General features: G+C 43.5%; 1 protein-coding gene across 1 annotated transcript; it reads left to right on the plus strand.

Moving 5' to 3' along the window:
* The first annotated feature begins 58,149 nt into the window (after positions 1 to 58,149).
* On the plus strand, positions 58,150 to 121,677 carry Rxfp2 (relaxin family peptide receptor 2). The gene is made up of 18 exons (XM_021162802.2): positions 58,150 to 58,256; positions 75,168 to 75,314; positions 77,504 to 77,581; positions 82,524 to 82,629; positions 83,519 to 83,590; positions 88,303 to 88,374; positions 89,230 to 89,301; positions 91,253 to 91,324; positions 92,531 to 92,602; positions 95,608 to 95,679; positions 96,445 to 96,516; positions 99,686 to 99,757; positions 99,867 to 99,938; positions 103,558 to 103,629; positions 106,107 to 106,336; positions 106,991 to 107,401; positions 110,065 to 110,283; positions 120,895 to 121,677. The coding sequence occupies exons 1-18, from the start codon at positions 58,214 to 58,216 to the stop codon at positions 121,152 to 121,154; spliced, it is 2,214 nt and encodes a 737-aa protein (XP_021018461.1). The 5' UTR covers positions 58,150 to 58,213; the 3' UTR covers positions 121,155 to 121,677.
* Positions 121,678 to 121,896: the final 219 nt, after the last annotated feature.

The following is a 121,896-nucleotide window of genomic DNA, read 5'->3' on the forward strand; positions in this document are numbered from 1 at the left end:
CTACACATTCTTCACATCCTAGTTGCCTATAACTGGCCATCAGTCATTTGATTGACACAAAATCCTTGATGGCTGTCATTTATCCCTCACCCTTTACCCAGGGTTGTATTAAACACACCAACCAGAACAGATCTCCTCCCCGTGACAAGGGACAATTAAAATCAAACCAATGAATGGGTAGTCAATGATGCTGCCTGGCTGTGGTGGTTGAATTGAAAGTTGTCCTCCCCGTAGGCTCCAGTGTTTGGGTACACGATCCCTAGTTAGCGGCACTCTTCGGGGAGGTTTAGAAGGTGTGGCTTTGCCAGAGGAATACATCACTGGGGGCAGGCTTTGAGAGTTTAAAGTCTCACACCACTTGCTGTTTATTGGCTCTTTCTGCTTTGTGCTTACAGTTCATTCGATCTGGGATATCTCAGCTTCCTGCTTCTGTTTCCATGGATGTTACATGCTGCCACACCTCCCAGCTGTGACAGACTCTCATTCTTCAGGAACCATAATCCCAGATACATTCTTCCTTCTCTGAGTTTGCTCTGGTCATAAGGTTTTACCACAGCAACAGAAAAGTAACTAACGCCCTGGGAAGGGGGAACCTAAACAAAAGAACTCCCTCCATCAGTGCCTACAGCCATGTCCGGGAGGGGCCATCCCACTGGGCTATCATCTGCCATCCTTATGCCCATAGGACTAGGCAGGGTAAGGAAGGTAGCTGAGAAAGCCAGAAAGGGCAAACTAGCAACCTTCCTGCTTCAAGCTTCTCTTTAAGTTCCCTCCTTGGCTTCCCTCAGTGGTGCCTTCTGACCTAGGAATGTGAACCAACCAAATGAAATCTCCCTCCCCTCCCTGCCAGTTGCTTTTGGTCAGGGTGTTTTTTCAAAGCCTCAGAAAGCAGAGACTAGGAAGATTATAAACCTATGTTTAGCTTTTGGAGATCATATTGATATTTAATTTTTTGAACCATGGGCTGTTTTCCATAGTAATTACACCATTTTATATTCCCACGAATGGTGTGTGTGTGGGGGGGTCCTTCTATTTCTCCATATCCTCTACAATGATCTTTTCCCCCCCCTTGGGTAATATCCACTCCAATGGTTCTGAGATGCTATCTCCTTGTGGCTTGGTTTGTTGTTGCCCTTGTGATCAATGACATTGAGCATCTTTTCCAGTCGCCATTGATCATTTGCTTATCTTCTTTGGAAAAATGTTTATTGAACTCATTTGTTCATTTCTAATTTGGGTATTAGTTTTTTTTCTCTTGTCGAGATAGAGATGTTATATATATTATTGATTTTAATTTATTCTAGGATATGTTCTTTATTAATAGTTCTTATCAATGGGTTGCTTTTTATATTGTTAATGTTTTTTGTTTTTGGTTTTGGTTTTGGTTGGTTGGTTTTGGTGCACAGACATTTTTCATTTTCATGAAGTTTATTTGGCTATTTGTTTTGTGATGTTGTTGCCAAATCCAATATCAGGAAAAATTTATCTGATTCCTTTTAAGATTGACAGATATGAGTTAATATAGACTTATCTATTGTATAGATATAGACATATTATATTTAGAATTTTTGAGGTAAAGATTCATTGTTTAATAGCTAAATCAAGCAAACTCACATAAAAGTTACTTTAAGTGCTCTCATGGGGGGGCGGGGGTAAGAACAATTTAAATCAGGGTTCCTTGCCCACTGAGTCATCGGACACCTGCAAGGACCCACACAGGATCCCCCACAGGATCCTAAGACCTCTGGTGAGTGGAACACAGTGTCTGCTCCAATCCAATCGTGCGGGACCTGAGACTGCATTAATTAAGGAAGCAGATAACCCGGCCTGATCAGGGGCACAAGTCCCTTCCGGTCCACTCCAGCACCGGTATTCCTTGTGCACTGAGTTTCTGGACACCCCCAAGGTCCTCACAGGACCCTCCACATGATCTTAAGTCCTCTGTTGAGGGGAACACAACTTCTACCAGGAGGCAGGTTTGAACACCAGATATCTGGGCACCTTCCCTGCAAGAGGAGAGCTTGCCTGCAGAGAGTACTCTGACCACTGAAACTAAGGATAGAGCAAGTCTCCCAGGTCTGCTGATAGAGGCTAACATAATCACCTGAGGAACAAGCTCTAGCCAGAGACAACTATAACAACTAGCTCCAGAGATTACCAGATGGTAAAAGGCAAAAGTAAGAATCCTACTAACAGAAATCAAGACCACTCACCATATTCAGAACGCAGCACTCCCACCCCACCTAGTCCTGGGCACCCCAACACAACCGAAAAGCTAGACCCGGATTTAAAAGCATATCTCATTATGATGGTAGAGGACATCAAGAAGGAATTTAATAACTCACTTAAATAAATACAGGAGAACACTGCTAAAGAGTTACAAGTCCTTAAAGAAAAACAGGAAAACACAACCAAACAGGTAGAAGTCCTTAAAGAAAAACAGGAAAACACATCCAAACAGGTGATGGAAATGAACAAAACCATACTAGACCTAAAAAGGGAAGTAGACACAATAAAGAAAACCGAAAGTGAGGCAACGCTGGAGATAGAAACCCTAGGAAAGAAATCTGGAACCTTAGATTCGAGAGCATCAGCAACAGAATACAAGAGATGGAAGAGAGAATTTCAGGTGCAGAAGATTCCATAGAGAACATCGGCACAACAATCAAAGAAAATACAAAACACAAAAGGATCCTAACTCAAAACATCCAGGAAATACAGGACACAATGAGAAGACCAAACCTACGGATAATAGGAGTTGATGAGAATGAAGATTTTCAACTTAAAGGGCCAGCAAATATCTTCAACAAAATTATAGAAGAAAACTTTCCAAACCTAAAGAAAGACATGCCCATGATTATACAAGAAGCCTAAAGAACTCCAAATAGACTGGACCAGAAAAGAAATACCTCCCGACACATAATAATCAGAACAACAAATTCAATAAATAAAGATAGAATATTAAAAGCAGTAAGGGAGAAAGGTCAAGTAACATATAAAGGCAGGCCTATTAGAATTACACCAGACTTTTCACCAGAGACTATGAAAGCCAGAAGAGCCTGGACAGATGTTATACAGACAATAAGGGAACACAAATGCCAGCCCAGGCTACTATACCCGGCCAAACTCTCAATTACCATAGTTGGAGAAACCAAAGTATTCCACGACAAAACCAAATTCACACATTATCTTTCCACAAATCCAGCCCTTCAAAGGATAATAACAGAAAAAAAAAATACAAGGATGGAAATCATGCCCTAGAAAAAGCAAGAAAGTAATCCATCAACAAACCAAAAAGAAAACAGCCACAAGAACAGAATGCCAACTCTAACAACAAAAATAAAAGGAAGCAACAATTACTTTTCCTTAATATCTCTTAACATCAATGGACTCAATTCCCGCAATAAAAAGACATAGACTAACAGAGTGGCTACACAAACAGGACCCAACATTCTGCTGCTTACAGGAAACCCGTCTCAGGGAAAAAGACAGACACTACCTCAGAGTGAAAGGCTGGAAAACAATTTTCCAAGCAAATAGTCTGAAGAAACAAGCTGGAGTAGCCATTCTAATATCGAAGTAAATCGACTTCCAACCCAAAGTCATGAAAAAAGACAAGGAGGAACACTTCATACTCATCAAAGGTAAAATCCTCCAAGAGGAACTCTCAATTCTGAATATCTATGCTCCAAATGCAAGGGCAGCCACATTCATTAAAGACACTTTAGTAAAGCTCAAAGCACACATTCTACCTCACACAATAATAGTGGGAGACTTCAACACACCACTTTCATCAATGGACAGATCGTGGAAACAGAAACTAAACAGGGACACAGTGAAACTAACAGAAGTTATGAAACAAATGTACTTAACAGATATCCACAGAACATTTTATCCTAAAACAAAAGGATATAGCTTCTTCTCAGCACCTCACGGGACCTTCTCCAAAATTGACCATATAATTGGTCACAAAACAGGCCTCAACAGATACAAAAATATTGAAATTATCCCATGCATCCTATCAGACCACCATGGACTAAGGCTGATTTTCAATAACAACATAAATAATGGAAAGCCAACATTCACGTGGAAACTGAACAACACTCTTCTCAATGATACCTTGGTCAAGGAAGGAATAAAGAAAGAAATTAAAGACTTTTTAGAGTTTAATGAAAATGAAGCCACAACATACCCAAACCTATGGGACACAATGAAAGCATTTCTAAGAGGGAAACTCATAGCTCTGAGTGATCCAAAAAGAAACTGGAGAGAGCACACACTAGCAGCTTGACAACACATCTAAAAGCTCTAGAAAAAAAGGAAGAAAATTCACCCAAGAGGAGTATATGGCAGGAAATAATCAAACTCAGGGGTGAAATCAATCAAGTGTAAACAAGAAGAACTATTCAAAGAATTAACCAAACAAGGAGTTGGTTCTTTGAGAAAATCAACAAGATAGATAAACCCTTAGCTAGACTCACTAGAGGGCACAGGGACAACATCCTAATTAACAAACTCAGAAATGAAAAGGGAGACATAACAACAGATCCTGAAGAAATCCAAAACACCATCAGATCCTTCTACAAAAGGCTATACTCACCAAAACTGGAAAACCTGGACGAAATGGACAAATTTCTAGACAGATACCAGGTACCAAAGTTAAATCAGGATCAAGTTAACCATCTAAACAATCCCATATCCCCTAAAGAAATAGAAGCAGTCATTAATAGTCTCCCAGCCAAAAAAAGCCCAGGACCAGATGGGTTTAGTGCAGAGTTCTACCAGACCTTCAAAGAAGATCTAATTCCAGTTCTGCACAAACTATTCCACAAAATAGAAGTAGAGGGAACTCTACCCAACACATTCTATGAACCTACAATTACTCTGATACCTAAACCACAGAAAGATCCAACAAAGATAGAGAACTTCAGACCAATTTCCCTTATGAATATAGATGCAAAAATACTCAATGAAATTCTCGCTAACCGAATCCAAGAACACATTAAAGCAATCATCCATCCTGACCAAGTAGGTTTTATTCCAGGCATGCAGGGATGGTTTAATATACGGAAATCCATCAACATAATCCATTATATAAACAAACTCAAAGACAAAAACCACAAGATCATCTCGTTAAATGGGGAAAAAGCATTCGACAAGATCCAACACCCATTCATGATAAAAGTCTTGGAAAGATCATGAATTCAAGGCCCATACCTAAATATGATAAAAGCAATCTACAGCAAACCAGTAGCCAACATCAATGTAAATGGTGAGAAGCTTGAAGCAATCCCACTAAAATCAGGGACTAGACAAGGCTGCCCACTTTCTCCCTACCTATTCAACATAGTACTTGAAGTCCTAGCCAGAGCAATTCGACAACAAAAGGAGATCAAGGGGATACAAATTGGAAAAGATGAAGTCAAAATATCACTTTTTGCAGATGATATGGTAGTATATATAAGTGACCCTAAAAATTCCACCAGAGAACTCCTAAACCTGATAAACAGCTTCGGTGAAATAGCTGGATATAAAATTAACTCAAACAAGTCAATGGCCTTTCTCTACACAAAGAATAAACAGGCTGAGAAAGAAATTAGTGAAACAACACCCTTCTCAATAGTCACAAATAATATAAAATATCTTGGTGTGACTCTAACTAAGGAAGTGAAAGATCTGTATGATAAGAACTTCAAGTCTTTGAAGAAAGAAATTAAAGAAGATCTCAGAAGATGGAAAGATCTCCCATGCTCATGGATTGGCAAGATCAACATTGTAAAAATGGCTTTCTTGCCAAAAGCAATCTACAGATTCAATGCAATCCCCATCAAAATTCCAACTCAATTCTTCAACGAATTAGAAAGAGCAATCTGCAAATTCATCTGGAATAACAAAAAACCTAGGATAGCAAAAACTCTTCTCAAGGATAAAAGTACCTCTGGTGGAATCACCATGCCTGACCTAATGCTTTACTACAGAGCAATTGTGATAAAAACTGCATGGTACTGGTATAGTGACAGACAAGTAGACCAATGGAATAGAATTGAAGACCCAGAAATGAACCCACACACCTATGGTCACTTGATCTTCGACAAGGGAGCTAAAACCATCCAGTGGAAAAAAGACAGCATTTTCAACAAATGGTGCTGGCACAACTGGTTGTTATCATGTAGAAGAATGCAAATGGATCCATTCCTATCTCCTTGTACTAAGGTCAAATCTAAGTGGATCAAAGAACTTCACATAAAACCAGAGACACTGAAACTTATAGAGGAGAAAGTGGGGAAATGCCTCGAAGATATGGGCACAGGGGGAAAATTCCTGAATAGAACAGCAATGGCTTGTGCTGTAAGATCAAGGATTGACAAATGGGACCTCATGAAACTGCAAAGCTTCTGCAAGGCAAAAGATACCTTCAATAAGACAAAAAGGCCACCAACAGATTGGGAAAGGATCTTTACCTATCTTAAATCAGATAGGGGACTAATATCCAATATATATAAAGAACTCAAGAGGGTGGACTCCAGAAAATCAAATAACCCCATTAAATAATGAGGCTCAGAGCTAAACAAAGAATTCTCACCTGAGGAATACTGAATGGCTGAGAAGCACCTGAAAAAATGTTCAACATCCTTAATCATCAGAGAAATACAAATCAAAACAACCCTGAAATTCCATCTCACACCAGTCAGAATGGCCATGATCATAAATTCAGGTGACAGCAGATGCTGGCGAGGATGTGGAGAAAGAGGAACACTCCTCCATTGTTGGTGGGATTGCAAGCTTGTACAACTACTCTGGAAATCAGTCTGGCGGTTCCTCAGAAAATTGGACATAGTACTACGGGAGGATCCTGCAACACCTCTCCTGGGCAGATATCCAGAAGTTGTCCCAACCGGTAAGAAGGACACATGCTCCACTATGTTCATAGCAGCCTTATTTATAATAGCCAGAAGCTGGAAAGAACCCAGATGCCCCTCAACAGAGGAATGTATACAAAAAATGTGGTACATTTACACAATGGAGTACTACTCAGCTATTAAAAAGAATAAATTTATGAAATTCCTAGGCAAATGGTTGGACCTGGAGGGCATCATCCTGAGTGAGGTAACACAATCAAAAAAGAACTCAAATGATATGTACTCACTGATAAGTGGATATTAGCCCAGAAACTTAGTATAGCGAGATATAAGATACAATTTGCAAAACACATGAAACTGAAGAAGAACAAAAACCAAAGTGTGGACACTTTGCCCCTCCTTAGAATTGGAAACAATCACCCATGGAAGGAGTTACAGAGACAAAGTTTGGAGCTGAGACAAAAGGATGGACCATCTAGAGACTGCCATATCCAGCGATCCATCCCATAATTAGCCTCCAAACGATGACACCATTGCATACACTAGCAAGATTTTGCTGAAAGGACCCTGATATAGCTGTCTCTTGTGAGACTAGGCCAGGGCCTAGCAAACACATAAGTGGATGCTCACAGTCAGCTATTGGATGGATCACAGGGCCCCAATGGAGGAGCTAGAGAAAGTATCCAAGGAGCTAAAGAGATCTGCAACCCTTTAAGTGCAACATAATGAACTAACCAGTACCCTGGAGCTCTTGACTCTAGCTGCATAGGTATCAAAAGATGGCCTAGTAGGCCATCACTGGAAAGAGAGGCCCATTGGATATGCAAACTTTATATGCCCTAGTACAGGGGAACGCCAGGGCCAAAAAATGGTAATGGGTGGGTAGGGAAGTGGGGGGGAGGGTATGGGGGACTTTTGGGATAGCATTGGAAATGTAATTGAGGAAAATACGTAATAAAAATTTTTTTTAAAAATTTAAATCATTTTAAAGACATTGTTACTATTCATACATTGTTATTGACTATAGTGGCTATGTTCTACAGTAGATACCTTTCAATACTGAAATTATGAAGTCTTTTACCAGCATCTCGCCAGCCCGTGTTTTATCCACAGCTTCTCCTCTGTGTTTCCTTCAGCCTGATTTTTCAGAAGTCAGTAGTTCCAGTTTTCATCCTTACATGTCTGCTCCACTCTGAGTTGATTTTCTGTAATATGTCTATAACATGTATATTCCCTATACTTTGTATCTTTGTCCTTTGTCCTATGAGTGACTCATTTTCTTCTCACCGATTATTGACATAAAGCTAATCTTTTTCCCATTGAATTGTCCTAAAGCCTTGCCAAACACGATTTGATTATAAATCTCAAGGACCTTTTCTAAACTCTCAGCTCTCTTTTTACAGTCAATACATCTGTCTTTATGTCCTTGACATTGTTTTGATTATTCTACCTTTGTAGTAAGTTTTGAACAGAGCAAGTATGACTCCTTCAATCATTTGCTTGGTTTTTCTAATTATTTGGCTATTTAGGGTCCCTTGAGAGTCCTTACACATTCGAAGCATAGTTTTGATTTCTGTAAAATTGTCATATTGACTTTGATCATAATTTGCCTGAATCTGTAGACTGCATAGACAGTGTCGACATTGTATTATACCATGGTGTCTGAGAGCTTGGGCTGCTTGTCATTTGGTAATCTCTTTTGGCATTGCTTTCAGCTTTCATTGTATACATCCTTCACATCTTGATTGACTTAATCACAGGGTGTCCATTCCTTCCACTGCTACCATAGACAACAGTATTTCCTGTTTCCTTTTCCTCTCATTCCTTGATACTGCATAGAAACATAAGGAACTTTTGGTCTGTTGATATTACATCCTGGACAAATGCTCTCTTTTAAAAGACTTATTTTTTATGGGTATGATTGTTTTCCTGCATGTACGTATGTGCGCTGTGGCCTCCCTTCCCCCAGCCTGGAACCTGCTTGCTCAAGGGTGGAGCTACCGGCTCATTCGTCCTGCCACGCCCACTGCTGGAACCTGCCTTTGCTGCCTGGAGGCACACACGTGTTCGTCCTGCTACTGGACCCTGAGTTACTTGGCGGGATATTGGGTTCCCTCCCCCTTCCTTTATAACTGAGTGTCTGGAAATAGTAAAATTGAGCTTTGATCAGGATGTTGTCTTAGCTCCATTGTTTCTTCCGCCCCGTCTAGATTCCTCTCTTTTCAGTTCGAACTGCCATTCTCAGTTGAACCATTCGTGTTGTGGACTGCGGGCAGGCCGCAACAGTTGGCGCCAGAACTGGGACCTGAAGAATGGCAGAGGGATGCTAAGAGAAACGACTGCTGTGTGGAGCTCCACAAGAAAGGAAAGGATCTTCGTATCGGAGGAGCATCAGAGCAACGGACAGGTACACATGCTAGCGCTAGCCTAAAATTTCAGTTTTGTAAAGTGTTGCTGAGGATGCGGTAGGATACGAATCAAGTTTGAATCAGTGCTGACCCAACACTGTTTCTGCTTGGGGTCAGTAGTTCGTTAATCGGAACTAGATACGGAGACAGGCCGTGTGCCGCAGTTTTTTAGAAAACTGCTTAGGTAGAAGAAGGAAGGGTTCAAAGTCAGAAATCTTTTAGATAAGATAGATAGCTGTTGTCCATGGTTCAAAGAAGAAGAAACGATAGATTGTGGAACCTGGGAGAAAGTTGGTGAGGCCCTGAAGCGAGTTAGAGTTTGAGATTAAGCTTCAGAGGCTGAGTCTCTTAAGATATTTCTAGTTTAGATAATGATTAATGTGGTTCCTATCCTAAATAGTAAAATTTAAGATAAGATATAAAGCAATGCCTCTTTATTAAAGCGTTAAAGCTTGCTTTAATAGGTATTCATAGGTATTAATTGATATCCAAACTTCGTAATATGATAGTAATGCTTCTAATATTGATTTTAACAGTGATAAATTGTTTTAAACATAGGTTTTGCTTTCCCAAAGTTGTAGATATTATCCTAACCTTGCACAAAAACTTAAAAATTATGGTTAAAACTGCCATTGTTCCATTGACTGCAGCTTGCAGTTTGATTGCAAATTTAAGATTAATGCTCAGATTAAAAGGTATTTTACCTTTGAGTCAATACAGGGCTCTGGGCAGTCCCAGAGCGGCTTGTGGCCCTTTCTTTTGTTTTGCAAACAATGCCTAAAAAAGTTTTTCCCTGTGTTCAAGAAAATTTCTTTTTAACAGTGTTACAGATCTATTCAGATGTTTAAAATAATGCTTAAATTCAAAGATTTTTATTTCTAGTAAACTGGTAATCACTAGAAAATTTTGCCTCTACGTATGGCTAATATAGCTTTACATTATGTAAGAAAAATGTTTATTGTTTCTGCTTCTTTACAAGAAGCCAAAAGTTTTAATCTTTCAGTATATATTGTTTCCTAAGTGGAAAGTATTTTATTAACTAATGCTTCTCAAGGGAAGTTTACCTTAAATCCTTGCTTGTCATTTTTCCAGTTTAGACTAGCTTCTAGCCTTTTAACTTTATGGCAATAGTACATCAGAGACTGTATATTCAGACTTAGTAAAATTAGTCATTTAATAGAGTCATGATGATTTTTCACTCTTCTTCAGTGTGACCAGCCATTCTAACTCAATCTTAGACTGGTCTAATATTCAGTTCAATTATTAGAGATTCCTATATTCTAAATTACCTAGCAAAGTTAATTCAGAGCATTTCCCCCAAGGTCACCAAAGGCTCATCTTGCCTTCACCTTATTTGTCCTAAACTTTTTGCAAACTGACATTAAAGGTCAGTCTGCAGCGGAACGCCACTGGCACCCAGTTACTTCTAATTCTTATGCATTGGTAAAATGGAAGGACGCCCTGACTAATAAATGGAAGGGTCCAGATCCAGTTCTAATCTGGGGAAGAGGCTCGGTTTGTGTTTTTTCACGAGATGAAGATGAAGCACGGTGGCTACCAGAGAGATTAATTCGTCAGGTAAACACAGATTCTGTCTCTTCTCGTAAGTATCATTCTAAAGACTAAAATTCCTCTTGTGCTTAGATTTCAGCTGGGAGTGAATGCTCTCAAAAAAAAAAAAAAACTGTTTTCCTCTGAGCCAATTCCCCTACAAGAGGCCGGATTAACTTTAGCTTTACAATTTGCATCTAAATAAAGTACCTTGACTTCTCCAAACAGAAAATTTACATTGCTACACTCTCATTGTTTAGAATTCTTCCTTTTCTCAAGCAGGTCAATCTACATTCTCCGGTTCTCCGGCCCTAAGAGCAAACAGGTGGTACTGCTAATCTCCCTTCCAAGGACATCACAGCATGTGGCTTTTTAGTCTAAGATAAGATTTAGATTTACCAGGAGAGCTAGGGAAGTAGAAATTTTATATATATTTACAGAGATTAGTTCTTATTTTGATAGAGATGGGCTTAGTCCCTTAGCTGGCCTCTGGCTTTTCACCCTTGCTGTTACTGCAAGGTGTCCTTAGTTCCTCAGGCTATTGAGAATAACAGAGATGAAGAGGAAAGACCTTCAGCTCCTATTTTAACTAAAATTAGTGATGTTAATACTGACATAATTTTTGTCTAGGCCTTGCTAAATCTGAGGTTGACAAGTCTCATATAAAGACCGTGCATAACTCAGAATTGCGCTACTGATTCATAATCATATGAATACAGAATAGGTACCGCTTGGTGCAGGAGATTACTGCGGAGGGAAGGTCCAGCTTGACCGTTTCTGAGTTCCCTGTGCGACACACCTGATTTGAAAGAGGTTGGTATCTGACTCCAGCTAAAAACCAAAAATACTTAAGGCTCTGCCTCCCCTCCCCAAAAGATACCAAGAGCCACAGATGTGAGTTGTTATAATGCTCACGGGAGGAATCAGGTCAATGTCCACCCAAGTCAAGGTTAAAGGCCCACTCATCTATGGATGAAAAGAATCATTTGATCACCTCTGTTAAGCATTGCCTATTTAAACTTAATTAATAGGGGGGAGAGAGGTTGGAGACCTTGCTGTCGTAAGGGCAGGCCCTTCACTGCCTCCCACCCAAATAAAAAAGCCAACTGGCCTTGTAATAAAGAGCTGGTCTTGCCCCTTCTCACTGTTTCCCCTGCCTGTCATCCAAAATTGCGGAGGATTATCAGCTCAGTGTTATTCTAAATTTGTTTAGTTAAACTCAGCCAGGGTTCCAACGCCCTACTTAAAATGCAAACAGGTAGCTACATATTCAGCACTAATTAGCATTATAAATTAGAGCCTACAGCCCAGCGCTGCTATTCCGTCAGTGCTTTTAAGACAGTCTTAGCCAGTTACAGTTTACCATTAGAAAAGTTAGGGAATCCCACGGAAACAGGTTTTTTCTTTAGCCCTAAGAACTCAGGCAGAACTATTGAACATAGATAATTTTTCTGCCTCAGGCCACCCCCTTTTTTTATTTTTGTTTTGTTAACTAATGGGAGGAAATGTGGCCTCCCTTCCCCCAGCCTGGAACCTGCTTGCTCAAGGGTGGAGCTACCGGCTCATTCGTCCTGCCACGCCCACTGCTGGAACCTGCCTTTGCTGCCTGGAGGCACACACGTGTTCGTCCTGCTACTGGACCCTGAGTTACTTGGTGGGATATTGGGTTCCCTCCCCCTTCCTTTATAACTGAGTGTCTGGAAATAGTAAAATTGAGCTTTGATCAGGATGTTGTCTTAGCTCCATTGTTTCTTCCGCCCCGTCTAGATTCCTCTCTTTTCAGCGAACTGCCATTCTCAGTTGAACCGTTCGTGTTGTGGACTGCGGGCAGGCCGCAACAGTGCGCTATGTCTGTGTCATGCCCACAGAGGTCAGAAGAGGGCATCAGATCTCCTGGAACTGGACTTATGGACAGTTGTGAGCTACCATATGTGTACTGGGAACTGAACTCTGGTCCCGTATAAAAGCTCAGAACTACAGAGTCACTTCTGCACCCCTGACAAATGCATTTCTAAGATTGCCTTTTTGTACCTTTGCCTTGTCAATAGACCTACCATAAGGTGGGCATTTTTTCTGCCTCCATATTATTCCCTAGACCCAGCCTAGGAAGACGACACCTATAGACCCATTACACAGATGGTTGTGAGCAAGTGGAGTGACCCACTTCATTCATATCGGCTCTTTTTTTTTTTTTTTTTTTTTTTTTGTTTTTTTGGTTTTTCGAGACAGGGTTTCTCTGTGTAGCCCTGGCTGTCCTGGAACTCACTTTGTAGACCCGGCTGGCCTCGAACTCAGAAATCCGCCTGCCTCTGCCTCCCAAGTGCTGGGATTAAAGGCATGCGCCACCACGCCCGGCCCCCATATCGGCTCTTAATGGGACAGCTGAGAATAAGACGCGGTGCTATGAAACCTAGAGTTTATTCGATGTCCTCTAAAACAGACTTCCTTCTTAAACATCAAGCAATGAAAACTATCCTGTGTACATGTAGTGATGTCCAGATGAATAACAGCCCTACAACTCAAGGTCAGATGCTACTTGCTCTTCTGGCCTCCAGATCTGGGAAAGAAACTTTTGGACACATCTCCTTGAAGTAAAATCTTTCTCTGAGCTTCAATCAATAGAACCTAAGGAACAGAATTTGCCAAGACACACGGCTACCAACCAAGACCCTAAATTTAGAACCATACTCAATCTAGTCAAATTTAGAAGCATATTCAATCTAGTCAGTCATTAAGGGACTACTTTTGATGGGGCATTGGTAAAACCAAGGGCTCCCTAAGAGAGTCAGGCCTGGGTCTTTTAATCACTGGGAGAAACTTGGGGGATGATAAGATCATTAGAGTTGATTTCTGAGGGACAAAAATGCCTTCTTCACTCCATCATACTTCCACTCCAAGGTAACATGGGAGTCCCAAGAGCTGTACTCTTAAAGTAAGCATTCTTCAACCAACTCATTCATTTCCTTGTATCTATGAGAGAGAGTCTTATCCCAAGGAGCACAAATATGTGATTCCTGGAAGCATCTCCACAGCAGTTCAAACACTGCAAACAACAACATGAGAAGACTTGTTATAAGCATGCTATTTATTAGTTTAAATGTATGGAGTAGATATGTATAATAATTTTTAAAAGACAAAATATACCATTACTTGAAGATGTGATCTACAAAAGAAATATATACATACTGCATGCATCCATCCACAAAACCCAGCGTGGAGATGAAACTCCTTCCCAGACAATAAGGCTATCAAGTCTACTCTTGCCAATCAGCATCAGCTATGTCACTTGACAATTCCAAAATCCTGCCTTTTTTTAATTATTGTGATTAAAGGACACAAAAATATCAGATGACAGCAGCAGTTTCCACTCAATAAATACTCTATTATAATCACTAATAGAAAGAGTCTTGAGACATGTTGCCAAACCTCTGTCTATATTAACCCAAAATGGAGGTTTCCCAACTCTCAAAGCTATAGTTACATATTTCAGAGAGTCACACACTCTGGAAGACAAAGCCAACTGAACTGTAAAGCATAGGGAGGTACTGTAAATGTATTTGAAGGTAGAAGACAGAGAGAAAACAATGGGATTTTAAGCTTGATTTAATGTGCTAACTCAAGCCTATCGATTGGCTGTAGTGGTATGTCAATGACCTGGAAGTTTCTAGAATCAATAAAACAGGATTCTTACAAACCAAAGGGGATTTGAACATAGAAAACATTACTGGACCCAGTGTCAAAGTGCCACCTCTAGCACTATGGCCTCTCTGTTGGAAATCACTGAGAAAGTGTTGCAAAAAACTATGGGACAGATTTGACTGACATTCACAAAATCAGCCACTTGCCTCCCCAATTCAGAGCATTCCCTGGCCTTAAGGGCTCTTGGGAAAGAAAGCACATATGTGCACTTACCCTTTGACCTTTTCAATATTCCATCTGCATAATTCTTCCCTGGCGCCCTTTTCACCAGACTTCCACTTCATTCCAGTGTCTGTCTCCCAAAAGGGCCATTAGAACAGCCAGCAACTCATTGGAGATCCTTTGAGGCAAAATAATTTAAGTTCTCTGTTCCCTGGGAGGATTCACTTACTATTGCTCTTCCGTGTCACCCCAATTAAGTCTAGTTCCACAGACACAGCTTCTGGAGTTCACATATCATTGGGGTACTCCCTGAAGGCTCTACGATTAATAATAATCTTTTCAGCCCAGCTGGTGATGGATAACGTCCTAGGGTTCCCTGAGAGTAAGTTGATAAGGGAGTGCGGGTCTCTGGGGTGTCCAGGTTGACAGTCACTGAATTTCATAGGATATTATTACTGTATTATTTCTCCACAGTCCCTGGTTTTCCCTTTTACTCGAGATAATTGAGAAACAGCTCTGGTTACCCTGCTAGTTCAAGTTAGTCCTGTGCAACCCGACTCAAGTGGTCTCCCATGTTCACGTTCCCTTTGATTTATGAGGTACCCATCTTCCTGATTCCAGAAACCCCCAGATCATTCAGGTGCCACTGGGGCCAATCAATATGCTTGAGCTGACATATTGAATCAAGCCTAGAATCGCATTCTTTTCTCCCACTTCCAAATCCATTCCCAGTACTTTCCATGGTAGTGTACAAGCATATAAGCATTGGTCTCATGAGTAAAAGTTTGCTATATTCCCTCCATGCTACAGTGATGTAAATAAAACTCTGGTGATTGGTATAAAGTTAAGAGAACAGAACGTGTCCCTCTCCTTCCAGGCTGTCTTACTTAGCTCTTTACAATACCGTGCTATGGCTTTAATAGATGAGAAACCTAGATTTCAGGTTGATACAAATAGTGGCTCAGGAGTTATGTCCCCAAACTCCCCCCTCACCGTCTCTTGTAGTCCAGAGTTTCCTTTATCATTACTCAAAGCTTTGACTCTTATATTAGTGATCCTGTGATGGCTCCATAGATTGTTAGTCCAGATTAATAGCTTTAGATTTTTAGCCCCATGGCTGCAAAGTATTTTATTGTTATTGCTACCTTTTGTTGCGAGATCTATTTTTAGCATAAGCATAGAATGTCTGTGGTTTTAGCTCAACAATAGCTGAATATTTAGGAATAAGCCTAGACTTCTATTTCTTACAAGTACTAAGAAACTGGATATATAGTCACAATGGCCAAATCAATGTAAAAATAGAACTCTAACCCAGAATCTATGCATCGCATCTGAGAAATTGGACCATAACTTCTACAGCTATAAGTTCACAACTTATAGCTCCTGAGTTTACTTGTTTCCCTTTAGGGATTCGCTAGACAAGACCAAGTCTGCTCTGCCATTCACACCACCCATGACTTCTACAATCTTCCATGCCAGGTGTTGCATCAGATAGAAATACTGATGAAATTTTGTGTTTTGTCAATTATTATTTTTAATATTTGGGTATATAGCCCGAATGCCTGGTACCCGCAGTGGCCAGAAGAGGGTCCCATATCTCCCACAACTAGGTTTACAGGTGATTGTGAGCTACTGTGCAGGTTCTGGGAATTGAACCTAGGTCCTCAGGAAAAGTAGCCAGTGCTCTGAGCCATGTTTCCAGCACTGGTATTTTGGTGTTTTGATGACTGAGAAACAAAGTGGTCAGATTCCATCCCTGAATCCTGTTGGACTGTCACTGCTTTTGGATAAATCTCAGATTGCATGATTTTTCTTTAAAATGTTGTACCAGAAACCATGTCTGTTGTCGTGTCTTGATTTAAAAAGTATAATGTAAAAACATAAAAACTAGGCCTTTAGGCCCAGGCTTGAGAATGTGACCTTTGTGACTCAATGCTTCGAGGCATGCTAATCATAAAACAGATAGCGACATTCCTCCACCCACCCACTTCCTGGGTTCAGGGAGTGTTCATTCAAAGAAAGTCACCCTGACCCACCCTGACCATTGCTGGAACCCGATATGCAAAGGTGCTATTGTTAGAGGCTCCTAGAAAACTGTCTTTACTTCCTTGTGACTCTTAACTGGTATTTTTGGTATTTTCCAACAACACCCTTCCCACCTCCTAGAGTTGTAGTTTCTTCCTTTAAGTACCCCCTTACCCAGCTATTCGGGGCGCCATGGTCCTGTACCCCTGCGTGGTGTATGAATGTGGGCCTGAGAGCACTCTTGAAATAAAAGTCCTCTTGCAGTTTGCAGCAAGACTGTTTCCCGTGAGTGATTTGGGGTGTCGCCTCTCCTGAGTCAGAACGTGGGGGAGTCTTCACGTTGTGGGTCTTTCAGATCACATTTTTGGGGGAGAAGGAAAAGGTAAAGAGTCAGAAGATAATGAGGAGTGGGGAGAAGGCAAAAAGGAGAGAAGACAGAGAAAGGACAAAGGAAAGAGAGAAGAAAGGAAGGAAGAGTGCAAAGAGGACAGTGAATCCCTGTCAATCGACTAAAGAAATAAAAATGAGGAAAATGTGGAAATGTGAGAAAAACTTAGAGCAAACAGCAGCACCACCACCACCCCCTTCTTCCAAGAAGAAAATGGTTTGGTAAGCACACCATTCCCATAATCAATGGTCAAGGAATGACTCAGCACTTCAGCATGCCCCCATGACTCAGCACTCCTGCATGCCCCCATGACTCAGCACTCCTGCATGCCCCCATGACTCAGCACTCCTGCATGCTCCCATGACTCAGCACTCCTGCATGCTCCCGTGACTCAGCACTCCTGCATGCTCCTGTGCCTCAGCACTCCTGCATGCTCCCATGACTCAGCACTTCAGCATGCCCCCATGACTCAGCACTCCTGCATGCTCCCATGACTCAGCACTCCTGCATGCTCCCATGACTCAGCACTCCTGCATGCTCCCATGACTCAGCACTCCTGCATGCTCCCATGACTCAGCACTCCTGCATGCCCCCATGACTCATCACTCCTGCATGCTCCTGTGCCTCAGCACTCTTGCATGTTCCCCATGACTAGAAACTCAGTGGGGTAATTACCACTGCTCCCTACCTTCAGAGGAGATGCTCCACCCCTGACTCCTGCCTCATCACCTGTCTGGGCCTTGATTCAACATTTGAAACTGAAGCTTCTGGTTGGTAAGTCAGGTTGGGGTCACCTGCTCATGCCCAATTTACATGGGCAAAATGAAGGTCAAAGTGAGGTTGTCAGTTTCTACAGCAGGAAGCTAGCTTCCAGTAGAAAGTTATAAAGTAGGGTGTTTTTCAACCTTCAAAGAGGTTCAGTTGGCAGAAAAATGAAAATGATGACAACTATCTATTACAATGTGTGTCTAGTGGGCACTTGATTTCTTGGAAAAAAAACAAGGATCACACACAAAGAAAGCAAGGATCTACAATTGAATCCTGTCAGTACCCAGGAGTCTGAGTCTCTACATTCAGTCACTCTCACAGAGGAGAGGAAGACATAGTTATAGTTAGGATTGATTGATTGATTTGATTTGATTGATTTATGTGTATTCCTGAGTGTATGTATGGGCACCACATGCGTGCATGATACAGAGGCCAGAAGGATGTCCCCTCAAGCTGGAGTTATACACAGATGTGAGCCATGAGTTGGATTTTGTAAGATTTGAATAGGAATGGCTCTCACGGACTCTTATGTATGGATGCTTTGCCCATAGGTAGTGGGACTACTAGGTGTGGTCTTGTTGGAGTAGGTGTGGCCTTGTTGGAAGGACATCATTGGGTGCAGGCTTTGAGGTCTTATAAACTCAAACCTGCCCAGTATATCAGTCTCCTTTTCCAGCATCATGTCTGCTGGCAGGCTGCCATGTTTCCTGCCATGATGATAATGCACTAAACTTCTGAAATTGTAAGCCAGCCTGAATGAAATGTTTTCCTTTATAAGAGTTGCTGTGGTCATGGTGTCTCTTCATAGCAATAAAACCCTAACTAAGACAGTAAACCAACCCTGAGTCTTCTGTAAGAGCAACCAAAGATTTTAACCCCTGAGCCACTTCTCCAGTAATTATCACTAGCTTTCAACTGTCGTATTGCTTCCAAACATGTGCAGTCCATGGTTTAAATGATGTCTTCAGACCTTCCCACAACCATTCTATGTTGGCAGCAAAGATGAGAGACCCTGGCCTTTTGGTGTTAGTGTGAAAGAGAGATTTACACCTGACTTCAAATGACCAGTCTATAGTTTCTCTCTGCGTAGACTTTTGCTTTTGTTTCTGCTACAGAATAAGGCTATATTTTACATTTACTGCTTCCCCCTTTAAAAAGAACTTCACACTACTTGGTTTTAGTTATGAGAGAAGGTAATGAACTCTCAAGGAATGTGCAGGATCGCCCTGGCAGCTCAGAGCGCCTGCCTTTCATTTATCTTGCTGACAGCCAATACTCCTTACAGAGAGTCCTTCCCTGGACCACCCCTGTTTCAGGACAGAGGACACTGGGGGACAGGTTTCTAAATAGACTCTTCACTGAGAAAAACAAAGACATTGACTTTGTACTCACACCTCTGGAGTTCCTGCTCTCTTTTCCTTGAGCTTTGTAAACCATCTGTGCACATACCCACTTTTCTCATTGCAATGCTTGCATTTACATAATATTCTACTTTAGTAGTTTTAAAGAAAAAGAAGCAGTCACCCAGAAAGACTTGATGACTTGCTCTAGATAGCTCATGCAGAGTGTAGTAGAGTCCAGACCCATTTTTACTACACGTTTCTGCTCTTCCCAGGTTCTCATAGAGACATAATAGATGCATGCTGTTTGCAAAGTAACTGGAAAGGGAAATCAAGATGCCCTCAAACGTGCTTTATGGTTTCTCTAGCTGCTTGGTTATAAAAGCTTAAGATATGTAAATCAATGAATTAAAATTCACTATTGATAATTACATAATACTAAGTTAGCACCTTGAAAGTCTGATGCCTTGGTAATTAACTAAGAGCCTTGGGAGAATTACCTTAAATTTCTCAGTGTGTAGCATGCTTGACAAACGCAGACACTGTTTTGCCTGGTGGTGTTTAACATGGAATCTAGCAGTGTGAATGAATCTTTGAGCACAGAGCAGATGTTCTCTGAGTCTTATCTTGAATCCCTAAGAAGGAGTATATCCTATGAATGGATGCATTTGGTGGGATGTTTATTGAGTGACTATGGTGTTACACATCTCTGAACAAAACAGACAACAGGAAGTTCAGGGAGAGAGAGGTTATAAGGCACTCTGTAGTCGGGAGGTGGTGGTAAATGGTACTGGAAAATTAAAACAGACCAAAGTGTAGGAGCAAGATGTGACATGAGCTTAGATCAGGTGACTAGGCTACCTAAGGAGATGTTTGAGCAAATCCTTGAAGATGGTGAGGGGCTTGGCTAAGTAGGCCTCTGAGAAGGTTGCCACAGAGCCACAACTTTGAGGTAGGTTATGTTTGGCATGTTTGAGGAACAAGAAGGAGCCTAAGATGCCTAGAGTATAGGAAGAGGAGGAGACATGTAGGAGAAAGCCAGGCTTCCGTGCATCCTCTTGTAATCCTAGAAACCAGGAGGCTGAGGCAAAAGGATTCACCATGATGTTAGGCCAGATGAGATACATAGTTCAGTCAAGGCCAGCGTGAGTCTAGAAGACTTGGTGAGGTATAGGAGAGGGGAGGGTGTGCAAGGATATGGAGGAAAGAGAAAGAGTAAATAAATGGAAGTAAATGAATGAGCTGATGTGTACAAGACTCCAGATTGCTCGGATCCTTCTGGAGTGGAGGCTAACTCTCCAGGACCAACTATGGCAACAGTGATACTCTGAAGGCAGAAGAAATACTGATGGAGAAGGAGACAGAGACTGAAAATGTCAGCTATAACCTTGTGACCAAGTTATAGTTGTATGATTGTTACCTAGGACTGAGCCATTAGCATATCTTCCTTATTTTGTTATGAATATGCATGTATGTATAATATATGCAGATGAGTACATATTAAATATATTTGCTTTATGTGCTCTCATTCCTTTACAGTGTTGCTTAAGATGAATTGACTTCATGTCACAGTGTTTAAATATTGTTTAAAAAAAAGAAAACATAACCCATGGGCTTTACTTTTGAGAAAGACATTATCATACTTGGGGTTATAAGTAAGATAATTGTATCGTATTAGACAGAATGTTGCTGCTATATGTTGCTGCTATAATGTTGCTGCTGTGTATATTTGGAGGTTAAGTGTGGTTTATAGATATAGGTACCAATCTGGTAAGAAATTAACTTATCATAATAAGCAATTTTATGTGTCAACTTGACTGGGCCATAGCATGCCCATATTACTTCTCGGTGGATTTGCAGAGTGTTTCTAAGTTTTTACGGAAGGTGTTACCACGTTAACTAGCTGGTTAAACAGGTTTCCTTCCTAGTACCAGTGGTCATCAACCAGCTCACCAACCCCCGGGAAGTGACAAGAAGCTGCAGAAAGTTGGAGATTCCTCTCTGCCGACTGCTTGAGCTAGGGCATCTGCCTCACCCTGCCTAGAGCCAGGATTTAACCATCTTAGCTCTGGCTTCTCAAGTATTTGATCACAGACTTGGCTTTCCTGGGTCTCTAGTTTTTAGATAAGAAGTGATGGAACTTCAGAGCCTTTGTAAACACAGAGGGATAGTATAGTCTCCTGGTAAACACACTATATACACACACAGAGAGATACACACACACACACACACATATATATACATACATAGTATACACACATACATATACACAGAGACATACATACATATACACACATCTACACATATATATATACACACACATATACATATACACATACACACACACACACACACACACACATATACCCCATTTCTTTGGAAAACTCTAATTAATAAAGCAAGCAGTTGTCACCCAAAGCTCTTCCCTTCATAACCTTGTAGAAAAATTAATTGCATCAAGATTTTACTACAGATAAAATTAATGATAAAACAATGAGATGTTATATAAAAACAATACAACATGCTTTGAATTTTTCAAAAAAAAATCTATTGTACAACCTATATAGCAACTACCTTTTGCTAGAACTTTTGTAAAACTTTGCTTGCCCTGCCAGCACGCCTGAAGGTCTGTTTGAAAGTTCAGTCAGAAAGTTTTCAGATCTTTCAAGCAGCCCAGGGGAGCCAGTGTAGAGAGCATCGGTGCCTCACAGGGATTGGCTTCTTGAGAATAAAGCAAAGCCTCAGTAATCCAGGAGACCCAGATGGGAGGAGAGGAGTCTGCAGTGAGTCCCCCAGGATGCAGGCTGGATAGAGTCTGCTCTGATGATTCCATACATAATGATGCTCTAGGGTCCATCTGGTCCCCCACTGACAGCGCTGACCCTGGACAGGCTGCCCCTGTGGAGTTCTCAAGCTGAGGGCCAACCCACCATGACTAGAACTTGAAGCTTGCCATACACGGTTCACATGAAGATGGCTTCTGGGCAAGGGTTCACACTTTCCTTAAAATGGGCAAAATAGCTGAGGTGGAGGCAGGGTTCACTGGGACTCTATCGAAACAAAACCCTGTGCTTGTTTGAAATGGGAAAATGAGCAATCTCATATTTCCTAAATGGAAAGTTAACGGTTAGAAGTAGTGGCCAAAGAATGGGAGCCTGGCTTACAGTACACCAAGGGAAGGAGATACATTTATACAGTCAAATTACATCTTGAGTTAAATGAGCTATTGTCAAGAAGCCTTGGCAAGGAGCTAACCTGACCCTGACCAAGAGAAGAAATCCAGGCTGCAGGCATTAAAGAGCAAATGCATTCCGAATGTCCGAAGAAGCAAATTCAAAATAATACAGATATGTCTTTGTTTACTGAGTATCCACAAAGACAAGACAGCCTGATGAGAAACCTTTAAAAGATGTTGTGAGATATTTGTTCCTCCCAGGAGAATGCTCCAAAATGTCTGTTTCCTGCTTCACAGATTCCTTTCTTCATAAGAAGAACATTGCGATTGGGTGTTTTCGTAGTCCTGTGTGTATAAATAAGTGAAAGAAGAAAGGAGCAAGTGTGTGCTTAGAGCACATAAAGAAGTTAGGAAAATGGAAAATTGGAAAAAGGAAGGAAGGAAGGAAGGAAGGAAGGAAGGAAGGAAGGAAGGAAGGAAGGAAGGAAGGAAGGAAGGAAGGAAGGAAGCCAGTCAGCCAATCAAAAGCACAAAGTCAAAATGCATGTTCTTAGCAAAAACACATTGTTGTTTTTTTATTTTTAATTTTAATTTTCTGTGTGTACAGGTGTTTTGCCTTCATGTGCGTCTGTGAACCACGTGTGCCTGTTGCACATGGAATCTAGAAGAGGTCATTGCGTTATCTGGAGCTGGAGTTACAGGTGGCTGTGAGCCTCCACGAGGGTGCTGAGAACAGAACCCAGGTACTGTGGAAGAACTGTGTGCTCCTAACTGCTAAGCCATCTCTCCAGCTCCCTTTATTTGGTTTATTTATCTTCTTTGGTGGTGATGGAATGACTATAGCTAGCGCTTCCATACCTCTGTCTCATGCAATTTCATAACCATTTGTACAATCTTACAGAAAAAAAATTATTTCGAGGAAAAAACTATTTCGAGGCACACATTCTTAGCGTGTGTGTGTGTGTGTGTGTGTGTGCGTGTGTGTGTGTGTGTGTGTGTGTGTGTGTGTGTGATAGACAGATAGATAGACAAATAGTTGTTGTTATTTTAATTCAGCTTCTCATCTACCTAGCATGCAATAATGAAGCTTGGGAAACTCTTTGGGAAATAAGTGTCCTTCCTTATTTTAAAAACAAGTCAGAAAGGAAAAGAATGGGGTGTGTTTAAAGCCCAGTTAATTTTCCAGCCTGTGAAAACAGGTGAATTTACAGTCATATTCCACAGCACCACCCAGTGGTCATGAGGAACAGGATTCTGTAACAGGGGTGCATGTGACAGTCTTGGGACAGCTAATGGTGGAACCAGCCTTCTCTGTTTAGTGTGGGGGAGTGGGTAGCCTTGGAGCGGGCTGGGCTGCTGAGGCTGCAGTGCCAGGTCACCTTTGAGCATGCTCCTCTCAGGACTGGGCTGGGTTCTTTCCTGAAGCCTGAAATCGGGGCTTTGAAACTGGGTTTTCATCCACCTGTTATAAAACTTCTCGGCTGTTTATGAAGATTTTCAGTCTGAGGACTAGATAGAGGAAAAATAACAGACTAATAAATAATGTAGTTTTATGCATGTGTGATGGCCAACTCTGTGAACAGGATGTGTGCAAGTGATGGCTTCAGTTCTCTCATTGCGTATCAACAGTTACTTGGTTATGAGGCCAGAGGACTCGGTAATGTGACATTCCTGTTTAACTCATAATCTGACCGTAGTTTCCAGGACCATCACATGCCCTTACAGGGCTTACCTAACTACAGCCTGGATTCTTCGGAACCCATCCCGCACACTACCAGCCCGCGTTCTGAACAACTAAACACGAATCCTGATGTAAATTCTTTGTGGATTTCTCTCTGTCTACAGCACAAAGTCCAGTGTCCCTCGGGGGTATATAAAGTCCCTTAGTACCTACCTCTACCTATCTCCCATCCAAAACAACCCCGCGGGTGCAAACTGCCCACCTGGCTCCATCTTCCTCCTGGAATATTCTTTGTCCTGGCTATTTTTTTATTGCCAGCTTCCCACAGCAGAGTCACCTGGGAAGAAGGAACCTCGACTGAGGGATTACTAGATCATACTGGACCGCAACCATATATGAGAGAGATGGCCTTGACTGATAATTGATGGGAGGGTCCCGTCCACTGTGGGTGACACCATCTCCAGGCAGGTGGGCTGTCTAAGCAGGCTGAGCATGGGAGAGAGGCCGAGACAGTAAGCAGCCTTCCGTCGTAGTTTCTTCTTCAGTTTCTATGTGAGCTCCCTTCCTGACTTTCCTCAGTGATGGATTGTGACCTGCAAGTGGAGGCAGAAACAAACTGGAAGTTGCTCTTGGTCGTGGTGTTTATCATCTCAATAGAAAGCAGACTAGGACGCTTCCACTCCTGGTCTTTACTGGTGTCATCCCTGCTTGTCCTGATTTTCCCCGGCACCATACTTGTGTCTTTACCTCTTCCACGTGGCCTCAGAGTGTGCCACAGATCCACAACGCGTCACTTAATATACCATTCAATTATTGTCCGTATTTCCTCCCCCATAAGCTTGCTGACTCCTGGAGAATCTTACTTTCTGGTGCCTCAAACAGCACCAGAGACATATGTAAACTTGATCGATATTTCAGCAAAAGAATGTATGGATGTGGCCTTGCCCCCTAACATAGCCAGCCAATCAGGATAGTGCTCATGTGGCTTAGTCAGGACCACTTAACTGTTCAAGCAAAGACAGAGGAAGTCTTTCCAAAGAAAGCCCACAGCAGGAAAAACGGCGCATGTCCCACCCCACACTAAGCAAACTATGAGGTCACTTTTTTGACAGGTTCTTAATTAGGGAAATTAGTTTGACTTTGAACACAAAATGTACACTGTTTTCTTAAGTCTTTAAAAAGGGTTATTTTTATTCTTTCTTTGTTATATTTGTCTTTTGTTGATTTTCATTTCATTTTGTTGTTTTCGGTTTTTTTGTTTGTTTGGATTTTCCTTTGTTTATTTGTTTGTTTTGTTTTGTTTTGTTTTCCTGAGACAGGGTTTCTCTGTGTAGCCCTGGCTATCTTAGAATTCACTCTGTAGACCAGGCTCAGAAATCTGCCTGCCTCTGCCTCTGCCTCTGCCTCTGCCTCTCAAATGTTGGTATTAAAGGCCTGTGTCTCACCAGTTCCCATTTTTAAAAAAATGCCCTATTTTGTATAAATTAACTCAAATATGGATCTCTTCCACATTTTTTTTCATGAAAAGATTTGTAGCTTAAATTATTGCTTCATTTTTCACAGTGAAAAACGACAAGTGGTATCTGGAAAAGCTGCCATGCTGCCCTTGACAAATACCAGCAATTTTCATTGGTTAAAATTGAGTTCTTTTTCTTTATTTTCAATCGACTACTGCTTCAGAAATAAATTAGATTATCATGGAAAAGCTCTGGAAGTAATTTAGAGTACTTGGTGTTGAACAAATAAGACAAATCTTCGTGTTCTTCTCAATTGTATTGGAACGGAGGAAGCCAAGGAGTCCTATAATAAATATACAAAATGTATTTCAGGTCTCATAGAAGATATTTGGAGGTGATAGGATTTTATATAGTATGTCATCAGTTTTATTGGACTGCTGACAAGTCTATTTGCAGATGGAAGTCTTTGCGCATTCAATGTGTTGAGCCTGAGAATCTCTTCCTCAAAGAACTTCATGGAAAATGGCTCTTTTTCCATATTTTTATGAAACAGACTGAGTAGGCTTTTAAATATGGGTCTTTAAGCCTACCTTTGTGGGAGTTCACATAGGAATACACGTCTGCTTTTGAAGTTTCGGTCTTCTTGCTTCGTGACATCCTAAAGATGTTTTATGACATCTGAAAGGGTTCTCTTGTATGTTGTTCAATCCCCAACACAACTAACTTCAGAAAGGCCCCTGTGCTGGGGTAAAATGTGCTTTCCATTACCCCCACTGAACTGCTGAGCACGAATCGCAGAAAGATCTATTTGATTTATCAAAGTATGTCCCTTATGCACAAATCTCCATTGGCATCAAACCATTTATTCAAGGAATACAGAGCCGAGGGACTGAGGGTCTCATATTCTGGCCTCTTTCTTTGTAAGTAGCAACATGATATGGATAGAAGCCTTGGGACCCCCCTTTGCAACATAAAATGAACTAGACGATTTCTAAGGTCCCCTTGTTGGCCTCTATCACGAAAAACAGACTCTGTGTTATCGTGTAAAAAATTACACTTCAGGGCATATGGTAATTTCCTTTCTTGGATCACCAAATAATTTTACATTTTAGCAATTCAGAATTTGCATAGGGTGCTCTCGGCAGTGCCGTAGATCCTGAATTAATGTTTTTTTAAAATGTCATTGAAACGTATTAGGAGGATGTACTTGTCTCGTTTTTCCGTGAAGTTATAACCTGAGGAATCTTACCCATGTGCTCTTGTGCTCTTTGCCAAAACCTCCCGATTTTCCATTGATCACTGGCTCTCTGGTGAGTTTGTAAAACTCTGCTCATACAAAGAGCCCTGATGTCAATGGTTTGGCAGGGTGATAGGTCAACAAAGTTAAAGGAATCTTATTACCAAGTTTAGAATAATGTACACACTGGTGTATAGTGGATGTTTTACCAAAGAAACAAGGGATGCTGTCAGTGGGGGTTGCCTGGCCTTTGGTCATCATAACCCATGACTTCCAGATGTGACCAGATCTGTGGCTAGAGTAACTATCTATACATATGAGATGCCAGAGTCAGGTTTAGTAAGCCGTAGGGAGAGCTGACCTTCAGTCAGTCCAGAAGGGTTTAAGTTAAAGGATCTCCAGTTTGAATGTAAAAAAAGATTCTCTGCAAATCAGAGATAAGCAGACTGGGAAGGACGTCTCGAGGTAATGGCTTGTGCTCCCAGATGACCACAGAGGTCACTGGAAATGGAAGAAACACAGTGCATTCTGTATATCTGAAAGCCAGGAGGGCCTCCCTCCTTAGAAGGAGTTTGTGGTGTATCTCTGCCATGTGTGCATTTCTATGAAGTGGAACTAACACAAAGCAGACATGGAGATAAGCGCAAGGGCGTGGCCTAAGGGCCCAAGGCAAAGTCAGAGGCCGATTCCTAAGTATTCCAGATCCACGCTTTCATCTGCATCTCATGCTAACTGTATATGTTAGGTAGGGCAAGTACAGAGTGCTGGGCCTTGGTTCTTGAGCCCAAGAAACCAGCGCATAGAACATTTTGAGTAATGGTTGGCTGGGAGCTTTAATATCAGAGAGGACAGGTTCCGAATTAAATCCATTCTGCCACTGTCTAACACAGCAACAGTTAACTCGACCTGCTCTGTCTCTATTTCTGCTTCTCTGAGATAGAAGAAGTATTTACCTTACAATGTCACGGGGAATCAGAGAGTTAGTCACCGAAAAGCCCTCACAGCGAAGCCTGCAAGTTAGAGGAATTGGGATTTTCATGATTTCTTCTACAGTCTCTCGCCTATTTTTTGTTCTTATTGTTTTGGAGAGTAATTAGCCATCACCAATGATTGATAATATTTCAGTGAGTGAAAACATTCCAGAAGAAAAGATGGAGCGGTTTGGAGAAGCCTAGAAGATTCTGTGAAGGGGACAGGACTTAGGTGAATTTCATGGGTGTTTAGAATTTAAATATTGTGCTGAAGGGGCAGGAGTACAGCTCCCAGTCCAAACATAAAAAGCTGGGTATCCCCTCAGGCGCATGCATCTGTGACTCCAGGGCTGTGGTGGACAGAAGCTGAAGGCTCACTGGGACTCAAGGACGGCAAGCCTAACTCCAGGTTCAATGAGGACCTTCCCTCAAGGGAATAGGAGAGAGCAATGGAGCAAAACACCCAGCTTTCTCCTCTGGCCTCTGTGCACAGGTCCCTGCCCCCCGCCCCACATACACACACACATGCAGACGCACACCACATATACACATCTACTACCCTTACCCAAGTACATACCCACACACAAAATAAATATGTGTGCAGATACATAGTAGCATTTCCACAGATGAAAGAAGAAAAGTTACATACTATCCATATGCCCTGCAATTACCCCAGGATTTAATCGATTCCACATACATTATTCTGTTTCCTTTGTTTCTTTTCAATTAATGGCAAAACCTGTTCAAAGTGCATTCTAAAGAGGTGAGGCCAGTCTGGCATCTGGCTGCAGCATCTGTCACCCCATTGATCATCATGGTTGATTTGGCTGTTCTGACTGGGTTGGTAGATCTCCCTCCACCCCTCAAAAAACACGCACACACACACACACACACACCAGAACTGAGGACCAGTCTTCCGTGAACCATATACACGGAGCTGCACTCTCCTGCTAGAACCTCCAGATGAGTTCTCAGAACACATACTGAAATACAGCCTTACTTTACACTTAGATTTCAGTGTGTTTCTTCTGGTAAGTTTACTTTATGTAATCAGACATCAAACTGAATTCATCATCATTATAAGACATTATGGGGGGGGGGTCCCAAAGCACACAACCTTCGGCTGTGGTTCAGCTGCAGCGAGGAGATGATGCACAATCATTTCCTGGAGAATTCTCGTTCCACTTTCAGCTAAGTGTTATTTTTGCTAAGGAGGTGTAATTACAGATGGTTTGTTTTCATTTTCATCTGTAGCTGGGGATTTTTGTAATGGTCTTTAGGCAAAATGGCTGTGTTCCATCTACCTGGACCGAAAAGAACCCCTCTGACTGTCAAACATTGCAGCAAACATTATTTCTACGTTTTCAAGTAGGATTTCTTCCCTCCCTGTAGACTGTTGCTTTCTTTATTCTCCAAGTGTTTGCCATTGCCGGTTGGGGACCCCTGGAACACACTTAACACCTTTAACACTGGGCACTCTTCAGGAAGCACGGCGGGGGGGGAACGTGTTAATGTTTGCTTTTAACTTCATGGCTATGGCTTGTCCACTGAAACATGAACCCAGTGGAACGTTCACAAAGATGAATGCCAGTTAGACATTGGTAGCTAGGGCGATAGCCTTGGAATAACCAGTCCTGAAGACTTGACTCTCTCTCTCTCTCTCTCTCTCTCTCTCTCTCTCTCTCTCTCGCTCTCTCGCTCTCTCGCTCTCTCGCTCTCTCGCTCCCTTGCTCTTGCTCTCCTTGCTCTCTCCCTCTCTAGTTTTCCCTTCCTCTTTCCGTCCCTCTTGCTCTCTCGCTTTCCCTCACTATATCTCTTTCGCTCACCCTCTCACTCTCTTGCTCTTTCTCGATTCCTCTCTCCTCTCTTTCTCTCACTCACTTACTCTCTCTTGCTCTCCCTGTCCCTGTCCCTGTCCCTGTCTCTGTCCCTGTCCCTGTCCCTGTCCCTGTCCCTCTCCCTCTCCCTCTTCTCTCTCCCTCTCCCTCTCCCTCTCTGTTTGTGTGGGTGAGTGTCTCACCTGTGCTACAGGTACATGAGAAAGAGAGAGAAGGTGGGTGGGCTGCAAGTCAATGTCTGGGTCTTCATTTTTCTTCACCTTCTTTTGTAAGGCAGGGTTTTCGCTGGACTGGAGCTTACCATTCAGCTATCCTGGACTGCTGAGGAGCCCTGGGAACCCACCTGTCTCTGCATCCCAAGTGCTGGGTTTACAGATGTGCACAGCCACATGCACACATCTCCATGTGAGTGCTGAGACCCCTAGCTCAGGTATATACTCATTATATACTAGTTATATACAGAGCAAGTGCTTTCCAGCTGTGCTGTTTCCCCGGTCCCTCTTGTCCCTCTTGTCCCTCTTGTCCAGCTGCTTCTGTTGCAAGGAAACAGTTGTCTGAGTCAGATCATCTCGAGTCCAGCCATCTCCACCTTGCTGGCAGGGTCAAACAAGTTCATGTTCCCACTCCCAGTGACCAGCTCCTAACCTGACTGGCAAAAGTTCCCTTGGTTAACTCCTTATGTCAAAACATGATTGGACAATGCTATAGCCCACCATGTTCCCTCTCTCTATGGTTTTATCCTTTAAATATGCTGGACAGCATCCCTTCAAGGTCTAGTTCAGCTCCCAAGCCTGTTCTACGGTCTAGGTCAATCAGTAGTGGCTTGATGACAATAAATGCTTGTCATCTGCATTGACCTAGTGTTTGAGTGATGTTGGGTGTGTGTTGGATTCAGGTGGACCCCACAACACCAGCGTAGTTATCCTTCTGTGCCACTCGAGAAATCCTTGAACTACCAATGCATTGGTTCAACCAACTCCCACCCCTCCCAGGAGTTCTTCTATCACACAGACTCCACTCTCGTCTTGGATGGAACCATTTTCCAGTCTGTCATTTGCATCCTATCTGATTTAAAGAAATGCTTGGTGACCAAAGGTGGGGCACAACAGATCCAAAGGTGAGATTTGAAGAAGTACTTGCCCTGTGTCTGCTGTACGTGAAAAGACAATACCACAGGAAGCAAAGCTTACTGAGGTAGAGGGCCCACAGCGGTACTTCCAATATGGCACTCTTCCCATTGGGAATGGACTGCCATGCTTTCTTATTGCATTGCCCTGCTATGAATAAATGATTTGTAATAAGGTCTATTTGTGTGTGTATGGGGGGGGGAAGGGTGACTATGTAGGGGGAAGGGGTTCTGAAATGTCAATCTTCCTATGTGTGATATGGAATGGCAAGTCTCCTTGACAAATGAGGTCAGCCGTGAGCATGTGAAGTCCCCTAAATGGCAGTTGTACAAGAGAATACAATACAATGTGTAGGGATTGGGGACAAGGGCAAAACACTCTGCCCCTGACTTGACTGTGCTCCCCCAAGACCAGAGCCAAGGGAAAACACCTTGCCCACTAGCTCAACCCCATGAAGCTTAGAAACCCAGGCCCTGGGACTCAGTAGACAAAAGAACCTGCTGCTGTGTTCTTTTCCACTAGCTCACTATCCGAGCTCCAAGAACCCCATAAAAGCCCTCCTCTTCACCTAGCCCTCTGCTGTCCCTCTTCCTGTTCAGAGGTGGCTACCACCTTATGTTCCTCCCCAGTAAATCCCTTATGTGAGGTTTGTTGCTCAGTGTGTCTTTGTGGGATGCCTTGGCTCCCTATTGCTAAGATACCCTTGTGCTAGAAAAACCCTTACCCAATGCCTAAAAGAGCCATATCATGCCACCTAAAAGAGGATCGTGGCGTCAGTGGAGTGGCCTTTGCTGTAGGTAATAAGACATGCTACTGACCTTGAGCTGCCCTACCCCCACTCCACCAGAAGTGCAAGGAGAAGAAGACACACAGACGCTGTCCTCATCTCTAGGTTATGAAATGTTAGGGAGGGTAAGGGGCTGGAGAAAGGATAAGGATGGGAGAAGAAGGGTACAGGGTGGGGGAAGTGGTAAGGGGTGGGAGGAAGAGGGAGACATGCTGATTTATTGTTTCTTGTGGCTGGAGCAGGGAGAAAACATAGGAAAGGGCACAGAATTAGGTCTGTGATGAATAAGCCCAAACAGGGCCCCCACACTTATTTATGTGTACATCTGTACATTAACATATGCTGTGGGGGGTGGGGGGTGGAGGCCAGAAGAGGAGGTTGGATCCCCTGAGGCTGGAGCTACAGAATCTTCTATGCTCCCTGACATGGGTCCTCAGGAAGAGTAGCAAGTGCTCCTAACCAGGAGCCATCTCTGCAGACCTTTTGTGGGTTTTTTTTTTTTTTTCCTTTTCTAATTTGATCCTAGGGAGCCATGTTCTTTTGAAAGCATCATATGAGCTAGGGAATTTTTCTGACATTTTTGTTGTTACTGTTGTTGTTGTTGCTGTTGTTGTTGTTTTGAGGTTTGCATCTGGTAGGTAAAATATTCCTACCATATTTATATCTAATGCCCTTCTTGGAGGATGGCACATTTCTCCTGAATGTGTCTTAGACAGTTTGTATGGAACGTTCACTTCGATTCTATCTGAACACCAAAGCGTAGCTCCCTGTAGCTTGTTTGACTGTGATGAATGCGTTTAGCTCGAGTGTGTACCAGGAAGGAGATGGAGACACCCTACCATCTTCAGAGGCCATGCATGAGTGGGAAGATGCTTGCCTTTCAAGTGGCTGCGACACGGAAAATGATGAGTGTAGCGCGGAGGGAGGGTGACCCTCACCCTAAGGGGCAGTAGGTAGCTTCCTCTATCACTGTTGCTTCTAGATGCATCATTAGAAAGAGAAACTGGAAGTGGCAACCCCCGCACTGGCCAGGGGCCCAGAGCAGCTGTGTCCTAACAAGTCAATACTACAGATGCTACTACACGGGGAGAGATGGCAGTGGGAGCCACAGGCAGAGCCTATTCTGTGGAAGAGTGGCTGTTCATGGAAACTATATAGGTGGGATACCAATGGAGTTGGGATGGCCTGTGCTACTCTGTATGAATGTCTGCCAAAAGCAGAACTCTGGCTACAAAGTTGCTCTTAATTCACCCTCTCCAACACCTTCCAACCCTCACAGCCCCCTCTTGCTGACAGCCATCCATGCCCAGGTAGGACAACCAACAAAGCCACGGAGTCGCTCAAAATGCCCTCTTCACACTTTGCAGATAGAGCAGACTGGTGCAGGGTGAAGGGTGGGCGGGGCTAAAGGGAACAGAGGGCGGGGCTGGGGAGGGAGTGACCTGGTTCTTCATTCCTGGCTATGCCACAAAAAGGCTAAGAGCCCCCATCTGATTCTCAGTGGTGGTGTCCTCCTTTCTCCTTCACATCACAACACCCACTCCCTACCGTGAAAAACCTAAGGGGCTTTGGTTATAGTCACTGTGCTGGGCCAAGTTAGGAGTGCGAGGCCCTTCCCCCACAGCCACTGCAGAGAAATGTTTATGGAGCCCCAGAGATGAGAATACACAAAGGTTTCTGCCTCCTAGGTCTGCCAAGTTCACATAACTGTCCCCTCCTTGGCACCGCTCCTGGCTACGGTGTCCTGGGGTCACTGGGAAAGGATATGTGTTCTAGTTAGCTCTTCTGTTGTGATTAACACTAAGACCAAAATCAACTTAGGGAGGGAAAGGTTTATTACATCTTACAGGCTATACTCCATCACTGAGAGAAGCTAAGGCAGGAATCTGAAGTAGAAACTGAGGCAAAGATGTGTGTGCTTGCTCTGGGTTGCTCGACTCCCTTTCTTATACAGCGGGGTCCAACCTGTCCAGCGATAGGACCACACACAGGGTGCTGGGCCCGGCCACATCAATTAGCAATCCAGAAACTGCCCACCGCAGACACATCCACAGGCCAATCTGATGAAGGCAACTTCTCCGTTGAGATCCCCTCTTCCCAGATGAGTCACATAGACAACTAACTAAAGCTATCTGTGACAATGTGTCATCCCTTTCCAAAGCAAGGCTACTGTATGAGATCTCTGTTCAATGATCTAAATGGGCCGCGCGAGCCTGTAAGGGCTGTGGAACTTTCCAGAAGATATTTTGCTGTGGGACCAGAGTCCCACGATTAACCTTTTCTACGGGAAGGACTTCCCCTGGTCTATCCACAGCACCACAGTGGCAAAGGACATTTATTCTGCTTCTCTTCCTTCTGCTATTGTCCAAGGTATCTGAATCTTCTCCGTGGTTCCGGCTTCTCTTATGACGCCCAGTGTTTCCATGGTTACTCGTCTCAAACTGTAGCTATACGCTACCTGTTCCTCCTTTGCTGAGGTGATTGCTGGGCGATCCTTATTTTCCCTTCTCAGATTCTTTGCTTTGGGTTCAGAGCTAAGGAACACATTCATCACTAAGAAGAATGCTAGCCACTATCTATCTTTCCACAGCCTAGGATGGCCTTGCTAGGCAAGAGCCACGCAAGCGCTTTCGTCTTTACACATACATTGATCAATGAGAATTCTTAATAAGATAATTAGCCTTTGTAAATTGAAGTAGGAGGAAGAAAAATGTGCTTAATTTTTTTTTTGGGGGGGGGGTCTCCAGGGAAGTAATCTATATACTGCTAATGCTCTTTCATTCTGAAAGTTTGGTCCACCATCTAGAAAACTGCTTTCTGCTGCCTGCCTCTATCTCTGTGTCCTGTTTTCAACTCTTCTGTCTTCCACTTTGGCCTTCACCTTCTAGCCCCTACAAAGAAAGAAAACCTGAAAAATCCATTTGAGTCTTCAGGACTTACAGTGACATTGCCAGCATCTCGAAGGTTCTAGAAGCAGACTGTTGAACTGGCATCCCACGTATCCCACGACTGCTGTGGGAAGCATCTCATGCATGTGGTGCCTACAGAGGCCAGAAGAGGGCGCTAGATCCCTTAGCATTGCAGTTACGGGTGCTTGAGAGCCACCATGTCGGGGCTGGGAACCGAACCAAGGTCCTCTGGAAAAGCAGCAGCCAGTGCCCTTAACCACTGAACCATCTGTCCAGCCATTATTATTAATTTGTAATTGATGTGTTTATAAAAAGGTAAAGAGAGGAGGGGATATGTTTTATGGAGGTGTGGTGGGGGAAGGGGGAAGAGGGTGCCTCAGCGGGCCCATGCCAAGGCATCCCTTCCCCCTAAGGGACCAGCCACACAACGGTATAGAATAGAGTTTATTCAGGGCATGGGGGGGGGGTAGCAGAGGCAGAGAGAGAGAGAGAGAGAGAGAGAGAGAGAGAGAGAGAGAGAGAGAGAGTAGAGGCCGGCCATGAAAATGTGGAGGGGGGGAAGGGTGAAGAGAGAGGGGGGAAGGGGATGGGGAGGTGAGAAGGGAAGCAGAGAAAGATCAAGAGAGAAACAAGAGAGGGCAAGAGAGCGAGGAGGGGGCAAGCAGCCCCTTTTATAGTGGGTCAGGCCTACTTGGCTGTTGCCAGGTAACTGTGGGGCAGAGCTTAGACAGAATGCTAACAGTAATAACTGTGGCTGCTGAGATGTCCTAAAAGTAAGGACATCTGGAATGTCACACCATCAAAGCGTACTTCCTGTCCTCTGCATAGTTATATACCAACAACATAAACTTCCTCAAAGAGGCAATTAACAGCTTGAATGTTATAGCATCATTTCTAGAATAAGATGATTTTCAGATTCTAAAGAATGAGATTCAAAGTTAAATGAAGGGATCTCTCAAGCCAAGGTCTTTGTTTTTTCCCTGGAGCGTTCAGGCTTTGATTATCTATAGAACTGTGTTTGGGAAGAGATAAGGGTATTGATTGCCAAGATAAACAAAAGATAAATAACTCAATTATAGGAAATTTATCCTGCCATGTCTAGAATGAGATTTGAGGTTCTGTTTGGTAGCTCGCAGTCACGACTGTAATAATATTTTGAAAGATTTATGAATCCTTCCAGGAGTGAGTAAATTTCCTGAGAAACTTACATTTATTGTAGAGAAAACAGCTGTTACTTATGTTGTTGAGGTTTTGTTTTTTTTGTTTTGGTTTGGTTTTTTGTAATTTGGGGATCTTTAAATGAACAAACAACATTAGCCTGTAAGAAGCATCAGGCCATCTGTAGATCAGTGAGAAATAGATCAGGAAACACACAAAAGGGGGAAACGGCTAGAGAATTAGAAACAATAGCAACAAATTTAAAAGATCTTGGCAGAATTGATACAGAGAAAACAGCCCTGAGGAGAGCAAACCTCGGATGGGCCAGTGTCCTCTGGAGGCGCAGCCAGGCTGGGTAAACAGAGAGTCAGGAAAGGCTCAGAGATGAAGGAACCCAGAACTAGAGGTGAAGGTGGTAGTGAGGCAGCCTCAATACACAGCTGGATCTGAGAACAGAAGGATTTCCATTTCAGGGAATGGTTGGCTAATGTTTTAGTTTTACATTGTTTGCCCTTGCTGACCGCCTCCTGGGTTTAAATGCTTAAATGATGAACGGGACAGGAAGAACTCAGAACTCCACTGATCTAATCAATGGGCTCAAGAAACACCTCGGGGACAAGCAAGCCCCCAGGTATCTAGAAGTGGCCTCTGCAGACTCTGTTTCTTGCTACCCAAAGGGGCTGAAGCAATTTTAATGTAAGTACTGTGGACAAGGGTGAATTCAGTTCAGTGGAGCACTGGAGAAATCCCAACACCATGCAGCTTGCAGAAAGGGAGCACGTTCTTAGAAAAGTAACAAAACCTATTCAAATTAAAACAAATATCAGGTGCTGCATTATTCCCCAAGTCAGAGAGAGAACATGTCTTGCCCTTTAGAACATCTATACATTATTAAAACTTGTAAACTTAGGGCTAGAGAGATGGCTCAGTGGTTAAGAGCCCTGGCTATGCTTGCCAAGGACCCAGATTCAGTTCCCAGCACCTACATAGCGCATCAGTCATTCCAGTTCTGGGGATCCCGTGCCCTCTCCTGGCCTGTGTGGGTACTGCACATGTGTGGTGTCCTTGCAGACAAAATTACCATACCTGTAAAATAAAATGTATCTTTTAAAAAAATATATAATCCTTTTTTTGTTTTGTTTTTAAGGAAAAGAACCTAGCAGAGCACGGTGGCACTGGTCTTTAATCTCAGCACTTAGGAGGCAGAGGCAAACAGATCTTTGAGTTGAGGTCAGCCTGGTCTATAGAGTGAGTTCCAGGACAGTAAAGGCTACTGCCAGGAGAAACCCTGTATTTAGAGACAGACAGACAGACAGACAGACAGACACACACACACACACACAGAGACAAAGACAAGACAGAGACACAGAGAGAACTTAAGTCTTTTTTGAAAAATGCAAATTCACTTCAACCTTAAAAAAAAAACTAGTTGCAATTATGCATCAAGAGTCCTGTTAAATACATCAGTCTCCTTGCAAGCATGCAATGCCACCACAGAACTGGATCCCAAGGAAACAATCCGAATGGGAGAGCAGCAGCATCAGCATTTGTACAAGTTAAATTGGGCTGGGGGGAGGGGTGACACATTTTTAGACAGCTGTTTGATGCCACTCGTTTGTCTTCCTGGTCTCCCCAAAGCTCAGGGAAATTAACAACAGTCCAGGCATTTAACGACAACAAACTTTCAAGTCTGAAAAAAACTACTGTAAACAAGAAAAAAATTCTGAATAATTAATTGTCCAATTATGTAGTACTGGGAAACAACGGAAAGGACACCCAAGGAGCCTCGCAAACAATCACTGGACAAGTGCCACAAATGGAGGAGAGAGGACAGTCTCTGGAGAGGCTTGTCAATGTCTGTGGAGCTGGACATGAAGATCCCTGCGTTCCAAAGACTCCACTCCTAACTCCAACCCCGACTGGCATGCACAGATGAGCTCCTTGTGAGAGGAATCCATAGGCACCCTCACGTCAGTATGCTCAGCTGCTACGGGCTGACCAGACCAGACGGCTGTGTGTGCTGAGTGATAGATAGGCCTCAACATGATCTTGGGTAGAAACCAGTGACAATTTGGGATTTCCTGCGTGCACTGTGGAGGAGTGTTGCTGATGTGAGATTGCCTCAGGAGGCTATTCGTAGAGGAGCTGCAAGATTCCATCTATGCAAGAAGACGGAGCGGACAAAAGCTAGTGTGTGTTTAGTAACTGTCCCAGTTTTGTTTTGTTTTTTTCAGTTGCTGTGGTGAACACGTGACCAAGAGCAACTGGGGAGGATAGGGTTCATTTGGCTTATGGGTTGCAGTCCATCGTTGAGGGGGAAGCCAAGGCAGGAACACCAGCAGAGGCCATGGGGAAATGCTACTTGCTGGATTGCTCTCTGTGTCTTGCTCAGCCTGCTTTCTCATTCAACCCGGGACAACCTGCCCAGGGGTGGCACAACCCACAGTGGGCTACCCCACCTCCCAATTAATCATTAATCAAAAAAATGCTCCTACAGGCTTGCTTTCAAGTGACTCGGATGGAGGCAAGTTCTCAGCTGAGTCTCCCAGATGACTCAAGCTTGTGGACAGAACACTAACACTGCAGTCGTAATGGAGGGGCAGGGACAGGGCGGGGGCGGGGTCAGAGGCTAGAATGCATGGGTCACTCTGCCATGGAACTGTGTTTCATATGTGCACAGGTCACTCAACAGGGCTCATTTGTTTTGTGGAAGTGACCTCAGTCGTACAATTGAAAGTGTGACACATTTTCTGTCATGCTTCAGTAATATTTACCCATCACAGATTAGGATATGAATCCAGTGAAGAAAGCCCAAGGTAAGGCTATTCTACGATGACACATGGGTGAGCCCTTTTTCATCATAGTCAAGGTTTACTTAATTAGACCACAACTGGTTTTGATTTGCGCCCTGTGTTTAGAAGGGGAAGGATGTTGTTTTCTTAAGCTTTTCCTCTCTCTCTCCTTGAAAGTTGAATTTTTTAAAATGACTGATGATATTTTTTTTAGGTTCACTTATAATAAATTCTTTTCATTTAAAAAAAAATAATAATAACTGAAAAGTCACCAGAGACAGAAAAGGGGAGATTGGTATTTCTTGGTAAAGCCCAGTGGCGTCTGCAGTAGTTTTATAGCTCAGCTAAGTACTCGTGAATTTTATGAGTTTACTTTAGTTCCTCTTTATAGAATTGCCAGTTGTGAACATGGACTTGACCTTAAACAAAATACTGAATTTGAGTTCCTGTGCTGGGAAGATCAAGAGTTCAAAAATCTATCTTAACGGTATATTTTCAGTTAAAGATACCTGCTGGGGACAAAATGACAAATAAAAATTGAAAGCAAAAACAAAAACAAAAACAAGCAATGATTCTCAGGATAATATGTAGAACCCGCATGACATTCCCCACTGCTGAATCTTACTTAGACCAACAATATCAAAGAACACAGGATGTGAAGCCGACACTTAAATCCTGCTCATCTTAAAGGCAACAACATGACCTAAAACAACACCAAAGGAGGCATGCGCGTCTCACATCACTTACGTTGAACTGCCAGAGGCTTCTATGCAAAGTATCTCTTCCCACAACTGCGCCACCAACCACCAACAAAGTAAAGACAACCTTAAAAACAGTGGTGCTGAGCCAGCTTATTTGAAGCCAGTGTCCCATCGGAGGGAAACTGTGCCTAGCTCAACATTGCTGAGAAATTGGGCCTAGCCACAAATATGCCAGAACAGAAGATGTATGGGGCAAGCCAGATTATAAAGTCATAGTGGAGACTGGAGAAGCGGGTAGGCAGTTAGCACTGGCTACAAGAGACCAGAGTTCAAAGCCCAGCTTCCGTATCGGCTGCTCACAACCCTCTGTGACAGTAGTTCCAGGGAATCTGGCACCCTCTTCTGGCCTCCATGTACCGCACCGACATATGTGCAAGCAAGATACCCATGCACATAAAATACAATCAAAATCTTTTTTATAAAAAAATAGAGTCACGGAGTACCGTTAAACAATCTTGAAAGGTACATATTATATATTGAAACTTTCAAAGAAAACACTCATGTATCGAACAAGGCTGGAAGGGATTTCGAAGGTTTCCTATAATTTATGACATAATAAATCCATATCAATGTAGCATTTAACTAGATATATAAATATGCATTTCTGGGTAATTGATTTACTTGACAATTTTATCGGCTAGGTTTTGTGCTTTTCTGGATCTGTAACTTGTGGGGATGGAAGAAAAATAGTTTTGATTACAATATTCCATTTCTCTCAAAGTTAAAGTATATTCATTCTAAGAAAAAAAAAGTCAGTATCCCCTTCACCCCTCAAAGATACATTCTGGTATTTTCCTTCAAGGAATCAGAGAAACAAAGTTACCTGGATCTAGCTCAGGGCTGTATAATGTTACTTCTTCAATTGTTTCAACAAGCAATTCTATTTCACGGCTTACACTAAACTGACTTTCATAGTTTACACTGACTGGATCAACTTATAAACAAGGGGTATAGGCTCCTGGCATGGCTGACTGTCATGGAACCAAAACCAAACAATAAATCCAGTGGCCTACTCTACCTGTAAGAATATCAAAAGCTTGACTTTCACACTTCAAAATAAATTAGAGGAAAATCCCACCTTCCGTGCCCATGACTCCATAGGATCAGATTATTGCTAAAGGGAAGGGTGTGTAACAAAACTTTTGGTTCATATTTTTTCCTAAAAGAAACATGTATCTGACTCTTCATTAAATTTAACAATGTTTGCTATTTGTGGGCAAACTTTTAAGGAGATTGACATATTAGATTATGTAACAGAAGAGCATCTATCAAATTTAGCAAATAGACTGAATACATGCCTTTAAAAGAGCTTTTGAGGGGCTGGAGAGATGGCTCAGTGGTTAAGAGCACCAACTGCTCTTCCGAAGGTCCTGAGTTCAAATCCCAGCAACCACATGGTGGCTCACAACCATCTGTAATGAGATCTGACACCCTCTTCTGGAATGTCTGAAGACAGCTATGATGTACTTACATATAATAAATAAATAAGTGTTTAAAAAAAAAGAGTTTTTGAAAATCTAAATGGTAGGAGTCCTCTGTTGGCAGAAATACACAATGCAGTCTCTCCAAGTCTCCAATACATCGACATCTCCAGAAATAGACACAGATGTAGGTATGAAACGTGAATGATGGTGTTGGTTGAATTGACATGAACTTCAATCCCTTAAAGAGGTGGGAAAGGAAGTCTCAGCTGAGGAATTGTCCCCATTAGATTGGCCTGTGGGCAAGTCTGCAGCTGTTTCTTGGTTGGTGATTGATATTGGAGGTCAGGCTCACTACGGGTGGGGCCAACTGTGGGCAGGTTGTCTTGGCCTATATAAGAAAACAGGCCGAGCAAGCTGTGGAGAGCCAGCCAGTATGTAGCACTGCTCCATGGCTTCTGCCTCAGTTTCTGCACTGAATTCTTGCTACGGTTTGCCTCATGATGGACTGTATCACGTGAGCAAGTTGCTTTCAGTTAGTGTTTTATCAGCGCAAAGGAGAAGCAGTCCTGACCGGTCCCTCCTGCAACAGTCTAAAGTAGAAAATACTGTACAGTCTGGCTTAGTGTGTCAACTTGACACAGGCTGGAGTTATCCCAGAGAAAGGAGCCTCCCTTGAGGAAATGCCTCCATGAGATCCAACCGTGGGGCATTTTCTCAATTAGTGATCAAAGTGGGAGGGCCCATTGTGGTTCGGGCCATCCCTGGGCTGGCAATCCTGGGTTCTATAAGAAAGCAAGCTGAGCAAGCCAGGAGAAGCAAGCCAATAAGTAACATCCCTCCATGGCCTCTGCATCAGCTCCTGCCTCCTGACCTGCTTGAGTTCTAGTCCTGACTTCCTTTGGTGATGAACATCAATGTGGAAGTGTAAGTTGAATAAAACTCTTTCCTCCCCAACTTGCTTCTTGGTCATGATGCTAGTGCAGAAATAGAAACCCTGAGATGATAACTAAAGGGATGTTTCTCAGTACTCGAAAATGAAGCTTCCTGGAGAGTCAGCTCTAAGGAAAAGACTATGCAATACGGATTTCTTAGAATCTGTGTAAGCTGAACAGTTAAGTTCTTTACAAAGCCTAGGCCTGTGAGCTTGATATCCTGACCAGCACCTGAAGGAGTGCAGCTGGTGGTCAGACCTTGTCTCTAACCACAGAAGAGGAGCCATCTCCTCTGTCCCCTCCATCAAGCTCCCCTTGTCTTTCTAAGAAGTCCAAGACCCTAGGGAAGCTTATTTTCTGTGTCTGTGTTTTTTTTTTTTTTTTTTTTTTTATAATCTTAGAATCTCCCAAGAAACCACATCTGACATAGCCTCCGGGGTCCCCGTGAACTGATTAGTGGGCAAATTCAATTCTACTGCAGTGACCCGAGTTCCAAACTCCAAAGCAGCACTGGTAAGCAATTGTCCTTCACAGTTGGCTTCCTTAGCATTTCCACTCTGGGGAAAATTTTTGCTGATTCAATTGTGCTTCGTGTTCAGGGAATAGAAAAAGAAAGACTAAAATGGATTACTGGCTGGGTCTAACTGTCAGCAACTTCCAGCTAAGGTCATGTGTCTATAAAAAGATAAAGAGAGGAGGGGATATGTTTGGTGAGGTGTGGGGGAAGGGGGTGCCTCAGCGCGCCCATGTCAAGGCATCCCTTCCCACTGAGGGACCAGCCACAGGATGGTATAGTATAGAAAAGTTTATTCAGGGCATGGGGAGGAGAGTTAAGAGGGTAGGAGAGGGAGAGAGAGAGAGAGAGAGAGAGAGAGAGGCAGGCCAGCCATGAGCACATGGAAAGAGAGGGGGAAAGGGACAAGAGGACAGAGCAGGAGCAGGAAGACAAGAGAGCAAGTGAGTGAGGAGGGGGCAAGCAGCCCCTTTTATAGTGAGCCAGGCCTACCTGGCTGTTGCCAGATAACTGTGGGGTGGAGCTTAGACAAAATGCTAACGGGTCAGACTTTAGTTTTAAGGCTAGAGGAAGTAGAAATCCTATTGTTCTCTAAATTTAACCCTCAAATACCCTACGTGTTGCTGAAATCTGAGTATATCAGCGCAAGCTCCAGTCAACAGGACAGGTTTCCTGTGCTCTCTGAGTGGATGGTGGTGGTGTCGGTCATCTGCATGCAGTTTCCAGTCTCCTTGGAAGGGGTTCCAGTGGATTGTGAGCTACATCCAGTGTAACGGGGTGACACAGTTCCCCAATTGTATCATACAGTTCTCTGATTTTGTTCTCTGTGACGCTGAGTGTGCTGAGCTATGCACACTCTGTAGTTCATTTCCACAGTCGGTTTATAATTAAAAGCCAAAGAGGAGTAAGAAAGCATGCTTGGTACAACACTGGAGGGGTTTTTCACAGTCTACTATGCTGTCAATCACACATCTATGGGTTGTCAGGAAAATCAAGCAAGCTGGTCGGTGAACATGCAGTTACAGTGGAGGCTGTAACTGTAACAGGCCAGTTACACCTGTAACTGGCTGTAACAGGCCAGCCCACCTCTGGTGGGAGGGATTGCGTGTTGTTACAGCGAAAGCAAAACCCAACAACTTAGTGCTGGTGGCCGTAGGTTCAGACCCACTTGGTGAGTTCGAGCACATTAAATTCTCCACCTGGTGTATGAGCTGTTTGTTAGCCGTGGACTTCCTTGATATTGCCCACTTTAGAAGCTGGATTCTCATCAGTTAATTATAAGGAATAAAAAAACATTTTTCTATCAAGGACTTGAAATATTAGAGAAAAGAATTAATCAAGGGTTTAAAAACAGGTGGTTATTTCCTTTAAGACACTAAATAGATCTATTTACTCATGGGCTAGCAAAGAATTGTGAATACTTTTTATTAGTTAGGCTCTTTGAATTTCATCCAGTTGTATTATGTGGCTTATTCATTTCAATATGGAAAACGCAAAACATAAAAGAATGAATAAAAATGATAAGAGATGAACAGAAATAAGGATATTTGATATGGATGGTATGGAAAACACCACGCATCCACTCAGTAGCAGATATTTATCAAGGGTGTTCCAGTACTCCGAATAGTTCTAGAAGAAAGAAAGAGGAGAAACAAAAAGCCTTATGTATGACCCAGAACAGGTCGGGGGTTGAGGGCCATATGCCACAGCTGTGGAGTGTCAGGTGGCCTATCACCTGAAGGTTAACACCACAGCCTTCAACGATTTATTGACCTAAAATACTCCATGCCCGAGTCTCCACTGCACACCTGCCATCCTTCTTCAAGCACAACAGTCCTAGAAATAAAATCACAATGGAGGTTTTGGGAGCTTTTGCTAAACTCACACTCATACAGAGGACAGTTGTCAAGGAACAGATGAACCAGGATCAGGAAGGTCAAACTTTGCCCATGGTCTGAATGAAGGTCTGCCAAAGTGCAGAGTGGTTCAGCGCTTCTTTCCAACAAATATTCTGAAGTGTGTGGTCGTGTCCTGAGTTCACCGTTTGATGTTCTGAAAGAAATGAATTGCAACCCCCAAGAAAGGGCCAGAAAACACAGATGAGAACACACAGAAGCCTGCGGTGCCCTCTGCTCCGAGCACCGGAGAGACTTTTCAGATGCTGTGGCTTTCTTGTTGACTTGGCAGCTATGTTCAGCAAACTTATTCAGCATTCAGACCTTTAAGCTAAAATGGGGGGTGGGGGGTGGGGAGGACATATATAAATGTAATTTTCATGTGTTTCTTCAAATCCTATTTGCAGTTTATGGAATTATTTTGCCAGAATTGCAAAACGCTGTCTATGTAAAATATTTAAAGGCTTCATTGTATCCTGAAATGTGGTTTTCATGGTGTCTTGGGGCCAAATGGATTCTGGAAAAAGACAATCTTGCTTCTAATGCAAATCAGTTGGCTTGGCAAGAAGATTATGTTACAGATGCTGAGCTGGTGACTATTCAATATTGTTACATGTTGCAAATTTGGGCTGTTGGCAAGGTTTTGAGACGAGGTGACTACTACTGGCATTCTGTACCCTGAGACCTCTGTAAGGAGACCAGCACCAGGCCTGATAACAGAGCGGTGGGTACAAGATTTCAGAGGCTGAAGCAAGACCTTGAGTTTGAGGCGAGCCTGAGAGACATTGGGAGGCTTTCCAAAAGCAGCCAGAGCCCCCCTCCCCCCCACACTCAGGAGTTCACTTTCTAGTTAACTTTGGGGACTGTAACTTCCAGTGATGCAATACAGCATGGACAAAAATGGTGGAAGGAAAGTCCAATTCATATAATCCAGTGTCTGTCTGTCTGTCTGTGGTCCGAATACAGCGAGCAGAACACAGCACAATACACAAAAGTTCTAATACAGTGGGTTCCAGAAAGACTTTCCACAGGGCTGAGTGCAACCAAAGTGAGGTTCATCTATTGCAGGGAGACCCTGCAACTGCCCTTCCCCCTCCCTCCTAGTAACTGACTCCTGATTTGCAGTCCTGCAACCAGAAAGGAAGGTTCTGCCTCCCTCCTCCTCCTCCTCCTCCTCCTCCTCTTCCTCCTCCTCCTGAGTGAATCCTTAGTGACAGGGGCAGCTACCAATCCTGCCCTAGACAATCACCTCTTTGCATTATTTTATGTGAGAAGAATAAATTTTTCTTTTACACCATTACTGGTCACTCATCAAGAGAGGCCAAGTCAAACTGACCCTGGAAGCTAATTAGATAAGGGGGATGGGGATAAGTGGCTGGCTGAGGAGGTGGAGGCAGGGCTGTGGAATCAAGAGGAAGGCAGGGTCTGGGGCAGTTCATGCCATGGCTGTGGGTCTTTATACCACGTGCCCAGCAAAGGAAGCATCCTACATCCTGCTTCAGAACTGCAGGGCAGGCTCCTGCGCCAGGCAGAATCACAACCGATAAAAGCAGCTGTGACCCTTCGTCAGGAGCTCCACGTGGACCAGAGTCCCCGTGAGGAGTGATCCCTAGGAAGGCACCTCGGATAAAAATGCACTTTAGCGGTCACAGTGTTCAGGTGAAGAGAGAAAGTGTTCATTTGCAAAAGTTTGGGCTTTTCCGAAGAACGACACCGACGGAGGCATGTTTATTTACAGTGCTTATGACCTTAAGCTAAGCTTGTTCCCCAATTCGCTCTTAATTTATATCGACCCGTTTATATTAGTCTAAGTTCTGCCACACTCCTGGTTACCTCCTAAGTTTCACAGACTTCCTCCCTTTTCAGTGGTCAATCTCCCAGGCCGGATCTTTTCCCAGAGTTCCTATCTCTTCCCGGAAGTCTTGCCTATTCCCTCCTGCTTTGCTATTGGTCATACAGCTCCTTATTGACAAATGATGCTTTTGTACAGTGCACAAGAGATTACCCAGACACTCATTTTCCTGAATACTCGTTCATTAGTTGATGACAATGTGTTCTGGTTATAGTGGGCACACCCCGTGGTTCCGACTTCATTGTGTCACATATCGCATTATCACAGCCCAGTTTTGAAAGTAAATGAGTGAGTGTGTGTGTCTGTGTGTGTGTGTGTGAGTGTGAGTGACTGTGTGAGTATGTGAATGTGTGTGTGAGTTGTGTGTGTGCATGAGTGTGCAACTGTGAGCATGTTTGTATGTGTGTATGTGTGCATGAGAGAGAGTTTGTATATGTAGTAATTTAATAAAGAATATTTTTAACCCTGTCAGCTTTGAAAGAAAAACGTTCTAAAAAGGTTAGGTAGCAGGAACAAAGAACATGATCCTTTTAACTTGATATAAAAAGCACACACGCGTGCACGGTGCGCATGTGTGCGTGTGTGTGTTTTAAGTCATATATTTATTGAGGATATTTGTTAAAGCTTTTAGCAAACTAGTTGTAGAAGGAAACTTTATTCACCAAAGACACTGACAAAAATCTCACAGCAGTATTTGTGGCACAGCAGTGTGAATGTTTCTCCTGTGGGTAAGAAGAGACATGCCTTCACACTTGTCTCTCCCACCCAGTATATATATATATATATATATATATATATATATATATATATATATACATATATGTATGTATATATATCCTACTAAAAGCTACCCCAATTGCCAAACTGGTTTGTTTGTTTTAGCAAAGTGTCTATATATGACACAGGAATGCAAAAATAATTGCTGTATTTGATCCTTGATTGATTCTTTTCTCTAATATTTCAAGTCCTTGATAGAAAATTGGTTTTTATTCCTTATAATTAGTTGAGGAGAAACATTTCTTCTACCTACAGGTGGGCCAGAGAGAAGCCACAACAGCATAGTTGTTTACTCCCAAGCCTGACAAGCCAAGTTGACCCCCAAATCCCACAGGATGGAAGGAGGGAGCTGACTCCCAAAGGTCGTCCTCTCACATCCATACATGCAGCATGCCTGTGCTCACACAAATACACACAAAAATCACACAAAGTCACACACAACAGTAGTAAACACAATTTAAAATTTAAAAAGTATACAAAACTTTCAGCATCTAAAAGAATGGCATACTTGAGAATAATTTTAAACAAATTTGCACAAGTTCTGCTCAGGGCAAAACACATCACACTGTGAGAGGTAATTTTAAAAGAGGAACTGAGTGGATGCTAATTCCATGTCTGTCAATCAGAAGACCCCACTCCATCATAAATCCTCCCATTGTTTTCCCACAGATGCCACACTGTGGTAAGAACAACAGCAGATGTAGAAACTGAGCTAATCTTGGGGAGATGCAAACAGCCCGGACAATCAAAGACGCAGCCTCAAGGTGCTGAGCACATGACTTAAAGACTTACCATGAAGCCACACTAATAAATACAATGTGATATTGGCAAAATGATAACTGATAAATCAATAGAGCAGAAACAAAGTCAGGAAATAGGCTTATACCTATGTCTGTGTGTGTGTGTGTCTGTGTGTGTCTGCGTATATGTATGTGTCTGCGTATATGTGTGTGTCTGCGTATATGTGTGTGTCTGTGTATATGTGTGTGTGTGTCTGTCTATGTGTGTGTGTTGATTTTGTAGTCAAGCTTTCAGGGTATCACAATCAGACAATAACAGCCTTTTTAACAGTTGCCAAAGTGACTGGACTGCCAGATTCAGGAAATTCGCCTTGATTCATTTTGTCAAAAACAAAAGAAAATGAAAAGTTAATCATTATGCAAATACAAATTTAGTTGGAATTATAGATTGGATAATCTATAATCCAATACAGTTGTTTTAATGTATATATACACTCCATTAGTGTGTAGGACATACTTTTGCTATATTCAATATATTAAAAGAACTGATTAAAACTTGCAGGGCTCCAGAGATGGCACTGCAGGGGACCCGAAGTCAATATCTGTTGAATTCAATTTCTGCAATACTGCTTAAGAGCAGATATTGCTTTTGCAGAGGACCCCGCTCAGGTCCTTAAATATCTTTTAAAAAGACCAGGCCAGCCAGATAGTGGTGATGGACACCTTTAATCCCAACATTAGCACTCAGGAGGCAGAAGCAGGTCAATATTTTGAGTTTGAGTCCAATCTGGTCTACAGAGCCAGTTTCAGGACACCCAGAGCTACACAGAGAAACCCTGTGTAGTGGTTTGTATATGCCTGGCCCAGAAAGTGGCACTATTAGGAGGTGTGGCCTTGTGGGAGGAAGTGTGTCACTGTGGGGATGGGCAATGAGACCCTCCTCCTAACCATATGGGAGCCAGTCTTCTCCTATCTGCCTTTGGGAAAAGAGATACAACTCTCAGCTCCTGCACCATGCCTGCCATGCTCCTGCCTTGACGATAATGGACTGAACCTCTGAACCTGTAAGCCAGCCCCAATTAAATGCTGTCCTTATAAGAGTTGCCTTGGTCATGGTATCTCTTTACAGCAATGGAGACCCTAACTAAGACACCGTCTCAAAAAAAAAAAAAAAACCAACCAACCAAACAAGGCCAATTCAAAGAACAATGACAAACTCTGTTACTCCATTGTCCATTGTTGTTCCCTGGCAGGAAGCATCAGAGGTGTTTTCCATTAAGTATCATTAAAATTCTAGCACGCTCAAGGTAGTCTTAGGTAGCTTCTGCAATGTGATGTTACACATTTGAACACTGGTATTTTTAGGTTTGTATAACTAACAATTGAATAGCAAAGATGTGAAATGTTAAAAGAAGAAGAATGCAGTGTGTTATCAGGGACAGTGGGATGGTGGCTGGAGCAGAGAGCTGGGGAAGTCTGGACTTCTCCATCACTTCAGCCCAGTCTCCCTCTCCTGTGCATAAAGGGATGTCTCCAGATTTTTGTTTTAGGAGTCCCCTGAGTTCCAGGGAGACCCGTGAACAAAAAAGGAGGCATACAGATTTGTGTTTCGACTCGAGCAAAAGCACTATATGGATGGGATGGGGGGCATTCAGACTGGGCTGACGGCCTCTGGGGGGCCCAAGCAAGCTTCTGGTTTTTATGATCTTATAAAAAAGGAAGGGCTAGCATAATGAATTTAAAAGGAATGTAGATAAAAAATGCTTCATGACTGTTCACTTTAAATCAAAGATCATTACCTAGTGATACTCCTGTTGGAAGTCTATAAAGGCACATTTGTTCCGTGTAAACTCAGCACTGGCTTGGCATTTTAAACAGCCACCTAGTAAAGTTCTAATTTATTTTGTCACCCGAAGCCTTAAGGTGAGTCACCCAGAAACTAAAAACGTATGCACCAGAAGGCCATGGCTCTTGACTAAGTGCACATTTAAATTCAGGTGCAGTTTGCGTTGTTCCAAAAGAGGAAGAATTAATATTTCAGGAACACTTTTATAAGTAACAGAAGGAATGTTAGCCCTGGAATTAATTGCTGAATAATTTATTCCAAGAAATTTGGGTGTAACAAATTCTATAATGGCTATTGGGAGAACATTTTGAATCATATACTAGTTCTATTTTCTGAGGACTCTTCACAGTGACTTCTGGTGTTTGCCCACTTTCCACTCACATCAGCAAAGAATGTGTGTTCCTCTTTCCACTCATCCTGGCCAGCATTTATTGCCTCTTCCTTTCCTAAGAAGTTACTTTGACTGAGGGAAGCTTAATGAAGTTTTAATTTGATACTGAATATTTTTCATATGTTTATTCAACAGTCATACTCTCAAAATTTCACATTCATCGATTAGGCTATTTGATTTTGGCTTTACTTTCTTATTTCTTTATATATTCTGGAAGTTATCCTTCTATCAGATGTATAGCAGGCAAATATTTTTCATAATGATGTATGCTAATGGACTCATGTGCTGTTCAGAAGTTTAGCAAACTTAGCTGTTTAGTAAAATCCCACTTATCAAAAAAAGAGGAGAAAATGCCTATAATGAAATTAAATTTATATATTAGGTGACTCCATGTAGACTGCACATATTAGTTGCTTTTCTCCTTGCGGTGACAAAATACCCAACAAAAGCAACTTAAGAAAGGGAGGTTCAGGGCTGGAGAGCTGGCTCAGTGGTTAAGAGCACTAACTATTCTTCCAGAGGTCCTGAGTTCTCACAACCATCTGTAATGGGATCCGATGCCCTGTTCTGATGTGTCTGAAGACAGCAGCTACAATGTATTTAGATAGATAGATAGATAGATAGATAGATAGATAGATAGATAGATATAGATTAGAGATAGAGATAGAAATATATATATATATATATATATATATATATTTACACACACACACATTTTTGCTCACAGCAGAAAAACAAAACAAACAAACAAACAAACAAAAAAAACCCCAAAAAAAACCATGGCCTCCAGGGTATGAGGCAGTCGGTCTCATAATGTCCACAATAAGATAGCAAAGAAAGATGGATGCTGGTAGCAGACCATTCTCTCCTTTTTATTGGTGGGACCCCCACATTCAGAATGGGTTTTCCCATCTCATCTCAGTTGAGTATTTGTAGAAGAACCTTCACGGATATACCCATGGCTTTGCCTCCTAGATGATTCTAAATCCAATCAAATTAGCAAGGAAGATTGGTCAACACAAGCCCCGCCCTTCACTTGTTCACTTGACAACCAAACACCTCACTTTAAATCACAGCAATCTACTCTGGACCTCAAAGGTTCACAGCTATCTCATTATGCAAAATGTGTTTGGTTCACCATCAACATTCTTTAACAATTGTCTTTAACAATCCCTGCACTGGTTTTTGTTTTTAAATACATTTTGTATTCAAAACAAAGGGCTCATAGCTGTGAGCCCCTTTATTCAACCAAACAAGTTACATCCTATATTGTGACAATGGGTCACAATAAATATTCTATCCCAAGAGGAATGAACATGGGGATACCAAGGAAAGACATGCTCAAAGCAATATCAAAAACCACCGGGAAAACCACCAAACTCTACTACATCGGGTCAGCACCAGCAGTCTATGGCGGCATCACATGGACTCCCACTGTCCCAGGCAGCCCTGCCTGTCCAGGTCTCCCTCCATGCAGGCTGTCTCCTGCAGTGGCTTGCCTCTGTGCTCGCAGATTTCCTTGGGGGACATCTTGTTGTCCTGGTGTCTCCAACACTTTGGTGTCTCCATGTCTATTTGGGTTTTATCTTCACAGTTAAACCCATCTAGAAATATCCTCCTGAACACACCAGAGATTTGTCTACTAGCTTCAATCAAGTTAACTATGGAAATTAGCCATCTTGTGGTGCATTCTTAGAAGCAAGGTGATGGCCGTTGTTTTCCCTGGAATACTAAGGATGCATTGGACCAGTGGCTGACAGATATGAGCCTCTACCAGATTCTCTATGGAAGTCACAACCACAGTGACATTAAATTCTTTGTAGCTTTCGGGAAACAAACATACCTGCGTTGCTCGTGACTCTGCAGGTTACCTGTCACCTGTCTGGGGTTGGTATGTGTCTTGAGGATGGCTGACATTATTTCTTAACCTCAATCCTCAATGGAGATGGACAGAACTCAGGACTCACCTACGAACCCTCATAACTCAAACACATGGCTCCTTCCCTTTCCTAGCAGTTCCGTTGAAACCCCTGTCTGCGCCCTTCAGTTTAGTTGTTTATTCTATCTTGTTCTTAGTTTTCTTTAGGAGATAGTTCCAGGGAGCTGGAGAGAGGCCCTGTGGTTAAAAGTATGCACTGCTCTATCAGGGGACTCACGCAAGTGCCCATGTTAGGTGGCTCACAACCCCCTGTAACTGCAGCTCCAAAGGATCTCCTCCCTTATTCTGGGCTCCCCAGTTACTTTCACCCACATGTACATACACACATGGGCACACAATTTTTAAAAATAAATAAATGTAATAAAAGCAATTCTAGGTACCATTTTTAGTTCACTTTCTCTCAGAACTTTGAGTATGGCCACGCTTATTCTGACGTCTGATGCTGTTGTTGACAAGCCTGCACACATTAGAATTCGGGCTTTTCTAAACATCTATCTTTTTATAAAGCCATAATTTCAAAGACCAAATGTCTACAGGTAGACTTATGCTTACTAGCTGTTTGCATATTCACAGAGCCTTGTGTTTTATTAGTTCTCTCTTGGTCCCGAGCCTCTGGAATATTATCTCTTCTTCATTTCTACTGAGCTCGCTCTGTCGGCATTTTGATTCATTATCTATTGAAAATTTTCATTCTTTCCTCTGAACTGCATGGTCTGTTGTTTGAGTTCTTAAGTCTCAGAAATATATTATTCATTTCTTAACATCTCTGTGGTTCTTTTTAAAAGGTTTACTTGATTTTATTTGTGTGTGTGTGCGTGTGTGTTTGTGTGTGTGTATATGAGTGTTTCCCTACATGTATGTCTGTGTACCATGTGTGTACAGCATCCACAACAGCCAGAAGATGGCATAGGAATCCCATAGAAGGCAATTACAGTTATGAGACACCCTGTGGGTGCTGCTAATCGAACCTGAATCCTCTAGAAGAGCAGCCAGTGCCCTAAACTACTGAGCCAGCTCGCTGAACTCTCTGTGGTTCTTTTGCACGGTTAGTTCTTTCTTACTTCTCCTATGATTCCACCTACGGCCCCGTTAAGGCATTTAATATTCCAAACCCAATCACCTCAACAGCCACAGTGTTTGGGGTTCAAATCTATCATTGTTGTTTCTTACCCGTGTGTGTTTCATTGGCCTTTGATAATGAGCTAATATTTGGCTGACATTAAAATGTGTGACATTAAAGTGTGGGAAACTAACTTGAGGGTGTTTTCCCGGGGAGTTTGTACTTTTTGTGGCTGAGGTCTGGTCTCCACCTTTCAGAGTCCTTAGAGGGATTGTGGGGGAGCTCTCAGAACCAGCCAGTGACTTGAAGACTAGGAGATGCAATTCTAGTATCCACGTCTATTTATCAGATGGCCTAGCCTTTTGTATTAGCTTACTGCTCTCTGTAAACATTCCAGCACATTTTTGTCTTTCTTTCCCTTTGGATTTCATTTCCTTGTCTCCAGAAAGGTAATCCAATTTCCTTAATGTAGATGCTGGTATCTCGAAGTGCAGAGGCTTTTAGAATGTTATCCAGGCATCCACCACTCCACCAGCAGTGGATGCCTGGATAACAGGTTTTGCTCTGGCTGTGTGTGCTTAATAGCAGCTCTTGCCAAGAGTGACAATTCCAGATAACTGAAGCTTAACGTGACTTAAATTATTTTAGATTTGTAACAGCACAGTGAGTATGTGTGGATCCTCTTGACTATACAAGACTGGGTGAGAGGTTTGCTCAACTAACGGACGCAAAGGCTGATGGGATTGTGTTAGCTTACATTTCTTCTGCCAGTAAGTCTGTGGCCATTTATGAGAGGGTTATATAAAGTATCAATTTTAGTGACTAATGAATTCATTCATGCCCTCCACACTGAAAAGCTAGCATGTAATTATAATCACAGATACCATAGCTGCAGAACAGAGTTACATAGATTTTTTTCCCCCCATAACTTACGGTGAGTAAATTACCCAGGTGACTACTGCCATCATCAGCTCGCTGCTGTAAGCTTTGGATTTCTAGCTGTAGTTATTGTATAAATCCAGCTTTGTGAGGAAAAGTCTTACATAGTTATGTAATTATGCCTGGGATATCAGCTAGCCCTTTACAAACAGAAAAGGATATTAAATTGGTAATGGACAAAATTTGTGATAAAGGGGAGCAGACTGTGTAGTGGTGAGAGGTGTTTCCATGCCTGTACCACCCTTAGGCACGGGGTGGGGGGTGGGGGTTGATGGTTTGAATAAGAAAGTTCCCCACAGGCTTATATATTGTAATGCTGGGTCTCCAGGAAATGGAGCTGTTTGAAAGGATTGGAAGGATTAGGAGGTGTGGCCTTGTTGGAGAAAGTGCATCATTGGGGGTGGGATTTGTGGTTTCAATCGCCCATGGCAGATCTTGTCTCTCCCTCTCCCTCTCCCTCTCCCTCTCCCTCCCCCCCCTCCCCCCTCTCCCTCTCCCTCCCCCTCCCCCTCCCCCTCCCCCTCTTAGATACTTTCTTTTATAAAAATTGCCTTGACCATGGTTTCTCTTTACAGCCAAAGAACACTGACTATAAGAGGGAATTTAGCAAAAGCCTTGATGAAAAGCACAGCTTGGCATGCTAGGTAATAGCGGCTCATGCCTTTAATGCCAGCACTCAGGAGGCAGATACAGGCAGATCTCTGGTCTAGAAAGCACCTTCCAGGACAACCAGGGCTACAGAGAAAAACCCTGTCTCAGAAAAAGAAAAAAAGAAAAGAAAAAGAAGAAAAGAAAAGGACAGGAAAAGTTTGGTAAGATAGTCATACATAATTCTGAAGTGATATTAAATTCAAACTTTTCTGAGCATAGGTAAATTATATTTGTAATTTTATCTTTTTTTTAATCTAAATGGAAGTATTTGCCAGGCATGGTGGCGCACGCCTTTAATCCCAGAACTCGGGAGGCAGAGGCAGGCAGATTTCTGAGTTCGAGGCCAGCCTGGTCTACAAAGTGAGCTCCAGGACAGCCAGGGCTATACAGAGAAACCCTGTCTCCAAAAAAAAAAAAAAAAAAAAAAAAAAAAAAAAAAAAAAAAAAAAATTATCTTCCACTAGCCACCAGAAAAGATGTCTTTTATTATTATTATTTTGTTTTTGTTTGGTTTTATATTTATTTTATACATGTGAGTATTTTCCCTGAATGTATGTATGTGTACCATGTATATGCCTGGTGCCTACAGAGGTTAGAGACAGTATCAGATGCCCTGGTTACAAATGGTTGGGAGCTGCCATGTGGTACTGAGATTCGGGCCCAGGTCCTCTGAAGAACAGCCAGGGCTCTTAACAGCTATGCCATCTTTCCAGGCTGAAATGTTATTGTCTTCAATGACAGAATATTGTACAGTCTCTCTATAATGAACATTTGGACTGCGTAGAATGACTTCTCAACAAACACAAGAGAAAAGCAGGCCTGCCTGGTTACATCTTTCACCAAAATAAATTTAAATTTGGATGGTTTGAAACCAAAGCAACAGATAGTGTATTTAACAGCCGTTACATATCTGAGAAAGTGCTGGATATCTGTTAGCCACTAGAAAGGTGCAAATCAAAACCCCACTGAAATCCTGAATTACCCATATTGTACCAAAAAAAAAAAAAAAAAAAAAAAAGCAAACAACACACACACACAACAACACACACAAAACCACAAAAAACAAACACCAGACCAGTGATGGTGATGTATATACCTTTAATCCTAGCACTCAGGAGGCAGAGGCAGGCTCTCCAAGAGCTGCATAGTGAGATCCTGAGGGAGGGGGGAGGCAGACAGACAGACAGACAGGTAAAGAGGAAGAAAGAGAGAAAAGGAGGAGGGAAGGAGACAGAGAAAGAAAGAGACAGAGTCACAGAGAACAGAGAGACGCACAGAGACAGAGAAAGACCACTCGGAGAGCCACTGATCCCTAGTCAGTGATGGAAGCACGGCAAAGCTTGGTGTCAGGAGTAACCATAAATCAGGAGAGGGGAAGGACAGACCAAGCAAGCAGACGACAGCCATCCTTCTGCACACCCTTTTAATCTGGCTGCTTCCAAGTGGTTCTGGGAGTTGATGAAACCAAGCAGCACACAGACCACCCCCTCCCTCTCTGAAGACAGATTGGAGAGAACTGAGGTCAGATTACTACAGAGATACCTGCAGGCGCGTAGGGACTCAGCCTAGAGGCCCCAGCGACACGTTTACGATGAAGAAAATGCAGTGAACCAAGACAGTGGGGCATTCTAAAGCCATAAAGAAGCCAGACAAAGTCCAGGCACGAAGAGCGGAGTCCCCACGTCCACTAAGGAACTACGGACAATCGACAGGTACTGGCAGAAAGAAATCAGTTTTCTTTAGTGGTGCGGCCCTGGTTAGGTAAAGCACAGCCCCAAGGATGACCACACACCTCGCCACAGGACCTGGACTTGGGTTTAAAATAAAAAAGAGGACACAAGGTTGGGAATGTGTGTCTACAAAAAGTTGGTGTAAGGGGATGAACGTGATCAAAATACACTGTACAGAATTCTCAAAGCGCCACTAAAAGGTGAGAAGAAGGAAATGAATGGGGTGGGGGTGTTCAAAAGACATCGCCTAACAGCTTGTTTGATCAGTAAGTTTCTCAAAGAGAGAGGGTTGACTTTTCAATTCAACAGCATTTTATAGGGGACGCAGATCCCCTATTCAGACAGAATCAGGTACCTAAATTTTCAGTACCTGAAAATAAACTCCCCTCCATTTGTAAGAACCCCAGTGCATTGTAGTGGATAATAAGACAGGTATTTACATGAAATCTTGCAGTATTCGTATCAAAAAGTACAGGCACTGCCGACGGGTGATTGTAACAACAAGAGTGAGGTTGATTCAAGACAAGATCAATAAAGTACATGTGTACTTCTCTGAACCAATTTGCCAGGCCTTCCATTCTAGCTCTGCATGAAGCCGGCCCTGAAATTTCCCTGCTGAGTTTGCCTCTCTGGGTCTGAATCCATTCACCCTGCTTAACTTAGTTACATCTTCAGCCTGTGTGTATTTCAACCTCTCCCCGTTGCAGGTCAAAGGCCAGCGTGCAACCCCCAGGACACCGGGCAGATTTAAAATGCATTAACCACAAACATATCCAAGCGCTCAGGCTTTCTGCCTTCAAATGTCAGTAATGAGCTGGAGGAGGTCTTAATTATTATTTATAGTTGTTGAATTCAGACTCTTCCTGGGCTAACATTTCAAAGATTAAGTCTGAGCAGCCCTGGTGGGAAACGATGAGCTGGCTTTTGCAATTTCAGAAGATATTAAGCTTGGCCTTTGATATTAATGCAGAATTCTAAACTAAATTCTTTGAAGTCTAGACACCATTTTCTTTCTCTGAAGATATATCCTTGTGGGAGATATATTTAAACTTCAAATATTGCCTTGTGGTGGCCAATTAATGGTACTTAGTTGCATTTTAGAATTTATGCTTTAGACTTTAACACCAGATCCGTCATCTTGGCAGAACACAAATATAGGGAGGGTCATTTAATCAACAGAGTGGGTTTTTTTTTTTTAAGTGATGGGGGGGTTGTTTTTGTTTTGTTGGAGTTTCTTTGTTTGGGGAGGCTGGGGAAGGGGGGTGGAGGCGTGGAGGCTATCTTAAAAGACCTCAAGTTCAGTGAACAACAACAACAACAAAAGTTTCTTTAAACCTAAGAGAAGATCTTCGAGTATTTCTTTTCCTGATTCCTTTTCCTTTGGTCCTGTATCAAGGGAGAGCATTGAAAGAAATTTAACTCACTTCTTAAAAGGCAGAAGAACCAACTTCATTGCGTGATAAATAAAATATTGTATATCTCTAATTCCGTTTGAATTCTTAGCCTATCAAAAACTGGAAGGAAAGACAGAGCGAGGCTGGCCCCAGCTGCCAGCAGCCAGTCACTGCAGGCAAGCGTCAGACAGCCTTTGCATCCGCTCCCAAACCCTCCGCTCTAATCCACACTAGGACCCTTTCTCCACCGACACTCCCCAGGTAGTGAGAAAAGAAGTCTGTACTCGGACAAGAAAATCCTACTTGTCTTTTTGGGATGTTCTTTAGGATCGCACTGGGATCAACGGGAGTCCCTACACAAAGCGGACTGGTTAAAAAGCTATCTTTGGGGTGTGAGGGGGGAAGAAAGTCACAGTGACTTTGTGTAGATGTGGGACTTGTAACGCTCACCTCTTCTGAATGTCACTTGAAAACATCTCAGTATGGTCCTTCACACAGTCCTCCATGTATGTGTCAATGAGGACGTATCTCTCAGATGCTTCTTGTATGAAAACTGCTTCTAAAGAGTTTCCCAGTTGGTCCACGGTAGATGTACGGTCCTTCACACTCTGGAATTTGTACTATGTTTAGATTAAGAATGGGTGCAAGTCACTCCAGGTGCTTTGAGAAAAAAAACATTAAGCTATTAAAATGTTGCTTATTAATAAGGTTAGAGAGCTATTTACCTTCTCTCTTTTCTTACACCTTACCCTTCTTACACCGTGATGAATGTAATGTCCAGAAACACAAGTCTACTTTTAAAATAAAGCGAAGCGAGAGAAGGGAAAGGACGGAAAGAGAAGCAGACTCCCCAGTGACAAGCGTCGGTGTCCCTTCGTGCCAAGGAGGTTTCAGCTGAGCATGCTCAGACACATGGGAGGCACCAGACTATCAAAACTCCTTCTGAGAAGCAAGGACACATCTACGAACTCAATGCTGCAAATCTACAGCTCTTTCCTCTGACACCGGACACCTCTCGAGCGCACACCGGCCACAATGTGGCTCCTACTTCATGTCATCCTTCTGACAGAGGTCAAAGGTAAGGCTGCCGCTCTCTTGCTACAAGTGGCATAGGGTTCCCAGAGATTAGAAAATCATTATGTAGTTCTGTGATGTTTACAAGAGACTCTGTGCGGTGTTTGGAAGATAGACGTCCCGCTATGCATCCGCAGAAATGGTCGTTAATTTGTCTGGCACACCGAGGAGCCCAGCAGTTTTCAAATGCAGTATCTATCTCCCAGAAACGTGACTTTTTATGTCGTTAGAACTAAAGATGGGTTGTATTTTCTAAATCAGTGTTGACATATCAATTCGAGCAGAGGCAAGCGCTTCTGAGAGCAAGGGAGGATATTCGTAAACTAAAAAATGTGTTTGTATAAACTCAACCTGTTTGAATATGCTCATAAAATGAGTGTAATTGATTGTTTGTGGTTATGGGGTTTGGAGTTTGGGTTTTTTTTTGTATATTTGTTTGTTTTTGTTAATCTAAACTGGGGACTGCAAACCACAAAAGCAAATCCAAAAATGTCTGAGTTCACCTATATAAAAGTTATTAAAATATAAAAACATGTACTTGATATAACTCTCTTACCTGCTCTGAGATTTAGAAAGTTGATGTGAAGTTCTCACTTCCCAACCAGTGACTTTCATGTGTTTAGGGCTACAAACAAATAAAGTAAAACCTAATTTTGCCACAAGTTTATACACTTCCTATTGCTGCCCAGGGCACAGGAGCTCATTCTTACTTTGGTCCAAAGGAACTCATAGCTTTTCTTTCAAACTTTTCAGAATAAATATTGGAATTTGAAACTATCATTAGCCTCTTTTAAAAAAAAATCAATTTAATTAAATGAGATACAAGTGAGCAGTTTTCATCTTTAAGCAAAACGCACCGCTTAGGACAATCAAATGTAACTTCTGAGCATAAAATCTAGTATTTAAGGACAACTACCAAAAGATTTTTAAATGCTTAAAATTTTATTTTGAACTTGTAACAACACTAAAACTTTATTCCACATTGTACATCAAAGGCCTTATCCACCCCGATGTACCCGGAGCGGTTTCAATTTTGCATTCTAACCTCTCCTGCACGCCAATCTATTCTCTAAAAAGGAACAATAAATTCTTCTTTCAGGAAACCGCAGCTTTAGAAACAGGGGTCTGATTTGATTTAAGATCTAAAAGCAGAAGCCTGTGTTCTGTCTTTAGTCATGATATTCAATTTTGGAGGATGGTTAAGAATGAGTGATTTAAAGAGTCCTTGGGATCTTTAAACGATGCTCCAACTCTAACCACCACTCACCAAGTTACTCATTCTGTGCACTTGAGTAGGCTTGCACTGGCCTTTCTGACCCCCAAATCACCTCGAAGAGACTGCGTATGGTTTTGCTGTAGTGCACTGGGCTCTGAAAAGTGGGAGAGAAAGGGAGAAGAAAAAGATCATTTTGGATCTTTCTAAATGCCCGACTTCAGATTTATATCTTGAACCTAAAAATAGCTCAGTCCTCTGCTCCGTTTTATTTTTTTAAGTCTGCGTTACTTTTCCTCATTTTAAACCTTTCTATTTACAGTAACTCACTTTAGAAGTGCAACGTGTCGGTCCTGACATCTTATGAAATTGTAATTATTTGTTTAGTAATTGCCAGAGCTTTTGCGTTTCCTCATACAATTCTTGACAGTTAAAATAGTAAGGCTCTCTGTCATGACCAAACAAAGGCCATTATTAATTTTTTTTTCCCTCAGAGTAAAAATTGTTTTCGGAAGTTAAGTCTGAGTGGTCGGTCATTTTTTTAGGGCAGTATAAGTAAGCCACATGATTGACTGTTTTCTCTTTGGGCCACGGTCACTCAAGTGCTTAAGAAGTAAGTGACATTTACTGTCTTAATGCATTGGCCAACAGCTCCAACCTTCACAACCTGACGCCTCTCATGACGTGCACTTCATGACTTTTGCTAACCGGCCCCAAACCACCCTAAAAAGACTTTTAATGAATGGATAGGGGCAGTGTTAACTCAAAACAGTTAAACTCAAACAGCGTGCTTAGGCAGAAAATTAAAGTCTCAAGTATGGAGAATCCTGCTTGATAACTTCCACCGGTTATAGCCCCAAGTCATTTGCTGCTCCTTAATAAATGTGATCCTTCTTCCAAGCAGAGCCCTGGCGCCATTCTGCAGTGAGCAGTGTTTGAGGTCCCCCTAGTGGCCAAATTGCACCTAGGCCTTAAGGGGGTGCTTTCCAAACCATGGGTCATTTAACTGCATCGCTAGGACTACAGAAAAGCTTCTCCAACTACATTTTAATTTCACACAATTGCATCCATGCTGTGCCTAGCTGTGAAAATCAATTGTACTTCAACCCAATCCTCTTGAAAATCTTTCTCGCCATTAATGGAAAAAATAAGTTTGCTCGCTTGAGGCAAAAACAGAGCCTGCTTGGGATGAGCGAGCTGGGACCCCAAAGTCAAAGCGTCCTCAGGTGTGTAACCTCCAGAGGCGTAACTCTGCACATTCTGCTGCAGGTGCATGTGAAGAGGCACAGCCAACTGCAGGAAAGACTTTCAGAATACCTTCCACTTGAACCCAAGACACAAAACTGGGACGCTAATAATGAAAAGCTGCGTGCTTTTTAAATCTTAAAAAAAAAAAATGCAGTTTCAAATAAAATTCAGCTAGTAACAAATTATCTGGGGTAAGGTAGTTATGCAATCATAAACTCACGGAGCTTTTAGAATGAGCCAGCGTCCCCAAACTCCATCTTTTACTTATTCAGTAAGTGTGTAAGTTGCTAATTAAGCAGAATCAATGTGTTTGTTTTACAAGGGAAACACTAATGAAGGTATGAGGGGGGCGGGGAAATCGCGTGGAAACAATTCTTTTTTCCCGTGTGCTTAATTTACAGTGCGTTAATTTCTCGTGGCTATACTTCCAGAGGAGAAAGAGACCTAGAAGGGTTCTGAATATATAAAATGCCCTCCAAAAACAATTACTTTAGCATTCACATGATAAAGAGCCTTTTGAAAGGTTAACACTAGAAAGAAATTGCATTAGCCAGGTTGTGAAGCAAAAGGCCGTTCCAATGTGTTCAGTGACAAGGGACAGAATCCCAGCCTTCCTTTCTTCCCTGTCCTCCTGCCCACCAGTCACTATTTGGCCCCTTGCCTCTGTCCCTGGTGACACCTCCTGCTCCCTTCTCTCCGACTCCTAAGTAGGAGGCTAGTCTGGTTTTGTTGCGATTTTTTTGTTTGTTTTTTGCTTTCATTTTGACTTCACCTTTCTAATTGGCTTGTAAAAATTGTATGGGGACCATGTGATGTATCTGTATGTGCCCACGATGCGATGTTCAAATCATCAGAATCAACAAATACTTTGGTACATTTTTCATTTCTTCACAAGCAAGTCCTTTAATACCCTTTTTGTCAGCCTTAGTTTTACGTCTGACATGTGTTGATTGTTCCCGTCAATAGGAGTCGGTGTGAGGAGTCCGTGGAGTACCAATCAAAGCAGGATCATTTGAATTTCCCTGCCCGTCACGTCTCCTCACGCTTGGAGTGTGTGCGCGCCTATGTTCCAGGCGCAAAGAAAAACATAAGACACATGCTCTAATGTAGGAGTTGTGAGAATTTACTTGAAGGTGGAATAATTGTTGCTAGAGGCTGACGAGAATCCGGGAAGGGAAGAGATTGATAGAAATTGCCAGAACAGAAGGGGCACATTCTGCTGTCTTACAGCACAGTGGCCTGACCACAGTTCACGTGGCCTGGTAGGCATTCGATGACGTCACTGCTGCATAGGTTCACTTCCGGTGAGATCCTCTTTGTGCATCTCCCTTGTCCCATCACGTCTACATTCTAGCCAAGTTCTCTGCTGTCTTCCTGGTCTCCATGCTCTGAAATCTTCCCGGGTTTCCACGTCTGTGCTTTCCAGCCCTCTTGTTACGTCACAGTCTCGGCTCTCTGTCAATCCTGCTACAGAGCCCTGAGTCGCCCTAAATCGCTCGGCTGCTCCATCAACGTTGTCCACATCTGCGGCTGCATTCCCACTTGGGGAACCATTTATCTTTCAGCGAGACCCTTCTTTAAATAGTCCTCTCACCACCTGGTGTCTTTGCTGGGCTTTGCTGCCCCCCCCCCCCAACTCCCAACCCCTAAAGGCTTCCTGTAGCTTTCTATTTCCTATTAACTCAATTTCCTTTCTGGAGGGGTGGCTGTCCTCTCAACTCCAGGCCTAGTCAATGGTCATCTGTGATTCTGTGAGCTAAGATTTGGGGGAAGGGGGAGGGCACAAAACTGAAACCGAACCAAATAATCATTATATCTTCAATCTTAATATGTCAGCACCAGCATGCTTTCTTCTTAAGGTGTGTAGTGGTTTGTCCCAATTCTGAAATATAGGAACCTCTGGAAACGAAGTTTGAACAAATTTGTCTACAAGTTTAGTCTCAATCAGTCAGGGACAATTCAGACTCCTTCTTTAAACATGTATTGTTTTTTTTAAAAATGCATTACTTTGTTTTATAGAACACTAATTCACCTGACTGGAAAAATTTTTTTGCCTTATTCAGCAGGAAAGGGTATGCAATTGTGAACTTTCCAAAATTAGTAAAAATACGTACATAAATATGTACGTATGTACATTGGAGCTGGAGAGATGGTTCTGGTTGAGAGCACTGGCTGCTCTTGCAGAGGACCTGGGTTCAGTTCCCAACACCCACAGGGTGGCTCACAACCATCTGTAACTCCAGTTCTAGAGGGAATCTGATGCCCTCTTCTGGCATCTTTGGGTACTGCATCTGTTTTACCTGAATGTAGCATAGTGCCGCGGTGGAGGTCAGAAAAGGGAATGAGATCCCCTGGAAACCGGAGTTACAGTCCCTTGCAGGTGCTGGGAATCGAACTCTCATCATCTGGAAGAGGAGTCAGTGCTCTTTACCACGGACCCACCTCCCAAGCCTCTATTCACGGAGGTTTTTAAGGATTTGGATTTTAAACTACTTCTTAAAGCTGTCTTATTCCCTACTTCTCCAAATATAAATTCTCCCTGTGCTTGGCCCTAAACTTGTTTGTGAGGTTGGAGAAAATGTCACCCCATTTTTGACCCACTACAAGTGGACTCATGGGTGTATCCACATAGGCAGACTGACCCCCAGCTCATTCTAATAGTTCAGACGTTTTGTCTTGTGGATGATCCAGCTCCACCCCCCTGTCCTGCTTACAGAGTCTCCACTGCTTTCCTGCTGGCTATGAGCAAAGGGTTTTATTGAGATCACCCCTTTGGGTGACCAGCCAGAGAGGGTCTTTCCTGGCTCGCTCAGAGCAGCTGCACTCAGCTGCCTCAAGCTATCATTGAACCTGACTCTGAAAGTACAAGTTAAAACACCACAGCAGGCTTTGCTTTTTAGGAAAAGGGTTTCATATAGAAGCATATGTGAGATTTGCCCACAGTAGAGTGGAGTCCTTTCCAAAAAAGTCATGACACCACATGCATGCAGTTCCCACAGAGGCCAGAAGATGGCGCCAGATCCAGATCTTGGGATTACAGGTCGTTGTGACCCAATAAGAGAGTATTGGGAACTGAACCCAGGTCCTCTGGAAAAGCAGCCAATTCCCTTAACTACTGAACTGGCGCTTCATCCCCAAGTCATTAGAAAAAAAAAAAAAGACTATGGTAATTTTTGTTATACAATCTGTATAACAAAACCCTGGATCATTTATCATGTTAATTCTATTTGTAAATCATTTTATTTTTTTAATTTGGTGGTGATGGAGACAATTAAATATTTGGCAAAGGAATTACTAACCCCACACTAACAAAATACAGCCTCTTAACGGGTAGTAATTCAAAACTTTGAATATGCAAGTTTACCTACCTGGCAGCCTTAATGGTAATTGCCATTCCAATCCTATAGGAGAAATGAATCATGTCATAACAGATGTCTAGCAAAAGGTAGCTTTGGTATCTGAGCCTCCTTGTCCCTGTCATTCCTCATCTACGTCTTTGTGTCTTAGGTAGAGACCGTCTGCTTAGCCGCTGCTTGTATCTCCAACTCTCATTTAAGGGGGAAAGCACTGACTTGGTCTGCACCCAGGGCTCTGTCCACTATACCCCTGAACTGCAGTCCCTATCTCCCATTCACAGTTTCTCTGAGTCAGTCTGTTTCAACTGAACAGGCTGAAAAATGTACCTAACCCTGTACGTATTTCTATACCCAACTCCCTTTTATGTAAGTGACGGAGATACTTTAAAACATGGAAGCTGGGTTCTCTTCCAGGGATGTAAATGAGCGACTTTTGCCTGAGGTAAGATGGCACAGACTTGACATAAAACTGTGAAGATGGGAAGATCAGAGGAGGGCATGTCTTGAGCTCAGGGAAAGCTAAAGCCATCCTCCCGGAAGGATTAGGCATCCTTCCACCGGGTTCACTGACGCTGGGGTCGGTCTGCCTCCTTGCATGTGTAAACTGTGTGTATGGGTTGCTCGCTCACAGAAACAGCCCTGCCTATTCCTGAATATTTCATGCGTCGATGACGACGTCTGAGATACATGTCACGTGCTAGAAATCCAGAACTTTCCTTGCCACAGGAACAGTCGAAATGAATAATTTCTTTCCGTCAGGCAAGACTTGTCACACTGTGTGACAAAAAACAAAATCAACTAGAATCGAACACTGCAAGGATCACCAAGAAAGGACTTTGGAGGTGGTAGTTTGTGAGGGGGGCTCATAATCTGGAGTGCCGATCTCGGGAAGGCTCAGGGAGATTTCCCCAGAAGTGGCTTCAGAAATGAATGTGAGATAAAAGGGGAGTGGAAAAGGGAAACAACATGTATTTCCAATGCAAAGAACAGCGCATAAAAAATCCCAGTACGGGGCTGGAGAGATGGCTCAGTGGTTAAGACCACTGACTGCTCTTCCAGAGGTCTTGAGTTCAATTCCCAGCATCCACATGGTGGCTCACAACCATCTAGAATGGGATCTGACGCCCTCTTCTGGTGTGTCTGAAGACAGTTACACTGTATTCATATAAATAAAATAAATATTAAAAAAAAAATTCTCGGTACCTTTCCTTCTGGGAATGTTTTCCTGACAAGAGACAAGATAGACAGAGAAAGTAAAGGAAACTGGGCCAGGGGAATCATTACCTCCCCACAGTTACCTGGCAACAGCCAGGTAGGCCTGGCCAGCTATAAAAGGGGCTGCTTGCCCCCTCCTCACTCTCTTCTTCTCTTGGGCTCTTCCCATCTTGCTCCCTGTCCCCTTACCCCCCCATTCCTTTCCCCCTTTCTCCATGTGCTCATGGTCAGCCTCTACTTCTCTACTCTCTCTCTCTCTCTCTCTCTTTGTCTCTCTCTGTGTCTCTCTCTGTCTCTGTCTCTGTCTCTGTCTGTCTCTCTCTCTCTCTCTCTCTCTCTGCCTTTCTCTGCCTCTACTACCCTCTTCACCTCTCCATAGCCTGAATAAACTCTATTCTATACTATCCTGTCGTGTAACTGGTCCCTTGTGGGTAAGGGATGCCTCAGCATGGGCCCGCTGAGACACCCCTTCCCCCACACTTTGCCACACCTCCATAGAACGTCTCCTTTTCTCTTTTTTATAAACACATCGGAAATCACTTTGGCACTTTTCCAGACTGTGTAGTATGCCGCTGAGGGATCCCCACACTATCTTTTGCACTTCTTCCCTTTCGCAGACATTTAGGTTGTTCCCAGTTTGGGACTGTGGTGAGTGGTGCTTTTGAGAATGTTCTGGCAGCAGGGATGGGGGTGGAGAGGGGGGGGTGTGGGGGTGTCTTCGGCCGCACTTTGCACACATTTCTGCAGACTCAGAGAGAGCCTGATGATGCATACACTTTGCAAAGCTCCAAGCTCAGCAGATGGCGAGCTGCTGTTTTCCAAAGCAGGTGTTCTCTTGAACATTCCCAGGAGTGTATTAGGGCTTGCTTTTAAAATCCTAAGGAGGGCTGGAGAGAAGGCTCCCGGGTTAAAGAGCTTGCTACTCTTCCAAAGGATCTTGGTTTAGTTACCAATACCTACATGGTGGTTCACAGGCACCTGTAACTCCAGTTCCAGGGACCAGGTGCCCTCCTTCCTCTCTAAGGCCCTCTTTCTCACTTCCATGCCTATTGTCTTTCATCTCTCCGAGCGTTTTAACCCAGGTCAGCCCTGGAACCGCAGGAACTATCTGCTGAAGCCTGGTGGGTCCCATTGGGTTCATAACTGGAAACAATCTACCCATAACCTGTCCCAGAATCTACCCGAAACCAGCAGTTTAGCTGGGAGAGGTTGGACCCCCAGGGGTTCCTCCCCAATCTATGATTGATTGTTGACAGGTTCAGTCTTGCGCATGCCCAGTGCAGGCAACCACAGCTGCTGGACAGTTGTGTTTACAAAGTCTGAGTCGTGCCCTGGAGAGTGTTTTAAGCCCTCCTCCCTGTCTTCCAGCCCTTACCTTCTAGTTCCTCAAGCTTCTTTCTTGTTTCCACTATTTAGTTACATCATTGGTTTTTCTCAAGGATAGCATACACATAAACATCTTGTAGGACGTGTTTTAGGTCTATCCCTAGGTACATAGCTGTTGATGATGTTTAAAAAAAAGAAGAAGAGCCGGGCGTGGTGGCGCACGCCTTTAGTCCCAGCACTCGGGAGGCAGAGGCAGGCGGATTTCTGAGTTCGAGGCCAGCCTGGTCTACAAAGTGAGTGCCAGGACAGCCAGGGCTACACAGAGAAACCCTGTCTCGAAAAACCAAAAAAAAAAAAAAAAAAAAAAGAAGAAGCATGCTTGGTCATCTTCCTTTCTAATTGTTTGCTGATTCGCTACATCTGGCTGTGGAGAACATCTTGCTTCTCTCATTATTGTTCCAGCACTTTCCGGTTTCCAGTCACCATCCATAGACGGCAACACTTGTAACCCCTCTTCTGGTATTCATTACACTGTTTCGGCCTCTTTGATTACCTCTGTTAGGTTAGTGGTCCGCTACAATATTGAACAGGCACTAGCAAGCATCATTGCCTTCGGAAACCTATCACGAAGCAAGCCACAATTTTACAGATTTAAAGCGAGTCGATTGTCTTTACTTTCTGTTCGTACAGTTATTTGGAAGCCAGGGTCCAGGAGTTCCACCCCTGGAGCCCCTCTTGTCAGGGAAGTTGTAGGCAAGTGACAAACGAGGGGACTATCTGCCTGAGTTAAAACGAGAGGCCTGACCTCCCCCTGAGAATTCCAGTCACATTTCCAGACTGTTTTCTCACACAACATTGCAAACACTGTGTTCCGAAGGCCTGCTGTCAGGGTGGAACTTCCCACCGGCCCCTCCTGATCATGACTGCTAGCTAGAGTCTCAGAAAGCAGATACAATCCTTTGGAAGAACTGACTTGTCTTCTCTGGGGAGAGTCTTTCTAATGTTTGGGTAATAGAATACTATTTTTCTAATGAATCAATATGAAATGTAAGGTGACAGAGATCTTAGAGCACCTTGTCAAAAGCTAGAATATTAATGATACCTGCAAGTTCCTGTAAATTTTTCCATTTGTTGTTCAAAGAAATGCAAAAACCTAGAAAGCTCTGACCTTCAGGACACTGCCCTACCTCACAATTATTATTCTTTTATTTTTTAAAAAAAGCAAACAAATTAAGGAGATGATTAGATGTTAGGAAATACAATGTGGCAAGGGGGTGCCCTGAGAAATTACACCGTGCAACAGACCTGGTGTGAAAGGGATTTACTGGGGGAGGAGTAAGGACCTGGGACAGAGCAGAGGCATGTAAACAGGCAGACAGACGGACAGATGGGAGGGGAGGGAAAATGGGCCATAGCCATGGGGCCAGAGAAAAGGGGGGTAGGGAATAGATAGGGGGGATGCTGAAGAGTGGGAGGGAGAGGGAGAGAGGGAAAGGGAGAAAAAAGGGAATTCGAGAGAGCGAGAGCGTGCTGCTGAGTCGGCCCTTTTATAAGCAGCACACACCTGCAGCACGCACCTGCAACACACACCGATGGCACCTGGTGGCAGGTCATGATGTCAGCCTCACTAGGTCCCTGGGGCAGGCCAGCAGAATCACCTGTAATAGCAGAGCAGAGGGGAAACTCCAGAAGAAGAAGTGGAAGTATAGAAGGGCGGAGAGGAGCCACAAAGCCAGGGAAGGAACATCCTGACTGATGAAGGTGGTGGGATTTGTCAGACCCTTCAGGGGACCAGTGAGGAAGCAGAGAGGATTAGGCAGCCATCTTTAAACCCAGCACTTGGGTGGCAGAAGCAGGAGGATCGCTGTGAGTTAATTCAAAGTCATCCTGGTAGACAGAATAAGTTCCAGGCTAGGCGAGCTACACAGTGAGACTTTATCTTAAAAAGGAGAACCGGAGATGGGCAACAGACAGACAACTCAGATGGAGTAACAGGCCAGCGCTGGATGAAGTGGGTTAGTGAGAGAAAGTCGGGAGGCAGTGAAGACAATGGCTTGCCATTCTTCTGAGAAGTGTCCTTTTAAAGGGGAGACACCGTGTCTCTGCCCCAGAGGCAACTGGCTATAATAGTGTTTGGTTTATTAACTTGAATATGAGGCCTGACTGTGTTCTGGTTTGTTTAGGTGTGTGTGCCTGTGTGTATGTGTGTGTGTGTGTGTGTGTGTGTGTGTGTGTGTGTGTGATGGGTGTATGAGTACCTGTGTGTGTGCTTGTGTGTGCATTCATGTGTGTGCATTCATGTATGTGTGTGTGTATGTTCATGGGTCTGTGTGTGCATGTGTGTATACCTGTGTATGTATGTGCAAGGGTGCATGTTTATATGTGTATGTGCCTGCATGTGTATGTGTCTGTGCACCTATGTATGTGTGTGTCTGCACGTGTGAGCATTTGTGCCTCTGTGTGTGTATGCACACACGCACACACATACATGTTGTGATGTGGTGATTAAACCTGGACCTCACTAGACAAGCATGCTATCTCTAAGCCATGTCCGGCCTCTGAGAACTGACTGAATGAGACCAATGTGGAAGGGATGCTGTGACAAGGAAAAGATAATGGGAATACAGGAAAGCAGGTCTGTACTTACTGTAGAGAGTGCCTGAGATGCTGGGGCAAAGGGTAGACTTGGGAGACATTCCTGTGAGCAGGTAGGGAGGCCCTCCCCCTTCAGGCATCACCCCTGACCCTGGTCCACAGCCATGCAGCCCCCACATGTCTTAGTGTAGGCCGTCTTATGTGAGGGGTACCTTGTACCTTGAGGGGTACGAGGAGCATCCTGATCAGGTGATGTCAGGACCCCTGTGTGCGGGGGAAGGGGAGCTGTAAATTGGTGAAATTTGGAAGAATCCTCACTTAGAAGAGCTGTGGATGAAGGTTCTCTGAGACAGGGGAATTCGTGACTCAGAATTTGAGAAGCAAGAGATGAGACAGAGGTCCAATCCTCTCTCCTCTCAGTGTTGCGCACGTCAGGGATCCATCTAGTCTGTCACTGTCACACTCTGTCCTGCCCCTCCGTCCTTCACCCACTCAATGGGCATTCTCTGAGTGTCTCGGTCTTGGGAAGCTTTCAGAAAGAAGGCAGACTCTCTAATCACACTGAACAAGATGGTTATTTTAAACACCAGAACACAGCCAGGAAGGCATGACGGCAGGCTTGTGATCTCATCGCTCCATGCTACGGCAGGAGAATTGTACGTTTTCGGTCAGCCTGGGCTCTAAACAACATGTTTAGAGATGCTCTGACTTGCCAGAAGTAGAGCAGCTTCCAGAAAGTGGACTGATCAAGTGCAAACTGCCCAGAGAGCTGTTTCATCCCACTCAGAACACCCAGGGGAGATGATGTTGCCTGTCTTGTTGACTGGCAACCGACATGGCCCAGTTAACATTTCCTGGATGTTGCAGTAGTTTTAACTCTTAAGTGCATGGCTGGGGCTCTGTCTGTGACCTTCTGCTCTATGGTTTCCTCCTTCAGTGACAGTGTCATCCTCACTGAGGTGAGCGGCACCATTCGGGCCACCTAGGAAATGGTCTCCTTAGCCAGTCACCTCTGTGGAATGCCCTTTCTGGAAGGCACTCGTGTGGAGGAACCATTAATCCCAAAGATGGGAGAAGACCACTGACCCAAATCATCATGGCCAAACTCATTAAAGCAAGCTTTTTTATTTTTTATTTTTTATTCATGTACATGGGCTGCCTCCCCCTAAGGCAGGTTTGAGAGGTCAGCACTGGATGTGAGGAAGACAAGGCTTTTGTAGCTTGGGGGGGTAGGGGGTTTCTAAATGGAGGATTTAGGGGTGCAAAATAGGTGGGGTTCCAGGAGCAGAACATAGACATAACAAAGACATAATTGCAAAGTAGGTATAACAAAGTAGACATAGCAACAGGTGTCATAACAAGGTGATCCTATAACCTCTGAAACAAAGGTAGGGTTGCAGGGTGGTTATAATCAACCCTTTGAAACAAAGGCATGACTGCCATGCCTGGAACAGGCAGAACAGAGCCATTTATAGTTTAAGGACACAGGTGGGGCATAGCCCAATCCTTGAGAAACAGGTTTAATCATAAACAGGAGTGAACCTGATTTGTCTTTACTAAAAGTTGGTTTTCAAGCCTAAGACGGGGATGGGGGGGGGCAGGCTGGTTCTTCAGAACACCCGACTCTCCTCAGTTCCAGTCAGCAGTACTGTTGTCAGAAAATCAAACAGGGACCTGACCATCTTTAGTGATTTTTTTACATGGCAAACCTAAAAGATCCTTCTCACACATCCAGGAGCCCAGGAGAAGTGTTGACTGGCAACTCAAAGCACCCTTGGGCAGCAGCCCAGATGGCTCCTCTGAAAGGCAGCTGCAGGGCTATGACATCATGCCAGCGCACAGCTGGAGTACTGACTGGAGGGGGTGGGGGGCTGGACAGTGGTTTCCTTGCAGGGGCCCAGATCTCCTCACTGCTGTAGTTTGGCCAAAGGGGTCCCATGGAAACCTCTGGAAGCCACCAGCTCTGCTTTGATGTTGGCCACCTCCACTTTTATAATCCCTGAGTTTCAGTAAGACTGCCTCTCTCTACTGCAGCCAGCGATGGCAGGAGCCCCAGACTGCAGAATATGCCTCCCACAGATGCCCAGTGGGCCTCCCTCAGTATATGCCAAACACAGCTGGGACTCTTAATTATTATCTAAATTTCATGATTATGAGGGAGAATGAGAAGTACAGTACACAGGACCCGGGATTTTATTTACTCAGAGTTGAAACGGGAGCCCACAGCGTTAGCAAGGTCAGATTCTGAAAGGGAGTTTTTCCTTTTTCAGCTCCTATGGGAGTTTTTTTTTTTTTTTTAAGTTAATTGAGCACCAAGTGATGGCAGACATGAAGAAGACAGAGGGCAAAGAGGAAAGAACTGAGTTCAGTCATTATTTTCCTCTCTTATCTCGTTTACGCTAGAAATGTCCCAGGAAGATGCCACCATGGAGTAGGAAATGGAGGCTCTCAACAGATACAGTCAGCAGTTGGAGATGCTTGTGGTCAGCCCCACTCCTCTGCTTCTCTTGTCCCTCCCCAATTTGACACCCTCGCCCGACCCCCACCTGACATACTTGGATCACACTCTAGATCCACCTCCTCTATCAGGAAAGTTCCCAAAGATGCACCTGCAAGAGCCTCGGGGAGCTCTCGATGACATCACTGTCCCTGGAGGAGAGTTCTCAATGACATCACTGTCCCTGGGGGAGATCAGCTGCCCTGCTTTTGTGCACTTGCTCCATCTCCAGGGTCATCTCGACTAAGGAGCTAAGCTCACATAATCCAACTGTTCTCTTCGATGACGTCCTTGGGAGCTCAGCGTGCACTTGTAAGTCAGACAGCCTTAGTGCCCATTTTCACACACCTGCCTGTTAACACCTGCATCCCTTGTGAGCAGGAAGACCACCAGGGAGGTTCCCAAAGATGTTTGTGGGATGCAATCTCTCTTAAAGGCATCATCTACTGGAAAGAAGGCCCAGATGGCTGTTTCCCCAAACCCAAATAAAAGCATCTTCATAATGATCATTGATAGGTTATTTCTCTACCAGTGAAATAGCCAGTTCAAGCCAGATTAGATTATATTAAAGGCAGCTTTATTGGGAAGCTTCTCTCAGGTAAGCTCACTGGTCCCAAGGATTGAGGCCAGGAAAGTCACCATGGGGAGGGGGGAGGAAAAAAGGAGAGAAAAGGTGTGTGCACGGGGGGGGGGGGGAGAAGAACAGGAGGAGGAAGAAGAGGAGGAGAGGTCAAAACATCTGGATCATATAGGGAGACTGGCAGCCCAGCCCCTGGGATGGAAAGTTCAGAGTTGGGGTGGGGTATGTCAGGTAGGGACTGAGGGATGCTGGGAGAACCTAGAGATCAGGTCTGCTTTGATATGTAAAATATGCGCCTCGGTCCCTTGTCCTGGGTCTGAGGGTCTAACCAGATGATCAGAACATCAGTAGGCTCCATTACCTTCGTCATTCCGTAACTGGGAAATACCCAGCACACAGTAGGTGATAGATACTGTGTGAAGGCAAGGTCTGCTAAAACCTATTAAAAAGCCATTGTTCCCTACACCCAAATAGCTTCCTGGTCATGATGATGACACCATCATCAGGAACACCTAGCCAACACCTCTCCCATCCCTTCAACAGGTCATAATTAACTGACCATTTCAGAGTTCCCTTGCTCTCTAAGTGTGTGGAGTTTTATGTGTTAGCTTGTAGTGTCTGGTGGGACACTGTGGCTCTGTCATAGTTGTTATGGTAGCATTCGACCTCTTTATGTGTGTGTCTGTGTGTACTGGGGTAAAAGGTTTCTATATGACTTTGTGAAATGCCCTCAAGTGTTAATTATCCCTACCTGTATGACCTCTCTCCTCTCCCCTGTCGTCCTACCCCATGCCCCACGTCAGCCTTCCCAATTATCCCCGCCCCCCACCCTTCACCCTTTATATCATTCATTCTGTATCTTCTCCCTTGAACTTGCCAGCAGCACAAACTGGACTCGGCAGGCTTAAATGAAAAGGATGACAGAAAGCTGGGAAGGGAGTGGGGAGCTGGAGGAGGTGGGGGAGGGGCTGGACTGGATGCAACCTTCCCAAAGAACTAGCACAAAACAAACACGTGAAGTTTCTACTTGACCTCAAGACTTCCACAATCGTATTAGTCAGTTTACAAATAGCATGCCTATCTTTTCTGGAAAGCACGCTCTTAAACTTGAATGCACACGTTTTATTAGATTTAAATGTCTGGGGTTGCTTTGTGAAACCCTGTTTCCTGATATGTGGCCTTGTAAAAGGTCACTGGACTTCTTCCTGTCTGCACCCCTCTGTCCAACTTGGGTTCCTCACTTGTTCATGTGTTACGCCCTCTTTCCGGGAAGATTATTTTTAATTTGTCTTCATAAATGGCTTCCACTCTTGGAAAGGCATATTTCAGAATGACTTGATTCCCAGGATAGTGGTTACTAGTAGCCTCTGACATGAGAAGGTAGAATCAAACTTTACCCGAGTCACCTAGGGGACACCCCCAGGCAAGATACTAAGCTTACCATCTGCTGAAACACACAGAAAGCGATAATCTCATCCATCTCCTCTCTCTGGCCGGAGAGGGGTAACTGAGATAACTACCCAGCAGAGTGCTGGTGCTCGGTACCTCCTTAACACGAGAGTTACTGCTACAGTTGTCACCCTTGTCTTAATGAAGGCTAGACGCTCTCTCAAGCTGCCACTTAAATGGTCCTTTTGCGTATGTATTAAGTCACCTTGAATCTTTCTTATGGAAAACTTAATAAATGCTTAAATCAATTTCCTTGTTCCCATTTAAACATTGGCAGTAGCCTTCTGTCTCAAGCACTAGATACCTCCCCGACTCTATCCAAGAGTCAAGCAACCCTTTTGGCTTTCTTTGCAATTACCTCCCTTAAATGAAAATTCAAAATGGGTCTTCACCTCGCCCACAGTATAGCTAGTGTTAGGTTTGATTGTGGTCACTTGGGATGTTATTCCATATCTGTGTTCCAAGAATGACCCCGGACGAATCAGCTCATGGAGTTCTTGCCGGCGAGGTCTAGCCACAATCACGTTTGGTTTCTTTTTTTTTTTTTTTTTTTTATGATGGTTAATCTTCATTGGCAATTTCACTGGATTTTATTTTTTTTTAAATATTTTTTATTACATATTTTCCTCAATTACATTTCCAATGCTATCCCAAAAGTCCCCCAAACCCTCCCCCACACTTCCCTACCCACCCATTCCCATTTTTTGGCCCTGGTGTTCCCCTGTACTGGGGCATATAAAGTTTGCAAGTCCAGTGGGTCTTTCTTTCCAGTGATGGCCGACTAGGTCATCTTTTGATACATATGCAGCTAGAGTCAAGAGCTCCGGGGTACTGGTTAGTTCATAATGTTGTTGCACCTACAGGGTTGCAGATCTCTTTAGCTCCTTGGATACTTTCTCTAGCTCCTCCATTGGGGGCCCTGTGATCCATCCAATAGCTGACTGTGAGCATCCACTTCTGTTTTTGCTAGGCCCCAGCCTAGTCTCACAAGAGACAGCTATATCAGGGTCCTTTCAGCAAACGCTTGCTAGTGTATGCAATGGTGTCATCGTTTGGAGGCTAATTATGGGATGGATCCCTGGATATGGCAGTCTCTAGATGGTCCATCCTTTTGTCTCAGCTCCAAACTTTGTCTCTGTGACTCCTTCCATGGGTGATTGTTTCCAATTCTAAGAAGGGGACATTTGGTTTCTTAACGTAGGATTTTTTTTTTTTTTTTTTTTTTTATTATATGTAAGTACACTGCAGCTGTCTTCAGACACTCCAGAAGAGGGCGCCAGATCTCGTTACGGATGGTTGTGAGCCACCATGTGGTTGCTGGGATTTGAACTCTGGACCTTCGGAAGAGCAGTCGGGTGCTCTTACCCACTGAGCCATCTCACCAGCCCCCCTTAACGTAGGATTTTTGAATCTGCCTTCTCTCATCTTTCACATAGGTTTTGCGCTGGCTGACAGCAGTATGGTGACTCCTCTGTGCCCCAAAGGGTATTTTCCCTGTGGGAATCTCACCAAGTGCTTGCCCCGAGCCTTTCACTGCGATGGTGTGGATGATTGCGGGAATGGTGCTGACGAGGACAACTGTGGTGAGTTCTCCCCCTACCACACTGCATGTGCTCCCCCAAACTGCGGGTCAGCCAGTAAGTGAGGGGAACTGGGAGGAGGGACTAATGACCACTGCCCATTGCATTCGGGCTAGTGACCCGACTTTTAAAAAGACCTAGAGCTTGCTAAGATCAGAAAGATGGTCCCATAAAAAAATCAAAATGACATTCTAAATTCTACTTTGGCTCTCATAATTCAATTTTAAGAGGCTTCCTTGTGGCCAATAACTTTGCTCAGCTGTGCGAATGTCCATAAACTGTCACTGGGCTCACCTGGAGGATTAAATGATTGTACAGACTGACCTTGAGTGTTGGTTAAGGGCCAGGACATCACCACAGCACCAGGATACAGTGGGTGCAAAACAAGTGAGGGAGAAATGAGGACCCTGACTTTGGAGCTCACAGGACAACACGAACTAAGAAAACAACTGCTGTACATGGCTAAGCCGAGTAAACCCAGAGAGAAAAGGACCAGGGTTTTCAAAGATGAACAGCGTCTGGGAAAACCATTTTAAGGACAGAATCAAGGAAAACTTTAATTAAAGTGAATTGACTTGAATGAGAACAAGATAGAAGTGGGGAGGGGGGAGGGAGGGAGGAAGAAGGGACAGAGGAAGGAAAGAAGGACAGAGGGACAAAGGCCAAGAAGGAAGGGAGATATTCTGGAGGCATAGAATTCCAGGCATAGGAAATAACAGGCTCCAAGGCTGCCTGGAATAAACTGGAAAAGCCACATGACTTAAGCCTAAGAAGTGTGAGAAGGTCACCCAGTTCATTACCCAGGACCCCCAGGCCAAGCTGAGGGCTGTGTGCTGAGACCATACATCTCGGCTGATCTAATCTGCCTATTTGCCCGTGAGGAGAACTGATGGCTGGCCAAGGTTGACAGCTGAAGTCCGTCACAGTCAATGCTGAGACCCGGCCCTTCCCAATCTGCACGGACAAAAACACTCAGTTCAATGTCCCTCTCCTCCTGGGCATGCCCATGGATAAAATCTCCAGCCACGTAGAGTCATGTGTGTTACGTTGTCACCTCTTGGCAGACGCAGGCACCTAAGAAAAGAATCTTCTTCGCTTTGTTACCACCAGAATGTAGGATAGTGGGGTACATGGGAGGCACTCAATCTGTGCTCAGTAGGGTACACAGTAAGCACTTAACCTGTGCTCAGATCAGACGTACTTCTCTGATTATCGGCGAACAAGCCAACAAGATTTCTTCTTTGCTATGAGGGAGTCAAAGGCCACATCTGTTTATCTACCCACCACCAGGACGGTCTGAACACAGACTGAACAAAGCACGTGGAATAGCTGATAATACAGTTAAAGGCACCACAGCAGCACAATTCAGGATATGAAAAGGGAATAAAGAGAAATTATAAATATCAGGGATCAAAGAAGCCTGCAAGTAACTGCATAAATTTACTCTTTGATTCAGTACCATCAATTACAATGCAAATCTTACCATTTTTACAGTATATATTCAATTAAGGATGCTCCAAAATGGGCCCATTTTTTGTAAATATATATCATTCATATGTAATTTTTATCATATAAAGAACATAGCAAATAAGAATTCCATAATAGCAAATGACAAATTGACATTGAGGAGGGATAAAGAGAGGCAACTATTATTTCTCTCAACGGTACCTCACACTCTTTACTAAAAGGTATTCTGGATTTTGCTTTATTTAAAAATAAATTCTGGCAAGGAGTGGCCGTGTTGAGAGCATGTGAGGCCCTGGGTTCAATCCCCAACATTGAAACGAAACAAGGAAGGTCCAATGTTATCAGAGCTCGGTAGACCTATCTCACAAATCCCTTCCACCTTCATACGGCAGAGAACCCGAATGAAATACAGAGCCAGTGGTCGTGGGAAATCCCCCAAATTCAGATCAAAGATCCAAAATGTCAGTATTAGAAATGAAGACTATTTATCGAGACATTTATAAACCACGTAAAATACTACTGGCACTGTCCGTGCTGGGGAGGGAGCGCACGTTTGAAATCCTTGCGGAAAAAACCGGGTAGTCATCCTGTTGCTTGAACAGATTTTGTTTCGTTTTGTTTGTCTTGTTCTTTTGGTTTTATTTCGTGAAACTTTTGTACTTTTGTTTTGTGGTGTGGTATCTGATTTCCAGACTAACTGACGCGTATCACTCACCATCCCACAGGTGACACTAGTGGATGGACAACCATATTTGGCACAGTCCATGGGAATGTCAATAAAGTGACATTGACACAGGAGTGCTGTAAGTGGTGGTGGTTCAAAGATGGTTTCCGCTTTGCAAAAACTTGACTGTGGCACGTGGATATCTCTGGGAACAGCAGCCCCCTCTTATCTAAGGTTTTGCTCTTGATCGATCACTGCAACAGTCTGCGGTCAACTGCATTCCCAAAACAGTAACGACGACGGCGGCAGTGCCTTGAGACAGACAGACCACGTTCACATAGCATGTGTCGTGGTATACTGCTATCATTTTTCTATGGAGTTATAAGTTGCTCTTAATCTTGCTGGCCTGACTTATGAACGTCCCAGAGGCCTGTAGGCAGAGGTCCATCAGTCAGTCAAGGACTTGGCATTATCTCTGGTTTCAAGCATCCACTGGGTATCTTGGAACGTGTCCCCTGTGGGTAAGTGGGGACTGCTGTAGTGGCTCAGCTGCCTTCAGAAGGTCGATGTCCTCTTTGTATTTCACTGGTAACCACTCTACTGTCTGCTGTGGGCCTGGGGGTGGGTGGAGGGAGGCAGGATAGATCCACGTCTATGCATGCTCACTCCTTGTGTTACTTTTTGGGTCACAAGAATGCACAGGTAATAATTGTGACAAATGTCAAGGTTCAATTTCCTTTGGTTTTTTTCCCCCAATAAACAGCTCACACTATGTTTCAGACACAGAAAGGACAGTGCTGATTAAGGTGTCTTCCCGACTCACAAATATCATATGTAAGCTAGAAAGTCATTCTCACTGAGCCGCAGTGATTCCAGGCTGCACAGGGAGGCATGGAAGACCACTGTAAGAAATGAGGGCTCTGCCAGGGACAGAAATACTCTCCCAAGCAATGCACTGAGGTGGCTGTGTAAAAGCCTTTACAGGAATGCGCTGAGATCCTACAAACCTGAGCTAGGAGGAGGGCAGGGCTGAACTTAGAAGGCTGCAAGCATGCTCTAATTAAGAGCATCTGGGGCAGCCGGGCGTGGTGGCGCATGCCTTTAATCCCAGCACTCGGGAGGCAGAGGCAGGCGGATTTCTGAGTTCGAGGCCAGCCTGGTCTACAAAGTGAGTTCCAGGACAGCCAGGGCTATACAGAGAAACCCTGTCTCGAAAAACCAAAAAAAAAAGAGCATCTGGGGCACACACTGTAGAGGTTGGCCTTTGTACTGTTATGGAGTTGGAGTGTGTGTGTGTACATATATAGTCTGGTACATGTCAGAATTCATACATTTCATTTACATATGTGATGTGCACACATTAAATGCTATACTAGCATTGGGCATGCTAGCATCTTTAATCCCAGCGCCCTGGGAAGTAGAAGAAGGCAATCTGTATGAGTTCCAACCCGGCCCACAGAGTGAGACACTGACTCAAAAATAGGCAGCATCAATGAAACCCTATACTAACAGCGCATAGTCAGTGCACTTCCCTAGGGTTACACAACTGTGCAGCCAAGCAACTCCAAATCAGAAACAATCCAGTCAAAACGACATCTGTGCTGAACTTGTACAGAGAGTCTCCCTGTCACTAATCCTTAATGTATACTATATACTGCTACAATCATATAACAAGGTAAAATATGTAAACAGTGGAAGAACTATGTCATCAGCATCTATTCTGTGATCAGTGTCTCGAAGCCTCTAGAGGTCTGCTAAAGGGTCCATGCAAACACTGCCTGACTTTTAAAGGGGGCTGGAGCATCTGTGAATCTAGGTATCCACAAGGCCCCTGAAAACAATCCCCATCCCATACCTGGGAAAGACTGCAGAATGCACTTTATTATACTAGTTTATAACTTATTTATATATTTATACATGGATGTATAATGTATAAAAAATAAATTATGCCAGATAATGTGGCATGCACTAGTAACACCAGTAATCTGGAGTCTGATGAAGGAGGATGCTGACTTCAAAGGCAGCCTGGGCTATGTGGAGATGGTTCAAGGTTAAGAGCACTGGCTGCTCTTGCTCCAGCACCCATATGGTGGCTCACAACCTCCTCTAAGTGGATCTGATGTCCCCTTCTGGCCTCTACAGTACTACATGCATGTGGTGCGCACACACACACACACACACACACACACAGAGAGAGAGAGAGAGAGAGAGAGAGAGAGAGAGAGAGAGAGAGAGAGAGAATAAAATAACAAAGCAAAACAAATATTTTATAGCTGAGGTAGAATTGGCTAGGCAGTTTAAGGTAAAGATCCCAAAGAAAAATGACCAGTTTCTTTCTTGACTGAAAGCCAGAATTGCCCTTTGGACTCAAGGCCCCTTCATCCTTGCCAGAGGCCCCAGACACCAAATGTGTTTGAGGAGTTCTGATCACTGACCTGGTTCCTAGATAATTCTGAGGTCTTTCGGGAGACGCAATGTTAAAGTAGCCATGAAGGCCTCTTAGGAGAAAACTCCTTCTGAACAAGAGGATAGAATCTCTAGCCTGGTGCAGGCCTGACCTTCCAATGAGCCAGGTGGATCTCCTGGCCAAGGGGCCACCCACGGGAAGAGGGCTCGCCTTAAACTGAGCAATAGATGCAATAATTCATTTTCATCCCAGGGGCCTGATCGGGCTTCTTTCTTATTACCTACTATTTAACAGATACCCCACTACGGCAGCTTCTTACTCCAGGAAGGAATGAGCAACGTCTCAGAGTTTGAAGGAAAAAAATGTTTAAGAGAAGTGGAAGAATTTGTAAGGAATAGTAAATGAGTCTTTTTCTACCAAGTACCATAAAAACTGTTTATGGCAGGGAATTCGAATCTCTTTATCTGCCCCACCACACACCCAATGAATCCTTGAGGCCCTGCTACATTCTTCAGTTTAAGTGGCTGCCCCCCTTAATTTCTTTTTGTCGAATTCTTTAAAAACTAGCCAATCATGAAAGACCATGAGGTCAGGACCCCACCCACAGGGAAAAGACACTGTCACCTGTGTGAGAATGAAGACCACTTTCACGTCCTTCCTGGTAGGCTCACTCTTATTAAAGGGACTTTTGGAATAGCATTGGAAATGTAAATGAGGAAAATACCTAATAAAAAATATATATATAAAAAGTAAAACTCTGCCTTATTGAGACTTCAAAAAAAAACTTTTCACTACTTGAAAAAATAAAACAGAAAACAAAAATATAATTTTTAAAAAATGACAAGATTAGTAAAAATGAAAAGTAAAAATTCTAACAGCCTCTTCCTAGCACATTGCATCTGGAGCTCACTTCACACACAATGGCAAATCTGTGTGTTTGGTTGGATTGGGTCTCTGGTTTTGTTTTTTAGCTTTTAACAGTAAATAGGGAACAGTCAGAATCAGGACCAGATGTTCTAAAATGGCCCCCTCAGAGGCAGACCATGGATGAGAAGAAAACCCAAGCTTGGAGCACCATGTCTGCTGTGACTGTCAGAATTTCTGGGTGGGTGGGGCGGGTAGCTACCGACAACTAGGTCTTGAAGGCCAGGTAGAGACATTACAGAATCTTATATCAGGCACAAGACAGATCCACAACCAATGGGACCTGGGCTAACTGAGTGGAAAGAATGAAGTTGGTGCTGATTAATATGACATCAGTACAGACAATGGCTACAAAGCTAAGTCCAAGAAAAATCTTGGGGTAAGTAAGGTGGCAGGAGGTGGGACCGGCCTTTCAGGACCACCCACAGAATAGGGCGTTGGCCTGACTGCATTGTAGGATATGGAGGGTGAAGAAACGCCCACATTTCTGCCTTCTTAAAGATTCGCTTAGTTTCATTTTTATGTGTATGTTTTGCCTGCATGCATGTATATGCACCACAGACATACTTAGTACCCGAGGAAGCCAGAAGAGGGCACCAGATCCCTTAGAAACAGAGTTACAGATGGTTGTGAGTCACCATTTGGGTGCTGGGAACTGAACCCAGGTCCTCTGCAGGAATCGCCAGTGCTCTAGCCACTGAGCATCTCTACTTGAACCACTCAGTCTCGCTATGTTTCTGCTTTAAGCAGCACACCCAGCTTCACCACGTGAAAGTCTTTTGTTGGCAAGTACTTTCTGACCAAGCTTCGATTTAATAATACATGTATAATATTCTTGATGTCAATAAACATTAAACAAAGCATATTGACGTTCTCTTCATTGGGATGAGCTAATTATCGCGTAGACCGCATAATATCATCCAAGATGTTATAGACTGGAGGCATCTCTTGCAGTATGTGGGAATTCAGTAATAGCTGTGGTGGATTTGCTGCCAATGTGCAGCTAAATTCGCTTTAAGTGTGATAGAAAAAAGGATAAGCAATTAGAGGGAATTTATACTCACAGTTCAGTGGATGTTAGTAGGCTGGGCCCACACCACAGCACATGTATTCATTCAATACCATTACTCAGGGGGTCAAGACGGAAGGTATGTTCTCTATAACAAGGCCCTATGTCTAACACTTTGTTAACTAATTACAATAGTGATAGAAATAAAAATTAACTTCCACTTCCTTAGCTGCACCAAATCAAATATCCATAGGATCAGCAGAGAAATTAAAGATGCCGTAGAAATCCTCTGTCTTTCTCTGCTCCTCTATGATGTATGACTCAAGACATAGGAACTGCAGGCAAATCAGCAAGCATTTATTTAGCAACTCCTTCATGCTGCTGAGCTGATCAGTCATCACCATGGAGACTCACTCAAACTTATGATGCTTTTCATTGAACAGAACTTAATCCTGTTTTAGTACATGGTCTGATCTGATTTGTCTGATATTATTTGTCTATGCCTGTGGGTTTTTTTCCTGCTCACCTGTTCTATGTGTCTGAGATGACTTCAGGAGCTAGAGATGAGATGAACACATCACTGGTCTATTTCTGACTTGGGGAGGGTTCTTACTTGCTTTTAGGAAGGGCTCAGTGGCTCCATTAATAGATATAAACTGCTATGTAGTTGATGAAAAGAGAAAAATGTTAGTTGCTGTCATAAATAAGTACACTTTTTTTTTTTTTGTCTTTTCTCCCTAGTTCTCAGCCAGTATCCACAGCACTGTTACTGCAGAGAAAATGAACTGGAATGTGTAAAGGCTGACTTAAAAGCTGTGCCAAAGGTTTCCAGCAATGTAACATTACTGTGAGTAAAAACAAGATAGTTGTGCCTAAAGTCTCATAAGGCCACAGAAAACCCTATAGTGCTATAAATTATAGATAATAAAATGAACAAATAATTGGAAGTACTTTTAAAAAGATGTATATGAGTGTCGCCTCCATGGATGTATGTGCACCATGTGTGTGCAGTACCCATAGAGGCCAGAAGATGGCGTCAGAGATCATGAAACTGGAGTTACAGATGGTTGTGAGCCACCATGTAGATGCTGGGAATCAAACCCCGGTCTTCTGCAAGAGCAGCCAGTGCTCTTCAGCACTGAGCCATCTCTCCAACCCCTGGAGCTTCTTCTAAAACCAGGCACCAGTAAAGTTGATATGCTCCCTCCTCAGGAAAATATGATCTGCTAGAGGAGCCTAGCTAATGTTTACCTTGTGATGTCTATGGCCTGGGGTAATTATCCAGTGTGCTCTGACTTCCATGCTGGTACTCCTGTGCTCCTGCTGATGAGGAAGGGGAGCAGGCTATGTCATCTCACTTGTAAACCTGATAATCCATCAAGACTGCAGAGATAGAAAGATCTATGAAGCTAACTGTTGTAGATCATGCACAATTTCCTGAATTTTGCAGAAACTTAAGGCCCTCAGGGATCTGTAGTCATATCCTCACTGGGCATGTCTGATATGGTTGAAATCTTCTGCTGGCTTGGCCTCTACTTGTTCTTATGTCTTGTTGACCTATTCAGAGATAAGAGAGAAAGTGTGAACTCATCACACCCATATCTAGTCTATAGCACTAACTGGCTAAGGTGAGAGGATACAGATCAAGAAAAGCCTGGGCTAGCCAGGGCTACATCACGGGCTTGCCTTAAAGTAACAACAACAACAAAAAAAAAATGTTTTGATTTCTATTTCAGATCTCTTAAGAAAAACAAAATCCACAGACTTCCAGTCAAGGTCTTCAGCAGATACACAGAACTCAGAAAGATGTGCGTAACTGAGAAGGGTGCACTGACAGTGTTTTAAGCTCCTGTGGTGTTTTAAGATGCTTTTGATCTGAGAACCGACTTGAGGTTGAGTAGTTTTTACATGTATCGCTAACTCTGGTTCTAAACTTAAGCTTAGAAGTAAAGCACTGGAAAGGGGGCTTCATTTTCATTCCATAGTTTAGAGCACAGTTTCACTTAACCATCTTCAGAGGGTTGACTTGGGCTTCAGATAAACTATCTCAATACACAGCCTCAAGTCTTTCCCAGAATAATAGGGGCAAAGGCGTGATGGTGGTGGTGGTGGTGGTGGTGGTGGTGGTGGTGGTGATGGTAGTGGTGGTGGTGATGATGACGACAGTGATGACAGTGGTAGTGATAGAAAGAGACCACATGCTATTAGAGTTCAAGACAAACAACAACTAGGATCTGGCACTGCTGGGTATTCTCTGTGGGAGAGCAGAGATGAGCCTTCAGGCTCCTCCCCAAGTTTCATGAACTTGTCACTTGATATGACCCAAAGGCCTTTGCTTCATTCCTTCTTTACAAAGCAATCCATGATCTCCACTTTGCTTTTATAAAGGATGTGATTTAATTTTCGTTTTGTGGGTGACTCCTGCCTGCCATAGCACATGCACCACATGCATGCAGTTCCCACAGGTACCAGAAGAGGGCATCAGAGTTCCTGGAACTGGAGTTACATGTGGTTTGGGTTCTGGGAATTGAACAAGAATCCTCTGGGAGAGCAGCCAGTGCTCTTAACCACTGAGCCATCTTTCCAGCCCCTCATCAATCTACTTCATAATCTTCATATTGGAGTGTTTAAATAGTCATATTAGATAGGTCAGCATGATGCCTCCTATTGATATTTGTGGGTATAACACTCAGGTTCGTAGCTTGGGTGCTTGTCTATCAGTCCTTCCAAGCCGAGTTCCTCTGGGTCTCTGAAGATGCTATATCTGCCAAGGTTGACCAATAGTCTAGATTCTAATACCAACAAAGGAAATTTTCACATGCTGAATCCCTGGCAGAAACCGTTTCTTCTTTTATCCTTCAATGCCTAGCATAAAAGGAAAGTCTCCAGAAATACTACCATTCACTCCACATTCATGAAGTTAAAGACAGGTAAGCTAAAACAAGAAAATAAGTCCCTGGAGGAATCCCAACTAGCAGAGCTGTGTGGGGGTGTACATTACTATCTTACCTGCTCTGCTTATCATCTACGCAACCCCAGATGCAGTCAAACCTCCTTACCAGGAAACAAATGAGAATAAGGAGGAGAGAGAAGCTGGGGTGGAAACCTCTCTCTGGTCCCATCTCTTGAAGTTTGTTCCCTTCACAACAGCACTCAGATGAGATCTGAGCCTTGAACATGTGAGCCTTTGGGGGGGCATGAAGGCGCCAACTCTAACAAACTGTTTCATCAGGTGTCATAGAAGTTGTAAAAATTCCTAATTAGACCACCTTAGACATGAGTCAGCTGGTATACGAAAGTTAAGGGACTCAATTGGGATCTATAATTTGGTAGTAGAAAAATCACAAGCAGAGGCCAGGGCTTCTAATGAACCCAACAGTACTTAAGCTATCACAATGGAAACCTAGGGATGGAGAGAAACTGGTCACTGCATCCCAGGGTTTCTACTGACATGTGCTGTCCCGCCCTGAGCATAATTCCATCCTGTGCTTTCTGTCTGGGAAGAAAGATGAGCGCCTGAGGAGCAAGAGGAGAACCATTAGCTCATTCAAACAGGAGACCCAACACTGGGCACCTCTAACCACACCCTTCCTCCTTGTCTGCATCCCTACTTTGGGTAGCTGTTATCTACAGGAAGAAGGCATGTGCAAACAGTTTATGTGATTGGTGCCCAAAAGGTAAAAGCTAGCCCTCCTTGCTGACAGTGTATCACCCTGAGACAGCGCTGAACTTCCTGTCCACTGAATCTCCAGTCTGGACCCCTGTAAATCCCCATGGTGCAGTTTCGGTCATTCTGACATTGAGAGAGAGAAAAAAAAATTACCCTACATCAAAATTTAGTTTTAATTGCCAGATGAATAAGCATTGCTCAATGAATATAAATTTCCTCTCACTGTGGATCAATTTTGTTATCTTAATAATCTCTTAAAGTGAGGGGATTTTCTAAAGTTGAAGAAGTAGTTTGAGATGACCTTTCAGAGAAATGAAATACAATTTATGGGGTCAGCTGTTTGCTTTGTCATGACCGCCATGGAAACCAAAAGCCGTTCTCCTTGCTGTAATGTAGCCCTATAAGAATTAGGTATTTCTTCTTAACCTCAGTTCTTATTAAATGCAATCAATCATTGGCAATGAAACATAATTAAAGGTGCCTGCCTAGTTCTGAAGTACATTGTGTTACATTTAAAAATAGCTCATGAACATGTGTATCGTTAAAGTATTTATTTGCTTAGGTTTGGTACACAAGTTCCCAGTGTTCCGCTTGAATAGTGAAGACCGGGGATTCGTGATCCAGGAAGCTGTTCCTCGGCGAGCGGCTCAGTGTGACACGCACTTAACGGACTCATGTCTCAGTTTTAAATAGAATGAGACACTGCTTGCCAAATCATAATGTTTCCATTCTCACACTTTAAATGGCTCTTTTGGAAAAAGGAAGTAGACACCAGGGGGAGAGCTTCAGTCCACGCCGGAGACTTGAGACCTGAGACTCAGTCTCTCCACAGCGACAGCCAACAGCTAAAGCTCAGACTAGCGGCTCTCTGCTATTTAAGGGGCTGTGATCTTAAGTCATGTTGGTGAGAGGAGACCAGTTTGTGGGTGCCCAAGGAATCAGGCAGGTCCTGGATTTGAACATATCTTTCCTTTGGCTTCCGATATGAAAGCACAAGGTTGAACTCCCGGTTTGCAATCGCACCATCTCTTCTCCAAGTAGAAAAAGCATGGTGTCGCATCCTCTGGTTAAAAAATCATCTCAAATAAAATGGAACCAGCCTAGCTGGAGAGGGAATTTTATATTTAAGAGAAATCTCAGTGGGCCTTTTTACTAACATAGCATATTCCTTTCTGTTGTTTTGGTGGTCTTTGCGCTATCCAAATCACCACATTCTCTTTCATTCTGTTTAGGCATGCCTCTGCTCTTCTGACAGATACCAATCTCTGTCTGTCTGTCTATCTGTCTGTTTGTCCTATGCAGAGTAGAATCTTGAGGGGTTTCTGCCACACTGGGAAGCATCTCCCCACAGGCATGGGGCAAGAAGCAGGCATTTGGGGTCAGAGGGAGGAGTTCGGATGCAGTAGCTCATACTTCCTCTCAAGTTTCCTTTGCAGGATTGGAATTGGTGCTTTGTATGTGGGCACAGGTGTAGTGCAGATGCCCTGCACCAGCACCACTTCCCACATGTGGGTATGCATGAAGTATGACTGCTTTTGCACTGAGGATGGTGGTCTTGGCTTCTTCCTCTGATGCCTTGGGATGTAAGAATGTCCAACTCCTGTTATTTTTGCAACATACTCATGGTCCCAAGGGAATAACTGCAGTAGAATGAAGTTCAAATTCTAGTTAGACAGCAGATACAGGCATGTTCTGCCCATGGTTTTGTAGTAGTCATTGGCACAGCCTTGTGCAATGCTGTAAGCATTGCTGCAAACAGAAATGAGGGACATCAAAGCAAAGTACATTATGTAGGAGTTGGCAGTGTAGCTCAGTAGTAAAATGGTTGACTAGCCTGCCTGAGGGTTCAGTCCTCAGCGTAACACACACACACAAACAGATATATACACAGAGACTACATACACAGAGACACAAAAACATACATACACACACAGATAGACACACACAGACACCCAAACACAGAAACAGAGACATACATACACACACGAACACATACAAGACAGACACACACACACACCATACAAATAAAAACCCCACTATGTAGTCATCACTACTGTCAGCATGGCTGTTTCCTGCCCAGGCTGGGTTTAGAAAATACAAATTCAGGGCTGACTTCCTATGGTATAATGAAGGCACGAAGTGTGTGTTCTTTCCACAGATGCCCCAGTCCTGCTATTCCTGAACCAATTCTGTATTTTCAAGTTGCTGTGACTCAGGGTCCTGGACGTTGACAGAGCATAGCAGCCCTGGTTCAGCAGCAGCTGAAACCCTGAGCACAGGGCTGGTTCACTTGCTTCTTGCTCTACAACTAGAAAAGACCCAAAGGGCTCCTCTTTTGTCCCTGAGAACACAATGAAGATGAATGAGGAACTAAAGGTGCAGTGTGGTGCTAACATAGTCCACAGAAAGGCCACTCAGTCTCTCATGGCCAGCAGCTACTACAAGCTAGAAAGGATGGCTGCTGGAGCTCCTGATTGAATAAAAAAAGACTAGCTGCAACACACACACACAAACATGCATGCATGTGCACACATACATACATACACATGTACATACACATGCGCACACACACATGCAAACATACACCACACACACATATACACACATGCACACATATACACACACACTCACACTCACACACACACACACACCTCATGCACGCATACACCCACACACAAGACTTCAGTGGTACAGATCATAGATGGCCAGTCTTCATCGCATGCCTTGTCTTGCTTTATCCAATCTCACCCACTGCCTTTAGGTGGAAAAAGCAAAACTGCTCACACACAACAATTTAAGCTTAAAGCCCACGCACTGTTATCACCTGACTTTCCTGTCTTGCTCCTACAGATACCTTCAGCACAACTGCATCACACACATCTCCAGGAGAGCATTCCTTGGATTACATAATCTACAAATACTGTGAGTAACTCCTTCATCACTATCCCATGGGTATCATTTGAAGAAAAGACTGAAAAGGTAGCCTCAGGCAGGGGTGGGGTTCCATACTGAACTGAGGGGTGCAGAGAAACAGAAGAAATCTTAGAAGACTACAGGGTAATCATGTTAGGGTTTGGGGTATGGCTCAGAGCATTTGCCTAATGTGAGATTCAAGGTCTCGGGTTTGATCTCCTGTGCCAACAATATTAAAAAACAAAAACAAAAACAAAAACAAAAGCTTATATTCTCCTTCATTGTATGTATTATCATCCAAGGTTAACATTTTCGTCTTGTTGTTAGACTACTTCCACAGCATCTCAGTATTTTATCCACCCCTCCACCCCCACCTTTGCTCAATGAATATATATGTATATGTATATGTATATGTATATGTATATGTATATGTATATGTATATGTATATGTATATGTATATATATACTATTTATACATATACACATATATGTGTATATGTATAAATAGTAACGTACCAAGAATATAACCAAAAAAGGACACAAGTCAGAACTACTCTATATATTCTGCTCTCTCTATATTTCTTTATACTCCAACCTAATGTACCATTCCCCAATATTGTTCTTGGCTGCATTGCTCGCCCTGGTCATACTGTGACCCTGTCTGGGCTTGTAGTTCTGGGTGCTTCACAGTTGCCCCCTCACCCCGTCCCCTGCCATCCCTCTCCCACCCCTGCCTCTGCTTCTTCTCATTCAGAACATGCTTGAAGAAGCAGATACCCAAACTGTAAAATCCCATCAGTCTAATTGTATGTGGCTGACTGGAGTGTGGAGTTTGCCTAATGAGCCCACCCGTATTGTTTGTAGGTATCTCAGCCACAACTGCATTACCTCTCTCAGGCCTGGGATATTCAAAGACTTGCATCAGCTTGCTTGGCTGTAAGTATCTTGGCTTTTCTCTCTCCCACAAATGGTCACAGTCTTAGTGATTTACAACAATGCTTGGGTAGTTTCCAGTCTGGGATATCTCTGGTTTATTATGTTTCTGACTCACATATAATCTGGAGCATTTTGCCCGAGCAATTCAGACACGGTTAGGTCAGGTGATGGTTGGGCAGAACAGGAATCTGGCCGTGTCATTATAGGGGAGCCTCAGCACCCAGTGACAACCTGGCCAAGCCAGGCAGCCATCCAGGGTCACCAAGAACAGAAAGTCCTTGACCCCAGCACTATGGACATCTTGACGTATTTAATTCTTTTCTCCAGAGAAGACAAGGTGCCCTGTGCGTTGCAGGAGGCCTCTGCTCACTCCATGCCAGCAATGCAACTTCTCTTAAGAGTTGTGACAACAGAAAAGTACCTCCAACGTTGTCATGTGCCCCTGAGAGAGAAGAACTCCTCTCTCTTCTGGGGCTTGCTCTGGTCCCCAAGGCAGCCAGAGAAAAGCTTGAGGTTCTACTAACACCAGGCATCTTCCCCCCTGAGCCAACAGCACCATCTGCAGGCATCTCCTAGCAGCTGCTCGTGTATTCCTTGGCACACTAAGTGACTGGGCTGTAGAAGGCTCTGTTGCCTTGTTCAGTGGCTGCAAATTGGCCTGGCTGATGGAAAGTCCAGGGCTTCAGCTTCATCTAGACCTGTGTGAGCCTGGTCGCCGGGCTAATGTCCCAACCAACTTCCTTATCCCTTGTCTCAATGACTCCTTCTTTTCAAGGAATGTTATGGGCATTGTCACATGCCCAGTCTCTGTGGGTACCAGACACACACATAATGCAAAATTGTATGTCCAGGCAAAAACACCCATAACCATAAAACAAAAATAAATGTTTAAAATGTGATTTTTTTCTAAGAATTATACTATCATTTACTCTTTGAGGGGCACAAGACAGTGTCTGTTAAAGGTTTGCACTTGTCTGTTGGTGCTTTATCCACGATGCCACACGAATTCCTCAAAATACATATTCCCATGCTAAGGGAAAGAGGGAGCAAGGGAAGAAAATAAGAAAGGGGAGGGGCATGGCGGGGGAGGGGCATGAAGTCCCACCCCCCACTGAGGAGCTATTGGCAGTCAATAGCTGTTAGGAGAGGGAGAAACAGTTTTCTCTAAGGGTGTGGCTATTGGTAGAACCATGCTCAGTTGGACATTTCCCACACCAGAGAGTATATGGGCAGCACATACTGGATTGGAAGGATTTAAAAATAAAAAGGATACAAAGTTTGTGTAAGTAGGGAAGGGGGAGGAGGGACCAGGAGGAATGGGAGGAGGAAGATGGGTACGCCCATTGCAAGTAAAAAAAAAAAAAATCATTGTTTTTGTTTTTGTTTTTTTGGAAATAGAAAAATTAGCATGTGAAAAAGATGACCTATCTAACCAGTCATTAAGGAAACACATTTTAAATTTTTCTGATAGATAAAAGCATGAAAATTGTTCAGATTAGCAGGCACCGTGTGCAGTTCCAAGATACGCAAACACTGTGTGATGCTTAAATCTGGTTCAATACTTCTGTCTCTTCAACCATATGTTATCTCTCCTCTGTGATGAAGATATAGAATTCCCTTCAGACATGAACAGCTCATAGCCGTTATGTTATGTGAGGTGTGGGGGTGGGGTGGGGTGGGGTGTTCATCCCTCCTCCGTTCAGCCAGGAAATGCTTGTCAGGCAGATGCAGAGAGAGAGATCAGGCCCAACTTGATATGTGCTGGGAGAAGAGCTACAGGAATCTAGAGGAGACTGTCCCATCCTAGAATCAAGGAACAGACAACTGTGTCCCATGGGGAAGGAACTGGTCAAATGTTGAGAGTCTGCTTTCTCGTGGGTCTTTTATATTTTCCCTGGGTTTCTTTCAGAAATATCCCTAACATTGGAAACATTTTGATGTGTTTTGTCAGAATTTTAGATGACAACCCGATCACCAGAATCTCACAGAAGTCCTTTATGGGGTTAAACTCCTTGTTTTTCTTGTAAGTATCCTTCCTCCCTTCCTCCCTTCCTCCCTTCCTCCCTTCAAACTATAGTTATTGTTGCTAAATCAAAGACAGTAGCTGGACCGCTTACGATGCGTATCTTACTTAAGCTTGCTGCTCACTGCTGTTCATCTTCTCTCGTCTCCTAAAGGAATAAGCCATGTTTTCATCTGTAGCGGTTGAACAAAAGTTTGTTTTTTATTTCCTGAAACCCTAGTTAAACTGAATGAAGTATAACAGGATCACACAGGAGCATAGGAGCACAGTTCCAACTCCGTTTTTTAAAAGATTTGTTATTTTTATTTCTTGGGCACAAGTGTCTTGCCTGCCTGCTTGTCTGTGTACCACATGCATGCAGTGCCCACAGGGGCCAGAAGAGGGCAGACAATCCCCTGGGACTAGAGTTACAGTCAGTTGTGAGCGGCCAACTGAAGCAGGGTCCTCTGCAAAAGCAGCCACTGCTCTCAGCCACTGAGCCATCTCTCCAGCCTCCAACTCCGTTTTCACTAGAGGAAAGTGACAGCCAATGACAATTCCAAGTTTTGTCTACGGATGGACCGTTTCCCTCTTGTGCTTCCATTGTTAATATCCTAGGATAACTGCCAGGCGGGCGGGGGCTTGCCATGTTCCTTTACAGTGGATGATGCAGCATCCACTGTGACTGGTCCATTCATCACAGGGACTACAGCATCACCAGTTAGTCGTGTATCTTAGCATGTTCACCATCTGTTTGCTTTCTACAGTCCCCCTTGCTGTCACATCTTCCGTTTAGTGCTGTTTCCAGTGTGGCTCTTTCACGCAGTAATTGATTAATAAACTCTGAGAAAACATCTCAAGAACTAATGGCTCTGTAAATCACATGCTCCTCTTGCAGCACACAAGGGGAGCCGTCATGAACTTCACAGTTATTGCCTGCTACTTGCTTTAGTTTTACATCTTAAAATTAAGTTGAGGAACCCTTGTCTTAGGATGCACACCAAATGCACACAACCAGAGGCTGGCAGCACCTTAGTGCTTCACACATACACACATACACACACACACACACGTAAGCACTATGTGTAAAGGCATAGTTATATACAAAGACTTGATCCTGGTATATAAATTACAGCGGACAATTTTCAAAACTGTGGAAGAGCAGAACTCCTCTTGTTAATGTAACTTAGTCATTTTGTGTCTAACCGCCGTTTTCTCTGTGTGAAGGTCCATGGTGGGTAACCGGCTCGAGGCCCTTCCTGAAACGTTGTGTGCTCAGATGCCTCAACTCAACTGGGTGTGAGTATTCATTAGGGATTGAACCTGTTCTGTGCTAGGATGAAGGAGGCAAGACGTGGATTCTAGGATGTCTCTCCCAATCCAAAGTCTAACGGTTACTTCCCGTTTTTTAAAGCTCTTTCAAAGCTCTTTCAAGGAGGGGGGGGGCAGCAGGGAATTGGTATACACTTGCTGAGATAAGTTTATCTTATTCCACAAGATAAGCTTGTGGAATAAAATGATTAAGTATCTTTTGAGGATAGCTGGAACACGGCACTTGGGAGGTTGAGGCAGGTGGATTGAGAGTTTAAACCAGGCCTGGATTACAGAGTGAATTCTCTGCCTCAAAAGGAAAACAAAAGAGGTCTAAATAGATGGTCCAGTAGTTAAGAGTGCTGGCTGCTCTTTGGGAGGTCGTGGGTTCAAGTCCCAGCAGCTTACAACCACCTGAAACTCCAGTTCCAAGAAATCTGATGCCCTCTTCTGTATTCTACAGGCACCGAGCATATGCTACACAGACATGAATGCAGGCAAGACCCTCCTACACGTTACATAAAAAGAAACAAATCTTTAAGAACTAAAATAAAAATGTCCTTGGAGTATACCCAAACATGTAAGGCTTTGCTCAGCCTTCTGCAGCCAACCCGAACTTACCACACAGTCAGCCCACAGACAGCAAGCAGGGTTTTCTGCTCTTTCTGTCAGCACCTAGTTCCATGAGTCCACTGTAACTCGGCTTCTCTTCTCTTGCTTGTTCTAACCAAACTGACTAACAACACATCAGTGCCGATGTGATATTGTCTAAGAAGGGACATTTCAAAGTCTCTGTGTGTTTACTTTACAAAGGCTTGCTTTTACCAAGTAATTTTATTATCCCTTAACTGTTTCTCCCAGCGCCACCATCCCTTGCCCGTCCACTCTTTTTCCACCGTCCTCCATACACCCCTTCTGTCGAGACGCAGCAAACCACAGTTCTCAACCATTTCTAGGCTCATGTGCTTCTTGAAGCTGGGAAAGTCTTCCTCCGTCATTCCTTTAGCTAAACTCTAACATTCCCTTTCAACGCCCAGAATATCACCCTCGGAATGCATTGGTCTGCTTCAGTGAATGCCTATGTGTTTCCAGCCACAGGGATATACCATGCCCAATCAGGACTGAGACCATGCCTACCATGTGATAGGTGACCAGTCAGCTTTTGTTAGATACTTGTGCTAAGCCACTCCCACTCTTTCTTGCCTTATAACTAATACCTACTTGAGAGTCTCATGGCTTCACCACCACCCACTATTCCCTGCCTCGTGTGCCTCCCTCATACGTGTCAGGTGGAAACAGAGGGGTCAGAAGTTCAAGGCCACTCTCAGCTACATAGGCTGAGGCCAAGCTCGACTCCATAAGACCTAGTCTCAAAAATACTTAGGAATTTAACATATTCATTTATATACTGGGAAACAGAAAAGAGAAGGGGCGGGTAGATCTCACAGATGAGGCCTAACCGGGTTGTTTAACAAGGCTCTGCCTCAAAAAGAGAGAAAAAGACAAGAAATGGTGGTGCACACCTTTAATCTTAACACTCAGGAGGCAAAGGAAGGTGGATCTCTGTGAGTTTGAGGCCAGTCTGATCTACATAAGAGTTCTAAGCCAGCTAGGCCTATATAGTTAAATGAGACAGAGACAGACAGAGAGCAAGAGACAGAAAGAGAAAGACAGAGACAGAGACTATTAGAAAAACTAGTTTAAAATTTTGCTTTCTTTTCTCACCCCCTGCCTCATTACACTGCTAAAAATGAGAATTACAGAGGTTCTTGAGGCCATTCCGAGTGTGTAGGATGGCAGCTGTGCCAAGGGTCCAGCTGGCAGGAAGCAGTGTCCCCACGAGGGCTCTCTGGAGTCCTGAGGACATTTCTGAACAGCTCAAGGAGGGCATCCTAAGAGAAGCTTCTGACCCAGCATGTCTGCCGGGGAGCCTGGGAGTCTACGCGTCTAGAAAGTTCCCTGGCTCTGAAGCTGTGCCCCTGGCACACGCAGAGTAGTGCTATATTGGGCATCAGCCTCTCCGTGGAGGTCCGGGTAGAAGAGGCCTACATACGCTTTCATATCACACAGACCAAGATTCATGTCCTAAGTCTGGTGAACAGTCTGTGCAGGACAATGTGGGCTCAAGCTTCACCAAGATACTGATTGGCATGGGGTCAGAATGTGGGGCAGTGGTCCAGATTGCCACATGACACTTGAGTGTCTGGCCTTTGGACTCAGAAAGATCTGATGGGGAAAGACTGTTCTCTGACACTTACCAAGTGTACGGCGAGCTGGACATGATAACCCCAGCCTCCCAGAGGCCTGGCTCGTGTGTTGAATGGGGCATAATGATGCCACACCCTGCAGGAATGCTTCATAGACACTGGAGTTCTACCAGCCCAAGGGAGGGGGACTAATGAAATCCAGCATATAGCATAGTGTCTTCGTCTTTACTGTCACCAAGGCTACTTATAGGAGAGCATTTATTTTGTCCTTACTTTTCCAGAGGGTCAGAGTCTATGGTGCAGTGTGAAGGTGGCAGGCAGCAGGTGGCCAGAACAGCAGCTGAAAGCTCACATCTAGAACCCCAAACAGGAAGCAAAGTGGCAAGAGTCTTTTGAAACCTCAATACCCAACCCCCAGTGACATACTTCCTCCAGCAAGATCACACCTCCTAGTCCTCCCCCTAAGAGCCACCTACTGGTACCAAGTATTCAAATGACTGAGACTCATTCAAACCACCAAGGAGAGCTAACAGCATGGTGCCCAGCCAAGAGAGATACTCCCACCCCAAATATCTAATGGTCCTTCCCTTAGGTTTATTATTGTTGTTGTTGTTTTATCATCAGTTGGAAAGAAAACAGAAACCATATAAATTATAGAAAGCCCACCAACATTAGGAAAGATGCCAAAAATAGACTAGAATTAAGGAAAGAAAAGTTCAGAACTGTTCTATCAATGAGAAGCATCCATTAGCAGATGATTTATACAATGGTGTCTGTGGCTTTCAGGGATCTGGCAAACAATGGAATAAAGTACGTAACGAACTCCACCTTCCTCACGTGCGACTCGCTCACGGTTCTGTAAGTACACGTGCACTTCGGTACGAGAGGCCCGTAGGTTGGGAGAGTTGAGGAAAAGGATGACCCTGGATTTCAAAGTACGGCTTTGTGTCCAGCCTTGATGTGAATGTTCAGTAATGGAAAAGGGGCAAAGAATGATGTGTTTATTTGCCGTGAAATGAAATCGCTTTACTGCACAGTGGCTAGACTCATCAACTGGGTCTGTGTTCTTGAAGAAAGTGGGAGCAATTTACTGCATTCCGATTGGTCATAGACTCTGACTGACAATTCTGATGGCTGTTCGTGCCTGTCCTGGGGGCGGGGAAGGGCAGGTGAACTGGCCAATCGGCACCTTGTCATTCCTGCTATAAGAAACACAACTAGTTTGTGTTTCTGGCAGTTGGAGTTTTCTGGGGATAGCAGGCACTCAGCAATGCTTGTTGATTCCACAGGTGACCAGAGAAAAATAAGGAAAAAGAAAAATTTCTAAAAAGACAGTTTTAAGAATGATCAGAAACCAAACAAGGTGTAACTTCTCAGACCACCCTCGTGCTTGGAGCTTCTCCAGCAGTGCTTCCTGAGGGACTGAGGGACTGGGTATCCTCAGGAGCAAAGTTTTCCTTGGCTCGGGTTACAAACCAGAAAACTATCCCATTGAGCCCTCAAAGGAGGCTTATTCAATTGCACTGTAGTGAGCGGTGGCATCTCCCAGCAGGAGATTGGGACAGCAGACAAAAACAAAAACAAAAAACAAAACCCAGTGCTGACTCTCACCATGTTTTTCAGGTTTCTGCCTAGAAATCAAATTGGTTTTGTTCCAGAGAAGACATTTTCTTCATTAAAAAATTTAGGAGAACTGTAAGTAGCATGGTCTACTAGGAAGAATATGATTGCTCTCTTCCAAGATTATTAATCTAAATGATGAGGGAGACTTTCTTTCTACTTGGAACAATCAAACTTCTGTAGACTGTTAGACACTAAAAAACAATCAAGGAAGCACACATGATCCTGACATCAAGAGCACATTACAGTCATGTGCTGGGATTGATAGAGGAGCCAGGCCGCCCTACCTTCTCTGCCTATTTTCCTTGGGTCAATGTCATGTATATGTGTGTTGGGGACGAGGTGAGCTTTCTGCAGCCTCAAACACGTGGATGGTATTTATCTAATGGCTGCTATGGCTAACTCCCAATGGATGCCAGATGAAGAGCGACTTGATTGATGTGTTGTTAGCTGATTGTATCTGACCAGAGGGATGGTTATCCGGAGTGGTTAGCAGGTGAAGCACATCAGATACCCTGCATGTCGGATATTTACAATACAATTCATAATAGAAGCAAAATTACAGTTGTAAAGTAGCAATGAAATAACTCTATGGTTGGGGTCACCACAACAAGAGGAACTGTATTAAGAGGTGTCAGCAGTAGGAAGGTTGAGAACCACGCTATATGGCTTTCAGTCTGCAGCAGAATGGATGCAGACCTGGATTCAGGGAGCTACCTAGCATTAGATCAGTTGCCCTGGGCACAGGTTCGGATAGCAGAGAGCGCGGATGGAAGCAGACTCTGGGTGTGCGTGAATGCATGTGTGCTTACTCTTTGTCCTCCCTGGGGATTCAATTGGTCCCAGCAAGCACTGTACTGTCACGGGAAGCCCACCCTACTTGGCTGCAGTCCACCACATAGAATGCTAAACAGCAGTTTGCTGCAAATGTGCTTATTCTAGCTAGAATTTTCCATCTTAATGATAATAGTGGCCACCCCAACAGCCAGTCCTAAGGTCGGTTTCCTCTTGCTCCCTCCTAAGGCTAAATGTTCTCAGACCCTGATCCCTATTAGTGACTCCGAGAAGCCCCCGCCAGCCCTCACATGGTTCATGTGGACACCTCCCTCCTAACTCTTTCAGTAACTGTCACCCTGTCATCTCAAGCACTGCATCCGCTCACCTGCTCGATTCTCAACCGTCAGCATCCATCGCAGAGGAGACTGGTTCAGTGCAGGTTGCCGGCCCCCTGGGGTGGGTGCCTGCAATATGACATTTCTAGAAACATCCCCCATCCCCCGCCCACATGATCTCAATGCTTGTGCACGGCCCTCATATCTTCCACCCAGGGACCCACGCATTTCCTCTCCAACTCCCCATATAGTTTTGTCTTCCACTCATGCTGAGTCACTTGTAGGTGTCCCTGAGGATGGTAGCCAGGGCCATGCTTTTTCTAGTCATGCTTTACTCTCACCTGAAAAGTTGTACTTCCTTTACTAAACCTATAAAACCAAACCCTTCGCCTGTCTTCTAGCACTTCCTAATTTCCATAAACCTGGACTGATGGCTCCACCCCTTGTCGTTCACGTTTTATTTTGTTGTTGCTGCTGTTGTTGCCCCCTCCTCCAGCCCTCTCCTCCTCATCCCAGCGCACTGCCACCCCGGATGTGCGGGAGGGAAAATTCCCAAGGAAGTCCCAGGTAGCAGCGAGGCAGACGCCCCCGCCCAACCTGGCGACCATGGTGACTCGACGTCTTCCCAGGCTTCAGGGCTGTTGTTGTTTTTCCCTTCCCTTACGATATAGATTACTTGTTCGTTTTCTGCCCCTGTCACAACATAGCTGAGGCTGGGTGCCTTTATCAAGAAAAAAGGTTTGTTAAGCCCACGGTTTTAAAGTCCAACACCAGTCAGATTCACCAGTTCAGCCTCTGCTGTAAACATGATAAGGACGTACACAGAGGCTGCACGGTGAGATGGGATGCCAAAGAGATAGTCACAGGTCAGACCTGCTGGGGTTCTTCTCTTGCAGGAGCTATCCAGGATCCCACAATATTTTCTGAGGGTATCCATCAGTGGCCTACACACTCCTCACTGGGCGCTTCCTCTTGAAGGCTCCACCATGGCAACGCTATAGATCAAGCCTTCCATACATAACACCTGGGGACAGACCATGCCCAAACCTTAACCCTGGCTGTTACTTTAAGTAAACTTTTCTTAAAGGGAAAAACCTCTATAGTTATTTCTAGCCAGCCAGCCCATATCTACTGCAAGATATCAACAATAGTTAAAATTTTATACTTTGGCATCTGCAGAGATGGCTTAGCAGGTAAGAGCACTGGCAGCTCTTCTAGAGGACCCGTGTTGGGTCTTAGCACCCACATGGAAACTTTCAACCATCGGTAGCTTCTGGAGGATCTGATGCCCTCTCCTGGTCGTCATGAGAACTGCATGCACGTGGTATGCATGTATCCAGGCAAAACACCCAAAAAACAGTTGTTTTTTTTTTTTTTTAAGTTATTTTTCTTCATCCTTAATTAGGCGATTGTACACAGGTTTAATCCTTCCTTAACACTGTCTCTACTCAGAGATGTTCCAGACCCTCCACAGATTTGTGTCTCCAATTGCAACAGATCTCTTTGCCGCAGTCTCTAGACTCTATACTATGACTCTTTCTAGATTGGACAATGGTATATCTCATTAGAACAGAACTATATAAGAATGCATTTAAGCTACCATCAAATGTAGCTCAGTGGAAAGGCACTTGACCAGCATGCACGAGGTCTAAGGTTCAATCCCCAGTAATAGGGGCGGGGTATATTTAAAATATATAAATTTATCTACTCAGGATTGTCTGAGCAGCTAGTGAGTGGCTGACGCCCATTTAGATGGAATGCAGTATAAATAGAAGATTCAAGACCTGACCTCAAAAAGATCAGCTGGATAAACATGTGGAATGAGTGGGAATCACACAGTGTACTCCAAAGAGGAAAAGAGTTAGAGATCTCAGAGGCAGAATGTGCTGGCAACAGGGTGAGAGGAAATTCCAGACAGGAACTGGATGAGCAAGATGCTACATGGTCTGCCAGCGATGGAAATCAATCCCCTCACTGACTCATGGGGTCTTGCCATGTCATGAGTTCGCAGCCTGGTTGGACTGGACTCGTGTTTTCTCTTGCATCGAGTGGGAAGACAGTAACGGTGGGGAGAGACATCCCTGACACTTATCCCCAGTGTAATTGTGTTTGGTTTTCACTGTCATCAACAGGGACCTGTCTAACAATATGATAACAAAACTCCCAGTCCACCTTTTCAGCGACCTTCATCTTCTCCAGAAGCTGTAAGTTCCCCTGTGTCATCATCAGATTTAAGTGGCAACATCTCAGCCTTCCAAAATAATAATAACAGTCATACTTATTATCCCCTCCCTTCCTCTAATGGTAAATAAGGAACCTGTCATCCAACCCTCTTCTGTATGTCCACAAGAACCAGTTTGGAAGTCTCAAACAACTTCAGTCTCTGTAAGTAAAGCATGCTAATTGTGCCGGTTACCATGGTAGGGAGGCTATCTTGCTTAGAGACAAATTTGATTCTTAGTGGGTGTTTCTCATGCTGGGGCAGGCATCCCAGGAGGGGTGTCCAGGGAATCCTGACCACCACTGTCCACTGTCAATTATGAACTAAGTCATAGCAAAGCTGCTGTTATGGCCACTTGGTTGTATAAAAAGCCACTCTGTGTTTGAAATTGCATATACATCCATCCAGAGAACTGTGCTCAGAGGGAAAATCTAATCATGATCTTCGTGAAGAATTAAGTATGTAGTAACTTTGTTTTGGAAAAGATTCACAGACATAAATTCTCTAAGACTTTCTTTCTTTTCCTCTGTCCCATCTCCTTTAAGAAATCACAGGATAAAGATAGATCCTTACTTTTTAATTAACAAGAACATTCCCACAAAGACAAACATTCAAACAATTTAGTGTTGTTTGGGTATTTTACAATTTCAGCCAATTTAGTTCCAGTGTTACCAAAACTCCTGCCAATTCCTCTTTATAAATGTTGTGATTCCTTCCCCCTGGGTGACCATCTGTTGGCTAAAATGTATTTGTCTTGACCCAAAACCATATTATATTACCTATTTCAGCCTGACACAGTTTTTTTTTTTTTTTGACTCCAAAGACTGATGTTTTTGTTTTGTTTTGCTTGTTTAAAATGTAGGGCTTTTGACTGTTTAATATTCTGAGACAGGGTCTCCCACAGCATGGGCCAACCTCCAGCTTAGTATGCAGTTGAGGGTGACCTTGAACTTCTGACCCTCCTGCCTCCACTTCCCAAGTGCTGAGGTCACTGGTTTGTTCCACTACACCAGAGACAACATTAAATATCACACTCCTTTTTGTTAAATAGATTTCTATTTCTAGTCTAATAGACATCTATTTAAAAACACATGATTTAGCAGTCCTTTAGTCAGTGTCAGTGGGCACCCACTGATGGGCAGCATGGTCTTTGTTTTTAGGAAGCTTGAGTGTAATTTATAACCAAAGTCTATAAATATCATGTTGTGATTGTTTTAAAGACTTAATATTTATTTGTGGTGAAGGTGTAAGACCCCCGAAGCTGGGCCTCGGCTCAAGTCCCCGGATGAGCTGGCCAGCACCCCAATGACCCGAGAGAAAACCACACCTGATGCAAACTGCAAGAGGTTTTATTGTCAGCTAGCTGAGGATGAAGTCCCTCTGCCGTGCAGGGCAGGGAGTTCAATACCCCTCCCCCCCAACGGTGACAGTAGGGGGCTTTTAACAGCTAGCTGAGGAATTGGGAGGAGTTGGAAGGAGAGTTGGGAGGAGTTGGGAAGAGTTAGGAGGAGTTGGGAGGAGAGTTCTTCTCTTCTGGGTGTCCTTGGTGAAATTTACAGGGCAGGAGTGGGGAGTGAGTTCTTTCTGAATTTTTTTATCTCTGTGTCCTCAGCACAGGAAGGCAGGCATCTCTGGTTGTAAAGTATAGAAACAAAAAGGCTTTTTGCTGGCTATAGAGAACAAAGAGCTTCTTTCTGGCTGTATTTTTAGAGATCAGGGAAAACAAGCTTGGGGAACATCCAGGGGCTTTACCTTCTAGGTAGAAACGCTCTTAAGTCGGGGTCTCACAAAGGCAGATATGTGAATATGCACACCAGCAGCTTTGGAAGCCAGGGGAGGACACTGGCTCTCTGGAACTGGAGTTACAGACAGTTGTGAGCCACCTTGTGTGTGCTAGGAAGTGAATCTGAGTCCTCTGGAAAAGCAGCCAGTGCTCTTAACCACTGAGCTAGCTCTCCAGCCCTAACCTGCTGTTAAGTTAAAACAGCCAACTTCTGGCCTTCAACATGATTCTTCCCTAGATAGACAATGTCATCATAGTTCATTATAAAGACTCAACTGCATGGGACTGTTTTCCTCCCAGCCCCAAGCTCCCCAGAATAATGACTCAAAATATATTTACAAAGATCTAGGCCATAGAGCTAGGCACGTTCCATGACTAGCTAATAATTTAAAATAACCAACTTACACTACTCTACATTCTGCCACGTAGCTGGTTACCTCTGCTCGACTACCACACGTCTGTACACCTCACATTTTCCCCCTGCGACTCTTCCCATGCCTGGCTCTATCCCAGAATTCTTTCTGCCTACCGGAAGTCCCACCTTCTGTTCTACCTTTTCTTATAGGCCGTAAGTTTTTTGATTGACAGGTGATGCATCCGTACACTACACAAGATATTCACTCTGCTCTGAATTCCTTGCACAACGCAGTCCTGTGTAAGAATGTATTTAAACCGCTGGGGAATGTAGAATGCAGACCACTTGACCCACATGAGGTGCTAGGTTCACTGCACCATATTTCTAAAAAGAAAATTCTCCCGCCGCTGTCTGATCCCTTTCCCAAGTAGTAACTGTTAGGTACGCATTTCTCTCTTCATTCTCTCACTTATTTATTGTCTAATTGTTTGTTTCTAAGACTCACTCGAATACATACCTCACCAACACTAACTGGACATCAATTCAGATATTGGACATCCTTACATACAAGCTGTAGTGACCCCTGTGCTACAGCAACCACACAATCCACATAAAATGTCAGTGGTGATTAGCAAATAAGAAAGCTGAAGTGTTCTCCAAGAGAGGCCACATGATGATTTTGTAGTATCAGCATCTCTTCACGTTTTAATCCTGTTCTAGCGAGTAAAGGAACTCTTCTGCGAAGGAGCCATGGAGCCAAGGAAAATTTAAAAAAAAACATATTGCAAAAAAAAAAAAAAATCTTTATTTGGGTCCGCTAAAAGCACCAGGATAAACCCTGCTTTTTAACGGTGTCTTTCAAGCACGTTTGCTGCAAGCAGGAGGTTCTCACTGCCTTACACTCCCCTCTCCCCGTTTGCTTCTGGAGAGTTCTGTGTCTATTCCTGTACACTGTCCTGAAGGGATCTCTGAGACCCAGACCTTCCGAAGTGCCTGGATAAACTCAGAATGTCCAGGGCTCTAACCACCGAGCCATCTCTCCAGCTAACTCAGAATGCCCGGATGCCTGCTGGTCCCTCTGGGGTCTTAGTAAATAATGTTTCTGAGTACCATCTTCCCACTGCCTCCCGGGTTCCACTCCAAAGGCCAGGGAGAAATGAATATTCAAACCCAGATTCCCATCAGACTCACTTTAATGATGTTTTCAGATTGGAAATTCTAGCTATGAAACCCTTAAACTTCCATGTCAGTGCTGATTAAATCAAAGTATAAAAATAATGTTAAGCTCACATCAGACACTGCTGCCATTTGATCGATCGATTATTTATTATTTCTGGAGGTGGAAGCTAGAATCTTGTGTTTGTCCGGCAAGTATGCAACCATTCTCTCAGCCCCTTGCCATATCAAAACCAGTTTTATATTAAAACCTAATTCTGCATCTAAGTGACACAAGAGCTCCCACATTCAGCAGATGTTAATATTAATAATTTTTTCTCTAAATGCCTACTGTGGAATTTTTAGCCATATTTGAATTGGTAACATAAAATTTCAAAGTATTAGATTTTAGATATGACCAAAAAAAAAAAATGAAATGGTTTCAAAGTTTAATCCTAAAAACGTGAAACCTATTGTATATATCTTCCAGAGACCTGGAAAGGATAGAGATTCCAAACATAAACACAGGAATGTTCCAGCCCATGAAGAACCTTTCTCACATGTATGTATGTTTGAAGGGATGGAGGGAAAAGAAGGCATGGTGAATTAATTCTAATATTCTCATGCTCAACTGTCTAATTATCACTGAACTGTGTTTGTATGCAACAAACGTCTTCTTTCCTATTGAGAACTTTTTAATTTTGTCACCTTTGGTCCCTGTTCAAATAGAGTTCAATATAATGATGTGCCGACATGAATGACCCTTCTCTCTGGAAACACGATGTTTACCCAATTGAGGCCCAATAAGTGATCAGGGTACCAGAATGCCACACATTACATCAAATGAAGTCACTGGCTAAAGGGTACTCAGGAGACCTGGAAACATTAATTCACTTCACATGAATGAGCAGTCGGCTGCTCTCAGATATGGGCTATGTAGATTCCAGGTGTTGTTTCTCTTATTAAAAGTGCACTGCAAATGGAGGTAATTAATCTTTATCGGTTTTGTTAAGTCACTTGCATATATATGGCTAAAGTGCACTGTGTAAGCTGTGTTCATATATGTGTTTATTTTTAACGTGACCATTTCTTTATCAACTGTATATGATCTATATGTTCCTGATTTCAAATTTAACCATTGTCATCCACAAAAATAGGGAGAAATCGATGTAAGATCCCAAGTTGGGTGCAGCCAGTCGATGAGAGTGTTGAGGTGAATTCAGGTGCTCTTTGGGGACAACACTTTGGCTGTGTCTGTGCAGGGGGCGTGGTGCCTAAGAGACAGGTGTTCAATGCGTATGCGCGTGCTTTTGCTCATCCCCCTTCCTGTGGCACCATTAGATAAATAATTCATGAGGCCGCTCTTTACATGCTGCAGGCAGACAGCGAGTTTGTCCTAGGCTAGAGAGATCCGGACGTTTGTGAATTTGGTGAAGCTGGCGTCTGAATGCCAAGGTCATGGAGGGACCCACAGCAAACAGGAAAGCAACAACAAAAAGAGCTAGCTTAGCTACATCCCTGATGAACAACCTGCTCTCTTCTCCTTCCTTGACCTTCACTTGTTGAAACATCCCTACCTCCTCACCCCATCCCCCCACCCCACCCCCACTCCCCATCCTGCCTGCCCCTGGTCACAGTGGGAGAGCCAACATGGCTTTCTCTTTCTGAAGACACTGAGTATAATGGAGTCCTAAAAGAATCAAGTTTGTGCCAGGTGTCCCGGGTAGGAAAAGAAACCGATGACGTCAGATGTCACGGTCCTTTAACTGGGTGCCAACAACTCTAAGCTGCTTGGGGTACAGTTTGCTTTGTATGTCTCCGAGACACCCAGCACTCAACAACCCATCATCCTTAGATAGGAGGCGTTCGTTGAGTCCTTAGCATCCTGCGGGCACGGAGTAAGGTTGAGGACTCAGTGATGAGAGAGAGGAAGAATGTGCCAGAGTACTTTTCACTTAGCTTTGAAGTCAGACTAAATGAGCCAGTAAGTAAATTTCTATTCATCCCATGATGATACGTGAAATAAAGTAGAGATAGATGAAGGGTTTGGATAGTCAGTCACGTGGCATTTGAGACAACCGAATACATCCGAAGAAAAGGGAGAGTAAAGGCTCCCCGAGGGGCCTGGATCTGACTTGTGCAAGATTAGAAGGCCACTGCACTTGCGTGGAAGGAGGCCGGGTAGCTAAGGATGGCCAGGCACACAGTCTCCAGAGGGCTCCACATAGTACCATGGAATCTACTGGTGCGGAAACTGAATTCGGAAATGGCAAAAATATATTCAGCTGGGGGGCAGGGGGAAGAGTATTCGAATGAACTGCAAGACACAGTGGAAGATGACAGAACTCGCGCTGTGGGAGAAAATCTACACATACATGTTTAGGGCGTGGCCCTAAAAACCTAAAGAGCTGGCCCTCACCAACCATCAAGAGTTCCCGTGCCCAGATTACAAAAGCACTGGCCACAAACAAACCTCCATTTCCCTCTAGAAATGAAACTCTAGTCCTTTCAAAGAAACTCTGATATAAACCCTGTGTTTAAGGTAACTGCTTCTCCTCTCAGCCCCAGCAAGACTCAATACTCCTAGTCTCAGACTCTTCCCCTTCAGCCAGCACAAGAAGAAGGCTAGATGCTCAGTGTTAATTGAGAATTTTTTTTTGTGAGTCGTACTTTCCCTACAGTAAAAGCCTGGGGTGTTGACTAGAGATCAATTTTTTTTTATATAGTGATCTACTTTTTAGAATACTCAGATCCAGTTTGGTCAGGGATGGTAGTAGAGCCCCCGGAACTTTCAGATCTAGAGTCCCCTGACCCTTGACTCCCTCCAGACACAGACACACACTTCTGAAGTCTGTGTCCCATACAGCGCTAGTCTTTCCAACAGCCCCACGTAGACCAGCAAATTACTGAAGAATGATAACACTTCACAATAACAAGTCAACTAGCCAAGTGCCAGCCCCTACTCCCACCTGTAGCCCTGGTAGGGGTTCTGGAATCACTGCTGCCAAATGACTCTCTCTTTTTCTCCTTTGACTTCAGTTATTTGAAAACCTTTCGATACTGCTCCTATGTCCCCCATGTCCGAATCTGTATGCCGTCGACTGATGGTATTTCTTCGTCTGAGGACCTCTTGGCTAACGGTATCCTCAGAGTGTCTGTCTGGGTTATAGCTTTCATTACCTGCGTTGGGAATTTCCTTGTCATAGCCGTGAGATCTCTCATTAAGGCTGAGAATACGACTCACGCTATGTCCATCAAAATCCTTTGTTGTAAGTACGCTTCTTGTATAAATGGAATGTCTTCTATGAGGTGATATGTATGTGATGCACGTGTGTGTGTGTGTGTATGTGTGTGTGTGTGTGTGTGTGATGTGTGTACAGGTTTTTATATTCAACAGATATCCTTCAATACAAATTAGCTTCAGTGGGCAAATATTTTCTAGATGTAAATGAATTGTTCTTTATGATTTTAGGCTACAAGCTCTTAGCATGAAACACAGCCCTGGGAATCACATCTTAGAAATGAAAACACCAGTCAATGAGTGGGAGATGGAAGATGGAATAAGTTTTGAGATTTGTAAACTAAATGTAATTTATTATTAATTTCAATTACAAAAGCCCAAATGCTTGAGACAAGCTCTGATTCTCCACTCCTGCCACTGTCAAGAAAAAGATGGGCAGATATTAGTGTTAGTCAAGAATATTTTGTTAACTATACTAGTAGTACATATTTTCATTTATATACTACCTCTCAGAAATTGTTACCCCTTTCCAGCCTTTTAACTGGAAAATGAATCAGATCCACTGGCTAGTTAGTGGTCTAGCAGGTTGTTACACTGGTTCACTTAATACAGGAAGAAGGATCCAGGAAATTAAAAGGAGAGATGCTGAACGCAACTGTCTTGGGCTGCTTGGCTCCTGTAGGTGCCGACTGCCTGATGGGGGTGTACCTGTTCTCCGTGGGCGTCTTTGACATCAAGTACCGAGGGCAGTATCAGAAGTATGCGCTGCTGTGGATGGAGAGTGTGCCCTGCCGCCTGCTGGGCTTCCTGGCCACGCTGTCCACAGAGGTCTCGGTGCTGCTGCTGACATTCCTGACGCTGGAGAAGTTCCTTGTCATCGTATTCCCTTTCAGCAACCTGCGCCTGGGCAAGCGCCAGACTGCTGTGGTCCTCGCCAGCATCTGGGTGGTGGGATTTCTCATAGCGGCCATTCCCTTCACCAGAGAGGATTATTTCGGCAACTTTTATGGGAAAAATGGAGTCTGCTTCCCACTTCATTATGACCAAGCAGAAGATTTTGGAAGTAGAGGGTACTCCCTTGGGATTTTTCTAGGTAAATTTCATCTTTGATTTCACAGAGACACCACCATCTTTCTAGAAATGACACAAAGCATTCGATGTACATCTGTTCCCTCTGAAAGCAAACAAAGTTCCTGGCATGCATTTTGTAGGTTTTTTTTCTTTTAATTAAACTTTTTATTGCTGAGATTTAGTGCGGAACACAAAGACACACTCTCAGGATCTTTGGGTGATTTTTTTTTTTTTAATTGCTCCTTGTTCTTTTTGCTATTCATTCATAGTGAGTATGACCTGGAAAAAATCTAAGTTAGTGCCCAGTCCTGAAACACTACCAAATTACTCAAACTCCTTTTAAATCATTTTAACAATGTAGTTATAATTTAAATAAATATTAATAAAATTCTGTAAACTGACGAGCAGATTATCTAAACACCCACAGATTTATTGCCTTTTGTAAGCATGGCTCTTGAGGCCCCTCAATGCAAATTCTTCTCAGCTTTCTTAATTCCCTGATTTTTTTTTCCCTTAGAAATGACGGTCTTGTATTTTCCATTATAAGTAAATGACAGTCTTAGACCTTAATATTAATGTTTTAAATTGTGTAGCCTGTCTTAGTTCTGCTTGGAATGATGGCTCTTCCCACAGCCTTTCTTTACCTAACACACATCATTTCATCTGCTTCGTCTCCTCTCGTCCTCCTCATCGACGACTCCTTGATGCTTTATCAAAAATACTTTTCCTCTGCCTTCTGCCACTGCCAGTCTCTGCCCACTGCTGTTGCCGTCATCTGAGACCTCGCCTCTGCACCATATTCTTACCCGCTCCCGCTGCGACTGGCACCACAGTCCCCCTCCTCACATGATCTGTTCCACAGCCCTGGCTATGAACTCAGCCCTTTCCCTCTAATCAGAAACCCACCAATATCCCAAACTACTCTCAAAGTCAAGTTTAAATGGTTCGATTAAAACCATCCTGGGGAGGCCCTAGCCTCTGTTCCCGTATCTCCTTCTCTGGAAATCAAAACTCTGTGTTTACATCATTTCGTTGATTCTCTTCAGACGTCAGTCCTGTTTGACAGCCATATGTTCATAAGTGTGTTCCTCCAGGATCCTATAGGCTCTTTAGGCTTCCTCCAGACTCATTTTTCATATTACCTAGTGCAGATGATCTTCATAGAGACCTCCGACATATATGTGCCTGTGTAAATACATTCAAACCACCACTACGTACAAGAATTTACTGTGCATCTTCTATGACCTTGCACAATATTAAGAACTAGAGAGACAACACCCAGAGCCCTCACAGACACTGCAGAATGGACAGCGGGATGCAGACCCTCTGCTGCATCCTCATAGCACAGGCCGAAAAGCACCATGGGTAAAGAGTATAGGCTATCCACATCTGAGGACAAGGGAAGGCTTCGAAGGAAGAATGAAGCCCCATCAATGGGGAGGCACAGCCAAGTGAAGACAGAGGATTATGGGTGGGAGCTGTGTTCCAGGAAAAAACGGTGGGTTCAAAGTGGACCCCAGCTCCAAGGGCCAGCCAGGCCCAGTTGAAGTGCTAAGGAAGTTGGATGTGGCTGGCTTCTATAGCTAAGGCGCGAGACTCTGATTAAGGCGCGAGACTCCATAGATTAAGCACCTACAATAGAATCATTTTATTTCATGCTAAGCTAAACTCTCTGACAAGAAGCCTCAGACAAACCAGTGTTATAAAATCCTATTGTATGACAATAGAGTGAGCCTGTGGACTAGGAAATGCTGTGGATAAAAATAACCTTGAATTTAAACTGTTTCCCCAGCCATTACCAGTTTTCCACACAGTCTAAATTCAGTTTAGGAATGTTTTTAGAAGCTCTGGAAATATATGCAAATTTTATGCTCATTAAAAGAAATTTGATAATCACTATTTTGGATTTTTTTTATAACAGCAAGAATAAAGCAAGTGAGAGAAACAAGAAATCGGTGTTATAGGGGGTATCTGTGAAACCATTTGGCCCCAAAAGAGTGATTCATTTAGTTGGATCTTTAACATTTTTATCTCTTTCCTAAATGGAGTTTGTTTAAAGGGTTCTGAACCACAGTAGTTTAAATTACTGTGGGCAAAAGTAAACAAAAAGAGCATTTTGGTTTTTATGTGTTATATTTATTGAAATGGCCAAAGCTTAAAGAATAGTGCTTCCAAGGCAATTATATTCGTGATAAATTCTAGGATTGTTTTATTCATATTTGTAAGACGAGGAACTAAGATTGTTATCTATTTCTGAGACGAGCATTACAATCTCAGAATCACCTTAAGGGGTGACTTTCCAGGAACTAAAATCAAAACTAATGTGTGTGTATGGTGTGTGTGTGTGTGTGTGTGTGTGTGTGTGTGTGTGTGAGTGAGAGAGAGAGAGAGAGAGAGAGAGAGAGAGAGAGAGAGAGAGAGAGAGAGAAGGGCAGTCTGACTTCATAGTATTCTAGATCTCAGCTTCCAACCCTAATTCTTCATGAAGAACATATGCCTTTGAAATCCTCTTTTAAGGCTAATAGAAACCCAAGTTCGTGGGAAGTTTAGCGACAGAGCTCTGAGGACATAGGAGAAGGGGCTTCTGGGAAAGGCCAGTGCCAGGTGTTGTATCAACAGTCACGTATCTGATGCTTCTCTGCCGGCCACTCAGAGAGTGTGAAACGAGCGTACTTTTCCCAACAGGTGTGAACTTGCTGGCTTTCCTCATCATCGTGATTTCCTATGTCACTATGTTCTGCTCCATTCATAAAACAGCCCTTCAGACTGCAGAAGTGAGGAGCCACATCGGGAAGGAGGTGGCTGTTGCAAACCGGTTCTTTTTTATCGTGTTCTCTGATGCCATCTGCTGGATCCCTGTATTTGTCGTTAAGATCCTGTCTCTCCTTCAAGTGGAGATACCAGGTCAGTCCTCTTCCTCATCCCCAGGTACACGGTGCCTTCTCAGGACCTTCGATTGACAAGGCCAGAGTCTAGAACAGTGCCTTGCACATAGTTAATTCTTCATAAGTACCTATGGCATTGGTACAAACAATTAACACTCCCATCCCAGTGTTTTATATTTAGTATTCTAAGTATCTTGCGTCTACCTGAGCTAGCTAGTGGTTCTTAGCCAAGAATATAAATGAAAGATAGATACATACATACATACATACATACATACATACATACATACTGTCTTAGTTTGGGATTTATTGCTGTGAAAGTCATCTTGACCAAGGCAACTCTTATCAAGGACATTTACTCGGGACTGGCTTACAGTTTCAGAGGTTCAGTCCATTACCATCATGGCAAGAACCATGGCAGCATCCAGGCAGACATGGTGCTGGAGGAACTGAGAGTTCTACATCTTGTTCCACAGGCAACAAAATGAGACTGACTGTCTTGGGCAGGCAGCCAGGAGGAGACTCTCCTCCACACTAGGCAGAGCTTGAGCATAGGACCTCAAAGCCCACCCCACAGTGATATATTTCCTCCAACAAGGTCACACCTGCTAATAGTGCCATTTCCCATGCCAAATATATTCAAACCACCACACGTATGTACATACATAGACAGAGAGATAGGTAGGTAGATAGATAGATAGATAGATCGATAGATAGATAGATAGATAGATAGATAGATAGATAGATAGATAGATAGATAGATAGGTAGGTAGGTAGGTAGGTAGATAGATAGATAGATAGATAGATAGATAGATAGATAGATAGATAGATAGATAGGTAGGTAGGTAGGTAGGTAGGTAGGTAGATAGATAGATAGATAGATAGATAGATAGATAGATAGATAGATAGATAGATAGATAGATAGATAGATGCATACATACATAAATAATACATACATACATACATAGAATCTCTGGTTCCACCAGGAATTCTAGATTGGTACCTGGGGGCCAAGGCATGCACAGAGGTATTCTGCTCAATTCCCCCCATGATTCAGATACTCAGATCCAGATAGAATCATCAACCCTATTCTAAAGTCCTCACCATGAAGCAACATCTCAGGCTTTGAAGGGCTACACAGCTCATGGAAACACCCTGACTTCACAGAGAAATATCATTGGTTTGTATCTTGCCTGATGCCTTTTCTGAGATCACAGCTAGCTGCCAGGAGCCACTGGGGGATTTATCCTAGCTCTTAAACTGAGCTTGGGGTCATCTTCCGCTCACAGCCCATAAGCAGGTCCACCTGAAGAGCTGATCGTGGTGGGAGCTGTGTCTTAATCATTGTGACAGCCCTGAGTCTGGCACATGGAAAGCAATGAAGAGCTCTTTTCCCCCAGCTTGTACAGTTATGGGAGGCCTGATCAGATGCCCCAGTGTAAAGTGATACACCAGGCCCAGTAGCCCCTCTTGCTTGAATTTCGCATCAAGCATAGATGTCCATCAAGCCATGGGAAATGTGGAATTGAACACCATGGACAGCCAGAGCTGAGTACTTGGAAGGCATTTTTGGTTGGGGCAGTGAAAACAGATGACATAACTGTTTGCTGTTAGCTCACTGGAGGAGATCCAACTGTGTGTAGTAAAGATGTTCCCCTTGAGCAATCTTCAAACTGTGACCCCCTACCTGGACAGCTTAAGTCTTTCATCAGACCATTTCAAATTCAATAGGACCAAATCATCCATTGGCTTGCTCTGCTCACATAATGAAGTCCAAATGTGGGACTATCTCTTCCCTCCCACCTCACCCTTATGAATTCTGTGATGTAAGCCCAGAGTAACTGTGAACTTTCTCTTTTGTGTTTCTCTGATATGACATTAACATTGGCCAGGTTTTCTTCCACCTGGTGATCATGCATGCTCTCAGGAGACTAGAGTGTAGTCCGCTGAACACATCTCTCCCTCAATGCTCAATGCAAGTTCTCTCTCCCTAATGGCACCATTCATGGCCTCATGACCCAACCCAGTCGCTCAACATCCATAAGGTCTTGTTTCCACCGTGCTTGTTAGCCCCACTTGAGCAGCATCATACCAGTCTGCATCTTGAATCCATGTGTCCGTTGCTCTCTTAAAATTGTAAATTCCAGAAAGGTTGGGAGCATACATTTTCCACTGAGTTCTTTACAACATGGTCTTTAACAACAAAGCCTCAGCTGCCATGCTATGAGCTGTCCCAGGGAGGGTGAGGGGTCAGGAACACACCAGGCTGCTAACCAGTGTTTGAGTTCTATGAAGAGCCTTGCTCAGTGACTCGGGGAAACTGGGGCTGTCCAGGAGTTGCGGTAAAGACGGGGGTTTGTCATCTTTGCCCCCCCATACCTGTCTTTTTGCCTCAGATGCTTCTCCCAGTTGTGGGGGAAGGAAAAGAAGGCCCCAAATGAGTGAGTTGAATGTTTCCTGCTCCTATCCTGATCCACCTACTGGATCTTTCGAGGTAACAAAGCTTCACTGGAGTGCCTTTTAGATGGCTCTCAAGTGGCTCCACTGTTCTACAAGTCTCTTAACTCTATGGCGGCCGAATTCTTTCCTAAGGCCACAATACCAAAATATTCTATACATTCTTTTTTTTTTTTTTTTTTTTTTTTTTAATCAATTGAGGGACTAGCTAGCCAAGATCAAGGTGATTTCAGATTTGGTTTTCCCAAGGCCTTTCTTATTTGTCTTAAAGATGGCCACTTTAAACACAGCCTCCACTTTGCTATGTCTACACCTGTATGTTTCCCTGTGTTCTCATCCAGGGTCTCCTCACATGCCCAATTCCTCTTCACAGACATCAGGTAACTGAGAACAGGACCACACTGCTAATAACCTCTTCTGAATTTACTTACTTCTTGAAATGCTTTCTCTTCAAACCTAGTCATATTCAGGGACACTGGCATTGTGACATAGATAGATAGATAGATAGATAGATAGATAGATAGATAGATAGATAGATAGATAGATAGATAGAGAATGTATTCAGTACTGAAAGTGAAAAATCCAATGCAAAGTTCCATGGATCCAGAAAGGTTATTCTAACTTTAGAAGCTCATTGAGATGTATACAGGGTTAGGGTCTAATTCATTTCCATCTGTGTTTTTTGGTGACCTTTTTGTTAATAATAAAGCTTATTTTAAAAATGAAGGCAAAAAGAACAAAAGAGTACCTTTATACAGAAATAGTTTGCAAAATGCTCTCAGAGCATTTCCTCCTGTTTTGCCTTAACAACAATCAAAATTTAGTCAATAAAACTCAAAAAAAAAAAAGGCAGTAAGAATCTATAACTCCTTAGTATACTAGGCAGCATCCATATATACAACATCAGCTGCACTGTGTTATGGGTATTGTGTGTCAGTATCCTCAGCCTGTGGATATATTCCAGGGATCAGTACTTGCCTGGCATGAATGAAGCCTGGGCTCTGTCCCCAGCACTGTAAAAACAAACAGCCAATTTCACTTTCTACTCTCTTCCTTGCTCCCTTCTTTCCTCCTCCCTCCCTACTTCCTTCCCTCCCTCCCTCCCTCCCTCCCTCCTTTCTTCCTAGTTTTTTTTTTTTTTTTTAGACCAGTAGTGTTTGGTTTTACCTCATGTCTTTAAGATGTCTAGCCTCTGGCTCTTGGTTATCCAAGCAGTATGTGTTCATTCTTGTGGAGTGAGCCTTAAGTCAAATCAGACGTTGGTTGGTTACTCCTACAAGTTCTGTGCCACCATTGCCATAGAATACTTTGCAGGTAGGATAGACTGTAGGTCCAAGTTCTTCTGGATGGGTTGATGTCCACGTTTCTCTATCCGTAACCTGCAGAGTATCTTCTTGCACCCAAGAGACCAGCACATAGGGGTGAAGGCTCCATGTAAGCACCAGCTCAGCCTCTCCATGTTCAGTGAATTGTGTGGGTGTTGTCTCCAGCAATGGTGCCCTGATCTCAGTTGGATGAGAGAATCCCTTTGTCTTAGCAAGAGTGTGGGTTGTTTGGGGATCCATAGGACCCCTTGACCAACAACTCTATTGAGTGCAATCCTGTCTGGCCACTGGGAAGCTTGCCAGGCTACAAGAAGCGAGACTTTGTATCTCCCATTACTAAGATCATTTCATAGATTCCAGAAAGTGTCCATTGTATCAAGATTCCACCCATCCCTCATAAGCCTCCCAATTCCAGTCATCTCTCCCCACACTCTCTCTTTCCACCTCATCCCACCTCACCCCTACCTAGCCCCCACTTCCTCCTCCCATACCTACTGGTCCCAGGTCTGCTGAAAATAATCTATTCTATTTCCCCCTCTGAGGGAGGTCCATGTGTACCCCCTACTTAGACCCCTCCTTTTTCCTTAACCTCTCTGGGCCTACAGATGGTAGCTTGGTTATCAGTTGCTTCATGGCTAATATCCACTTATGAGTGAGTACTTACCCCACTTGTCTTTCTGGGTCAGGATAACTTTTTTTCCTCTAGTTCCATACATTTGCCTGCAAATTTCATGATTTCATTTTTTTTAACAGCTGAGGAGTATTCCATTGTTGTTATTGTGTACTCCAAATGTACTCCATTGTGTAAATGCACCACGTTTTCTTCTTTCTTTCTTTCTTTTCTTTCTTTTTTTTTTTTTTTTTTTTTGGTTTTTTGAGACAGGGTTTCTCTGTATAGCCCTGGCTGTCCTGGAACTCACTCTGTAGACCAGGCTGGCCTTGAACTCAGAAATCTGCCTGCCTCTGCCTCCCAAGTGCTGGGATTAAAGGCATGTGCCACCATCACCACCACCACCACCACCACCCCCCCACCCCCCGGCTACACCATGTTTTCTTTACCCATTCTTCTGTTGAGGGGCATCTAGGTTGTTTCCAGCTTCTGGCTATTTTGAATAAAGACAAAAGAAACATGTTTGAGTAATGTCCTGGTGGCAGGATGGAGTGTCCTTTGGGTATGTGTCCAAGAGTGGTATAGCTGGATCTTGAGGTAGGTTAATCCCCAACTTTCCGGAGAACTGCCATATTGATTTCTATACTGTCTGTTCAGGTTTGCAATAGAGGAGTGTTTCCCTTGCTTCACATCCTCACCAGCATTATCTGTCACTTGTTTTATTGATCTTAGCCATTCTGACACATGTAAGATGAAATCTCAGAGTAGCTTTGATTTGTATCTCCCTGGTGGTTAAAGATACTGCACATTTCTTTAGATTTTTCTCAGCTATTGGAGATTTCTCTTTTGGGAATTTTCTGTTTATATCTGTTCCCCCACTTTTCAAATTGGATTATTTGTTTCTTTGATATCTTGTTCCTTGAGTTCTTTCTATATTTTGTATATTAGTCTTCTATCAGGTACGAAGTTGGTAAAACTCTTTTCCCTTTCTGTAGGTTGCTGTTTTGACAGTGACCTTTGACACACATAAGCTTTTCAGTTTCTTGAAGTCTATCTTATTAATTATTAATCTAGTGCCTACGCTATAGCTGTTCTGTTCAAAAAGTCATCTCCTGTGCCCATGCATTCAAGGATATCCCCCACTTTTTCTTCTGTTAGATTCAGTGGATCTGGTTTTACGTTGTAATCTTTGATCCACTTGGACTTGAGTTTTGTATAAGGTGACTAAAATAGATCTATTTGCACTCTTCTACATGCAGACATCCAATTTGACCAGCATCATTTGTTGAAGATGCTGGGTTTTCCTGCACCCTCACCCCATACTGTGTGTTTCTGGCTTTATCAAAAATCAGATGTCCATAGATGTGTGGATTTAAGTCTGGACTTTAATTCCATTGATCAACGTGTCTAATTTTGTGCCAATACCATGTAGTTTATTATTATAGCTCTGATGTACAACTTGAAATTGGAAATGGTGGGACCTCCAGCGGTTCTTTTACTGTTCAGGATTGTTTCAGCTACCCCATTTTTTTGTTTGTTTGTTTGGTTGGTTTTTGTTTTTTGTTTTTGCTTTCCCATATGGAGTTGAGAATTGTCCTTTCACGATCTATAAAGAATTGTGTTGGAATTTTGGTGGGGATCACACTGAATCTGTAGATTTTATTCAGTAGGATGGTCATTTTTACTACTTTAACCCCACAGATCTAGGAGTATGAGAGATCTTGCCTCTTCTGATATCCTCTTTAAGGACTTGAATTTTTTATTATAGCAGTCCTCAACTTGTTTAGTTAGAATTAGCCCAAGATGGTTCATATCATTTGAGACTATTGTGAAAGGTGTTTTCCCCTCATTTCTTTCTCAGTCCATTTGTCATTCATATATAGGAGGATGGCTGATTTTTTTTTAATTTTTATTATAATTTTTAAAGTTAATGTTGTATCAGGCCACTTTGACAAAAGTGTTTATCAGCTGTAGGAGTTCCCTGGTGGAATTTTTAGGGTCACTTTTGTATCATCTGAAAATAAAAACTTTAACTCCTTCCTTTCCAATTGATATCCCCTTGTTCTTCAGTTATTTTATAGCTATAGCTAGAACTTCAGGTAATAATTTAATAAATATAGAGAGAGTGGATGCCTTCTCTTGTTTCTAATTTTAGTAGGATTGCTTTGAGTTTCTCATCATTTAATGTGATGTCGGCTTTAAGCTTGCTATACATTGTCTTTGTTATATTTAGGTCTCTTCCTTGGGTCCCTAGTCTTTCCAGCACTTTCATCCTGATGGGGCATGGGAGTTTGTCCATGGCCTTTCTCTGCACATAATGAGACGATCGTGTGTTTTTTGTCATTCAGTCTGTTTAAATGCTGGGTTACATTTACTGATTTTTGTATGTTCCTTCTCTGGGATGAAGCTTACTTGACTATGGTGGGTGATCTTTTTGATGTGCTATTGTATTCTGTCTGCAGGTATTTTGTTGAGTATTTTTACCTCTATGCTCATAAGAGAAAATGGTTTGTAATACTCTTTACCTGTTGAGTCCGTGTAGTTTGAGGGTCAGGATGAGCGTAGCCTCATAAAATGAATCAAGCAATGTCTCTTCTGTTTCAGTTTTGTGGAATAATTGAAGGAGTATTGGTATTAACTCTTCTTTGAAAGTCAGGTAGAATTCTGTGCTAAAACCATCTGGACCTAGTTGTTGGTTGGTTGGTTGGCTGGTTAGTTGGTTGGTTGGTTGGTTGGTTGGTTAGTTTGGTTTGGTTTGGTTTTATAGATTGGTGGTTTGTTTGTTTGGTTGATTTTGGGGGAAGACTTTTAATGGCTGCTTCTATTTCACTGGGGGTTTAAAGATCTATTTAAGTCATTTATCTCATCTTGATTTAACTTTGATAAGTGGTTCCTATCATATATATATATCCGTTTCTTTTAGATTTTCCAAATTGATGGAGCACATGTTTTTATAGTAAATCCTTATGATTTTCTGGAATTCCTTATTGCCTTTTGTTATCTGCACCCCCCCCTTTTTAGTTCTGACTTTGTTAAGTTGAATATTCTCTCTCCACCTAAAAAGTCTTTAATTTCTTTATTTCTGAACTAACCCATTTTTCATTCAGTAGAGAGTTGTTCAGTTCCATGAGCTTGTAACCTGTTTGTTTGTTTGTTTGTTTGTTTGTTTCTGTTGTTCAGCTTTAGTCTGTAGCAGTCTGAGAGGATGCAGGGAGTTATTTTAATTTCCTTATATCTGTTGAGACTTGCTTTGTGTCCAAGTATGTGGTCAATTTTGGAGAAAGTTTCACGAAGTGCTGAGAAGAAGGTGTACTCTCTTGTGTTTGACTGAAAAGGTTTGTAAACGCCTGGGATCCATTTGGTTTATACGGCTTGCCAGCTCCAGCATTTCTCTGTTTGGTTTCTGTCTGGATCACCTGTCCATTGGTGAGAGTGGGGTATTGAAGCCTCCCGCTATCAATGTGTGAGGGTTAGTATGTGATTTAAGCTGTAGTCGTGTTTCTTTTACAAACTTGTATAACGTCATCTTAGTGGATTTTCCTTTGATGAGTATGAAGTGTCCTTCTCTATCTCTTCTGAGTAGTTTTGGTTTGAAGTCTATTTTGTTAGGTAGTAAAATGGCTACCCAGCTTGCTTCTTAGGTCCATTTGCTTTGAATATCTTTCTCTTAACCTGTTACCCTGAGGTGATATCTATCTGTTAGACTGTGTCTTTTTATGGAGGAATTGAGACCATTAAGAGCTATCACTGGCCAGTGATTGTTGATTCCTGTTACTTTGGTATTGTCATTGGTGCTGGTGCTGGTGGTAGTGGTGGTGGTGGTGTGTGTGTGTGTGTGTGTGTGTTTCTTCTTTTGATTTTGCTGGTGTGAGATTATTTCCTGTGTTTCAGTAGGTGTAGTTAACCTCTTTAGGTCGAAGTTTTCCTTCTAGTACCTTCTGTGGAACTAGATTTGTAGAGAGATATTGTTTAAATTTGACTTTATCGTGAAATATCTTACTTTCTTTGTCTATAGTGATTGAAAGTTTTGCTGGATGTAGTCATTTGGGTTGGTGTCTATGATCTCTTAAGGGTCTGTAGGACTACTGCTCAGGCCTCTCTCTGGCTCTTACAGTCTCCATTGAGAAGTTGGCTATAATTCTAACAGGTCTGCCTTTATATATTACTTGGTATATTTCCCTTACAGTTTTTAATATTCTTTCTTTGTTCTGTATGTTTAGTGTTTTGACTATGATGTGCCAAGGGGGCTCTTTTTCGTGGTCCTATCTATTTAGTGTTCTGTATGCTTCTTGTACCTTTATTGGCATCTCCTTCAGGTTAGGTAAAGTTTCTTCTATGATTTTATTAAAAGCATTTTCTGGGCCCCTGAGCTTGATTTTCTCTCCTTCCTGCATTCCAATTATTCTTAGGCTTAGTCTTTTCATGGTATCCCAGGCTTCCTGAATATTTTGAGTCAGGAGATTTTTTTAGATTTCTTTGGCCAATGTATCAATTTCTTTTATCATATCTTCTATATCTGAGATTCTCTCTTCCATCTCTTGTATCCTGTTGGTGATGCTTGCATTTGTACTTCCCGTTAGACTTTGCGTTTTCTTTATTGATTCTATTCCCAACCTCAGGTCTTGAACATATTATTTCCTTACACTAGTTTGTGGTGTTTCCCTGAATTTCTTTTTTTGTTTGTTTTTGTTTTTCTTTTCTTCTTCTTTTTTTTTTTTTTTTTTTTTTTCCGAGACAGGGTTTCTCTGTATAGCCCTGGCTGTCCTGGAACTCACTTTGTAGACCAGGCTGGCCTCGAACTCAGAAATCTGCCTGCCTCTGCCTCCCGAGTGCTGGGATTAAAGGCGTGCCCCACCACGCCCAGCTTTCCTGGATTTCTTTAAGGGATTTATCCATTTCCTCTTTAAGGAAATGCTATCAATAAAGGCTGATTTAAGGTCATTGTCTTATGCTTCAGCAAAGTTAGAATATTCCTGGCCTGCTATGGTAGGATAGCTGAGCTCTCGTGGAGAGTTAGTACCCTGGCTGTTGTTGATTGTGTTTTTATACTGGAGTTTCAGCGGCTGGTTTTGGGATGATTAAATATCTAGGCGCTGATTGCTGGATTTGTCTTTGTGGGGTGGGCGTTTTGTTCCTTGGTTTCTGTTTCCTCTCTGGATTTTTGGAGCATATGATGATGTGTGTTGCCTGGTTTTTGTCCTGTTCAGCTCTTGTGTCCATGGGGAATGCCTACTGGTGTTGAAGGCTAAGAGAGATGGGGTGGGGGAAAGAAGGTTGGAAGAGAAGATCTTTGTGATCCACTGAGAATGAGATCAGAGAGGAAAGGGAGACCTCAGCAGGTTTCCTGCTACAGAGCTGGGATGGGACTGACCGAGGAGCAGGAGGAGAGGTGTGGGTCTGCCTTCACCCTATTTGTTGCTGCGTGAGGAGTAGCCCTTGGATTATCAGGGAGGTGCCTGCTGGACTTGGGGTCTGGGACAAAGAAACGAATTGGGGGAAGGAAGATTAGGAAGGGAAGATCTGTGGGATCCACAGAAGATGGGAGAGGGGGCAGGGAAGGATTTCTGCTGCAGAGCTGAGAGCGAGATTGGGGAGTTGGGTCTGGGGGAACAGAAAGAAGAGGAAGGGGAGGTCTGCAGACAGCCTGCCAGGTTTTCTGGTAGGCACTGATGTGTGTTATAAGGCCAAGGATATGTTTTATCCTTTATATGTTTTATAAGGCATGGTATGGTGCCGTGGGAAGGGGTACCTCAAGGAGCCCATGCTGAGGCACCCCTCCATGGGGGTTGGGGAGAGAGGGAGAGGGAGGGAGAGAGAGAAACGCGGGAATTTGGGCTGAGGGGAGAAAAGGGTCAGAGAGGAAAGGGAGTCTCAGAGTGTGTGTGGGGGGGGGGGAGGTGTGGGGGGGAAACAGTCCCTTTTATATAGCAAGCCTGGCCTACTAGGCTGTTGCTAGGTAACTGTTGGGCGGAGCATAGAAGGAATGTCAACAAGCTTGACCTGTGGTTTAGCAGTTGGTGCCTGCTGTAATTGCACAGGGAAGTTGGTGAGGACAGTGTGTGGGATCCACAGGAGATTGGGATCCACAGGAGATTGGGGGAGGTTGCAGTTGGTGTTCTGCTACAGCAGTAGGGATGGGCTGGGGACGGGTGGGGGTGGGGAAGGACTGGACCTGGGGGAGCAAAGAGAGAGAGAGAGAGGATCCATTTTCTATGTCCTTTCAAACTTATTTCGCCAGGCACAATCACTTCCTGGATCGTGGTTTTTTTTCTTCCGGTGAACAGCGCCTTAAACCCCATCCTCTACACTCTGACGACCTCCTTTTTTAAGGACAAGTTGAAACAGTTGCTGCACAAACATCGGAGGAAACCCATCTTCAAAGTTAAGAAGAAAAGTTTATCCGCTTCCATTGTGTGGACAGACGAGTCTTCACTTAAACTTGGAGTGTTGAACAAAATAGCCCTTGGGGACAGTATAATGAAGCCGGTCTCCCCGTAGAGGCTTTGGATCGCTGGACTTTGAGGGTACTACCTAAAACAAGGTACAATTTGGGGAAGATGGCGTCTGAGAAGGTTTCCATCTTGGCCAGCAGCCACCCACTCAGCACCAGGGACACAATGGAATGGCTGTTGGCCCCTGCGTTCCGGTGGCAGCTCTAGGACCTGTGGACCAAGCTGAGAATAGCATCGCAAGCCTCTCCTTGCCGGCTCAGACCTGGCATATACAAGTGAATGCATGTAGACTGATACAGGGTGGATCTCCAGGCAGTCAGTACTGCCTGCCTAGCCCTGTGGCTTCTCTTACACCAAGTTGCACTGTCTGTTAAGTATGGGCATCTATGACATCTTACTCCAGTGTGACCACCAAGGCACAAAATGAACATCTTTGTCATTGCTTTTTCAGTAGCGAATGAAACCGTCAACATCTTATCGATACCTTTGAGAGCTTCTGCAGGCTGCTGCAATAGCAACTTTGACCGCAGTTCTTCGCACCAGTTTATCGTGACTAGCATGACCAGACAAGCAGGAGGCGTGCTGTGGGAGACTAGAGCCAGTCGTCTCTTGACCTCTATTTAAGCTCAGAAAAGCTGAGATCTTAGATGATTTTTTTTTCTAACGTCACCCACAGAGGAAAGGAAATTGGAAACCCAAACTTTCCCCAAAGAGTTATAATTCTCAAATGCTTTAGAACAATATTTCTATTGCTGGTCATTTTTTTCTCTCTCTCTTTCTCTCATTTA

This window comes from Mus caroli, unplaced genomic scaffold (genome assembly GCF_978045245.1).
Source record: "Mus caroli unplaced genomic scaffold, Mus_caroli_1 scaffold_4, whole genome shotgun sequence".
In the NCBI taxonomy this organism is placed as follows: domain Eukaryota; kingdom Metazoa; phylum Chordata; class Mammalia; order Rodentia; family Muridae; genus Mus; species Mus caroli.

Excerpts from the sequence above, each read along its gene's own strand:
- Rxfp2 (XM_021162802.2), top strand. The coding sequence starts at position 58,214 with ATGTGGCTCCTACTTCATGTCATCCTTCTGACAGAGGTCAAAG. Across the intron at positions 77,582-82,523 it reads GACATTGACACAGGAGTGCT|TTCTCAGCCAGTATCCACAG; the intron begins GTAAGTGGTGGT and ends TTTTCTCCCTAG. Across the intron at positions 107,402-110,064 it reads CTCCCTTGGGATTTTTCTAG|GTGTGAACTTGCTGGCTTTC; the intron begins GTAAATTTCATC and ends TTTTCCCAACAG.